At 42.1% G+C, this 121,896-nt stretch overlaps 3 protein-coding genes across 3 annotated transcripts; 1 reads left to right on the top strand and 2 right to left on the bottom strand.

Annotated features, from left to right (window-relative positions):
* The first annotated feature begins 20,219 nt into the window (after nt 1-20,219).
* On the top strand, nt 20,220-70,051 carry LOC120044361 (MAP/microtubule affinity-regulating kinase 4-like). The gene is made up of 18 exons (XM_038988985.1): nt 20,220-20,270; nt 27,240-27,437; nt 28,186-28,239; nt 47,107-47,155; nt 48,839-48,904; nt 49,507-49,577; nt 51,500-51,556; nt 53,849-54,085; nt 57,168-57,287; nt 58,594-58,693; nt 58,962-59,071; nt 59,389-59,572; nt 59,895-60,106; nt 62,289-62,392; nt 62,593-62,871; nt 65,094-65,176; nt 69,364-69,408; nt 69,987-70,051. Exons 1-18 carry the CDS (start codon nt 20,220-20,222, stop codon nt 70,049-70,051), a joined length of 2,085 nt encoding a protein of 694 aa, XP_038844913.1.
* Nucleotides 70,052-75,057: 5,006 nt separating this feature from the next.
* Nucleotides 75,058-80,293, bottom strand: LOC120043874 (creatine kinase M-type-like). Its single transcript, XM_038988478.1, has 5 exons — nt 80,173-80,293; nt 78,389-78,543; nt 78,071-78,203; nt 77,515-77,757; nt 75,058-75,119 (listed from the first exon to the last, which is right to left on the bottom strand). Exons 1-5 carry the CDS (start codon nt 80,276-80,278, stop codon nt 75,058-75,060), a joined length of 699 nt encoding a protein of 232 aa, XP_038844406.1. The 5' UTR covers nt 80,279-80,293.
* Nucleotides 80,294-85,828: 5,535 nt separating this feature from the next.
* Nucleotides 85,829-90,474, bottom strand: LOC120044360 (creatine kinase M-type-like). Its single transcript, XM_038988983.1, has 8 exons — nt 90,408-90,474; nt 88,480-88,686; nt 87,924-88,078; nt 87,623-87,755; nt 87,211-87,382; nt 86,959-87,082; nt 86,643-86,832; nt 85,829-86,347 (listed from the first exon to the last, which is right to left on the bottom strand). Exons 2-8 carry the CDS (start codon nt 88,670-88,672, stop codon nt 86,169-86,171), a joined length of 1,146 nt encoding a protein of 381 aa, XP_038844911.1. The 5' UTR covers nt 88,673-88,686; nt 90,408-90,474; the 3' UTR covers nt 85,829-86,168.
* Between the last annotated feature and the right edge of the window lie 31,422 nt (nt 90,475-121,896).

Here is a 121,896-nt window from a genome sequence, read left to right as displayed (position 1 = left end):
AAACTGTTTTGACATTTGAATAATAGTGAGAAAAACACAGAGGGATGCTTTATTCATCCTGCGTACGTATGCAGCTGTCTTTATTTACGCGACCACATCCCCTGTCCTTAGAGACCTGGTTGCGATACAGGAGCACTGTCTACACTCATCACACACAGGACAGATCACCTCACCTCGTTTTCATAATGCAAACAGGAGCTCGAATGTATAGAAATACAATCTATTGCACAATTATATTATTTATATGCCCAAAATACTCTGTTGGGGTCCATCACGGTGTATATTTTTTGTTGTTGTGTTTAACTCTGAATATATATTTTATTGAACAGACATGGCAGTGACAGGAGAGGTAGGAGAGATACACTCCTCTACGTACTTATTTGGACAATGAAGCTAAAACGTTTAATTTGGCTCTATACACCAATATTTTGGATTTTAGATCAAATGTTTTATATGAGGTGACAGTACAGAATGCCACCTTTAATTTGAGGGTATTTTCATTCATATCTGTTATACCGTTTAGAAATGAATGCACTTTATGTATCATGAATAATGATGAGTAAGAAAGTTAAACTATTCCTTTAGGTCATCAGACTGTCCAAACCTTAACACTGTAAAGGTCATCCCTTTTCCATGTCTCTTTTGAGAAAAAGATTGTATCTCAATTGGACAAACTTAAAGGGATAGTTCACCCAGATTACACAATTACATATTTGTGTCCTTACCCTGTAAGCAGTCTTTGGACAAGGAGAGACAGCAATCCATGCTTTGGTTCAGTTTACCTGGCTGCTGTCACCAAATGCCTACTTCAGCGTTTCTGTCCAAACACCAATGCAAGTCAATACAAAGTCAAAATTAGTAGGTTTTAAATTACCTGCACAAATCATCTTAAAGTAACTTAATTAAGCTACACAATCAAATTATATACCTTTTGGGATAATTTGGCCAAGAAATTCACTTTACTTTCAGCTTTACCCTTTAACTGTCTCTTCTTGAAAAATGTTACTTGATGTTTATTTTGGAAATAACAGAGCTCTACCAGGCGGTTGTGAAGTCAAAACAGAGTCATACCAGCAATGCCATATTAGAAGGGAAATTTGCATAGCAATTTTACTCATTTCAATGATATTACAAAAAATGGCTTTAGGTCTGCTTCAATGGCTTTTATATGTAAGCATACTTAAATGAGGACTGATGTCAATTATGGTAATTTTGTATGTTCAACATAAATATAAAATTACACTAACCACATTTCCATTCACAGTTTTTATGTGAGTCATACGTAATAAAAAAAAATCAAGTCAGTTGTGATTGAAACAGGAAGTTTTGGTACAGTTTTATAAATGCCGACAGATAATTAGTTCGTTCGACATGGTAGGATGTTTTTATGTCGGTAAAATGTACAGTATTATGCGAGAAATGGTGGTGGAAACGCCTTTATGCAGAAATATTGTTATAACAACCACCATATCGAAGTTAACTTGGAGTCCCACTACGACTCCGGAAACCATGCAGTTTTTTGGCTACAGATGAAATAAATTACGATAAACTTCACAGGGTGGGGAAAGTGCAGTGATCTTGATGCTCCTTTCCAATAAATATTGAGGGTCTAATTCTGGTGACATGATGATCGATGCTGGAATGCCGTTTGACATACAAAGCTCCTCACGTAGACTAGCCTATCCACACAGCCTACCCGCACTGTATCTGCAAACTGTTGGCTAGAGCACATCTGCCAAGACCATAGTAGGCACATTTGCTATTTAATGCAACAGTTTTTGTGACAAAACTATCGGTAGAGTTGAAAATGTGATGGAAACACATTGAACTTTAGATTTCTACTTGGTACATGAAAACTTAAGCAAAAAAATGGTGTGTGCACTACGTCATCACGCACTGATTTTTATCTGCAACAAGTCAGTTTGGTTGAAACTCATCACTTGTGAGAAAATTCACATTATGCGAGAAATGCTGATGGAAATGCTTTTATGCACAAATATTGATATAATAAGAATCATATCTAGGTAAATTTGGAGTCCCACGATGACATGTTGTGAGGTCCTCCCCCTTCAACTCATCAGGAAAGCATGCGGTTTATTAGGCTACAGATAAAATAAATCATGATGAACTTCACATGATGAACAAAAATAAAAACGCATTATGTAAAGTGTTGGTCCCATGTTTTATAAGCTGAAATAATAGATTCAAGACATTTTCCATACGCACAAAAATCTTATTTAAATTTGGTTACATCCCAATTAGTGAGCATTTCTCCTTTGCCAAAATAATCCACCTAACAGGTGTGGCATATCAAGAAGCTGATTAAACAGCGTAATCATTACACAGGTGCACCTTGTACTGGGGAAAATAAAAGGCCATTCTAAAATGTGCAGTTTTGTCACACAACACAATGCCACAGATGTCTCAAGGTTTGAGGGAGCGAGCAATTGGCATGCTGACTGCAGGAATGTCCACCAGAGCTGTTCCTAGAGAATTGAATGTTCATTTATTTACCATAAGCCGACCTCCAACGTCGTTTTAGAACATTTGGCAGTACGTCCAACCGGCCTCACAACCGCAGACCACGTGTAACCACACCAACCCAGGACTTCCACATCCTGCTTCTTCACCTGCGGGATTGTCTGAGACCAGCCACCCAGCTGATGAAACTGAGTTTGTACAACCAAATCATTTTTGCAGACAAACTGTCAGAAGCCATCTCTGGGAAGCTCATCTACGTGCTCGTTGTCCTCACCAGGGTCTTGACCTGACTGCAGTTCCGCGTCGTAACCAACTTCAGTGGGCAAATGCTCACCTTCGATGACAACTGACAAGTGTTCTTCACGGATGAATCCCGGTTTCAACTGTACCAGGCAGATGGCTGACAGCATGTATGGCGTTGTGTGGGCGAGCGGTTTGCTGATGTCAACGTTGTGAACAGAGTACCCCATGGTGGTGGTGGTTTTATGGTATGGGCTGGCACGGACAGCGAACACAATTGCATTTTATCGATGGCAATTTGAATGCACAGCGATACCGTGACGAGATCCTGAGGCCCATTGTCATGCCATTCATCCGCCGCCATCACCTCATATTTCAGCATGTTGCAAGGATCTGTACACAATTCATTGAAGCTGAAAATGTCCCAGGTCTTCCGTGGCCTGCATACTCACCAGACATGTCACCCATTGAGTTTGTTTGGGATGCTCTGGATCGACGTGTACGACAGCGTGTTGCAGTTCCCGCCTATATCCAGCAACTTCGCATAGCCATTGAAGAAGTGTGGGACAACATTCCACAGGAGATGTGTCGCGCTGCATGAGGCAAATGGTGATTACACCAGATACTGTTTTTCTAATACACACCCCTACCAACAGATGCATATCTGCATTCCCATAGATTAGGGGCTAATGACTTTATTTCAATTGATGGATTTTCTTATATGAACTCTAACTTAGTAAAATCGTAGAAATTGTTGCATGTTGCGTTTATATTTTTGTTTAGTGTATATATAGTCTGCGCCCTGAGTGCTGAGTGCACACTCGCTATAAAACTCATGAATGTGTTTTCCGTTGGTGTATAGTGCAATATTCTTACATTTCAAATTATCCAGGTTCTTCTACTATGTTTCCCACATGTTCAGAGTACAGTACATTCTGAGATAATATATGACAAAGCGCAGTTTTGTCTCAGGAAACTGGCAAAGTTCCATGTAGACAGGACCTTGATGACTCTCTTTTATAAATCTTATATAGAGTCGGTCTTAACATTTTATTTTATGTGATGGTACGGCAACTAGTTCTGAGCGATTAGTTCTTCTTGAGTTTGGTTCAGTTTCGGGTTTGATTATAAAAAAAGAATCACGGTTTTCAATTAATAAAAAAAATATATTAAATGCACTATGCAGGTTGAATGCTGCAGTGGTGGAAAAAGTGCCCAATTGTCATCTTTAAAAGAAAATTATTCAAGTGAATGTGAAAGTCACCCAATAAAACACTACTTAAGTAAAAGTCGAAAAGTATTTGGTTTTAAATGTAACTGCTAAAATATACTTAAGTATCAAAAGTCAAAGTTTGAATATTGTAAGTTTGTAATATTGTCATTTCAAATTCTTTATATTAAGCAAACCAGACAGCATAATTTTCTTGTTTTTTATTTAAGGATAGTCAGGGGCACACTCAAACATAATTTACAAATAAAGCATTTGTGTTTAGTGAGTCCGCCAGATTAGGAATGCAGTGAAGTAAAAGTAAAAATTGTCAAAAATATAAATAGTAAAGTACAGATACCCTAAAACAGGTATTCCCAACCAGGGGTACGCACAATGCTGTCCAGGGTACACCAAATAAAAATGTGATTCACATATTTTTTAAATATGAATCACATTTTAAAAAATAAATAATTTTTCAAATTTTCAAACAGTCCATTTATATTTTCCAACGGGGCTATACATTTGGATGAGGTTTTTTTCTCGCCTGAACAGCCTCGCTTAAACCATCTAGTGTTCAGTGAAATATCAACAGTTTCAAATACAGGTAGCCTAGTCAAATAATTAAAATCCAATCATATGAACCTTTACTCTCTCGCGGGAATTCCACTAACGGTCCGTATGTAGCCAAATGTAGCTGCTGCCCATGTTGGTATCTGTACTGATGGCACAAAAGCCATGACAGGGAACATAGTGGAATGGTAACGTGCATGCAAGCAGTTGCTCCAGATGCCAGTTGGGTACACTGCAGCATCCACCGAGAGGCTCTTGCTGCCAAGGGAATGCCTGACAGCTTGAAATACGTTTTGGACGCTACAGTGAAAATTGTTAACTTTGTTAAAGCAAGGCCCCTGAACTCTCGTGTATGCAATGATATTGGCAGCGACCATGTAACGCTTTTACAACATACAGAAGTGCACTGGTTATCAAGGGGCAAGGTATTGACAAGTATTTTTTAATTAAGAGACGAGCTTAAAGTTTTCTTTACTGACCATCTTTTTCACTTGTCTGACCGCTTGCATGATGACGAGTTTCTCACACGACTGGCCTATCTGGGGGATGTTTTTTCACCTGAATGATCTGATTCTAGGATTACAGGGACTCTCCGTAACTATATTCAATGTGCGGGACAAAATTGAGGCTATGATTAAGAAGTTGGCTCTCTTCTCTGTCTGCATTAACAAGGACAACACACAGGTCTTTCCATCATTGTATGATTTTTTTGTGTGCAAATGAACTCAAGCTTACGGACAATGTCAAATGTGATATAGCGAAGCACCTGAGTGAGTTGGGCAATTACGCAGCTCACCTGAGTGAGCTGCGCAATTACGCAGGTACTTTCCCGAAACGGATGACACAAGCAACTGTATTCCTTACCCCTTTCATGCCCTGCCTCCAGTCCACTTACCGATATCTGAACAAGAGAGCCTCATCGAAATTGCAACAAGTGAAAAGGAAATTCAAATTTTTATTTAATCAGAAGCCACTGTCAGATTTCTGGATTGGGCTGCGTTCAGAGTATCCTGCCTTGGCAAATCGTGCTGTTAAGACACTGATGCCCTTTGCAACCACGTACCTATATGAGAGTGGATTCTCGGTACTCACTAGCATGGAAACTAAATACAGGCACAGACTGTGTGTGGGAAATGATTTAAGACTGAGACTCTCTACAATACAACATTGCAGATTTATGTGCATCCTTTCAAGCACACCCTTCTCATTAACCTGTGGTGAGTTATTCACCATTTTCAAATAAGGTTTTATATGTAAGATGGTTAAATAATGAGCAAAATTATTGATAATTATTATTTGTTCCCTGGTCCTATAAGAGCTCTTTGTCACTTCCCACGAGCCGGGTTGTTACAAAAACTCACACTCATTCTTATGTTTAATAAATGTATAGTGTGTGTGTGGCATGCTTACAATGATGGCAAAAAAACAACATTTGAGGGTGCGCTGGCCCTGGTGCTAGAGGGGGTACGCAGCTAGCTGGAGGTTGAATGTTTGAAGGGGTACGGGACTATCAAAAGTTTGGCAACCACTGCTGTAGAGTATCTTCTGTTTCCTATAAGGTGTCAAAGTTATCTATTAAAGTGACTCTAGCAGAGCTGCAGTAGTCTTTTATCCAGATGTGTAATGCCAGCGTCTGCTGAATCCTTCACACCCGTGGCCCAACGATGGTACTGGACCTGAAATGATTGGCTGTTTTTTTTTGCCTATTAATGCTAAAATCAGTTCTTTAAAATCCATTTTCAAATATTCCAAGCTAGCCATCCTGAAGTCGTTTGACACCACATGGACTACCGCAGTGTCAGCTCCAGGCATCTGTCATAGAACAGTCGGAAGCAGCCTTGTGATGTCCTGTACCCATGCTCCTGGATAGCACAGGGTTTTTGCCTTGGGAACCACGCCCGCACATACCAGAAACAGCTTTGCCACTCTGGATCCAGAGGTTCCGGTGCCTTCTTCCTTGGGGGCTTCCCATTCAAGATCAGATCCGGAGGTACCAGTGTCTTCGTCCTCAGTTCTGTGTCCCTCTCTGGTGGCTTCTACCTCGGGTTCAGATCCTTGGAGCTCAGACTGTGAGGCTGTCTGAGAGACGGGCCCATTCAACATCACCAGCTGTCATCATAGGCAGCTCTATGGTGAGAAACATCTCGGTTTCCAAGGCAAAAACCCTGTGCTACCCAGGAGCACGGGTACAGGACATCACAAGGCAAAAGGTATGGGAAATAAGTCTGGCTGTCACGTGTGCTCCATTTCTGGCCTCTATGTTACCAGGCTGTTCGTTATGGCGCACACCTGTCACCATCGTTACGCGTACCTGCATGTCCAGACTCACCTGGACTCATCACCTCCTTGATTATTTGCCCTTTGTATGTCACTCCCTTTGGTTCCTTCCCCAGGCGTCATTGTTTCTGTTTCAGTTTCCTTTCTGTGCGTTGTTCGTATTTCTTGTTTTATTATTATTTTGTTATTTGTTATTAAATTATGCACTCCCTGAACTTGCATCCCGACTCCCAGCGCACATCGTTATAGAATGACGCCTCACCAAAGGAAAGCATCAGGGGGTGTTTATTTTTTATATTTTTTATTGTGTTGTAGCTGATGTCGGGCCCGGGTGTCTGAACCGGAGCTACCTGGGAGGCCTCAGGCAGGTTTGTGGGGTTCCCCTGCCTCTGCGGCCTCGACGGGCTGCCACGCCTCTGCGGCCTCGACGGGCTGCCACGCCTCTGCGGCCTCGACGGGCTGCCACGCCTCTGCGGCCTCGACAGGCTGCCACGCCTGAGCGGGCTCCCACGTCCCAGCGGGCTCGTCAGGTTTCAGCACCTCAGCGGAGGTGACCGGTCCGCTCCGGATCCTCGGGATCGTCCCTTTGGTTGGTGTCCTGCGGCTGGAGCCGAACGCGCCGCGGAGGGGGTACTGTCACGTATGCTCTCTCTCCGGCGCTCTAGGTGGTCATGCTCCCGCGTCTCAGCAGGACTGACAGGTTTCCCGCACCTCAGTAGAGGTGACCGGTCCACTCCTTAACCCTGGGATCATCATTTTGGTCGGTGTCCTGCGGCAGGAGCCGCGTATCGGGGAGGGGGTACTGTCACGTGTGCTCCCTCTACGGCCTCTAGGTCACCAGGCTGCTCGTTATGGCGCACACCGGTCACCATCGTAACACACACCTGCGCATCATCAGACTCAACTGGACTCATCAACTCCTTGATTACCTGCGCTTATATGTCACTCCCTTTGGTTCCTTCCTCAGACATCATTGTTTCTGTTTAATTTTCCTGTCTGTGTGTTGTTCGTGTTTCTTATTTTGTTCATTTGTTTATTAAATTATGCACTCCCTGAACTTGCTTCCCGACTCCCAGTGCACATCGTTATACTGGCAGCCCAACTGATTGGCAAACGTACTGCACATTAAGAAATCATGTGACAAAACTAAATAAAAATAAACTATACTATGAAAAAGATAAATGATATAAAGAATGATAGTAAAAAGCTTTGAGGCACCTTAAATTAAAAAAACAACTCGGCTCCATCATTCATTGAATCAGACGGCTCATTCATCACAAAGCCCACTGATATTGCCAACTACTTTAAAACTTCTACTTGGTACTCATCCCGGATCCGGGAGCACCCTCATCAGTAAAAAAGCTGACTAGCATAGCCTAGCATAGGGTCACAAGTAAATACTAGCATCTAAATATCATGAAATCACAAGTCCAAGACACCAGATGAAAGATACACATCTTGTGAATCCAGCCATCATTTCTGATTTTTAAAATGTTTTAAAATGTTTTAAAATGTTTTATAGCATATGTTTTGTTAGAAAAATTTGCATATTTCAGGTATAAATCATAGTTTTACATTGCAGCCACCATCACAACTCTCACCAAAGCAGCTAGAATAACTACAGAAACCAACATGAAATACCTAAATACTCATCATAAAACATTTATGAAAAATACACGGTGTACAGCAAATTAAAGACAAACATCTTGTGAATCCAGCCAATATTTCAGATTTTTTAAGTGTTTTACAGCGAAAACACAATATAGCATTATATTAGCTTACTACAATAGCCTACCACACAGCCCCATTCATTCAACATAACTTTAGCGATAGCGAATAAACCAGCAAAAGATATTAATTTTTTCACTAACCTTCTCAAACTTCTTCAGATGACAGTCCTATAACATCATATTACACAATACATATATGGTTTGTTCGAAAATGTGCATATTTAGCGGCACAAATCGTGGTTATACATTGTGAATAGTAGCCAAACAGCAAACAAAATGTCGGGAGAAATCTTGGGAGAGGCACCTAATCTAATCAATAACTAATCATAAACTTGACTAACAAAATACAGGTTGGACAGCAAATTAAAGATACATTAGTTCTTAATGCAACGGCTGTGTTAGATTTTTAAAATTAACGTTACTACGACATACAGCGTACGTTAAAGCGAGACCGCGCCGAAATTAATGGCGGAATAATAGTTTAACTTTTTCGACAGAAATTACGAATTAACATCATAAATAGTTCTTACTATTTGATGAGCTTCCATCAGAATCTTGTACAAGTTGTCATTTGTCCAGAATAATCGTTGCTCGGTTGTAGAATGTCGTCTTCAACTGTGGAATTAGCAGCAAACTTTAGCCATGTGGTGCAGACGTGTCCAAATCCCCAGAACGCAGCACAAAGAAAATCCCGAAAATCGCAATATACTGATATAAACTGATATAACTCGGTTTAAAATAACTACATTATGATGTTTTTAACACGTATATCGAATAAAATCAGAGCCGGATATATCTAACGCCTATAACAACAGCTTTTCAGAACGCAATCCTGAGGTCTGTCTCGCGTCATGACAAACGTTGAAAAGACTGCACCCCCGGTTCCAAGAGCTCTTGTTCGGCCTCAGATCTACCTAGACACCCCATTCCAATTCTCACTGCTTACTGACATCTAGGGGAAGGCGTATGCAGTGCATGTAGACCCATAGATTACATGCAAATTAATAAACTGACCCTGGAACAGAGCCCCCGATTTCAGATTTCTCACTTCCTGACAGGAAGTTTGCTGCAAAATGAGTTCTGTTTTACTCACAGATATAATTCAAACGGTTTTAGAAACTAGAGCGTGTTTTCTATCCAATAGTAATAATAATATGCATATTGTACGAGCAAGAATTGAGTACGAGGCAGTTTAATTTGGGAACGATTTTTTACAAAGTCGAAATGGCGCCCCCCTATTGAGAAAATTACTTTTCATTGGCATTATAAGCAAACTTAGGGATGACATGCCAGCAACAAATGCTGACACTACACATCCAAGCATATTGGACCAAATTATGAAAGACAAGAATTGTACTTTTGAATTCCGTAAAGTCAGTGTGGAAGAGGTGCATTTTTTGTTGTTGTCTATCAACAATGACAAGCCACCGGGGTCTGACAATATGGATGGAAAATGACTGAGGATAATAGCAGATGATACTGCCACTCTTATTAGCCACTCCTTCAATTTTAGCCTACTAGTAAGGGTGTGCCCTCAGGCATGGAGGGAAGCTAAAATCATTCCGCTACCCAAGAATAGTAAAGTCCCCTTTACTGGCTCAAATAGCCGACCAATCAGCCTGTTACCAACCTTTAGTAAACTTCTGGAAAAATTGGTGTTTGACCAGATACAATGCTATTTCACGATAAACAAATTGACAACAGACTTTCAGCAGGCTTATAGGGAAGGACACTCAACAAGCACAACAATTAAATGACTGATGATTGTCTGAGAGAAATTGATGATAAGATTATTGTGGGGGCTGTCTTGTTAGACTTCAGTGCAGCTTTTGACATTATCGATCATAGTCTGCTGCTTGAAAAACGTATGTGTTATGGCTTTACACCCCCTGCTATAATGTGGATAAAGAGTTACTTGTCTAACAGAACAGAGGGTGTTCTTTAACAGGTGCATGTTTATCAATAATAATTGAGCCTCTCATTCTCCTTATTTGCTCTCCTCAACACATTACAGAAATAGATTAACTGTATTGGAAGCTCTGGGGACAGGTCGTCTGGATACTGGACAGCCAATAAATTGGCAGATGCAAACAGATTATTATATTTACAACAGTTCTTAAGGGCTTGAACAAAAAAAAAAAGCAGTTTGCGACATCGTTCATACTGGTGAACTGGCATTTGAGTTGTATGGTTACAATATCAACAGTCCCTTATCTATGGTATATCTTGGCATGCATCTATGAAGACTAAGTTAAAAAATTGTGTGCAGCGCAATGGACATATAATACACAATGTCTCAGGAAAAACTGTCTGGGTTGGCAATACTCAGTATAGAAAACAGTTGGACTTGCAGGCTGTTGTGTAGAAGAAAGAAAAAGAGACAATAATAGACAGAGATACTTTTTTTGAAGAAAGATAAACAGAGACACAGACACAGAGAGAGTAGCAGCAAGGAGGACTTCAGGAGACCAGGGGAGTCTCTCAAGTTGGATTGAATTTGATTTGATTTACCTTGTACAGCATATTACAGCCCATTTGTGTAGGCTATTAGCCAGACAAAACCCACTCAACAATAAGTAGTCGCTGAATTTATCTTCAATCCGACTACTTTTGTCTTCATTGTTAGGCAACTTCATGTGTAATTTTTCATAAAAGTTTATAAATAGCAGCTAAATAGTAATTAAATACGGTAGGCTGTATAATTATAGATAGTGGGCAACACTGCATAATGAAACAATCCCTAGTAAGCTATTGTTTTGATGGTGGGGGGAGGGGGGTCCAGAGAAACTGAGTTACGCTAGTGCAAGGGGCAACTGTTGGGAAACTGTTTACATTTGAGTTTACATTTGAGTAATAAACTCAGCAAAAAAAAAGAAACGTCCCTTTTTCAAGACCCTGTTTCAAGCCCTTTTTCAAGATAATTCGTAAAAATCCCAAAACTTCACAGATCTTCATTGTAAATGGTTTAAACACTGTTTCCCATGCTTGTTCAACGAACCATAAACAATTAATGAACATGCACCTGTGGAACGGTCGTTAAGACACTAACAGCTTAAACACGGTAGGCAATTAAGGTCACAGTTATGAAAACTTAGGACACTAACGAGGCCTTTCTACTGACTCTGAAAAACACCAAAAGAAAGATGCCTGCTCATCTGCGTGAACATGCCTTAGGCATGCTGCAAGGAGGCATGAGGACTGCAGATGTGGTCAGGGCAATAAATTGCAATGTCCGTACTATGAGACGCCTAAGACAGCGCTACTGGGAGACAGGACGGACAGCTGATCGTCCTCGCAGTGGCAGACCACGTGTAACAACACCTGCACAGGATCAGTACATCCGAACATCACACCTGCGGGACAGGTACAGGATGGCAACAACAACTGCCTGAGTTACACTAGGAATGCACAATCCCTCCATCAGTGCTCAGAGTGTCCACAATAGGCTGAGAGAGGTTGGACAGAGGGCTTGTAGGCTGGACAGAGGGCTTGTAGGCCTGTTGTAAGGCAGGTCCTCACCAGACATCACCGGCAACAACGTCGCCTATGCACACAAACCCACCGTCACTGGACCAGACAGGACTGGCAAAAAGTGCTCTTCACTGACGAGTCGTGGTTTTGTCTCACCAGGGGTGATGGTCGGATCCGCGTTTATCGTTGAAGGAATGAGAGTTACACCGAGGCCTATACTCTGGAGCGGGATCAATTTGGAGGTGGACATGACTTTGAGACGTGGCTGTTTCTAGGGGAATTTGTATTTAGCTGAGCCTGCTAGCTACATTTCGTTAGCTAACTAGCAATTGCTGTGAAGTCACTGAAATTATTTGAAATAGTGATTGAGGTAGCTATACTTTACTGACTTTATTGTCTCCATGGGGAACTTTTGTTGCAGTGTCATGTACACGTTTTAAGTGACATTTTAAATACAAAACAAATTGACAATACAACTTTCATAACAGTTACATAGCAATAAAAAGAGACTAGACTACTGGCCTTACTGGGTTGATAGGAACATTAGCCTGAGCTATTTAGGAGGGATATCAGACCTAGCACAAATGATTGTCTAGTTCTGTTTTTCCTGCCGAGGGGTGCCCTATACCTGCACCCAGAGGGGAGTAGTTTAAAGTCCAGGTACAGGGGGTGGCTTGGGTCTAAAATGATTTTGTGAGCCTTGAAGAGGGCCCTGACCTTAAAGATCTCATCTAGGCCTGTCTGTTTGACTCCAAGTACTTTGCTTGCATATTTCTCTGGCTGACAGTGGCATTACCAAACCAACAAACAATACAAAAAGTTGAAATACTCTCAATGAAAAAATTGTAAAACAGAGTCAGTGTGCTACAGTCAACATTAAAAGATCCCAGCTTTTTGAGAAAGTACAGTCTCTGTTGATCCTTTTTGTAGATCAGGTCTGTACATTTACTGTACAAATAATTCTGTATTGTGAAAGAAGTCCTCTTTTCACCCCTCCTAAATGTGACCTTTCCTTTAAAGGTGCTTTAGGCGAAGTGTCAGAGTTGTGAACAAATGGAGCTAATAGCTAGACAAAGAGTACAATAAAGACAGTTGTTCTCTAAGGGGCCTCCCCCACGGTGTTTTGTTTTTTATCGTTCACCTCCCTCCAAAAAATGTGTCTGTTTCTGCGGAACAACACATTTATTGGCGCGATCCGATCCCAGGAACGGAAACTACTTTACATGACAAGAAAGAAGTCTGGAACACAAACAATGGTGGCTGTCTTGAAATATGGCAACAGGGTCTCACCTTTGGCTCTGTGTGCTTTTCTCCCCCTGCCTTATTTACGTAAGCAAGGTTGTGCTCCCTGCTCTCTCGAGGCGTTGCAGGAAGCCCAAACCTGAGGTAGAATCAAGGGTAAACACACAGCATTAGACCCCCAGTGTGATCCTTATCGGAGATCCCCGAGCTGAGAGCACCATGCACTCAGCTTGCCACTTCCCCCTCCTGTGGAGACATGCTGACCTATGGAACTCATTGGCATCCTCACTGAAGTCAGCCAACGTGGAACTACTACTTGGTTGTATTCATTAGGGCACACCGTAACAAAATATTTTACAATGGAAAACAAAATTGATTGTTTCTTAGTTTCATGTTTTATTGTCACATGTACACGTCTTTCTTGCAAGCTCTTTCCCAACAATGCAGAAATCAATATCAGTAGTACTGTAAAAAAAAAGTGAAGTAGAACAAAGACACACGAGAAACAGAAAGAAGAAGAACACAAGAAATGTAAGCTATATGCAGGGTCAGTTCCAGGGTCAGTGCCAATACCATATTTACAATGTGCAGGGATGCTGGAGCGGTAGATATGTACAGTATAGGGGTAAAGTAACTAGGCGTCAGGAGATATATGATAAACAGAGTAGCAGCAATGTATATGACGATTGTATGTGAGTGTGTGTTCTTGTGTGTAGAGTCAGTATGAATGTGTGTGCGTGTTATATGTGTGTGAGCAAATTAAGTGTGTGTGTGTGTGTGTGTGTGTGTGTGTGTGTGTGTGTTGAGTGTATGTGTGTTGGAGTGTCAGTGTGAGAGTGTAGTCCTGTGAGTGTGCATAGAGTCAGTGCAAAAGTAAAAAATAAAATAGAAGGGTCAATGCAGATAGTCTGTGTAGCCATTTTAGTAGCTATTTATCAGTCGTATGGCTTGGGGATAGAAGCTCTTCAGGAGCCTGCTGGTGTCATACTTGTTGCTTGCTGTACGGAAGCAGAGTACAGTCAATGGTGTGGGTGGCTGGAGTCAAACCATTTTCTGGGCCTTTCTTTCACACTGCCTGATATAGAGGTCCTGGATGGCAGGGAGCTGGGCCCAGTGATGTACTGGGCTGTCCACACCACCCTCTGTAGCCATACAAAGCAGTGATGTGGCCAGTAAAGATGCTCTCAATGGTGCAGCTGTAGAACTGTGTGTGTGGACCATTTTAAGTCCTTAGTGATTTGGACACAAGGAACTTGACAGCTCGACCCACTCCACTGCAGCCCGACGATCAGCTCCTTGTTCTTACTGACGTTGAGGGAGAGGTTGTTTTCCTGACACCATACTGCCAGGTCACTGACTTCCTCCCTGTTCGCTGTCTCATGGTTACTGGCGATCAGGCCTATCACCTCCATGTCGTCAGCAAACTTGATGATGATGTTGGAGTCATGCGCTGCCACGCAGTCATGGGTGAACAGGGAGTACCGGAGGGGAGGCTTTGAGAATGCGCCCTGGAATAACGTCCGGTCCCGCGGCCTTGAGAGTATTGACCTGATTAAAATCTTTACTCGGGTCGGCCTCGGAGTCCCCTGGGTCGCCAAGGGCCCTCATGCACGGCTCATTGTTATTTTTGTCGAAGCACGCATTGAGTTTGTCTGGTAGAGAGGCATCGTTGGACAGATCATGGCTGGGTATTCCCTTTTAATCTGTAATTGACAGTCAGATATAGTCCCCTCCTTGTTTCAGTTTGCTGTCTTCAGTTTGGTGCTTATTGAATACCGTCGGGACTCATTATCAGATTTTATTGTTGTTGTCAAAATGTAGGCTACATGTATTGTTGTGGTTTATCGATAAAGCCCACTATTGTGAGTCAACATGATTATTGTTGAACATGCAGTACATCAAGACAGTCCCTAATCATAGGATAGGATAGGACACGAATGGATAGGATAAGCAAGGAAAGTATAGGGTGTAGAATAGGATATGAAAGGATAGGATGGGATAAGAAAAGAAAGGATATGATAGGGTTTAGGATAGGATATGAAAGGATAGGATGGGATAAGAAAAGAAAGGATATGATAGGGTTTAGGATAGTATAGGAAAGGATAGGATGGGATAAGAAAAGAAAGGATATGATAGGGTTTAGGATAGGATATGAAAGGATAGGATGGGATAAGAAAAGAAAGGATATGATAGGGTTTAGGATAGGATATGAAAGGATAGGATGGGATAAGAAAAGAAAGGATATGATAGGGTTTAGGATAGGATATGAAAGGATAGGATGGGATAAGAAAAGAAAGGATATGATAGGGTTTAGGATAGGATATGAAAGGATAGGATGGGATAAGAAAAGAAAGGATATGATAGGGTTTAGGATAGTATATGAAAGGATAGGATGGGATAAGAAAAGAAAGGATATGATAGGGTTTAGGATAGTATAGGAAAGGACAGCGTAGAACAGTAAAACATTTTTATTGTCCCTGAGGGGGAAAATTGTCTTGGACTCAAGCAAACAAACAAATACAGCAGCACAGGTGTCCAGGTTGCTAACAGGCAGAAGAGGGTACATCGTACAACATGAACATTTGGCTAATTAACTGTGGAAGGGTGTTTTTACGGAATAACATTCGTTGCTAAATGAGTGCCAAACATGTGGAAGGGACATCATGCAATCCCTGGAGAGATATGGACAATCATGCCTTGGGACAAAATTGATTTCTCTGTGATGCCTGTCACCTCTGCGTGAACCCCCTTCCATCTTTCATCATTAGGGAGTTGTGGTTTGACCTTGTTAACATGACATCCGCCCCAGTCCCCACACGGCCCTGCCGCCTCGTCCCTGAGGTAACCTCGTCCCAAATGGCACCGGAACAGCCATTTTGGGGGCGCATACTCTGATTCCACACAACCTCAAAGCTCTTCCACAGTTTACAATGAGACCACAAGACCTTTGAGACGGGTGCCTACTCATCTTCTTCTTTTGTCTCTGAAACTGGAAGGTATTCCCCTTTCTGTGTTTTTTCTCCCTCTCTCCCTCGTTCCTTTTTTCATCTCTGTCTTCCTCCATGTCCCTCTTAACTAAGAATGCTAAGATGTATTGATGAGAATATTTGTTAATCCAGCGAGGGACTGCATGCATTGCTGAATGCTTACACCAGTCTGGCTTGTATTGATATTACAAACACAGCTCATTGTCGCTACCCAGAGGCTAGAAGAGGCAGAGTACAGCATTGAAGGCTAGGATGCTAAATCAATTATTTCCAAAGTTGTTTGCAGTGTGATATACCTAAAATCTATTTTTAAAATCATTTTTATGACCCTCCAAATGAACAGAATTATGTTTCTCTTTTCTTGTCACTTAAAGCCACAAATCCACATGATTTCCTGCTGATCAATTACGATAGCCTAAATGTAACTGGTGTGAAATGGCTAGCTAGTTACCGGTGCGAGCTAGTAGCGTTTCAATTGGTGACGTCACTCACTCTGACACCTTGAAGTAGTTGTTTCCCTTGCTCTGAAAGTGCCTTTGCTTTTGTGGAGCCATAGGTAACAATGCTTCAGGCAGATTGGCCGCACCAATGTGTCGGAGGAAACATTGTTCGACTTATGCCCGAAGTCAGCTTGAAGGTGCCCGGCCCGCCACAAGGAGTTGCTAGAGGGTGATGAGCCAAGGAAAGCCTCCTGGTCAAACCCTCCCCTAATCCCAGATGGTGCTGGGCCAATTGTGTGCCGCCCTATGGGGCTACACAGCCGGCTGAGTAGTGGCGCCTTAGCACTGCAATGCAGTACCTTAGACTGCTACACCTCTCGGGAGGCCCACATAGATGGATTTTTTAAAGAATAAACATTGTAAATGTCTCATTAAATCAGTACAAGTTAGGCCTATCTCAGAGTCAGTCAAGAGTAGCCAAGTAGTTCAGTTCTCTCTATTGGCCTTCGCAGGAATTTTTCTCACATTCTTGAACACTGTGTAAACGTCTACAATCAACATTTTCAGACAACATGACACAGATGACAGGTCACACAACAGATAGAGCCATTTACACCACAAGCTATAGATCTGATATCACAATATGAAGGTCCACCATGCCCATACAATCTTATTCATTTGGATCTAAAAGGGGAAATGTATCCTATATCAGCACTCATACTCTAAGAAGCTTTGTGAATACAGGCCCAGATATGATGGGACAGCCAGTCAGAGGGTACTTGGTTCTCTGGCAGTAGAAAGTAAAAGCAACACACTGCTACCATCTGCTGGCAGCTGTGAAGCACTACAGGCTTGGGCACCTGCTGGTTAGAGGAAGGCCCTGTTGGAATACATCATTCCTTCCATCTTTCGCCCTTCCTTGAAGTAATCACTGATCTGACATAAGTGGCTTATCACCAATCTAACATCAAGATTTCCACTACATTAATTCCACCAATTCACATAAGCTCAAGGGAGAAAGGGAGGAAGGAAGGATGCATGTTATGAGTATTTGAACAAGGCCCATACCTGAATAGGAAAGGATCCCAATCTTCCTATTGGTTGCTCTAGCACCAATATCACCAAACATATGGGTTAGTATATGCTGACAGACCATGTGCTGATAGACCATGCTGCATTTTGACATGGTTTACTTCCCAAAATGGTACCATATTCCCTATAGTTCACTACTTTTGACTAGAGCCTGGCATAGGGTCAGCCACGGTGCAGCACCGCTGGATGGACAGCAATTTAGGTATAAGTGCCTTGCTCAAGGGCACAATGGCATTGGTTTGTACCTGGGATCAGATACCACAACCTGGCCTCAAGGCAATTCGTAGGATTTGGGATGTACATTTGTATCCCTTCATTTAGTATAATATGTTACCTTACGTTATGAATGGAATAGTGGTGGTAAAATATTATACAAATACTTGTTAGCCGATCCATCGTACAATATCATACTTTTGTTTCTGTATTAAGTAAAGATGCAGTCCGGGATTTTAAGCACTTATCAATTCTTGTATGAATTGGAATTAGTAACGTATCATAAAAATTGCAAAAAAAATGTGCAGGAGGTAACATACGAAATGGATAACGTGGTACATAATTGTGCACAATTTTCTATGACCCGTTTTGACTCGTGAGCACTACTTTCAAAACTACTGGCTGTAATTATACAAAATCACTGGAGCATCACTTTTTAGAAACCAGAGCATTAATGCATTTGTAATTTAACATAACATATCATACTAAATGGAGGGATACAAATTTACACAACATATCCTATGTTTGTTTAACGTGGTCAGGCTGGACGTCAGCACCCCTACCGCTATCAGTTCAATTCCCTTTTTTTTTTTTACCGGCCCTTGGCTAGAACCAGCAACGTTCCGGCTGCTGTTGCCACCCTCCTTATTAACATAATACTTGTCCACATACAATATGACATACAGACATATTCCCATCCTGTGTCTTTGGTAGATTTGAGGGAGGGCACTTGAGTGATCACTGCGCATTACAAGACACTAATCAGTAACCTAAGGTATAAACAACTGTAGAGTTACCAAATTACAGTAACTTTCCCAAAACCTTGGTTGGAGGAATTTTGCAACTCTTTGACTGGGAGAGGGTTAACTGTTAGATCCTATCCTACTCTGGGACAGCTGAACATGCCCCACTGCACCCCCACTCAGCCCCCTAAATCACAACAATAAATACTGAATATTTAGCCTACTCAGCCAGTGCATGAGTGCACAAATTAAAATATCAAAATTGCTCTTACATAGGCAGCTTGACTCTTATAATCGTGTACTTACACATTGTTCCATAGTCTACTCACAACTGTGATAGGCTTGATGGTATAACACATAACATATGTTTTCTTTATATGATTTAGATGTGAAAACATTCGAATCTCCTCACTGTTCAATTATACACTGTAAAACTATTGTTTAATATCAGGCTATAGGCTACACATAAGGTTTAGTTCTGATTTGATCTGCAGCTACACAGTTGTAACTAGCCTAGTTCAAGTCTACAATGCTGTCTGTCCAATTAATAACTAAACCTTTTTGGAATAATTTATTCACATGAATCTTCATATCATAAGAAAATTAACCAGGCTACCGATTTCATTCGATTTTGACGTATATTGGTCTTTCTGTAGCCTACAAGAATCCCAATTTGTGTCCCAGCTCTGGAGTGCTGTCTTTGGATGAGAGAAAAGTGTAAACATTGATGGGTGAATTGGAAAGCGTGGCGGGGTGTGTTGTTTGTTTATCTATCTAAATACGGATTTAGGCTATAGCTAACCACTACTGTGTATAAGAAATATTGAAAATGCGTCAGTGATTTAAACACAGACTTTCCATCTTCCGTTTTGGGTAGGTTTATTTTACGCTCGACTTTACGCTCGTGGGTGCGTTTTCGGTCGGTGGATGTGTCAGTCAGCGTCTCTGACGCGAGAAGTGGCGCATCGCAGCCATCAGGACTATCGGGTTATGAACAATTCGGTGTTTTTCCATGCAAGATACCCTCTGTTTTCCCGCGGATTAATGCAATCGTCGTCGGTTGCATGCTGGAAAGCGATGGGGAATTGATAGATAAAACAGTAGCCTATTGATTAACGGAGAAGCTCCTCCCAAAGCCGTATATTTGTTTTATATGCCGAAATGAGGCAGGGGGCGGAAAGTCGCCGCAGAAACATGGGTTTTGGCCAAACATCACAGTTTCAGTCCATGATTGACGTTAAGTCGTGGGTTTGCGTTGCTTTTGGTGCAAAATTACCGAATTGAGCGAATTTTGCCAGAGAAATGCAGCTTGCTTGAAGACACCCCAGATATCGGTTGGCTGCTGCTGCCATGACAGGTAGAGGTCTCCTCTCGACCACGGCTTCGCCGGTTGGAGAATAAACAGGTTGATTGGGACGTGGTCGCAGCTGCGGAACTGCCAATGTCGGATGTTATTATTAGTGGAGCCTGATCCTGTAAATATAAGCGCAAACATACAGTAATTCGGGAAAAACTCAGGGAAAATGTCTTCTCGTTCTGCATTACCGTCTGGAAACGACAGGGGCACGGACCATGTAAGTGCAATAATTATCCCCATAATTTGAGTGTCTATGCAGAAATTATACAGCCTATGTAGAGTATAGAAATATGGTTCATAACATGGGGCTTTGCAATCACCATATTTTATTGTAATGCATAGGCCTAATTATTATATGGTGTGCATTTTGATTGTTAAAAAAAGGAGCCTGGGTTTGAGAGTGGGTGGAAATTTAGCATAGCAGATTATGTCAAAATGGGCCGTATCCTTGAACGTCTAAACAGCAAAAGAGCTGATGGCTGTAGGCAAACAACCCGGGATGAATCCATCCACATACGGTAACACTCCGTGGATATGCGCAGAACCGTCACCTCTTATTATAGCTGTATAGATAGTGATGTCACTTATTGCCCATGTATTCCCCTTGTGTGGTGAAACCTCGTTATGACTGGCATACTGTCGCACCTACAACCATTCGGAATAATAAAAACGAGAAAAAGTCTTTAAGATAACTGTTTTCGATTATTGCATTCAATGTTGTGCAAAATGCTATCCATTGCTGGGTATAGCGGCGTACTATCCAGAGCTATGGGTGTAGCAGCGGAGCGCCATCTGCTAGGCTACAGCTTCCACTGTAAGCCAGTAGCAGTAGGGCCTGCACAAGCAACAATGGATATGTACAGGGTGTGTGTGTGTGTGTGTGTGTGTGTGTGTGTGTGTGTGTGTGTGTGTGTGTGTGTGTGTGTGTGTGTGTGTGTATATACAGTATTTTTGTATCTCCATCTATCTATGAAGGCCTAGATCTAACCTATCTAATATGCATAGCCTAATATGCACTTTGGGGGTTCCTCTTTAGATATGATTCCATAAATAGTGATTTCTCTGCTGAAATGATGTGTGTTTATCGAGGACCTGTCTGATGAAGCAATCTGTTATTATTCCCAGGCCCAAATCTTTGTGTGGAGACCATGACCGCATTACAAATGGCACCCTATTCACCATATAGTGCACTACTTTTGACCAGAGCCCAATGGGCTTCTTCACTATATATACTGAACAAAAATATAAATGCAATATGCAACAATTTCAATGATTTTACTAAATTACAGTTCACATAAGGAAATAAGTCAATTGAAATACATACATTAGGCACTAATCTATGGATTTCACATGACTGAGCAGGGACACAGCCATGGGTGGGCCTGGCTCCAAGTGGGTGGGCCTATGCCCTTCCAGGCCCACCCATGGCTGCACCCCTGCTGAGAATGAGTTTTTCCTCACAAAAGGGCTTTATTACAGACAGAAATACTCCTCAGTTTCATCAGTTGTATGGTTGGCTGGTCTCAGACAATCCCTCAGCTGAAGAAGCCGGATGTGGAGGTCCTGGGCTGGCGTGGTTACACGTGATCTGTGTAGTGAGGCCGGTTGGACGTACTGCCAAATTCTCTAAAATGATGCTGGAGGTGGCTTATGGTAGAGAAATTAACATTACATTCTCTGGCAACAGCTCTGGTGGACATTCCTGCAGTCAGCATGCCACGCTCACTCAAAATTTGAGACATCTGTGGCATTGTGCTTTGTTACAAAACTGCACATTTTAGAGTGGCCTTTTATTGTCCCCAGCACAAGGTGCACCTGTGTAATGATCATGCTGTTTAACCAGCTACTTGATATGCCACACCTGCCAGGTGGATGGATTATCTTGGCAAAGGAGAAATGCTCATTTACAGGGATGTAAAAAAAAATGTGTGTACAACATTTGAGAGAGAGAAGCTTTTTATGCAAATGGAAAACTTATGAGATCTTTTATTTCAGCTCATGAAACATGGGACCAACACTTTACATGTTGCGTTTATATTTTTGTTCAGTATTCAAAAGTAGTGCACTTTATAGGGAATATTGTGCCAGTTGGGGCACACTCCATATCCCCTCTTCCTCTACTCTCACCAATCACCACCCCTCTGATGTTCCTTCATCTCAGTCCAGTTGGGAATGGTGAGGCAGGGGAATTATACAACCCCCCCCCACCCCCAAATCATTGTAGAATAATAGTAAAGACATCAAAACTATGAAATAACACATATGGAATCAAGTAATAACCAAAAAAGTGTTAAAGCAAATCAAAATAGATTTTATATGTTATATTCTTCAAAGTAGCCACCCTTTGCCTTGATGACAACCAGCAACACCTGGAATGCTTTTCCAACAGTCTGGAAGGAGTTCCCACATATACTGAGCACTTGTTGGCTGATTTTCCTTCACTCTGCGGTCCAACTCATCCCAAACCATCGGGTTGAGAGAATGTCAAGAGTGTGCAAAGGTGTCATCAAGGCAAAGTGTGGCTACTTTGAAGAATCTGAAATATAAAATATAACACTTTTTTTGGTTACTACATGATTTCACATGTGTTATTTCATAGTTTTGATCTCTTCACTATTATTCTACAATGTAGAAAATAGTAAAAATAAAGAAAAACCCTTGAATGAGTAGGTGTGTCCAAACTTTTGACTGGTACCGTACATCATAGACATTTTAAATATAACAAAACTATTTTGAAAAAAGTATCTTTATTAACCTCTACAGGATCTGTGGGGTATGGTTGAGCTAACATAGGCTAATGCAATAAGTATGAGGTTGTAAGTAACGACAACATTTCCCAAGACATAGACATATCTGATATTGGCAGAAAGCTTACATTCTTGTTAATCTAACCGCATTGTCCAATTTACAGTAGCTATTACTGTGAAAGAATACCATGCTATTGTTTGAGGAGAGTGCACAGTTATGAACTTGAATATGTATTAATAAACCAATTAGGCACATTTTGGCAGTTTTGAACAGAAATGCAATGGTTCATTGGATCAAGTAAAACATTGCACATACATTGCTGCCATCTAGTGGCCAAAATCTAAATTGCTCCTGGGCTGGAATAATACATTATGGCCTTTCTCTTGCATTTCAAAGATGATGGTACAAAGAAAACACATGTTTTTTCTTTGTATTATCTTTTACCCGATCTAATATGTTATTCTCCTACATTTATTTCACATTTCCACAAACTTCAAAGTGTTTCCTTTCAAATGGTATCAAGAATATTAATATCCTTGCTTCAGGTCTTGAGCTACAGGCAGTTAGATTTGTTTATGTAATTTTAGGCAATATTTTTAATTTTTACAAGGGGTGGATCCTTAAGGTTTAATTATGAAATTATGAAATATATTAATAACTTTCCACCCATGAGGCCACTAGAGGGCGATTTGGTGAGTTGACTGCAGGGAAGAACGACGGTGGGCCAAGCTAGGGTTGGACGGTGAACTGTGTACCAATAGTAAACCTCATGGTAACACTTTACTTAAAGTATCCCATTATAATGCTTGTCATGAGCATGTATGACCCCTTTATAATGTCTTAGAATCATCTCGTAATGATCCTGATTCAACAACAGCCAGTTTGAGTCAAGTTCACATTCATAGTCATCTCAACATAGCTTAGACTAGAGAGTTTTTAGGCATTAAAGGTGGGAATGTACAAATGTATAAATATACAGTGTACCCCTTGACTTTTTCCACATTTTGTTACGTTACAGCTGTATTCCAAAATTGATTAAATAAAACACATCCTCAGCAATTTACACACAATACCCCATAATGACAAAGTGAAAACAGGTATTTTGACATTTTAGCAAATGTATTAAAAAAACAATAACAGAAATACCTTTACTTAAGTATTCAGACCCTTTGCTATGAGACTTGAAATTAAACTGATGTGCATCCTGTTTCCATTGATCATCCTTGAGATGTTTCTACAACTTGATTGGAATTCTCCTGTGGTAAATTAAATTAATTGGACATGATTTGGAAAGGCACACACCTGTCTGCATAAGGTCCCACAGTTGACAGTGCATGTCAGAGCAAAAACCAAGCCATGTGGTCGAAGGAATTGTCCGTAGAGCACGAAGACAGGATTGTGTCGAGGCAACGACGTGGGGAAGGCTACCAAAACATTTCTGCAGCATTGAAAGAACACAGTGGCCTCCATCATTCTTAAATGGAAGAAGTTTGGAAACACCAAGACTCTTTCTAGAGCTGTTCATCCGGCCAAGCTGAGCAGTTGGGGGAGAAGAGCCCAATGGTCACTCAGATAGAGCTCTAGAGTTCCTCTGTGGAGATGGGAGAACCTTCCAGAAGGACAACCATCTCTGCAGCACTCCATCAATCAAGCCTTTATGGTAGAGTGGCCAGACGGAAGCCACTCCTCAGTAAAAGGCACATGACAGCCCACTTGGAGTTTGCTAAAAGGCACCTAAAGACTCTCAGACCATGAGAAACAAGATTGTCTGGTCTGATGAAACCAATATTGAACTCTTTGGCCTGTATGCCAAGCGTCACGCCTGGAGGAAACCTGCCACCATCCCTACGTTGAAGCATGGGGATGGCAGAATCATGCTGTGGGGATGTTTTTCAGAGGCAGGGACTGGGAGACTAGTCAGGACCGAGGAAAAGATGAACGGAACGAAGTACAGGGAGATCCTTGATGAAAACCTGCTCCAGAGCTCTCAGGACCTCAGACTGGGGCAAAGGTTCACCTTCCAACAGGAGAACAACCCCAAGCACACAGCCAAGACAATGCAGGAGTGGCTTCGGGACAAGTCTCTGAATGTTCTTGATTGGCCCAGCCAGAGCCCGGACATAAACCTGATCGAACATCTCTGGAGAGACCTGAAATTAGCTGTGCAGCAACACTCCCCATCCAACCTGACAGAGCTTGAGAAGAATGGGAGAAACTCCCCAAATACAGGTATGGCAAGCTTGTTGCATCATCCCCAAGAAGACTCAAGGCTGTAATCGCTGCCACAGGTGCTTCAACAAAGTACTGAGTAAAGGGTTTGAATACTTATGTAGATGTCATATTTCAGATTTGTTTTGTTTATAAATTTGCTAAAATGTCCAAAAACCTGTTTTTGGTTTGTCATTATAAGGCTGTAACCTAACAAAATGTGGAAAAAGTCAAGGAGTCTGAATACTTTCCGAAGGCATTAAGAAGATTAACTCTAAAGTTCCTCATCCTGTGTGCATCCAGTACATAGTCTCCTCCTCATTTGATCTTTCCTTGATTCCTTGCTTTCTCTCTCCTCACTTCCTCAAACCGCATTGGAGGAGAAGATCCAAGGTCCCTCGCCTCTGATCTTCTCTTCCAATGTGTTTTGAGAAGGAGGCGAGGAGAGAGGGCACAAGAAATAAAGGAAAAAACGTTGGGAAAGATACTCTGTATGGCCTTTTATTTTGTTAGTTAGGTAGCAGAGTTGAATTGGCTAGGCAGGGCTGGGGAGTGGGCCAGGGTAGTGGGATGGGTGGTTTAAAGGTTGGGCGGTGGGTGGGAGGGGAAGCCTAAGAGTGGTGCACTCCCTGTTTAACATTCCGGGGGTTGGTGAGTAAGGGGTTGGGAAAGGATGGCGGGGAAGGCAGACTGAAGGAGGACATGCTGAGGGGATGGAAGTTACACCTCAGGCCTCGAGACCGGCCAGGGACCACTGTGCCTGCATGTGCTTTCTCTCTCTCTCTCGTTCTCTGTCTCTCTCTCTCTCTTTCTCTGTGTCGCTCTCTCTCTCTCCCTTCCTGTCTCTCTTTGTTTCTCTCGCTCTCTTTGTTTTTCTCTCAGTCCTTTCTCTGGTATCTCATTCCCTCTGTTTCGGGACCTGCTTCTGTTTGGTCACATGACAAGGAGCTGCATCCTACTAAAACACATTTATCTATATTCCTGTAAAAAAACACATCGTTTTTTTTTTATCTTACGCTTTGCTGCCTACCTAACTGAAAATTAGCCATAACTCAAACTTTGGACTGAATCTTCACAGCACCTAGGTCGAAAGCTATTGGGTTCTGGGATGGAGCACCTACCAGCATGCGATGTATACCAGACCTGGGTTCAAATTCTATTTGAAATTATTTAAAATACTTTAGCTGTGCTTGATTGAGCTTACCTCTTGCAATGGAACCAATAGAAAACTGCAAACCCTCCCGAAATGGCACTCCACGTAGTCTAAAGCAAATGCTCAAACCCTGGTTTTATGAAAACTAGCTCAGTAGTTGTAGGGCTCATGTGACTAGTCACCTCATACAGTTGTACCTTTGTCCCAGTTATCAGAGAGATCAGACAAGATATTCTATGAATCGTAATATTTGTCATGACATATTCATATGTTCATCTGGAAATTAATGATCTCATGAATTTCTATACACTAAGCTATACTAGGGCCATGATCAGGAGGAAAACAGTGTAGAACATTCCACAACATTATGCCCCGTTGAACGCAACCCAGGCATGATGATGTCCAAATCAACTATAATATTCTAAATTTGAATATAATTTCAGTGAAGAACTAGGGTGTACCAGCAGTCCTGGGTGTTGCTTTCAGGGCCTTAACCCCCTGCCTATGAGCAAATAGATCTAGGGAAAACACTGATGTGACATTATCTTAGTTAGCTCAGTTCACTCTCAGTAATATCTTGCCATATTAGAGAGCCAGAGCCACCAAGCTATAATGGCAGACCAGTCCAGTAGTGTACAGTGGTACCTTAAACACCACCATGCCGAGCTGAGCCAAGCCAAACTGTACTGGCCTGGTTACACATCCACCATAGTTAGTTGCTGGAAGGGGCCATATGAAAATAAAATTCCTTTAATCCGAGCCAGCTCAGTAGTGTGGTTCAGGTCAGCAGTTGGTACAGTAGTGTAAAAGAGCAATTGGTCTCTGAGTTGGTCTTGTATCATTTCACCCCACTAGGCTGAGCCGAGCTGTACTGGGCTGGCCTTGTTATGCATCTACCATAGTTGGTGGAACCGTACTGGAGAAGGCAATGTGAAAAGAAAATATCAGAGCCTGCTAAGTATGGTTCGGGTCGGTACGCTATTTTGAAAAGGGTTTTGAAGTTCCCAGGCTTTGCATGGTAGTGGTAATGGGGGCGCTGGTGGTGACCCCCTCTCCCCTCTCTCCTCTCCCCCCCAGCATGTGTCACTAGCCGCCAGTCGCTCAGACAAGGGCACCAGCCTGTCCAGCCGCTCACTGGGCGCCCGCTGCAGGAACTCCATCGCCTCCTGCTCTGACGAGACTCCGCACATCGGCAACTACCGTCTGCTTAAGACCATCGGCAAGGGCAACTTCGCCAAGGTCAAGCTGGCCCGCCATATCCTGACGGGCAAGGAGGTGAGGCTGGGGCATGGGGAGGGTGGTGGGTGGGGGGTTGTTGGGTAAGGGATATGATGCAGAGGAGGGGTAGTGGGCTTAGAAAGCAGAAATATGATGCAATAGTGTCCATTTCCATGGTAGTGGGTTATAGTTAGAGCATGGATGGATGCATGGGGCCCAATCCCAAATTGACCACTATATCCAGCATAGCTGGAAGCTTCACCATATTGTTTATAGCAAGCAAATTCTCTCAGATCTCCACAAGGGCATAGGATGTAAAGTCTAGGGGTTGATTTAGGATTGTGCTGTTTTAGTGATTGGGTGGGGGGGGGGGCTTGGGATATAGGGTAGAGAGGTGAGACTTGGGCAGGGATAGGGGTAGAGTGAGTGGTGGGGGTAGGAAGTGGATGGAGGGGGATCTGTAGTTGTGGTTCTTCTTTATTCAGATGGATCCCCATTAGCTTTGGCCTAAGCAACCCCTTGTCTTCCTGGGGTCAATGATTGGAGTATAGATGGGTGCAATGCTAAAATAGAGGGTTGGGAGGAATAGGGATAGGCTTGACTGGAATGGGGAACTAAAGAAGTGGGGCATTGGTTCTGGGGCGTCTGGCCATGGATAGGAAAATAATGAATGTGAATAGGGATATTCATTGTCATACTTGAAGCTTGTTAGAGAAAGCTATATTTTACTACTGGGTTGTTTTCATCTTCTCATTGTGCTTTTTTTGTAAAATGTTGTAAAAAGTTCTCCTCACGTCTCCTCCAGGTTGCAATAAAAATAATTGACAAAACTCAGTTGAATCCAACCAGCCTACAAAAGGTGAGTCTTGGCAATTTACTCTTTTATTAACAATCTGTGTTTTATCAGTCACAGTGGACATGACCTTAATAAACGCTTAATGAACTCTTAATAAATGCATAATAAACTCCCTCCTTACCCCAACACACTATCACAGATTAATGTGAAATAGACACGAATGACTTATTTGAAATTTGTGACAGCCACACAAAAAAAGTCCACCTTTTAGTGTGTATTACATGATTTTCATCACAACGCATTTTGTGTGTATTACATGATTTTCTTTCTTCATAACACATTCATGTACATTACACAAATTCCATTTTTTTTAATGTTAGCTAGGCTAGCTAGGTGGCTAACGTTAGCTTGGCTAGGGGTTAAGGTTAGGGTTAGAGATTAAGGTTAGGTTTAGGAGTTAGGGGTTAAGGTTAGATAACATGCTAGCTAAGTAGTTAAAGGGTTAGGTTTAGGAGTTAGGTTAAAGGGTTAAGGTTATGGTTAGGGTTAGGGGAAGGGTTAGCTAACATACTAAGTGGTTGCAAATTAGCTCAAAAGTAATAATGAGTTGCAAAGTAGCTAATTTGTTCAAATTCTAAAGTTATCCAGATTCAAACACACAACCTTTGGGTTGCTAAATGTTCACGTTATATGCCCACCCATCCTTCCCGACCAACCTCTCTCCTACCAGGACCCCTACAAATCAGCCGGGCTAGACAATCTGGACCCTCTCTTTCTAAAATTATCTGCTGAAATTATTGCAACCCCTATCACTAGACTGTTCAACCTCTCTTTCGTGTCGTCTGAGATTCCCAAAGATTGGAAAGCTGCCTCGGTCATCCCCCTCTTCAAAGGGGGAGACACTCTAGACCCAAACTGCTACAGACCTATATCTATCCTACCCTGCCTTTCTAAGGTCTTCGAAAGCCATGTTAACAAACAGATTACCGACCATTTCGAATCCCACCGTACCTTCTCCGCTATGCAATCTGGTGTCAGAGCTGGTCATGGGTGCACCTCAGCCACGCTCAAGGTCATAAACGATATCATAACCGCCATCGATAGGAAACAATACTGTGCAGCCGTATTCATTGACCTGGCCAAGGCTTTCGACTCTGTCAATCACCACATCCTCATCGGCAGACTCGACAGCCTTGGTTTCTCTAATGATTGCCTCGCCTGGTTCACCAACTACTTCTCTGATCGAGTTCAGTGTGTCAAATCGGAGGGTCTGTTGTCCGGGCCTCTGGCAGTCTCTATGGGGGTGCCACAGGGTTCAATTCTTGGACCGACTCTCTTCTCTGTATACATCAATGATGTCGCTCTTGCTGCTGGTGAGTCTCTGATCCACCTCTACGCAGACGACACTATTCTGTATACTTCTGGCCCTTCTTTTGACACTGTGTTAACAACCCTCCAGGCGAGCTTCAATGCCATACAACTCTCCTTCCGTGGCCTCCAATTGCTCTTAAATATAAGTAAAACTAAATGCATGCTCTTCAACCGATCGCTGCCTGCACCTGCCCGCCTGTCCAACATCACTACTCTAGACGGCTTTGACTTAGAATATGTGGACAACTACAAATACCTAGGTGTCTGGTTAGACTGTAAACTCTCCTTCCAGACTCACATCAAACATCTCCAATCCAAAGTTAAATCTAGAATTGGCTTCCTATTCCGCAACAAAGCATCCTTCACTCATGCTGCCAAACATACCCTTGTAAAACTGACCATCCTACCAATCCTCGACTTCGGTGATGTCATTTACAAAATAGCCTCCAATACCCTACTCAATAAATTGGATGCAGTCTATCACAGTGCCATCCGTTTTGTCACCAAAGCCCCTTACACTACCCACCACTGTGACCTGTACACTCTCGTTGGCTGGCCCTCGCTTCATACTCGTCGCCAAACCCACTGGCTCCAGGTCATCTACAAGTCTCTGCTAGGTAAAGTCCCCCCTTATCTCAGCTCGCTGGTCACCATAGCAGCACCTACCTGTAGCACGCGCTCCAGCAGGTATATCTCTCTGGTCACCCCCAAAACCAATTCTTCCTTTGGCCGCCTCTCCTTCCAGTTCTCTGCTGCCAATGACTGGAACGAACTACAAAAATCTCTGAAATTGGAAACACTTATCTCCCTCACTAGCTTTAAGCACCAGCTGTCAGAGCAGCTCATAGATTACTGCACCTGTACATAGCCCATCTATAATTTAGCCCAAACAACTACCTCTTTACCTACTGTATTCATTTATTTATTTTTTTGCTCCTTTGCACCCCATTATTTCTATCTCTACTTTGCACTTTCTTCCACTGCAAACCAACCATTCCAGTGTTTTTTTTTTTACTTGCTATATTGTATTTACTTCGCCACCATGGCCTTTTTATATTTTTATTTATTTTTATATATATTTTGTTTGCCTTCACCTCCCTTATCTCACCTCACTTGCTCACATTGTATATAGACTTATTTTTTCACTGTATTATTGACTGTATGTTTGTTCTACTCCATGTGTAACTATGTGTTGTTGTATGTATCGAACTGCTTTGCTTTATCTTGGCCAGGTCGCAATTGTAAATGAGAACGTGTTCTCAATTTGCCTACCTGGTTAAATAAAGGTGAAATAAAATAAAATAAATATATATATATATATTCTGCACATCTACCATTCCAGTGTTTAATTGCTATATTGTAATTACTTTGCCACCATGGCCTATTTATTGCCTTACCTCCCTTATCCTACCTCATTTGCACATACTGTATATAGACCTTTTGTACTGTATTATTGCCTGTATGTTTGTTTATTCCATGTGGAACTCTGTGTTGTTGTATGTGTTGAACTGCTTTGCTTTATCTTGGCCAGGTCGCAGTTGCAAATGAGAACTTGTTCTCAACTAGCCTACATGGTGAAATAAAATAAAAAGTATATATTTTTTCTTCTGTCATAAGTAACCTACTGTCTTTATCTGTGATTGAAATGCATTGTATACAAAATCGTGTACTGCACAACAAAAAATATACTTTTTCGTGTGCCTGTCATAAATTTCCAATAAGCAATTTGTGTCTATTTCACAATAATCTGTTATACTGAGTTGCCTTACCCAGTGACATTACACAGAGTTTGAACACCATAAGCCTCACACAAGCAGGCAGGGGGCCCTTTGAGTGAGTTGATTGTGAGTTGATTCAATGACTGAATTACTAAAGTGAAGTACCTGGAAACCTGCAACAGGATCATAGCTTTTGTGGAGCGTGGCTACTATGGTCTCCCGTTTCGAGAAAGAGAGAGAGTGAGAGAGCAGATGCAGGCACAGCGGTCCCTGGCCGGTCTCGAAAGACGTGATACTGTTTGGCAGATGCTGTGGACTGGATGACTGGATAACTGACTGAAAGGATGACGAGTTGACTGGTTGTAACTGGGTGGCTGGATGACTAGATGGAAGGATGACTGGCTGACTGGATGGGCCGATGACTGGCTGACCAGATGACTGGATGACTAGATGGAAGGACGAAGGTGGATGAGTTGACTGCATAATTACAGTGAGATCCAAAAGCATTGTGACAGTGTTGTTTTGGCTCTGTAATCCAGCACTTTGGATTTGAAATGATACATACAAATATCATACCCCCCAAAAATGCTAACCTCCCATGTTATTCAAATGGTGAGAGGTTAGCATGTCTTGAGGGTATGATATTTGTACGTCTCTAACTTTCTCACTCATCATTATTCACGATTCATTCAGGATTATATGTAATCATGGTAGCATCCACACTATTTGTAGAAGTGTTTAGAAACATATTATATTCTTATTTACAATAAAAGGGACTCCAAAATGACACAATACATTATTTACAATTCATTTATATTGGGCACCAAATAAACTGAAACACAACCAAAACAAACAGCAAATGCATCCAACAAATTTGTAGAGTCACAAGCTTAATGTAGTCATTGCGTTGTATGAATATGTGACCAAATACTTAACTTTTTCCTATTTGAATACATATATAAGTGAATTTGTCCCAATACTTTTGGTCCCCTAAAATGGGAGGACTATGTACAAAAAGTGCAGTTCATGAAAACACCCTCAAATTAAATCTGACAGTCTGCGCTTTAACCTCATGTTCATTGAATAATATGAAATCCAAAGTGCTGGAGTACAGAGCCAAAACAACAAAAAATGTGTCAGTCCCAATACTTTTGGAGTTCACTGTACATGACTGCCCACTTGACAAAATACTATAGTATACTGTTTTTGTGTACTTTGCTGTAGTATTCACTGTAGTATTTACTGTAGTATACTGTAGTACACTCTAGTATTTACAGTTAACTATAGTATAAATGTGGTAAAATAAATATGTAGTGTATACTATAGGAATTAATGTAGTGTTTTTGCAGACTGTAATATACTGTAGTATTTACTCTATTGTTTTTGTGGATTTACTGTAGTATTTATATGGAAGCCCTGAAGCCCAAGGCAAAAAAGAAAAGTAGACTCTTGGAATTATCTTGTCCGAAATAAATTAGTGTCTCGTTCGACTTAGTATCTCGTTCATTCACTGATTCCATCCATTGATATGATTATTCATCGACAGTTCTTTAATAGGGCTGCTTTTGAATGCCAAAGTATGTAGATCTCACGTTCTAACCAATTTGACTTCAGATTCTGATGTTTATCCATGTTTCTCCATGTTTCTTCAAATTTCAAATTTCAAAGTTGCTCCAAAAGTCAATATTTGTCGTTTGGATAAACCTGGATAAACATCAGAATCTGAAGTCAAATTGGTAAAACCATGAAATCTTGTTGGCTCACTTACATGCTCTGGCATTCAAAAGCACGCCCGCTTTAAATGGCTGCAGCAATGGTCTGACAAGCCCAACTGGTGCTGCATAACAAATGAGACCTAATAAAGAACAATGAAGTTGTTTGAACAAGATAATACGTTGTTCAAACAACTTAGTATCTAGTTCGAACGACTTAGTATCTCGTTTGAGTGATTTTATTTTACTAAATGGTTCGAACTAGATACTAAGTCGTTCGGACGAGATTTGTTGTTGTTGTTGTGAAAGCAGCCATTATGTTTTGTAGTTGGCGTTGTAAGTGTATCTTTGGGAATGCTGAGGTGTGTAACTGTGAGGGACATTGATGTTTGTTAGCAAGTTAAGGATAGATTCCGATTGATGGAAAAACAGGCTAGTTGTTCCTGTGCATAAATGGAAGCCCCACAATGGACGCTCAGGGTTTGCTGTGCATGAATTTAAGGGGATATTGGCAAAATGACTGACAATGACTGACAATCAGGGACCACTTACATTAGTTCAATATTTCACAGGTCACTCACGATGAGGCAGCATTTAACATGCAACACAAACATGCACTACTCAGAGTAAAGGGAAAAACAGAAAATGCATTGACATAAAGAAATATACAGTGCATTCGGAAAGTATTCAGACCCCTTGACTTTTTCCACATTTTGTAAGCTAACAGCCTTATTCTAAAATGAATTAAATTGTTTTTCCCCCTCATCAATCTACACACAATACCCCATAATGACAAAGCAAAAACTGGTTTGTAGAAATGTTTGCACATTTATACACATTTTTTAACAGAAATAGTACATTTACACAAGTATTCAGACCCTTTACTCAGTACTTTGTTAAAGCACCTTTGGCAGCGATTACTGCATCGAGCCTTCTTGGGTATGACGCTACAAGCTTGACACACCTGTATTTGGGGAGTTTCTCCCATTCTTCTCTGCAGATCCTCTCAAGCTCTGTCAGGTTGGACGGGGAGCATCGCTGCACAGCTATTTTCAGGTCTCCGCAGAGATGTTCGATCGGGTTCAAGTCTGGGCTCTGGCTACGCCCCTCAAGGACATTCAGAGTCTTTTACTTAGGAGTGGCTTCCGTCTGGCCACTCTACCATAAATGCCTGATTGGTGGAATGCTGCAGAGATGGTTGTCCTTCTGGAAAGGTTCTCCCATCTCCACAGAGGAACTCTTGTCAGAGTGACCATCAGGTTCTCGGTTACCTCTCTGACCATGGCCCTTCTCCCACGATTGCTCGGTTTGGCTGGGCAGCCAGCTCTAGGAAGAGTCTTGGTTGTTCCAAACTTCTTCCATTTAAGAATAATGGAGGCCACTGTGTTCTTTGGGATCTTCAATGCTGCAGACAATTTTTGGTACCCTTCCCCAAATCTGTGCCTCGACACAGTCCTGTCTTGAAGCTCTACGGACAATTCCTTTGACCTCATGGGTTGGTTTTTGACCTGACATGCCTTGTCAACTGTGGGACCTTATATAGACAGGTGTGTGCCTTTCCAAATCATGTCCAATCAATTGAATTTACCACAGGGGGACACCAGTCAAGTTGTAGAAACATCTCAATGATGATCAATGGAAACAAGATGCACCTGAGATAAATTTCAAGTCTCATAGCAAAGGGTCTGAATACTTATGTAAATAAGATATTTAAGTAAAAAAAAAATTGAAATTAGCGAACATTTCTAAAAAACTGTTTTCACTTTGCCATTATGGTTTATTGTGTGTAGATCGATGAGGATTTGTATCTATTTAATCAATTTCAGAATAAGGCTGTAACGTAACAACATTTGGAAAAGTAAAGGGGTCTGAATACTTTTTCTGCACATGGTAACATTGACTCATAACCCCCCTCATGCATTAGTCAGAGGTCCGGGCTGCTCTGTAGATGGGCTCAGAGCATGTATATGCTCTCTCTCTCTCTCTCTCTCTCTCTCTCTCTCTCTCTCTCTCTCTCTCTCTCTCTCTCTCTCTCTCTCTCTCTCCCTCTCTCTCTTCCTCCCCCTCTCTCTACCCTCCTGGCTCTGTGGCGGCACACATGAACTCTGCCGCCGGGGGGCATGAAGTGAACAGACCGGAAAGAGCCAATCAAGGATGAAATAATTGTTCATAATGGTGCTGTGTGTATGTACAGTATGTGGGGAAGATAGTGTTGGACTGGGAGAACGTCTGTTACGTTCAGCTTCACATCATGATTTTGGTTGACTATGGGACCATCTCATATGTGGGATAATGACATAGACATGAATCAGGATCAGGATCTGAGTTTCTATGAGCTCCTAGTGTCATCATAGTGGGTTTGATTCCTGCTGGGGCCACCCATACTGAAATGTCTGCACGCATGACTGTAAGTCACTTTGGATAAAAATATTTTTCTAAATGGCATACAGTCCTCACCATACTGTATGTATTTAGGCAGTAAAGCATTTTTTTATTATTTTGTCTCTATACTCCAGCATTTTGGATTTGAGATGAAAATACCATTTTGTAGCTCTCAGAGTATGTTAATGTTGATAATGCCTACAATTACTGTATTACAAACAGTTTTCCATTATAGTGTATTATAGTTGAATATTTGGCCCCATGTTTGGTCCCATATCCATTGCACACAATGACTGCGTCAAGCCTGTGACTCTGCAAACTCATTGGATGTATTTGAAGTTTGTTTTGGCTGTGTTTTTGGTCATGTCTAAATTGTGAATGGTATCTGGAGTAATTGTATTTCTAAGTGAGGAGAGAAGATGTTACTGAATACTTCTCAATTGATCCTGATGATATCATCATGATAAAGAAACAACATGAATGGATCATGAATAATGATGAGTAAGTTTCAGAGGCTACAACAAAATATGATAACCTCTCACCATTACCAATAACAAGGGAGGTTAGCATTTTTTTGGGGGGGTATGGTCTTTGTGCCTTTGTAACTTTCTCACCCATCCTTATTCATGATCCATTCACAATTATTCCTAATCATGGCAGCATCCACATGAATGTAGAAGTGTTCCGAAACCTCTTCTATTCTCACTTACAAAAAACGTTACTCCAAAATGACTTGACATTATTCACTATTCAGTTACTATTGGACAAGACATGATCCAAAACCCTGCCAAAACAAACTGCAAATACATCTAAACAGTTTGTAGAGTGGCAAGCAGGACACTAAAGTGTATAGGCTTTGCTGTACCAGTGTTTCCAATTACCTTAGAGAAAAAGCCAGCATAGATTCGTTAGCATTATGGTTGCACCATTACTAGGCTACATCGAAAATGTATGGTTTCTAGCCCAAACAGTTCAAAGCATTAATTATAATGCCCAAGTATATCGGGGGAGGCAGGTAGCCTAGGGGCTAGAGTGTTGGGCCAGTAAGTGAAAGGTTGCTGGATCGAATCCCCGAGCTGACAAAATAAGAATATGTTGTTCTGCCCCTAAAGAAGGCAGTTTACCCACTTTTCCCCGGTATTCCGTCATTGTAAATAAGAATTGGTTCTTAACTGACTTGCCTAGTTAAAAAATATAAGACATGAACAGAATACATCAGTGATTTGTATTTCCTGCAACTTTCTGAAGAGGCAATGTACGGGATTGCCCCTGGCTGTGTGTGTGCGGTTTGCACTTATGATATGTCTACCACTTTGCGCAGCCATTAGTGATGCTAATGATAACCGCCTTCTGGTAGATGTAAATAGGGAAAATTACAAAACCTGGAAAAAACAAACCAAGAAAATAGATTTTATAGGGCCTTAACTATGTAGAAACCTAATATTCCACAAATGACTGTAATTTCAATGTGTCGTGTCTTGGCTATCATTAATGTGATGATGATTGTTTTAACAAATCTATAACTATGTTTAATTATTATGATGATTAAATGACTCATGTAACAATTAACTCATCAACAATCTTGGGGCACCACAGAAAAAGTTTGTTTAATGAGTTGCCGATTTCCAAATTAACTCTAAAGATATAAATGTCTCTTACATTTCAGTCATCAATCAATCAGTCATTCATTAATTGTTATCTTCTATCAGTCTAATTCTGAATGTCGCAAAATCGTTGGATATCTGCATGAACCCTAGCATAAATGATGAATCAGCAATATACAAATTGGCTTAATTATTTATTCACTAATTAACTAAATAATCACACAGAATTACATAAACACAAACAGAATAGGTTACACATTGATTACCTCATACTGCAATGAAAAGTCCCTAGTGGACTAAACCGATATGACGGCTTGTTACACAAATTGAAAAGGGAGGGGCATGTAAGAAAGAGCGGGAGAAAAGACAAAGGACTTCACTATCGTACACACAGCTGAAAACTATGATCATAGAAATGCTAATACTTTGCACATGGATGGCCGCTAATTTGAAAATAATTGCAATGTACAGTGGTTCCTCCTTTAAAAGTTGCGTCATACTGCGGCACACCCTGCGTGCTGCTGCAGCATTCTGTGGCACGTCATTTAATTCTCAGACATTTCTTCTGTTACTACAAGTTATTGCTAGTTTGACCACCAGAGGGCATCTTTGAGAAGCATTTTATAGTATTCCCTATTGGCATTACCAGAGAATTTAAAACCTTTTTTGTAATAACATAGTATATGGGATTGATTTTAAGTAATTTGGCTTAATTAATTTGATTAATATTATGGTGTTTCCATTCAGAGAAAAATGACAAACGAATCCCTAAGGCTGTTGTCGATGTGTACAGAGGGTCCCTGGTTCGAGCCCAGGTAGGGGCGAGGAGAGGGACCCTGTGCACACATCGACAACAGCCACCCTTGAAGTATCATTACCCATCGCTCCACAAAAGCCGCGGCTTTTGCATTGCAAGGGGAACAACTACTTCAAGGTCTCAGAGCGAGTGACGTCAACGATTGAAACGTTATTAGCGCGCACCCCGATAACTAGCTAGCTATTTCACAGCGGTTACACATAGGCTTCATTAATGCCATTCAGGCTGGAAGTTGATACAACTATGATAGCTGAGGTTCATAGATAGGTTCTGAACTAATATTCATACCAAACGTTTTAGGGTCCATACACAGATCAGCTACATACTGTAGCTAGCTACACATCAATAGGCATGCAGTTATTTTTATCCTTCACTACACAATAAGCAAGTAAATAATTAGCTATGTTGCAAGGTAAGCTTACACAACTGTACATTCAATTTGCAGTAAATGCTTTAGCTTGCTAGATTCTTTACATCCACTGTTTCACAAGACGACAGCCTGGTTTGCTGGTTTTCTCAGGAGTCCCTAAAACATTAAACAACACGAATTACAAATTCATTCTCCCAACACTAGCTAGCTGGCTAATGTTAGCTAGTCAGATAACTTGCTAAATAGCGATTTTCGTAAATTAACTTTATGACAAATGTGCACAAACGTTTGTCTCTACATTAACTAACATATTCCTCTCAATTGTACATTTTGTCAGCCATCTTCGCCCAAGGACGGGTGACTTACGTCAAATATCGTCATTGAAACCACTCAATATGTTTGGTCATATAAAAACCTTGGGACCCAAATGCATAATGAGTGCTCTAACTCCCCCTTGTGGTGGTCTGGAGCAATGAAGCCGTGACGCTGGGTAGCTCTAAGTCCCGCGGTGCAAGCTCACAACATTTAATGGAGGAACCACTGTATATATTTACAATTGTATGCCTTTGTTGTCTCTCTGTTGATATCGCCGGTCCGTCTAGGGTGTAATTCGACGGAAAGTCTGTGGTTTTGTCTGTTAGAATGTATCTTCCAGACGTACCAATGGTCGTTGGATAGGGAAATGTTCTTTTAGAATGGATTTTTTTCGAAGTACCACCCGGTGGTTCTTGGTGGAGATTACTAGAATAGATACTTTAGAGGTATCTATAGTGGTGAGAGGAAATTGTTTTTCTCAATCCTTCGGGTCGAGTTTCCTAGGCTAACCGTATTTAAACAGACTGAATGTTCCTGTGTTGTTTTCTTCACTCGAGAGTTTGAGGTTCTTACCCTTTCCTGGTATTGTAGTCTTTAAACCATTTCTCAGCCATGTAGCCACCGCTTCACGCTGTCTGGTCTATATTTAAATTGCCAACCATTCCAACATGTAGCTATAGTGCCTGGCTCTCTGGTCTAATGTACATTTTGTCAGAAGTGGGTTTTATGCACTTTGGGAAAAGGGGGCGTTCCATGACGCCGACGTAACATCTGTGCTCACGTGGGTGTGTCCAATGACTTGGTTAAGACTTTGTATGAAAAACAATTATCTCATTTAGAAGGCTAACATCACATTACATCTTCTCACAAATAGTTTCATATTTAATCATATCAGCTCCCCAACATTTGGATGTGAATCTGATCACTGGGAAATATACACATTCAGAGATACAGTTATGTTCTTATGCTGTCCTTCATGGGACCCCAAAACACAACTGATCTGACATAATTGTTCTTCAACCACTCCAACCGTTTGGACAAAGATAAATATTGTTTCATTCCCCAAACACCAGTGCTACCAATTACATGTTTTAATTTAGAGCCCTGGTCACAAGCATGATGCAGTCATGCGTGCAATGGATATGGGACCAAATACTTATCTTTTGACTAGTTTAAAACACTAAGATTGTCAGGATGGTGTATTGGAGGCGAAGTCAAGTGCAGGAGAGCAGACTATAATGAACAGGCGCACTTTTTATTATAGTTCCAAAAAACGAGAGCACTACATAAATCAAATGCGCTCAAAAAACGGAACATAAAAGTAGAGCGCATAAACTAACACCACATAACATGAAAACAATTACACACAAAACATGATGGGAAACAGAGGGTTAAATACAAGTAGCTTAATTGGGGAAATAAAAACCAGGTGTGTATGGAAACAAGACAAGACAAATGGATATATGAAAAATGGAGCGGCGATGGCTAGAAAGCCGGTGACGTCGATCGCCGAACGCCGCCCAAACAAGGAGAGGGGGCGACTTCGGAAGAAGTCGTGACAAAGATAATTTGTCCAAATACTTATGGTGTCTTAAAATGGGGGGACTACCCAGCAAACCAAATTGGTTCTGTGAAAGTTCCCAGAACATTTGTTAGGTTGTGGTTTCTACTGACAATTGAAATGTACAAACTATGGCAAAAGGGGACGACAAGTGGATAAGAGGCGAGCAGTAATTTCGATTAAGACATATAATGAGCGAGCTAGGACAGACGTAGTCAATATAACTATTTGTTCAGCACTTTTGAAATGTACATCGACAGAATTCAGAACAAGGGCTGTTCTTACAGTGTTCTCCCTGTACAACAAGTCAGAACTGTAGGATAAATAAAGGGGGCATGTAAGCAGACAATGAAAGCTCTTACAATATTCAATTATTTAATTTCTCTAAAACAGGTTATAGGCTACATGTGCACCACCAAGTCAGAACAGCAGGCAAAATTAAAAGGGGAAAATAGACTAAATTATTAGGGTGAGGCACATGGGCTACTAACAGCTTACTACACAACATACACTTAGTATTACTTTCTTATCTACAGTATACATATCTCCCTTGCAAATTACTATCAGGGCACAAGGCGAGACCCAGATGCAGCCACAGGAGGCAGATGGTTGGAGTCTTAGATGTTTATTGATCCAAAAAGTGGTAGGCAAGAGAATGGTCGTGGACAGGCAATAGGTCAAAACCAGTTCAGAGTCCAGGAGGTACAGAGTGTCAGGCAGGCTCGAGGTCAAGACAGGCAGAATGGTCAGGCAGGCAGGTACAGAGTCCAGAAACAGGCAAGGGTCAAAACCGGGAGGACTAGTAAAAACAGAATAGAGAAGGCAGGAGCACAGAAAAACACACTGGTTGACTTGGACATACAAGACGAACTAGCACAGAGAAACAGCAAACACAGGGATAAATACACTGGGGAAAACAAGCGACACCTGGAGGGGGTGGAGACAAACACAAGGACAGGTGAAACAGATCAGGGTGTGACAATCACATAATTTATGCAGCAGCATACAAGGCATTTTTGGACTCACCTTCTTGTGCTGTGCTCACTTGAACAGGAAGGTGGCGTGGCTGTCCTTCGTGGGCAAATTTTGTCATCAAACTTTGTCATCAAAGTCTGGCATTCTCTGGATTTATGGTGCTTTCAAGACAACTGGGAACTCGAACAAGGTCGAATCATGACATTAAAAACAAGGTTGAATCATGATGACATCAGTGATCTTCAGGTCGTAGCTCTAGAAAGAGGACCGAGTTCCCGACTTACAATTCCGAGTTGGTTGACCGTTCAAAACTTATTTTCCCAGTCGGAGCTAGTTTTTTCCAGAGTTCTCAGTTGTCTTGAACTCACTGAAGTCAGATTTCCCAATTCTGATTAACAGTTGTTTTGAGAGCAGCATAAATGCTGGATTGACAGTATGGCCAATGTTAAATGTTTTAAGCTTTAAATGTTTTAAACCCAGACTTGGGACCACACACCCACTCCACTGAATAGCAGGCTAGTGATGGCTTTGCAATGCTTGCAGTTAGCCACTGATTCCTTCCAAACCACTCATTGTTGAATTTGCGATTTCCAACTTGTTGTGTAATGTTCATTTCCAATGGCCGTTGAGCACCGATAAGTTTTATCTATAATTTATCTTCACATGACTATGATTAAAAACGGATTTGCCAGTAGATTGTCGACTTGATTCATGATGATGACTGCTAACTAAGATTTTGAAAGTATGATGTTCACATGATCAGTCCAATCAAAGCTACTGTAGATATAACTTGATTTCACATCATTTTATGTGTGGCCAATGACCTTGAGTGTTCTTGGATGGGCACATCTAATGTTACTCCATGGCAACACCAAACGGGCTTGAATTTTCGAGCTCTACCCTTAGATTTTCGCGGTGACGTAGTGTCCCAATGAGTGACAGAACACTGACCCAATCACGGCGCAAGTAGAGAACATTACCAACCCCTACACTCTGTATTTTCCGCTGGCTTCCCCACCACCACAGAGAGCACTGAGCTAGGCTGAAATACTTGCATTTTTCAGCTGTCTTACTCAAGAAAGCAAAAAAGAGACCATGTTTGTATGCGGCTATATTAACTTAATTATTATAATATTTTTTTAAATATTGTTTGCAAACTTATGTGACAGGTATTAACTAAAAATGTGGGGCTTAGCCCCCCTTGCCCTGAATGACAGGTTGCCACTGCATTCTTACAATGTTTACATCAGAGTGCACAAAATGTTCCCTCAATGTTCTTAGAATGCTATTGCTATTATCCTAGAATGATAAAATTGAGTTTTGAACAGTCCATAGTGGTTTTCTGTCGTGTTAGTCTTCTCTTACTGTTGATGATGTTACTTGTACAACACTCCATGTAGAGACACATATGACAATTATTTGGAATCACATGACAATTTATTAGACATTTATTGTACAAACATACAGTGGCTTGCGAAAGTATTCACCCCCCATGGCATTTTTCCTATTTTGTTGCCTTACAACCTGTAATGAACATGGATTTTTTGGGGGGGTTTGTATCATTTATTTTACACAACATGCCTACGAATTTGAAGATACACATATTTTTTATTGTGAAACAAACAAGAAATAAGACAAAAAAACAGAACTTAAGTGTGCATAACTATCCCCCCCCAAAGTCAATACTTTGTAGAGACACCTTTTGCAGCAATTACAGCTGCAAGTCTCTTGGGGTATGTCTCTATAAGCTTGGCACATCTTGCCACTGGGAAAACTGCTCCAGCTCCTTTAAGTTGGATGGGTTCTGCTGGTGTACAGCAATCTTTAAGTCATACCACAGATTCTCAATTGGATTGAGGTCTGTGCTTTGACAAGGCCATTCCAAGACATTTAAATGTTTCCCCTTAAACCACTCAAGTGTTGCTTTAGCACTATTCTTAGGGTCATTGTCCTGATGGAAGGTGAATCTCCGTCACAGTCTCAAATCTCTGGAAGACTGAAACAGGTTTCCCTCAAGAATTTCCCCTGTATTTAGCGCCATACATCATTCCTTCAATTCTGACCAGTTTCTTGCCACCACCATGCTTCACTGTGGGGATGGTGTTCTCAGGGTGATGAGAGGTGTTGGGTTTGCGCCAGACATAGCGTTTTCCTTAATGGCCAAAAAGCTCAATTTTAGTCTTATCTTACCAGAGTACCTTCTTCCATATGTTTGGGAGTCTTCCACATGCCTTTTGGCGAACACCAAACGTGTTTGCTTATTTTTTTCTTTAAGCAATGGCTTTTTTCTGGCCACTCTTATATAAAGCCCAGCTCTGTGGAGGTTACGGCTTAAAGTGGTCCTGTGGACAGATACTCCAATCTCCACTGTGGAGCTTTGCAGCTCCTTCAGGGTTATCTTTGGTCTCTTTGTTGCCTCTCTGATTAATTCCCTCCTTGCCTGGTCCGTGAGTTGTGATGGGCGGCCCTCTCTTGGCAGGTTTGTTGTGGTGCCATATTCTTTCCATTTTTTAATAATGGATTTAATGTTGCTCTGTGGGATGTTCAAAATTTTTGATATTTTTTAATAACCCAAACATAATCTGTACTTCTCCACAACTTTGTCCCTGACCTGTTTGGAGAGCTCCTTGGTCTTCATGGTGACGCTTGCTTGGTGGTACCCCTTGCTTAGTGGTGTTGCAGACTGGGGCCTTTCAGAATAGGTGTATATATACTGAGATCATGTGACAGATCATGTGACACTTAGATTGCACACAGGTGGACTTTATTTAACAAATTATGTGACTTCTGAAGGTAATTGGTTTTACCAGATCTTATTTAGGGGCTTCATAGCAAAGGGGGTGAATACATATGCGCACGCACCACTTTTCCGTTTTTATCATTTGTAAAATATGTTTTGAAAGTAAATTTTTTCATTTCATTTCACCAATTTTGACTATTTTGTGTATGTCCATTACATGAAATCTAAATAAAAATCCATTTAAATCACAGTTTGTAATGCAACAAAATAGGAAAAATGCCAAGGGAGATGAATACTTTTGCAAGGCACTGTAGTTTCACTGTATTTTGTTGATAGTCACAAGCAGGGATCGAACCTGGGAGCTTTTGAGTGTTATCCATGGAATGAATCACTGTGTCACTAGGAAGGAACTAATACATATATACATCTGTGTACACCTTTATTCTGACTTCCAGGTTGTGCTTTGTCTTTGCAAAAGAGAGGATAACTAAATCTACCAATCTTCTTTATATACTGTAATGTTGGGATGTTTTGACTTTTATTTTCCCTACAAACTTGATTTCAGAAATCATGTTAAATTATTGCCTGGCAGATTACAGTGAGGTATACATAGATGTGCATAATGTACTAAGACATATAGCCATACTTTGGGTCATAATTTAAGGATTTCAGTACAAAGGGAAATCCAGTGTTTTTAAAATTGGATCTTGGTGGCGCTGCCGACTACGTAGCCTACAGGGCTTGAAGATGGCAGATTGCAGGTTCAAATCTACTTGATTACCATTTCTTAAAAAAGCTATTGCTATGTCTGGACAATGCCCTAATAAAATATAATGGTCAGAAGATTGAAGTGAGGGCCTTCTGAGTGGCACAGCGGTCTAAGGCACTGCATCGCAGTGCTTGAGGCGTCACTACAGACCGATGTTCAATCCCAGGCTGTGTTGCAGCCAGCCGCGACCTGGAGACCCATGAGGCTGCGCACATTTGGCCCAGCATCGTAGGGTTTGGCCAGCCTGGATGTCCTTGTCCCATCGCACTCAGCGGGCGCATCCACGCTGACTTCGGTCGCCAGTTGTACGGTGTGTCCTCCTGAGCGAACAGTGTGTCAAGAAGCAGCGCGGCTTGGCAGGGTCGTGTTCCAGAGGACGCATGGTTCTCGACATTCGCCTCTCCCCAATCCGTATAGGAGTTGCAGCGATGGGACAAGACTGTAACGACCAATTCGGATAGCATAAAAAAAAGAAGATTGAAATTACATTTGTATAAAAGTTTGGTAACTTCATATAATGTTACATTACACATCAATATTATTACACAAACTTACTGGATTGTTTCTTGTTTGTTGTTATAGGTGTTATTTGTAATTTCTCCATCACCATTAGCTGAATATTGCAGGAATGTTTTTTTTTTTAACAACTCCAACATTTTATTGCGGAAGTATGTTCAGGGAACGTTATTAGAACCATCATGTTATAATGTCACACTATAACTTTATGAGACCATTGTAGGAATAATCCCTGCTTGTTGTTATGGCTGTTTGAATAACATATCCATCAACATTAGCTTAATGTTCCTGTAACCACTTATATTGCTCCCGCATTTTGTTGCGGCAGTATGTTTAAAGAACATTACCGGAACATTGTGTTATTATTTTCCCTGTTAACCTAAAGAGAACCTTAAGTGAATGTTCTGTGGTAACATCTGATCAACATTTTAGTGAATATTAGGAGAACATTCCAAGAATATTTCATTAAAAACATGAATAAAAGTAATAATTGTTAGCGAAAACATCCTAATGATAAAAACTAGAACTTAATGAGAATCTTAGGTAATGTTCTGGGAATGTTCCCGGTTTGCTGTGTAGATACCTTCAAATAAAAAGTGCCATTATTTACTGCCTCCTCATAATTTGATCTCAAATCCAAAATGCTATAATGAGTAAAGTTCCAAAATAAAAAAACATGTAGCTTCACTCTCCATATGGTGAGGAATGTATTATGTTCTACATTTAATCTATGAGGCTTTAAATTATGACTCCTACTATCTTATAACATTTGGACCTATTCCCTTTCGTTTTGATCTGTTGTACATTTTATCTCTTTGAGGACATACAGTATAGGATAATTCAAATTGATGATCTTTCGTCTGGCCACTGTCTAGGTTCTAATTCATGGCTACTATGTCTTTCCCTTGAGTTGCAATGTTCTTGCCTGGATGGCATGTCTTACCAGGATCTGTGATCATATGCAGGCCTATGCCTTCATTCATAAATCCTCCTCAATTCTCTCGCTTATCTTCGATTGGGCGGCTGTGTGAGAGAGGACACTGATTGGGTGGCTGCATGAGACCAAACAATGTGATTGGGCCATTGTCAGAGAAAACACTTGCTATCTATCGGATTGGGCCTAGATTGCCAAAAGAGGGCCGGGATTGGGTAGGGACAGGGGAGAGCGCTCTACAATTGGCCAGCGATGATAGCAGGTTACTTTACATACCTGTGGTCTCGAGAAAATCCTCAATACAGAAAACATGAAAGAGACCGTATTAGCATAATCTGGCCTGTTATGCATGAAGGAGGAAGGGGTGGAGGGAAAGAGAGAGTTGGGGTGAGGTAAAGAGTCAGAGGAGAGATAGGGGGTGAGAGCGAGTGACACGTTATGTTAGTGTTAATGCCATCTAGAGGTGGTCAGAACTGTGTCAATTGAATTACTTGCGCAAATAAGCCTTGTCTCACAAGATGGGTATACAACTGACCAAATCAAATATATCTGTAAATTCACCCTATATACTGTTTGTTAATAGTATATCAGTGACAGTAGGTCAGATGGGAGATTGTGGTAGCGATTGGGCTGGGGCGTGTTTGGTCAGTGGAATTCTGGGATTTCTTGACAATGACAACGAGACACATCGACGTATCCCGTGATTCCCTCTGGCACAGCTGGAGAAGCAGGGTCGCTATGGCAACAGTGACGTTGGGCATCGCCAGAGGAAAATGAAGAATGGAGAAGGAGGAAACAGGGAGAGAGAGAGACATATAGAAAGAGGGGAAGGATTGAGGAAAGAGGATAGAAAAGCTTATCATGCTATCTTCTTTCTGATTCCGACTTGATGACGTGGGGGAGTTGCTGCTGATTTGGAACGATGGTCTTTATGTTAAGGGGCCTTAAAGTTATTGTGAGCCAGATGAGCCAAATGGATGGTTCAAATTTAATCTTCTGCTTTATGACAAATTGTAGACCTACAGCAAATGTTGAAAAGACAAATTGTACACATTGCTATAACATCTACTATCAGTTCAAGACCCCATATTAATATATTATTTGTATTCTATTCACTTCTAACACACTTCCTTCTGCCTTTCATAGCTCTTTCGAGAGGTTCGGATAATGAAAGGTTTAAATCATCCAAACATAGGTAAGGCTCACATTTAATGATCTGTTATACAGTGTATTCGGAAAGTATTCAGACCCCTTGACTTTTTCCACATTTTGTGATGTTACAGCCTTATTCTAAAATTGATTAAATTAATTTGTAAATCTACACACAATACCCCATAATGACAAAGTGAAAATGGGTTTTGAGACATTTTTGCAAATGTATTAAAAATCACAAACAGAAGTACCTTATTTACATAAGTATTCAGACCTTCTGCTATGAGACTCGAAATGGAGCTCAGGTAGATCCTGTTTCCATTGATCATCCTTGAGATGTTTCTACAACTTGATTGGAGTCCATCTGTGTTAAATGAAATTGATTGGACATGATTTGGAAAGGCACCCACCTGTCTATATAAAGGTCCCCCAGTTGACAGTGCATGTCAGAGAAGAAACCAAGCCATGAGGTCTAAGGAATTGTCCGTAGAGCTCCGAGACAGGTTTGTGTCGAGGCACAGATCTGGGGAAGGGTACCAAAACATTTCTGCAGCATTGAAGGTCCCCAAGAACACAGTGGCCTCCATCATTCTTAAAAGGAACCACCAAGATTCTTCCTAGAGCTGGCCGCCTGGCCAAACTGAGCAATCGGGGGAGAAGGGCCTTGATCAAGGGGGTAACCAAGAACCCGATGGTCACTCTGACAGAGCCCCAGAGTTGCTCTGTGGAGATGGGAGAACCTTCCAGAAGGTCAACCATCTCTGCAGCACTCCACCAATCAAACCTTTATGGTAGAGTGGCCAGACAGAAGCCACTCCTCAGTTAAAGGCACATGACTTCAGGCTGTAATCACTGCCAAAGGTGCTTCAACAAAGTACTGAGTAAAGGGTCTGAATACTTATGTAAATGTGATATTTCTGTTTTTAATTTTTTATAAATTTGCAAACATTTCTAAAAACTTGTTTTTGCTTTGTCATCATGGGGTATTGATTGAGTAGGAAAGAAAACAATTTCATCAATTTTAGAATACGGCTGTAATGTAACAAAATGTGGAAAAAGTCAAGGGGCCTGAATACTTTCCGAATGCACTGTATGTAAGTATGTGTGTGTTTATGCGTGCGTACGTGTGTGCTTGCGTGTGGGTGTGTGTGCATGTGTGTGTGTTTGTTTATGTTGATATGTTGCAGTTCTTGCTCCTGGCACCTGCTACCATACCCCGTTCATCTCCTCCCCTTCATTTACACTGATTGAAGTGGATTTAACAAGTCACAACAATAAGTGATCATAGCTTTCATCTGGATTCAGCTGGTCAGTTCATGTCATGGAAAGAGCAGGTGATCTTAATGTTTGTATACTCAGTGTAATAACATGTGTAGTCTAAATGGCCCATTCCTGTCTCATCTGCCATGTGTAGTCTAAATGGCCCATTCCTGTCTCATCTACCCAGACGGCAGGCTTTTGTCTAAGCCTCTCACTGTGTTTAATAGACTGATACACTACACTACTTGCACATACAGTAGATAGCTACAGTAGGCCCAGGGTTGGGTTGGCAAGGGGGGTGGGGAACAGGATTTTCTAAAGATTAAAATAAATAAATGCCATTAGACTAGACCGGCGTCATGCCCCACCGTATTTAGCAGGCCGAGACAAAGATTTGTGTTTTTTAACGATAGGGGATTTGATTAATTTATTATTTTTAATCTGATTTTATTTGTGCCTACTACAGTGCAGCTGTTTGAAGTGATTGAGACGGATAAGACCCTTTATCTAATCATGGAGTATGCCAGTGGAGGTGGGTACATCTGCCTTCCTGTCTGTTTCAATAGACCTAGCTACTGTCTCTCTGTAATGGCTGATTAGCTTGTGTTTGATTAACAGGGGGGAAAAGTATAAATAAACCAATGGAGATGACTCAAAATCACAACCTAATGCAACGGTTGTACATTATGTATGTATGTATGTATGTAAACATAACATAACATAATGTTGCATATTTTACCTTTGGTGTTCTATGAAATTATATTATAAATGTAGGGGGGAGTGTGGAAATAGGCTTATAGCTTAGGACTGGGGTTTTAGTGGCCAGGGAAAATATTTCTACCAGCATGAACTGTCATTAGGATAAAATATAGGAGGCAGCAGGCCACAGCCCCACAGTCTCTGTCATGACAACATTACTGTTAGGCCTTTGATATTAGCTACTGGAAACATATTAGTTTAATAACTGTTAATGATGGTTGGTGTACAATATGGAGTACAATACGAGTATAGTACGAGTATACTATGGAGCCAGGAAAGTGTTTAAGCAAGATTGAGTGTACATTATAATGCATTGAAACATATTTTGTCACATATCTCCTTCATTATCATGTTGACCACTCTTCTTTTTTTCAGGTGAAGTGTTTGACTACCTCGTATCTCATGGGAGAATGAAGGAGATTGAAGCCAGAGCCAAATTTCGGCAGGTATGATGACCGCTGTGCCTGTATGCTGTCTATACTGCATATCTGTCTGTCTGTTTGTCTGTCTATTTGTCTTTGTCTAGTTGACTGTCTGGCTGGCCGCTAAACTTTCTATCTGTGTCTGTCTGTACATCTCTGTCTTGTCTGTCTGCCTCTGTTTGTCTTTCTGTCTTCCTTTTCCATTTGGCTTGCTAGCTGACTGGCTGCCTGCTAACCTGTCTATCTGTCTGTCTGTGTATGTACAGTTGAAGTCGGAAGTTTACATACACCTTAGCCAAACACATTTAAACTCAGTTTTTCCACATTTCCTGACATTTAATCCTAGTAAAAATTCCCTGTCTTAGGTCAGTTAGGATCACCACCTTATTTTAAGAATGTGAAATGTCAGAATAATAGTAGAGAGAATGATGTATTTCAGCTTTTATTTCTTTCATCACATTCCCAGTGGTTCAGAAGTTTACATACACTCAGTTAGTATTTGGTAGCATTGCCTTTAAATTATTTAACTTGGGTCAAACATTTCGGGTAGCCTTCCACAAGCTTCCCACAATAAGTTGGGTGAATCTTGGCCCATTCCTCCTGACAGAGCTGGTGTAACTGAGTCAGGTTTGTAGGCCTCCTTGCTCACACACGCTTTTCAGTTCTGCCCACAAATTTTCTATGGGATTGAGGTCAGGGCTTTGTGATGGCCACTCCAATACCTTGAATTTGTTGTCCTTATGCCATTTTGCCACAACTTTGGAAGTATGCTTGGTGTCATCGTCCATTTGGAAGACTCATTTGCGACCAAGCTTTAACTTCCTGACTGATGTCTTGAGATGTTGCTTCAATATATCCACATAATTTTACTTCCTCATGATGCCATCTATTTTGTGAAGTGCACCAGCCCCTCCTGCAGCAAAGCACCCCCACAACATGATGCTGCCAACCCCCGTGCTTCACGGTTGGGATGGTGTTCTTTGGCTTGCAAGCCTCCCCTTTTTCCTCCAAATATAACGATGGTCATTATGGCCAAACAGTTCTATTTTTGTTTCATCAGACCAGAGGACCAGATTTCTCCAAAAAGTACGATCTTTGTCCCCATGTGCAGTTGCAAACCGTAGTCTGGCTTTTTTATGGCGGTTTTGGAGCAGTGGCTTCTTCCTTGCTGAGTGGCCTTTCAGGTTATGTCGATATAGGACTCGTTTTACTGTGGATATAGATACTTTTGTACCTGTTTCCTCCAGCATCTTCACAAGGTCCTTTGCTGTTGTTCTGGGGTTAATTTGCACTTTTCGCACCGAAGTACGTTCATCTCTAGGAGACAGAACGCGTCTCCTTCCTGAGCGGTATGACGGCTGCGTGGTCCCATGGTGTTTATACTTGCGTACTATTGTTTGTACATATGAACGTGGTACCTTGAGGCGTTTGGAAATTGCTCCCAAGGATGAACCAGACTACAATGTTTTTTCTGAGGTCTTGGCTGATTTCTTTTGATTTTCCCATGCTGTCAAGCAAAGAGGCATTGGGTTTGAAGGTAGGCCTTGAAATACATCCACAGGTACACCTCCAATTGACTCAAATTATGTCAATTAGCCTATCAGAAGCTTCTAAAGCCATGACATCATTTTCTGGAATTTTCCAAGCTGTTTAAAGGCACAGTCAACTTAGTGTATGTGATCTTCTGACCCACTGAAATTGTGATACAGTGAATTGTAAGTGAAATAATCTGTCTGTAAACAATTGTTGGAAAAATGACTTGTGTCATGCACAAAGTAGACTTGCCAAAACTATAGTTTGTTAACAAGAAATTTGTGGAGTGGTTGAAAAACGAGTTTTAATGACTCCAACCTAAGTGTATGTAAACTTCCGACTTCAACTGTATGTCTGTGTGTCAGGTTGTCTGTCTGTCCGTCTGTCTGCTAACCTGTCTCTCTGTCCTCCAGATCGTGTCTGCTGTCCACTACTGCCACATGAAGAACATTGTCCACCGAGACTTGAAGGTAAGAATGCGGACATTTTATAGAGCTTGATTGAATGGCAATTTACAGGTACCTTTTAGTCTTTTGTGACCCACCACCTGGAAGCTTGTAAACTCACTTTTGAGACAATGGCCTTTGAATGTTTTGGTATCTAGTGAAGAGCTCCTTTTTGTCTATACCCATTCAGCACCGTTCACACCCTTTAGCCCCACCTATCTCGTTTAGCTCTCGGTGCGTTCAGAGCACACACTTGACTCTCTGGTTGATTATTTGTTTACCTCTGGATAATATGAAAACAGCCTAACCAGCTCCGCTGGCAACAATTTCATTACGCTTTTTTTGCAGACGTTTACTGACACCGGCCTTAAGACATGTAGCTAGCTAGCTAGGTAAACAATGAACCTAGCTAGGTTAACAACGTGTAAGATCACACACGTCACGTAACGTTAGCCAACGAGCCAGCCAGCTAACGTTAGCTAGTTAAACAACAATGAACATAGTGCCAAATCATGTCATTACTACCCTGCATGAATATGTTGGGAGCTAACCAACGAGGTTCAATGTTTGCTAGCTAACATTAGGCTCTAACTAGAAAAGCAAACGGCTCTGGGATACAAATAATAACATCAGCTAAGGAGCCAGCCAGCTAACGTTAGCTAGCTAGCTAAAAGTACACTTTAGCTCAAGACATGTAGCTAGTTAGCTAGGTAAACAATGAACCTAGCTAGTTAAACAACGTGAAAGGTCACACACGTCACGTAACATTAGCTAACGAGCCAGCCAGCTAACATTAGCTAGTTAAACAACAATGAACATAGTGCCAAATCATGTCGTTACTACCCTGCATGAATATGCTGGGTGCTAACCAACCAGGTTCAATGTTAGCTAGCTAACATTAGTCTCTAACTAGAAAAGCAAACGGCGCTAGGATACGAATAATAACGTCTGCTAGCTAGAGAGCCAGCCAGCTAATGTTAACAGTACACTATAGCTTGAAATGAAACCACTTTCTGTCAAAATTAGAAATGTGTAATATCTGAAAATGTAGCTAGCTAAAACTAGACTATCCTACCTGTATACATCATCATACATGATGGACGCGTCTCCCTGTCATGGATACCATGCCACGGTTGCCCTTAGTTTGAAGATGTAATCCAGAGGCAAGGGTTTTCTCCATTTCTTTAGCTATCATACTCTAATTCCACTGATTTCAAAACTTGATCCTCCAGAAAGTGGAGAACAACACTTATGCAGCTCCACTACACAATATATTTTTTTTAAAGCCACGTTCGACAGGATTACCAACACAGACTGATCAGCTCAAATAGGCACAAGCCTTCTATATGGCAGACCAATCCGAACTCCTCTCTCGGCATATCCAGCCCGCTCATTATCTCAGCCAATCATTACTAGTGGGAAGGTTGCTGACTTTTTCTGTGGCATGGCTTAACCAATAAGGCTCGTAATGTAACAATTTTATTTGTTTTTACAGATGGCATACAAGTTTGTTATCAAGGCACATGAAAGTTAACATGTTTCAGAAGGCATTTCTGCCAAAAAACACATTTTGATAAAAATAAATGTTAAAATGGCTCTCCTGTGAAGTCGTGACTTACGACATACGCCTAGTTTCCGGAAACCGGTCACATTTAGCAGACGCTCTTATCCAGAGCTACTTACAGTTAGTGCGTTCATCTTAAAATAGCTAGGTGGGACAAACACATATCTAATGGCGAAAGTTAAAACTGCCAAAAATGCACAGTCAGAGGAGAATAATTATTGTCAAGGAAATTAAAAAAAAGGTTTTAATAGAGGCATACTAAGACAAAATAAATGTGTGTGTGTAAACAATAACACATGAGTGCAGCAAATTAAGACATTTATTAAAATGAGGGAAGTGACTGTTAAACAAATAACTATGCAAATGAGGAAAAGCTTTGCGCTTTAAGGAAATAGACACCTGGCTCAACTAGAAGTGTGTCTCTAATAAGCGACTGTTGTGTTCAGTGATTTAAGCAAATAAACGCCTGGGCTATTAATTGAAGTTTTACAGGTATTGTGATTATTATTGGATATTTACATCCTTAAACATAAACACAGACAGATGGAATGTGAGTCACTTCTCCTCCCAGTGTTTCCGGTGTACTTATCTATAATATATCCTATAGCCTAAAATCCTATATGACATGCTCTCTTTCTCCCCCTCCATCTCCTCCCTCCATCCCTCTCCTCCATGCCTTCTTACACCCCTCCCTCCTTCTCTTCCTCCCCTCACCCTACCCCCTCCCTATCCTCCCTCCATCCCTTCTCCAGGCCGAGAATCTCCTGCTGGACGCCAACGCCAACATCAAGATCGCCGACTTCGGCTTCAGCAACGAGTTCACACTGGGCAACAAGCTGGACACGTTCTGTGGCTCTCCACCCTACGCCGCCCCGGAACTGTTCCAGGGGAAGAAATACGACGGGCCCGAGGTGGATGTCTGGAGCCTGGGGGTCATACTGTACACGCTGGTGTCAGGGTCGCTGCCCTTCGACGGGCAGAACCTCAAGGTGTGTGTTTGTTAGAGGTGGACGTCTGGAGTCTGGGAGACATGCTGTATACGCTGTATATGCGTGTGTGGGGAGAGGTGGGGGCAGTGTGTCTGTGTGGCTGGTAATTCGAATGCTTCATAGGTTATAGCGTTGTGCAGAGTGCATTTAGTGCGCAATGGGTGTCTTATTTCTACTGTACTGTATGTCTGTGTTGGTATGTGTCTGGGTTGCAATGTGTTTTTGATCTGTGGTTGACAGTGTAGGTTTAGTGTGTGTTCGTCGTGTGCTTAAAAACGTGTGTGTTTGTCACTGCCCACAGGAGCTGCGTGAGCACATCCTGAGGGGAAAGTTGCGTGTGCCTTTCTACATGTCCACCGACTGACACTAACCCTTAACCTCTGACCTTTACCTTAACCTCTCTGCTCCATCGCATCCTATAGGAGCTTCGTGAGCGCGTCCTGAGGGGGAAGTATCGCGTGCCCTTCTACATGTCCACCGACTGACACTAACCCTTAACCTCTGACCTTTACCTTAACCTCTCTGCTCCATCGCATCCTATAGGAGCTTCGTGAGCGCGTCCTGAGGGGGAAGTATCGCGTGCCCTTCTACATGTCCACCGACTGACACTAACCCTTAACCTCTGACCTTTACCTTAACCTCTCTGCTCCATCGCATCCTATAGGAGCTTCGTGAGCGCGTCCTGAGGGGGAAGTATCGCGTGCCTTTCTACATGTCCACCGACTGACACTAACCCTTAACCTCTGACCTTTACCTTAACCTCTCTGCTCCATCGCATCCTATAGGAGCTTCGTGAGCGCGTCCTGAGGGGGAAGTATCGCGTGCCTTTCTACATGTCCACCGACTGACACTAACCCTTAACCTCTGACCTTTACCTTAACCTCTCTGCTCCATCGCATCCTATAGGAGCTTCGTGAGCGCGTCCTGAGGGGGAAGTATCGCGTGCCTTTCTACATGTCCACCGACTGACACTAACCCTTAACCTCTGACCTTTACCTTAACCTCTCTGCTCCATCGCATCCTATAGGAGCTTCGTGAGCGCGTCCTGAGGGGGAAGTATCGCGTGCCTTTCTGCATGTCCACCGACTGACACTAACCCTTAACCTCTGACCTTTACCTTAACCTCTCTGCTCCATCGCATCCTATAGGAGCTTCGTGAGCGCGTCCTGAGGGGGAAGTATCGCGTGCCTTTCTACATGTCCACCGACTGACACTAACCCTTAACCTCTGACCTTTACCTTAACCTCTCTGCTCCATCGCATCCTATAGGAGCTTCGTGAGCGCGTCCTGAGGGGGAAGTATCGCGTGCCTTTCTACATGTCCACCGACTGACACTAACCCTTAACCTCTGACCTTTACCTTAACCTCTCTGCTCCATCGCATCCTATAGGAGCTTCGTGAGCGCGTCCTGAGGGGGAAGTATCGCGTGCCCTTCTACATGTCCACCGACTGACACTAACCCTTACCTCTGACCTTTACCTTAACCTCTCTGCTCCATCGCATCCTATAGGAGCTTCGTGAGCGCGTCCTGAGGGGGAAGTATCGCGTGCCTTTCTACATGTCCACCGACTGACACTAACCCTTACCTCTGACCTTTACCTTAACCTCTCTGCTCCATCGCATCCTATAGGAGCTTCGTGAGCGCGTCCTGAGGGGGAAGTATCGCGTGCCTTTCTACATGTCCACCGACTGACACTAACCCTTAACCTCTGACCTTTACCTTAACCTCTCTGCTCCATCGCATCCTATAGGAGCTTCGTGAGCGCGTCCTGAGGGGGAAGTATCGCGTGCCCTTCTACATGTCCACCGACTGACACTAACCCTTAACCTCTGACCTTTACCTTAACCTCTCTGCTCCATCGCATCCTATAGGAGCTTCGTGAGCGCGTCCTGAGGGGGAAGTATCGCGTGCCTTTCTACATGTCCACCGACTGACACTAACCCTTAACCTCTGACCTTTACCTTAACCTCTCTGCTCCATCGCATCCTATAGGAGCTTCGTGAGCGCGTCCTGAGGGGGAAGTATCGCGTGCCCTTCTACATGTCCACCGACTGACACTAACCCTTAACCTCTGACCTTTACCTTAACCTCTCTGCTCCATCGCATCCTATAGGAGCTTCGTGAGCGCGTCCTGAGGGGGAAGTATCGCGTGCCTTTCTACATGTCCACCGACTGACACTAACCCTTAACCTCTGACCTTTACCTTAACCTCTCTGCTCCATCGCATCCTATAGGAGCTTCGTGAGCGCGTCCTGAGGGGGAAGTATCGCGTGCCTTTCTACATGTCCACCGACTGACACTAACCCTTAACCTCTGACCTTTACCTTAACCTCTCTGCTCCATCGCATCCTATAGGAGCTTCGTGAGCGCGTCCTGAGGAGGAAGTATCGCGTGCCCTTCTACATGTCCACCGACTGACACTAACCCTTAACCTCTGACCTTTACCTTAACCTCTCTGCTCCATCGCATCCTATAGGAGCTTCGTGAGCGCGTCCTGAGGGGGAAGTATCGCGTGCCTTTCTACATGTCCACCGACTGACACTAACCCTTAACCTCTGACCTTTACCTTAACCTCTCTGCTCCATCGCATCCTATAGGAGCTTCGTGAGCGCGTCCTGAGGGGGAAGTATCGCGTGCCCTTCTACATGTCCACCGACTGACACTAACCCTTAACCTCTGACCTTTACCTTAACCTCTCTGCTCCATCGCATCATATATGAGCTTCGTGAGCGCGTCCTGAGGGGGAAGTATCGCGTGCCCTTCTACATGTCCACCGACTGACACTAACCCTTAACCTCTGACCTTTACCTTAACCTCTCTGCTCCATCGCATCCTATAGGAGCTTCGTGAGCGCGTCCTGAGGGGGAAGTTTCGCGTGCCCTTCTACATGTCCACCGACTGACACTAACCCTTAACCTCTGACCTTTACCTTAACCTCTCTGCTCCATCGCATCCTATAGGAGCTTCGTGAGCGCGTCCTGAGGGGGAAGTATCGCGTGCCTTTCTACATGTCCACCGACTGACACTAACCCTTAACCTCTGACCTTTACCTTAACCTCTCTGCTCCATCGCATCCTATAGGAGCTTCGTGAGCGCGTCCTGAGGGGGAAGTATCGCGTGCCCTTCTACATGTCCACCGACTGCGAGGGGATCTTACGCCGGTTCCTGGTGCTCAACCCTACCAAGCGCTGCACCCTAGATGTGAGGAGGACCAACCCCCCCAACACCAATGCCTGATTCACACTATAGGACCAACCCAAACCGTACTGTTCTGGCTTGGATATTTTCTTTTCACATTGACCTTTGCTACGTAGTTTCAGCAATTATAGTGGATTTGTAACCATGCCATCCCAGTACAGCTCGGTTTGGCTTGGTTTGGTTTGTCTCAGTTCGGTAAAAAGGGAATAATAACAGCAGTATATGTCACACACTAATAGCCCAACATGTAATAAAGCACCAAACCACCATAACATGAATATCACTTACATCCCCAACACCCCAACACACACACACACACACACACACACACACACACACACACACACACACACACACACACACACACACACACACACACACACACACACACACACACACACACACACACACACACACACACACACACACACACACATACATACACACCAAATCAAATACAATTTTCCACATCAAATCAAATTGGAGTAATCAAGGTGACAGACAGTGACACATTTAATACCACCTTGCACACTCTTGCCTGCATATAGCTGATCTGGGGCTTAATCATGAGTCCAAACAGTTGCAAAACATTCTGTGTGAAAGGTAAAATAATAATAAGAAAAAAATATGACGAAACCTCTCTCTCTCTTTGCTTCTCCTTATATTTTGAAGAAATTCATTTGTTCAAAACTGTTCAAGTATTGTCTTTCTCTCTCTTTGAGTCAACTACTTACCCCGCTTCATACACTACATTGCTAGCTAGCTGTAGCTTATGATTTCAGCACTAGATTAATTCTATGATAGGTTGGAGGACATTCTCCAGAAGTCATCATAATTACTGTGTAAGTCTATGGAAGGGGGTGAGCACCATTGTATTGAAGTCAATGTACCCAGAAGAGGACGGAAAATAGTGTCCTCCAGCTACACAAGGGTGCTAACCTAGAGGGTGTTGTTGAGGCTACTGTAGACCTTCATTGCAAAACAGTGTGTTTTAATCAGTTATTTGGTGACGTGAATACATTTAGTATAGTTTTATCTAAAAACAATTCTCTATTTTTAGGATTTCTAGATGTTCCTCCTCTGAGGAGCCTCCACTGGCACACACACACACACACACACACACACACACACACACACACACACACACACACACACACACACACACACACACACACACACACACACACACACACACACACTTACACACACACACATTACACACACACACACATTACACACACACAATCACACATGCACACACAATTTCCAACTTTACTTTCTAACATTGAATCTTGTTGTGATGCCACAGCAAGTCATGAAGGACAAGTGGATAAACGCAGGGTATGATGAGGATTCCCTGAAGCCCCATATAGAGCCTGTCGAGGACTACAGTGACACTAGTCGCATAGGTGAGCTAGCTATGTTCAGGCCACTGGGTTGCCATCCACCATTTTGGCTCTAAGGGCAATGTGTTACTCTTTCATTTTGGCTCTCATGACATCTTTAGACAGGTCACTTGATGCCGATTTGACATTCTCATGAAACACATTTCAGATATATGTATATTTAAGTCCTAGATTAAATCTGTTCCTGAAATTCAGCAGGAACATTAGCTTAAAATTATTTCCAAAATGTCTGCCTTCTTTTTCCTCATCTCCCCTCATTTGTGGTCCTCAGAGGTGATGGTGGGGATGGGCTTCACTCCAGAGGAGATCAAGGACGCTCTGTTCAACCAGAAGTACAATGAGGTCACCGCAACTTATCTACTGCTGGGCCTCAAGAACGAGGTGAGATGTCTGGGCCTGGCCACCAGATGGCAGCACACGATATCAATGATCTATACAGAAATACACAGCAAGCCCTAGTAATCAGTATGTATGCTTGAATTAGGTAAGAATGTGTTATTTTGTAAGGACATATTAAAATGTTTATTTGATTAATAATTCTTTAGGCAAACAATAGAGGTATTTTGATATTTATATAGCCATATTATGTGAATTTGAAGTAAAACAACATACCGGTACACAGAAAGCCACAATGCTCTTGGTGGCTCCATATTCAGTCCATGCAGCAGGCTAAAAGGAGGTGGTTGTCTTGGTAACAGGATGGCAGCGAGTCTCGTTCGGCCAGTACCCTGTCCCTGGCACGGATCCGGCCCAGCCCCATCACCAACGGGACCAACAAACACTCCTCGGCTACTGCAGGCTCCTCTTCCTCCTCTTCCTCGCACAGCAAGACCCAGCGCAGCACCTCCACCTATCACAGGCAGCGGCGGCACAGTGACTTCTGTGAGAGTTCTACTGTGCCTTCTACTGTATATTCCACTGTACCTTCTACTGTACCCTCTAGTCTACTCTAACCCTAACCCTAACCCTTCTACTGTAGATTTCACTGTACTCTACCTTTCCTCACCTGGTCTCATATCTGCCCCATATACTCAGCTCCTGTCCTGGCCACTGACTAAGTGTGTGTGTGGGTGCGTGCGTGCGTGCGCATATGTGTCTTTGTCCGTGCCTGTGTACACACGCGTGTATATGTGTGCGTGCCCTGTGTGTGCATATATGTCTCTGTGTCTGTGTGGCAGTGTTAACATGTGTGTTCGCCCCTCAGGCGGGCCGTCCATGCCCGTCATGCACCCCAAGCGGAGCCCCACCAGCACGGGTGACCGGGAGCTGCGGGAGGGGCGCATGCCACCGCGTAAGGCCAGCTGCAGTGTGATGGGCAGTCGCTCGCTGCCCCCCTCCAGCCCCATGGTCAGCAGTGCTAATAATCCCAACAAGTCAGAGATCCCCGACCGCCGCAAGGAGATGACGGCCACCACAGTGAGAAACAGTGAGGTAGGAATGGTGGGTTGGGAAGGGGGGGGTTAATAGGTCTGCATTTGAAATGGAACCCTATTCCCCAGTGGGGGCTGCTGAGGGGAGGACGGCTCATAATAATGTCCGGAACGGCGCAAATTGAATGGCATCAACCATTCCACTCATTCCGCTCCAGTCATTACCACGAGCCCGTCCTCCCCAATTAAGGTTCCACCAACCTCCTGTGCTATTTACTAAGTAGTGCATTACTATACAGAGAATAGGGTGCCATTTAGGATGCACCCTAGCAAAGATTTCTGTTTCAAGCTCTGCGTTTGAAATGGCCCCCTGTTCCCTAAGTCGGTGGTCACCAGCCTTTTCTGAGTCAAGATCACTTTCTGAGTCAAAATGCAAGCCGAGCTCTACCTCTCAGATTTGATTTGAACCCTCCTGTGAGAAAAGGAAACCCATTTTTCCAGCAGATGGTGAAACTCAAGTCGCACTGCATTATTTCTGCCTCATGTACACATTCATGTTGTTACTACTATGACCAAAGAAAGTGAAATATTCGCTAATAATAACAAGGCAAGCTTATCGGGAACATTTGCTATACTCATTCATTGCAGCTGTCGTGCTTGTTGTAACGTGAGTGGAAGAAGGGAGAACGCGCATCTTATGGCTTCTAAAAGTTTTGAATGAAGTGTTGACAGTGTTGAATAACAACTTAAACATGAACTTACTCTTAAAAACAGAGTCTCTCTCTCGTCATGCTTTTAAAAGAAATGAAATCTCACAGTATCAACTTTGCTGTGCGCTCGAGGCTGTGCAGACACGGTGATCTGAGATATCTGATTGGCCAGTGGTAAGGTGCTCTAGGTTTGCTCTCTGGGCCTGCCGGGTAGGCGGAGTTCTACTGTCAGACACATGAAATGGTTCAAAATGGGAAGAATTTGCCTTCCCAGTGCTAGGACTGCTGAATCAAGTGCACAGTGTCCACAGTGCAAAACAAATAATAGGAAAGCAAAGCGTGGTTGGTGATCACTGCCCTAAGTAGTGCATTACTATACAGGGAATAGGGTGCCATTTCAGACGCACTCTAGGTTAGAAAATGGTCGCTAGCTATACGGCTCCTGTTAGTACACATAGGTTTATATATAATATTTCCTGGTATATAGGCCGTGTCCAAAATATGCCTCACCTACTATTTACTAAAACTTACATTCTGTGTACTAATCTTACTACATACAATTTAGAACATAATGTTTAGTTAAAATGTATGCAGTAAGCAATATATGTCAACATACAAGGCGCACGCATACTGAGAAGGCTTCATCTAATGGGTTCAATTGGGTTCAATTGGGTCACCCTGCCTGTATTTTTGTAAAAAGCTGAGGGATGGACCTGGAGAAATGTAACCACTCTCAAATTCATAGACAGAGCTATGGAAGCCAGGACTGACAATCCGTGTGTCACGCCCTGACCTTAGAGATCCTTATTTATTCTCTATGTTTGGTTAGGTCAGGGTGTGACTCGGGTGGGAGAATCTATGTTTTCTATTTCTTTGTGTTTTTGGCTGAGTATGGTTCCCAATCAGAGGCAGCTGTCTATCGTTGTCTCTGATTGGGGATCATATATAGGTTGTCATTTTCCGTTTGGGTTTTGTGGGGAGTTATTTTCTGTTTAGCTGTTTTGTTGCCTGACAGAACTGTGCGCTTTCGTTTTTTCTACTTTGTTATTTTGTTGCGGTGTTCAGTTTATTAAAAATCATGAACGCTTACCACGCTGCACCTTCTTCATCCGACGACACACGTTACACCGTGATATCAAAATGATAGTTTTAACAATGTTTTGAGGCTATAAATTGTTTGTTTAATTTTATATTGTTTACAAACATTGGATAAAAATATGCTTGTATTTTAGGTTCTGATGGGGTACGATGGGGTACGGTGCCAAAAAAACAAACAAATAAAAAATGGATGTAGCAACTAAGGAGACCAACTTTAAAGCATACAACATTTTCTACATTTCACATACTATAAAACCTTATATTTTCACATTCCCAATCAGCCTACTATTTAGAACGCAAGTATGAACATTTGGAAACAGCCATTGAGTACTCCACTTTGGTAGTATGCAGTGACAACTTGTAACTATGGTAATGTCTGATTTGGACATTTGTTCTGATCCCGCCCTCCTACTTTCCCAGAACAATATCCCGGGAAGTGCTATGACCCGCCGGAACACATACGTCTGCACGGACCGCTCCAGCACCGACAGACACTCCCTGCTGCAGAATGGCAAGGAGAACAGGTAAAGAACATGGAAGGACAAGGGAGGGAGAGGAAGAGCGAGAGAGAGAGTCTCGAAAAGATGTCCCCTCATATCCCCTGATGATGATGTTTTTAGTGTTGTTGTTTTTATGTCAACCATGTTATTGTGAAGCCAAAGACAAATGTCCACTTTGTGTGGACTGTAACATTTGTCTAATTCTAATTGCTTCTCTCCTCCAGCTCCCTGTCCCACCGCCTACCCCCCACCTCCCCCTCCACCCTGAGCATCTCCGGGGCCGGGGCCTCCTCCTCCTCTGGCGAGCGCTGCCGTCTGACACGGGGCTCCACGATTCGGAGCACTTTTCACGGGGGCCAGTTGAGGGACCGGGGCCCGCCTGTCTACTCGGCCCCGCCCACCTCCCCCACGCTGTCCCACCACGACGCCAGTCCACTGCCGCACGCCCGCAGCCGCGCCACTTCCAACCTCTTTACCAAACTCACCTCCAAACTCACACGCAGGTAAGCGGTCAGCTCCGTTACAGTCAGCTCTGTTACAGTCAGCTCTGTTACAGTCAGCTCTGTTACAGTCAGCTCCGTAACAGTGACCTCCGTAACAGTGACCTCCGTAACAGTGACCTCCGTAACAGTGACCTCCTTAACAGTCACCTCTGTAACAGTCACCATAGTAACGCTCATCCACAAAATGAAGGGGATAATCAACTTAGTTAATAGTAGTAGTCACCTCTGTAACACCTGCCTCAAAACTCACAAGCAGGTAGTCTTGGACCAGGGTCATGTTTAGAATGGGAAACAGGGGAGGGAGGCCTACTACCTGAAGTTGTTCAAGAAGATCACAGATATTCATTCTCCGTTGCAAAACGTTACAGGTCACAGCCCTGGGTCCTGACATTGGAAACGGAGCTAAATACGTTTTTACCTTGGCCTGCTGGACCAAGAACAACCTCTTTCCTTGGATTTACCCAGCTCTCCCTGGCCTCAGCTATTATATATAATCACATACAGTACCAGTCAAAAGTATGGACATACCTACTCATTCAAGGGTTTTTCTTTATTTTTACTATTTTCTACATTTAAAATAATAGTGAAGACATCAACACTATGAAATAACACATATGGAATCATGTAGTTACCCAAAAAGTTTTTTTTATATTTTAGATTCTTCAAAGTAGCCACCCTTTGCCTTGATGACAGCTTTACACACTCTTGGCATTCTCTCAACCAGCTTCGCCTGGATTGCTTTTCCAACAGTCTTGAAGCAGTTCCCACATATGCTGAGCACTTGTTGGCTGCTTTTCCTTCACTCTGCGGCCCAACTCATCCCAAACCATCTCAATTGGATTGAGGTCGGGTGATTGTGGAGTCTAGGTCATCTAATGCAACACTCCATCACTCTCCTTCTTGGTCAAATAGCCCTTACACAGCCTGGAGGTCTGTTGGGTCATTGTCCTGTTGAAAAACAAATGATAGTCCCACTAAGTGCAATCCAGATGCGATGGCATATCGCTGCAGAATGCTGTGGTAGCCATGCTGGTTAAGTGTGCCTTGAAATCGAAATAAATCACAGACAGTGTCACCAGCAAAGCACCCTCCCACCATTACACCTCCTCCTCCATACTTCACGGTGGGAACCACACATACTGAGATCATCCATTCACCTACTCTGCGTCTCACAAAGACACAGCGGTTGGAACCGAAAATCTCAAATTTGGACTCATCAGACCAAAGGACAGATTTCCACCGGTCTAATGTCCATTGCTCGTGTTTCTTGGCCCAAGCAAGTCTCTTCTTATTATTGGTGTCCTTTAGTAGTGGTTTCTATGCAGCAATTCAACCATGAAGGCCTAATTCACGCAGTCTCCTCTGAACAATTGATGTTGAGATGTGTCTGTTACTTGAACTCTGTGAAAGCTGTGAGGCTGGTAACTCTAATGAACTAATCCTCTATAGCAGAGGTAACTCTGGGTTTTCCTTTCCTGTGGCGGTCCTCATGAGAGCCAGTTTCATCATAGCGCTTGATGGTTTTTGCGACTGCACTTGAAGAAACTTTCCGCATTGACTGACCTGCATGTCTTAAAGTAATGATGGACTGTAATTTCTCTTTGCTTATTTGAGCTATTCTTGCCATAATATGGACTTGGTCTTTTACCAAATAGGGCTATCTTCTGTATATCACCCGTACCTTGTTAAAACACAACTGATTGGCTCAAACTCATTTAGAAAGGAAAGAAATTCCACAAATTAACTTTTAACAAGGCACACCTGTTAATTTAAATGCATTCCAGGTGATTACCCAATACCCAATGAAGCTGGTTGAGAGAATGCCAAGAGTGTGCAAAGCTGTCATCAAGGCAAAGGGTGGCTACTTTGAAGAATCTCAAATATAAAATATATTCTGATTTGTTTAACACTTTTTTGGTTACTACATGACTCCATATGTGTTATCTCATAGTGTTGACGTCTTCACTATTATTCTACAATGTAGAAAATAGTAAAAATATAGAAAACCCTTGAATGAGTAGGTATGTCTGAACTTTCGACTGGTACTGTATATATAATGTAATGAAGCATGTGCTTCCTCCATGCCAATCAGCTACAGCTGCCCTGTTATCCACCACTCCCTTGGCCATGATTAAATTATATTGTCTTTCTCCCCCTCCTCCTCTCCCCTTTATTTTTTCTATTTCTCTCTCTTGCTCTTCCTCTTCCTCTCCTTACATCAGGGTCAATCTTGACCCCTCTAAGCGCCAGGGCTCAAACAAATCAGTCTCGGGTTGTACCCTTCCCCAGGGATCAAAAACAGTTAGTAAGTTCCCATGATACTAGCTTCTGTCTGCCTGCATGTCTGCCTGCCTAACCTACTGGACGTGTGTGTGTGTGTGTGTGTGTGTGTGTGTGTGTGTGTGTGTGTGTGTGTGTGTGTGTGTGTGTGTGTGTGTGTGTGTGTGTGTGTGTGTGTGTGTGTGTGTGTGTGTGTGTGTGTGTGTGTGTGTGTGTGTGTGTGTGTGTGTGTGTGCGCCTGTCTGACTGTGTCCCTGTTTACTTACTTATCTGTCTGCCTGTCTGTTACATACCTTTTTGTCTGTCTGCATGCCTACCTGTTTGTCAATGTCTTACCGACCTGTCTAATTTGCCTAGTACTTACCTGTCTGTATGCCTGCCTGTCTACCCACTTGTCTTTGTTCTGCAGCTCTCTGCTTTTTAGTTAATTCCTTTGGCATACCCTTGTGCAGGGTTGTCATCTATTGTCTTGGGGGTAACACTTTACTTGAATCCTGCATCATAAGGGCTACATAACACTGTCATTACAATGACGTGTCATAAACAGTTTTGACTTGCTGCAACTGACTTTAAACTGTCACGACACAAACCATGAATTAACTATTGCAGTTTTGCTAGACGATTGGCTAATCTACAGTTAACATAGTCTGTGTCATTTTGACAGTGTAAAGGCATTTGTCATAAACTGACACCTATGACATCTGTTATGGCATTGTTATGAAAGTGTTATGTAGCCTTTATTGTACATTGGGCTTCTGTTAAAATAAGTATTTGTTCCAGTGGCACCGTCGTAGTGGATTAGGTCTACTTTGTTTTTGATTTTATTTTGAATGACAGTTGATTCCCGGGCATGAGGATTATCTTTGTTGTGTGGTGGAATTAGGGTTGCAAAGGGAGGGTATATTGCCGGAAACGTTCAAAGTTTACCAGTAAACTACCAGATTTTTTGGGCGCATTTTATCAGATGACTATCTACTGTAGTGGCGTTTTTGGTACTTCAGATTATCACAGGTGTCTCTAATTACCTCTGGAACTATGTGGCCTTATCACACGTAAACAGTGGTGTAGTGGAGGGTAAATGTAAGTAAATGCAGTTTAGCCATTTTTTTTTGTTCCTATACAGTTTAACCACTGTATTTTTTACATTTTACCACTACATCACTGCATGTAAAATAGAGAAAATATAATATTATTATTTTTTAATTACAATGACAAAGCTGTAAAAAATCATCCTAAATATAAACCATCAACTTAGTGAATACCATTGGTGTTTAATATGAGGGTTTCAGCATGAAATATATGTATATTTTTAAATGTACACACTTTTATTTATTTTACTATGTCAATGTCTTTTTTGAAAATATTTTTGTGCCGAAATGATGGCAGTTGTGAAAAAAGTCAATAGTTGTAAGAGTTGCAGAGTTAATTGAAAATAATGCAATTGTTAATTATATGATTTTTTCATTAATTTGGCTATTTTCTCTTGAACCATATGGTCTATCCACTAGAAACTCATGGACAATATGGACACAGATTAACAACAAAAAATGAATACTATATATGAAAAAAACAAATCCTAATTACCATAGATTGCCATAGAATACGTTTTAATTACAAAAAGTACAGAAGATTACAGAAGTACAGAAGGTAACTTTGGTAAATATCCGGTATCTTTGCAACCCTAGGTGAAATTGATAGTGATGGACAGTTGGTGTCACACCAACATTTACACTGCTGTGGATTCTCCCACCTCTCACCTTAAAAGACATGGAAAGTAATCACATCAGTACAGTTTACTGTTCTCAATGAACAAACACAATATGAGATGCTTGAGGTTGTTTATTCATTTCTTATATTGATACAGCGTTATTATTTGACTCTGTTGTGCAAGTCAGGGCGCTCTGATACGGAGTGATATTAGTGCCAATAAAAATGTATGTTGCACTAATATCACTCCATACTCTGACCTGTATACATGGATTGCAACTACGTCACCTGATCGCGTCACCACATTGTTGTCAACATTCTCAAGACGCTGTCAGCCATAGTGGCTCCTGAATGTCGAGTGGTGCCCAGTCATTCTGAACAGAGGCTAATGATTGTTTCGTCTTTACAGTATACTGTAGTGGCATGAACATATAATGACATTAATAGTAGGCAAATAATAAGTAGGAAACAACTTTGTCATCACCATGATGTTGTTAAATTTACTTTGGACAGATGACAATGTTGTCATTAGCTAGCAAAGTTTGTTAAAAATACCTAGCAATGCTAACGTTAGCTTAAATCCGGTGCTCTCCCCTCACGCTTATCTAGCTAGCTAACATTATACTGCATCTAAAGGTAATACGGGTCCCGTGTGGCTCAGTTGGTAGAGCATGGCGCTTGCAACGCCAGGGTTGTGGGTTCGATTCCCACGGGGGGCCAGTACAAAAAAGTATGAATGTATGTACTTGTAAGTCGCTCTGGATAAGAGCGTCTGCTAAATGACTTAAATGTAAAATGTAAAAGATATCACAATTAGAGGTCGACCGATTATGATTTTTCAACGCCGATACCGATTATTGGAGGACCAAAAAAAGCCGATACCGATTAATTGGCTGATTTTTATATATATATTTGTAATAATGACAATTACAACAATACTGAATGAACAATGAACACTTTTATTTTAACTTAATATAATACATCAATAAAATAAATGTAGTCTAAAATAAATAATGAAACATGTTCAATTTGGTTTAAATAATGCAAAAACAAAGTTTTGGAGAAGAAAGTCAAAGTGCAATATGTGCCATGTAAAAAAGCTAACGCTTAAGTTCCTTGCTCAGAACATGAGAACATATGAAAGCTGGTGGTGCCTTTTAACATGAGTCTTCAATATTCCCAGGTAAGAGGTTTTAGGTTGTAGTTATTATAGGACTATTTCTCTCTACACCATTTGTATTTCATATACCTTTGACTATTGGATGTTCTAATAGATACTTTAGTATTGCCAGCCTAATCTCGGGAGTTGATAGGCTTGAAGTCAAGATAGGCTTGAAGTCAAATTTCCCTAGGTAATATCGCCTGCTAACATGAATTTCTTTTAACTAAATATGCAGGTTTAAAAATATATACTTCTGTGTATTGATTTTAAGAAAGGCATTGATGTTTATGGTTAGGTACATTCGTGCAACGATTGTGCTTTTTTTGAAAATGCGCTTTTGTTAAATCATCCCCCGTTTGGCGAAGTTGGCTGTCTTTGTTAGGAAGAAATGGTCTTCACACAGTTCACAACGAGCCAGGCGGCCCAAACAGCTGCATATACCCTGACTCTGTTGCACACGACGCAAGAGAAGTGACACAATTTTCCTAGTTAAAAGAAATCCATGTTAGCAGACAATATTAACTAAATATGTAGGTTTAAAAATATATACTTGTGTATTGATTTTAAGAAAGGCGTTGATGTTTATGGTTAGGTACACATTGGTGCAACGACAGTGCTTTTTTCGCGAATGCTCTTGTTAAATCACCCGTTTGGCGAAGTAGGCTGTGATTCAATGATAAATTAACAGGCACCGCATCGATTATATGCAACGCAGGACAAGCTAGATAAACCAGTAATATCATCAACCATGTGTAGTTAACTAGTGATTATGTTAAGATTGATTGTTTTGTATAAGATAAGTTTAATGCTAGCTAGCACCTTACCTTGGCTCCTTGCTGCACTCGTATAACAGGTAGTCAAGCCTGCCACGTAGTCTCCTCGTGGAGTGCAATGTAATCGGCCATAATCGGTGTCCAAAAATGCAGATTACCGATTGTTATGAAAACTTGAAATCGGCCCTAATTAATCGGTCGACCTCTAATCACAATGATGACAAAAGGTTTTCCTACTAATTATTTGCCTCCTTTAGAAACGTTAATCAACGGCAGTTGACAATGCATTGAGTAGAATGTTCACTCGGGAGTCAGCCCTCAATATAGAACTTACATAACAATATTGTGACGCAACGTACAACCAATGAATACCTGGAGTTTTTTGTCGCTGTCGTTTGCTTGTCCTCACTCTATGATTTCCTTTCCTTTCTTTTTGAATGGCTTCACAGTATTGTGGATAGATGGTGACTCTCTCTGTGTACTTGGTGGACATGGAACTGCATCTTCCATAAAACACCTCTCTGATTCCCCATTTAACTGTGTGTGTGTGTGTGTGTGTTCTCTACGCAGGGTCACAAATGAACCTGAGGGAATCTGCCGATCTGCGGTCACAAGGTCAGTACATGTCACAAGGTCAGTATATCCGGCAACCCTTTGTCACCTCATCTATAACCCCAACATAACCGTGTTAGGTTGTTGTCATGTTTCAGACAGTAAACTTGCTCACATTAACTGAAAATTCATTCTTAGATTTAAAGGCCCAGTGCTGTCAAAAATGTTGATCAGTGTTATTTTCTGATAGTTTCACCATTCGGTAAATTGGTAAAGAGACCTATAACAAATAGAGTTCCAAACCTCTCTGCCAATAACAGCTATTGTTCAGTTTCCCCCTCCCCACTCCTAGCAAAATTCTTGATTGAGAAATAGTTTTTTGCTAAAAAAGCAATTTTGGGCATTTTTTATGGAAATATATTGCAGTAAGGTACTTAATTGTTACCCAGAAATGATTTGATATTGATATAAAAATGGCTGCATTGGGCCTTTACTAGATTCAACCACCCATTCTCACTTTCTTTTCTCCTTACCCACCACTTTCCCTCTAACAACTCTTCTCTCCTCCTTTTTCTTTGACTCTCCCACCACTCTGTCCTTTCTCTTTCTTTTTTCTGTCGCTCTCCCTTTCTGGTCACCAGTCGCCATTTATCTGGGCATCAAAAAGCGGCCGAGCCCTGGGCCATCGGATGTGGCTGGAATCTGAGGGTACCCCGGGGGCGGCGGGACCCAGCGGAGGTGGTGCTGGCTCTGCGGGAGGCGGCACAGGGCTGCGGCTGCCAGGTCCACCACGCCGGCCCCTTCCTGCTCTCCTGCACCCACGGGGCGTCCGGCGGTTGCGTGGCCTTCAAGGCAGAGGTGTGCCACCTCTCCACAGGGGGGAGTGCCTCCAACAATAAGACTTCCAACGGGGTGCGCTATACACGACTTTGGGGAGCACCGCTCGTTTTCCGGGACATCGCCATGCAAATCTCAAAGGACCTTGATCTCTGAATATAATGGGGGTTGAGAAGGATGGAAAGAGAAATACAGAGAAAGAGGGACGTGGGGCTGGACTCAAGATAAAATACATTTGCCCCTGTCTCTTACATGGCTATAGCCCTACCCTCCTCCGCACCAGTCTCAACCTAACCACCCGCCCCCATCGCTACACCACCCAGACCCAAATGTACCCCCCGTCCCTCTCGCCACTACTACTGAACAGCTTCACCCACTGGAACCTGATCAGACAGGAATCCAGCTTAAAATGTTTTACTGTTAACTCTAGCCATAATGACTATTTATTTTATGATTGGTATCATTGTCTTTTTTAACGATCACCAACTCCGTACCGACAACATCAAAAACATTCTCGAAAACATTTCTCGTGTTTCGCCATCTTTGATGCGTGTCACAGTACAGATATAGGATCTTGATTTGATCACCCTGTTGCAGGATAACTTTCCTGCAATACAGGAAATGTAAAACCTGTAGTGTATTTGAGGTTTAAAAAGGCTTCTGAAGTTTGTAATTTCCACTTCAAAATTTCAGACTTTATTTTCTTTTACGAAAAATGTATCAACCCATAAAACATTTCCATTAATTATAATCCACATAATAATTCACATTTCCTGTTGCTGCAGGATGATTTTCCTGCTGTAGCAAACTGGCTCAAATTAAGATCCTACATCTATGTATGTTTTGCTCTTTCTTCTCCCATTTAAACATTGATACTGATGAAGTGATCATCCAAGGACTTCTGTGGACAATATGCACAAATATGGAGACAGTAAACTCAATGATTTGACAAGCGGCATCAAAGGTTACTCTGTTTTTCTATTTGTGCACAGTATAGGCGGGATTGGATTATTGGGCAATGACAGAGAAGTTGACAAGACACTTTGAACCAGCCAATGGGAACCTTCACATCCATTTCCACTAACATCATCAACTGAAAAAGGTAGTAGGTGGGGATGTTATCTCGGACTTATCATGAATCTATCTCAGTTAGTCTTACTGCATATGACATAAATAAACTGGACTGATATAGGTTTCACTTTTGTAGTATTGTACAAACCAAACACCATAATAAGCTATTATGTTAATGTGTAATGTCAGGCAGTATACACTTTGGTACATATCATGCTCCATTTTAGATATCAGTGCCAATACGAAAACTGAATCTATGTACAGTGCATTCGGGAAGTATTCACACCCCTTGACTTTTTTCATATTTTGTTACGTTACAGCCTCATTCTAAAATGGATAAAACATTTATTTTTTCTCATCAATCTACACACAATACCCCATAATGACAAAGCGAAAACAGGTTTTTAGACATTTGTACAAAACAAATAAAACATTCAGACCCCTTCGCAATGATACTTACAATTTAGCTCAGGTACATCCTGTTTCCATTGATCATCCTTGAGATGTTTCTACAACTTGATTGGAGTCCGTCTGTGGTAAATTCAATAGATTGGCCATGATTTGGAAAGGCACACAAATGTCTATATAAGGTCCCACAGTTGACAGTGCATGTCAAAGCAAAAACCAAGCCATGAGGTCGAGGGAATTGTCCGTAGAGCTCCGAGACAGGATTGTGTCAAGGCACAGATCTGGGGAAGGGTACCAAAAATTGTCTGCAGCATTGAAGGTCCCCAAGAACACAATGGCCTCCACCATTCTTAAATGGAAGAAGTTTGGAAACACCAAAACTAGAGCTGGCCACCCGGCCAAACTGAGCAAGAATCCAATGGTCACTCTGACAGAGCTCCAGAGTTCCTCTTTGGAGATGGGAAAACCTTCCAGAAGGACAACTATCTCTGCAGCACTCCACCAATCAGGCCTTTATGGTAGTGCGGCCAGACGGAAGCCACTCCTCAGTAAAATGCACATGACAGCACACTTGGAGTTTGCCAAAAGGCACCTACACTATTTGGCCTGAATGGCAAGCGCCAAGTCTGGAGGAAACCTGGCACCATCCCTATGTTAAAGCATGGTGATTGCAGCATCATGCTGTGGGGATGTTTTTCAGGGGCAGGGACTGGGAAACTAGTCAGGATCGAGGGAAAGATGAAGGGAGCAAAGTACAGAGAGATCCTTGATGAAAACCTGCTCCAGAGCTCTCAGGACCTCAGACTGGGGCAAAAGTTCATTTTCCAACAGGACAATGATCCTAATATACTGACCAGACCGGACACGTCGCGTGCGCAAGCTTCGCAAAATAAATTTAGAAATCCATGTTATTCAATTATTGCACCCACACTGCTCGCTTGCGCCAACGAGCGTCTGCGATGCAAGTCCTGCCTCTCCCATCTCCTCATTGTTTATAGAAGCAGGTACCCACATGCCATCTCCTCATTGGTTATACCCTCGTGGGTGATTGAATGACGAACTGTTGCCGGTTGTCATGGTAAAACTATGAAAGTTTAGATGCCAATTGCCATATAAATTAAACGATGAAAAAGCCTGGAAGGAGGAGAGATGACTAGAAACAATTCGGTTGGCTGTTTTATGTGTGGATTAATTGTCGGAGTAGAGGACCTTGTGCATTTCAGGTAAAATAACAACTCAATGTTCATATCCCAGGACAAATTAGCTAGCAACAGCAAGATAGCTAAATAAGACAAATTAGCTAGCAAGTGCAAGCTAACTATCTAAATTGCCATACATGTTTAATGCTTTTTGACTTGTCCCCAAATTAATGTCATTGGTTCAGAGTTTGTTTTGATATTTTAACCTGCGTGTCGTGATCGCGTTTGGTGTAGGGGGACAAAATAAATTTATGCACAATAGCGCACGATGGCGCACGCACGCGCGCAGGCCGGTTTGGTTTCCGTGTAAGCACACAGCCAAGACAGCGCAGGAGCAGCTTCGGTACAAGTCTTTGAATGTCCTTGAGTGGCCCTGCCAGAGCTCAGGCTTGAACCCGATCGAACATCTCTGGAGAGACCTGAAAATAGCTGTGCAGCGACGCTCCCCATCCAACCTGACAGAGCTTGAGAGGATCTGCAGAGAAGAAGTAGGAGAAACTCCCCAAATACAGGTGTGCCAAGCTTGTAGCATCATACCCAAGAAGAATCTAGGCTGTAGTCGCTGCCAAAAGTGCTTCAACAAAGTACTGAGTAAAGGGTCTGAATACTTATGTAAATGTAATATTTCAGTTTTTTATTTTTAATACAATTGCAAAAATGTTTAAAAACCTGTTTTTCGCTTTGTCATTATGGGATATTGTGTGTAGATTGATGATAAATGTTTTATTCAATCCATTTTAGAATAAGGCTGTAACGTAACAAAATGTGGAAATATTCAAGGGTTCTGAAAACTTTCCGAATGCACTGTAGATCAAAACTGTGCTTCGTAGTGCTAAATGTTTTTCACCTTCAAACCTCTTTAGCTATCTGTGGCTTTGGTTTCCTGCACACACCCTTGGAAAGTAATTCCTTTGCCAAATTCCTGTTCCGGAGAAACTCTTTTATCCCTCTGATTGGCTGGGATCAATGTCTGTGTTGGCACTGGTCATCATCAATAATCATATCAAGCCATTTTTAAGCATTTTATCCCCTACCTCTCATGGTTTGATCTCTCCCTTTTACCTTTCTTGAACAGAGTTGAATTCAAGTCATGAAACGGTTGAACAGTTAGTTGTTCCTCAGCATAAAATAGTTTAACTCAATGTCGAATGACTTAAAGGGTGACTGGGAAAGCAATTTTTGTTTCAATGCAAAAGCAGTTCACTGCAGAACATTGTGCCCTTGAACGCCACATGGCTTTGCCAAAATGCAAAGTTGTCAGGCTTCACAGTGAACAAAATTTGGAACAGACCTGGGTTGAAATAAATGATTGTTTAACATTTCAAATACCCTTAGATACTCTGCCCTAAACGTTGGGCAAAAAGAGAAAGTATTTTAGTAGTATTTTTTTAACAATGTTTGCCCACTGAAATAGGCTACATAGTTCAGAGAAACTCAATATACATATTGAAATAGAGATAATACTTGATCCAGACCTGTTTTGGAATAAGTCATATTTCTTTCAATGTGATGCAATGCAATTTTTGGGGGATTCTATTCCGTGCCCTGCCGATTTATCTTCAGCTATCTCTCAACATTGAAGGTGAACATCAAAATCCGTTTTTTTTCATGAGGTAACTGCAACCGTCCAATCCCATTCCTACTGTTACACACGCCGGTGCCTCAACTCTGACACCCTTTAGCATTTTTGCATTGGTTATCTTCAGATCAAACTGGTTTTGTCTACTGTTGATGACTGTGGGTTGCTGTGAGGTGTGGGGGGAGTGCATAGACACACAGATGAGTCATTTAGAGAGAGAGCCTTAAAGGCAGTGTGACTGGGATGCTGTGTTTTCTCTCTTGCACCCCTTATGCCTACATATAGTACATGCTCAATGTTGGAAAATAAGCTAAAAAAGGCTTCCTCACATTCCCCCCTGATAAGAATGAATGATGTACTATGATGTTCATGTAGGCTACAAGATGTCTGCCTGATTATTTACTGGTAATGCTCTCGATCTCAGTTGTGGATTTTTGCTCATGGTGACATAACCAGTCAGAACAACGTGGTCATTTAACTTTTGATCTCTTTTTTATTTCAATCTTCACCACAAGCGTTTTTGCTGTCCGTATGTCCGTTTGTTTTTGCAATCCTCCTCTCGTTTTGTTTTTCGAAAACACTCCCAACTGTCATCCACTTCACAGACACGTCGTTAAATCATTTCTTCAGAACCTCCTCAGTGCCGTTTGGTCTGCTACTCTGCCCCATGACAGGATCCCCTATAGAGGAGAGCAATACTAATCTACAACATTACACAGCCCTCAACAGTACAGACAGATAGATTCACGGACCTGAGGAGGGTCAGTTCTATGTCCTATAACATTGTGGTGTATATTAGCATTAGGTAATATAGACCTTGATGCACTTTGCTTTGACTTGAATCAGCTCCTTCCAGTGGAATCTCGGGCAAAGCCCACAACGAGCCACTGGAGGGCGCCAATGTCTTAAATGTGAACACTTCAATTTGTGGATATTTGCACAGGTACTTTATTTATTTTTTAGAATAATATCGTAATAAAAAATCAGCATTTATATCAGCCAGTTTATGGCTGTATAGAAAATATATGAGTATATATATAGTATATATCTTAGAGCTCAAGGTTTATTTATAGCTAGAGCAAGGGAAGTACTTCTAGTTTAAAGCAGTTTCTGTCAATGACAATGTGGAACAATACCAACCTGCAATCCTGCATGACTTCAAAGTTTGGGTTTTTGGGAGAGGGGGGGGGGTTGAAATTATTCATATCCATTATTCATAAAAATGCAGTCAGTGTTTGGACATATATATGGACACAGAGAAATGGTACCAAGTACAAATGGCAGGTTTTTGGTCAATTGCAATGATTTCAGTCAATCTTCTATTACTTACAGGGAAATTGGTTCAATTTGGACAATTTTACTTCCTGAATTCTGCAAATGTAACTTAAAAGGATTATCCACTGGATATTCAGAAATGTACTTCACAAGTCTCAGATTTTCTCCACCCGTATAACAAAATGTAAAATGTGTCTAATGTGTTGTTGCAAATTCTGAAATTTTTAATTGATGTTTCAATTCACCCTATCACTGATAAACACAAATGTCAGGCAGATCTGATAGGAAAACCTTGGGTGCATTCAAGCAATAGTAACGTCTGTTTAAGTCTTTACAGAATTAAAGTAAAGCATCTGGTTGATGAACATGTAAAGGGGAAGGGAAAAAATGATGGGCTGACATTGTTTCCAGGTGGAATATAATACAAACCTATGAAATGCAGAAAGATAGTTCAATGTGTGCTGGTATGCCTATAAGAGACTGTCAGTGGTATAGATGGTTGTTGGACACAGTATTATGACCCCAGGGGCTCAGTATTTAAGTAATGTACATTGTCATGCTGGAACTGTTTATTTTTGGAAATGATGTAATATGCAATAGAGGCCAATGAAACGGATGAAGAGACACATTTTGACCTGGACGCCTAATTCTGTACACCCCTTGACCCCTTCAGAAACAAACAATGTGAGATTGTGTTACCCAAAAGCCTTGTTGCTTTTGGTCTAGAGAGAAAGTGAGAAACATGGAGCTGACGAGAAATTAAATTCACAGATGTTGCCATTGTTTCTTTTTTGTTTTTTTTGTTTAATGGATTTCTATGTTTGCTGCATGATTGGTCATCAGTTGATTCTTGCTGTTGCTCTTACTACTGATAATAACTTCATTTGACAGTTAGGCTTTTGGAAAACATCTTTACCTACCACCCAGCAAACACACAACCACCACACAAAGCTATATAAATGTTTACTCCAGGTTGTGAGCTTCAACGTGCCCTTGCGACTTCGTAACAACACTTTGAATACCCTGTAAGTGCTACACTGTCTTAACAACAGCACTTTTAACTATTAGTATATTCTACACCCTACGGTGTTAAAAGGTACATTCTATTAGAGGCAAAATATTTACACAGAGCTGGTTTTGTATAACATTTCACGTTTACAACCTATACTGTTCAAATGTAGTCACTATTAGAGTTTACATTTACTCTGATGCAGTTTAGCTGTAACACTTGACGCCAGTGAAGAGTAAATACAACAATAGGCAGTGTTAGCCAGTGTTAATTTTCAACTACTCCCAGAGTAACATAAACTTGGTAAATTGTTAGAAAGCTAACCCTTTTGAAATTGTAATATTGATATATTAGGGCTCCCAAGTGTTGCAGCGGTCTAACTTGCTGCATCTCAGTGCAAGAGGTGTCACTACAGTCCCTGGTTTGAATCCAGGCTGTATATCATCCGGCCATGATTGGGAGTCCCATAGGGCGGCACATAATTGGCCCATTGTCGTCCGGGTTTGGCTGGGGTAGGCCGTCATTGTAAATAAGAATTTGTTCTTAGCCATCTTGCCCTGTTAAATAAAATGTATATATATTAGTGTAGTGTGAGACAATACAACAAGAGTGTTAACTCTACATTGAGTGCATGACCAAGAAAGACGTCAACATCTGTATTTGTTCATGGAGATAGGTTTATTGGACCACAGTTTCAATGATAACTTTTACTGATACATTTTAACAACCCATGTGATGCCACATCTGTCAGACAAGCCCGACTACAGTGGATGCTGATCCCAGGACATTACCGACTGAATAGGAGAAAAGTGAGAAAAAATGGCAGAAGGAAGAAAAGGAAATGGGTCTGTGTTCTGGGTACCAGATTCCTATAAAGTCGGGCCAGTCACGGGCCATAACAGCACCCAACAGCAGGGGAGAGACGGGCTTGTCAAACAAGAAGTGGTCATTGATCAGCTGGTCCTGCTTGGCATCTGTCATGCCCTTCAGGGGGTAGTGCTTTCCCTTGAACACACCGTCCAGGGTGTTTAGAGCTGGAGACACAGAAAAACCCATTAAATATTATGTTCTACCCTCCTTCCACTCTTAACAGCTAGAAGCTGTTCACTAAGAATTCTGGACCTGTATCCACAAAGCGTCTCAGAGTAGGAGTGCTGATATAGGTTCAGGTCCCCACCTATCCATAATCATATTATTTCTGGAGGAAAAAATGTAGCTGAGATCAGCACTTTGTTAGTACGAGCCTTATCTATATTTCCAATAAACTCCCTTTTGTTCACCTTACTACCTAGCTTCATGCACAATCCTGTGATTGCATATGTGGCTATTGGTAGATGGGAGGCTCACCCTTGACGGACAGTCTCTCCATTGCTCTGCGCTCACCACGGGTGTTGTGGAGGGGCAGGGCGTATCCCTTGATGCTGCGGCTGGTACGCACACGGCTGGACAGGACGTAGTTGGGGTCCAGGTCATCACCTCCCTACACAGACAAGGTCACAACTGAGTTTTAGACCTGAACATTTGAAGTGGCTCAAACAAGTTTGTGATTCCCAACCTCCTATGTCCTGAAGAGATTATTCACAATTTTTCCACACTACTTTTGCTCAGCAGTACTCCTCCTATAGTGAATGAAACCCATAAAACATGTCAGAGGAACGTCTCTACCTTCAGGTTCTCGAAGTTCAGGTCGGTCTTGTGCTTGTCTGTGGGCTTGTATCCACTATGACGGTCTGAGATGATGGGGTCCAACAGACCCTTGAAGACCTCGTAGGACTCCTCATCACCAGCCACGCAGCCAACAGTCATGATGAAGGGGTGACCTGAGGACAGAGAGAGGAGAGGAGGGTAAGAAGGCAGCACATCTACAGAGTAGGCTTACTGACTGTGGTGTAAAACTATGCAAGACTTCAAGAAAGTGTGTGATATGTAAAATGCAAGTTACACATACAGTATTACAAGATTCCCCAACTGGTGGGCCGTCAGCTGACTTTGGCCCGCTTGTGATTTTATTTGCCCCCCCATGTTTTCTGAGCAAAAAATAATAATATATATTTTTATTTTATTTAATTGTTGGACATAAAAGACTGTAAAAACACCAACAAATCAGCTCCAAGTTATATACATTTTGGAAATTTGTTCCCAAGTATTCCCACACATAGAGACACGTGAGTGTATACAAATATAAGCAAGGTTTGAAATGGTTCTGTTTTAGTCAAATATTTATATCTGTTTGGGCTTCTTGCGGTCAATATGCAGTCTACAAATGATTTGTAATTATGTTCCAGCCCCGTAACCATCTTGTCAAGAAAAAAATTGGCTCGCGGCTGATTCCAGTTGATGATCCCTGCAATATTATATTAGCTAACATGGATATGGGAGAAGATATCTATTGTATGAAACTTAAAGCCCACAAACATTGCTGCAGCTTGTGCATATGTTAAACCTGCAAATACCTTTGCGAGCTTCCCATTTTCTGCTCAGAAACTCACGAGCAATGACTCCCGCTAAAACTGACAGTTGACCTGACAGTTGACCGTTTCTCCTCAGTTTGAGTTTGGTTTTCACCATGAACAGACAGTGTACCAATTTCACCTCTATTACAATGTTGCAATATTGAAACTCTTCAACAGGGTTCTTGTGTCCATCCCACTCAATGACTGGAGTGCAGTCTTGGTTATAGGCTACATCATCTCCCAGGCAGCACCAACTCCTACCACTTCATCCAGGGTTGCAAAGGGAGGGTATTACTGGAAAGAATTTTGGTAATGTCCACATTTGTTTTCCATTTTATTTCATCAGATGATATCTAGTGGCCTTTTTGGGTACTTCAGATTATCACATGTGTCTGTAATTACATCTGGACCTCTGTGTGGCCTTATCACATGTACACAGTGGTGTAGTGGAGGGTAAATGTAAGTAAATGCAGTTTGGCCATTTTTTTTGTTCCTATACATTTTAACCACTGTATTTTTAACCCCGACCGGCAATCAGAGTTTACCCACCTATTTTTTTTACCACTACGTCACTGCATGTAAAATGTACTAAGATTATTATAATTATTTTAATTAGAATGACAAAGCTGTAAAAAATCTACCTAAATATAAACCGTCAACTTAGTGAATAGCATCGGTGTTTAATATGAGGGTTTAAGCATTAAATATATATATTTTTTAAATGTACACACTTTTATTTATTTTACTATGTCAATATGTCTTTATTGTAAATGGGTTTTTTTCAACCATAGTCTAGGCTATATTATATATTATGGTATTGGTATCTCTTAAGCGATGGCATTATGATTGGTTGATGCCTAAGCTTTAGCTCAGCAGGCTACAATGGTTGTGCAGACTATTGTAGGGATATCTGCTCAGTTCTACTTTTGAGAGTTGTGTGTTTGAGGTGGTTATTGTCTCTCCTCAGGGGGTGTATAGGAGATGTGTGGCACTCACCAGGGTTGTCAACACCTGTCTGGATGACGTCATCCTGTGTGAAGCCGGAGGAGGTTTTCTTGCCCCTCAGCTTGGCGTACATGTCCTTGGTCAGCACCTTGGCCATGTGGTTGTTGTGCTTGGTGAGGTCAGGGTACTCCTCAACTTTGAAGTTGAGTTTGAAGTTGTTGTGGGTGTCTTGGCTTGCGTTTCTAACACTGTAGGGGAAAAAATAACAAAACCACTTTGATCTTTAGATCTTTATTGTCCATAATTTGCACAGAAAAACAGCATAGTATAGACACATTAGGAACCCCTGAATGACTTTGAAACCACCAAATATAACAGTAACCTATCAAGAATGTTCCCAGACACTGACAGTTGAGGAGATTCAATAGAACAGCCGCAAAGACTAAACGGTATCCTAGTAACAAACGTCAGTCAATATCCATGTGCACTGTGTCAAGTTTCTGTTCAGAATAGTTAAGGGGGAGCACTTATGCATTGGATATTTTTAACACCCTCACCCCCAACCTCATAACCTCTTCAACATTCCACCCACCATATATAATCCTCTCTTCAGCCCCCTTACCACTATCTCACACTCAACCCCTCTCTTGAACACCCCTACCCTTTATTCCCTTTGTCCACTTACACACACTGAACAAAAATATAAACACAACATGTAAAGTGTTGGTCCCATGTTTCATGAGCTGAAATAAAAGATCCCAGAAATGTTCCATTCGCACAGAAAGCTTATTTCTCTTAAATTGTGTGCACAAATTTGTCTACATCCCTGTTAGCATTTCTCCTTTGCCAAGATAATTAATCCACCTGACAGGTGTGACATATCAAGAAGCTGATTAAACAGCATGATCATTACACAGCTGCATCTTGTGCTAGGGAACAATAAAAGGCCACTCGAAAATGTGCAGTCTTGTCACACAACACAATGCCACAGATGTCTCAAATTTGGATGGAGAGTGCAATTAGCATGCTGACTGCTGGAATGTCCACCAGAGCTGTTGCCAGACAATTGAATGTTAATTTCTCTACTATAAGCTGCCTCTTATGTCGATTTACAGAATTTGGCAGTATGTCAAACAGGCCTCACAAACGCAGACCACGTGTAACTACGCCAGCCCAGGACAACCATGGACCTCCACATCGGGCTTCTTCACCTGTGGGATCGTCTGAGACCAGCCACCTGGAAAGCTGATGAAACTGTGGGTGTGCACAACCAAAGAATTTCAGCACAAACTGTCATAAACAATATCCTCTCCAGGGTCTTGACCTGACTGCAGTTCGGCGTCATAACAGACTTCAGGGGGCAAACGCTCACCATCACTGGCACGCTGGAGAAGTGTGCTCTTCTCAGATGAATCTTTGTTTCAACTGTACCAGGCAGATGGTAGTCAAGTTTCTCTAGTCAAGTTTCTCTAGTCAAGTTTCAACCTGGGGTTACATTGGGAATTTAGATAAGGGGGAGCCCTTTTTTTGGACTGTAGGCTTCACTGTGGGAACCACACATGCAGAGATCATCCGTTCACCTACTCTGCGTCTCACAAAGACATGGCGGTTGGAACCAAAAATCTCAAATTTGGACTCATCAGACCAAAGGACAGATTTCCACCGGTCTAATGTCCATTGCTCGTGTTTCTTGGCCCAAGCAAGTCTCTACTTCTTACTGGTGTCCTTTAGTAGTGGTTTCTTTGCAGCAATTCAACCATGAACGCCTGATCCACGCAGTCTCCTCTGAACAGTTGATGTTGAGATGTGTCTGTTACTTGAACTCTGTGGGCTGAAATTTCTGAGGCTGGTAACTAATGAACTTATCCTCTGCAGCAGAGGTAACTCTGGGTTTTCCTTTCCTGTGGCGGTCCTCATGAGCGCCAGTTTTATCATAGCGCTTGATGGTTTTTGCGACTGCACTTAAAGAAACTTTCAGAGTACTTAAACTTTTCAGAATTGACTGACCTGCATGTCTTAAAGTAATAATGGACTGCATTTTCTCTTTGCTTATTTGAGCTGTTCTTGCCATAATATGGACTTGGTCTTTTACCAAAATAGGGCTATCTTCTGTATATCAACCCTACCTTGTCACAACACAACTGATTGGCTCAAATGCATTAAGAAGGAAATTACACAAATTAACTTTTAACAATGCACACCTGTTAATTGGAATGCATTCCAGGTGACTAACTCATGAAGCTGGTTGAGAGAATGCCAAGAGTGAGCAAAGCTGTCATCAAGGCAAAGGGTGGCTACTTTGAAGAATCTCAAATCTCAAATATATTTTGATTTGTTTAACTATTTTTTGGTTATTACATGATTCCATATGTGTTATTTCATATTTTTGATGTCTTCACTATTATTCTACAATGTAGAAAATAGTAAAAAATAAAGAAAAACCCTTGAATGAGCAGGTGTGTCAAAACTTTTGATTGGTACTATATGTCCCCAGAATTACCATGTAGTCCAAAAAGTTGACTCAAGTTTGCCAAAAAGCACCTGGAAGCAACTGGATGATTATTAAGACTCTTGGAAGAATGTTCTATGGACAGATGATTCACAAGTATACCTTTTTGGATGACATGGGTCCCATTGTGCCTGGCGAAAACCAAACTGCATTCCACAAAAAGAACCTCATACCAACGGTCAAGAATGGTGGTGGTCGTGTGATGCTTTGGGGATGCTTTGCTGCCTCAGGACCTGGACGACTTGCCTTAATAGAAGGAACCATGAATTCTGCTCTGTATCAGAGAATTCTACAGGAGAATGTCAGGCCATCCGTCTGTGAGCTGAAGCTAAAGCACAGCTTGGTCATGCTGCAAGACAATGATCCAAAACACACAGTCAAGACTACATGAAAATGGCTAAAAAGCAACACATTTAAAGTTTTGGAATGGTCTAGTCAAAGTCCAGACCTAATCCCAATTGAGATGTTGTGGCAGGACTTGAAACGAACAGTTCATGCTTGAAAACCTACAAATGTCATTGAGTTGTAGCAGTTCTGCATGGAAGAGTGGGCCAAAACTCCGAAACAGCGGCGTAAGAGACTGATCAACAACTACAGGAAGTGTTTGGTTGGAGTCTTTACAGCTAAAAGTGGCACAACCAGTTATTGAGTGTAAGTGGGCAATTGGGTGTTGCGTAACATTGTTAATTAAATACATAAAATAACTATCCATTTTGTTTTGTAAACTCAGGTTCCCTTTATCTAATATTAGGTTTTGGTTGAAGATCTGATAAAATTCACTATCAAAAAATATGCAAAAATAGAGAAAATCAGAAAGGGGCAAATACTTTTTCAGGGTGTGTCATTTTAATAGCGTAATGCAAACCAACGTTTTCATAAATACAACCTAATGTAGAAACATTCTGTTAACTTCACCAAATAATAATAATAATAATGAATGGTATTTACACGGAACAAAAATATAAACACAACATGCAACAATTTCTAAGATTTTACTCATTTACAGTTCATATAAGGAAATCAGTCAATTTAAATGAATTAATTAGGCCTTAATCTATGGATTTCACATTACTGGGAATACATACATATATGCATCAGTTGGTTACAGATACCTTTTTTTTTTTAAAGGTAGGGGCATGGATCAGAAAACCAGTCAGTATCTGGTGTGACCATTTGCCTCAAGCAGCGTGACACATCTCCTTCGTATAGAGTTGATCAGGCTGTTGATTGTGACCTGTGTGGAATGTTGTCCCACTCTTCTTCAATGGCTGTGTAAAGTTGCTGGATATTGGCAGGAACTGGAACACACTGTCCTACACGTCGATCCAGAGCATCCCAATCATGCTCAATGGGTGAAATGTCTGGTGTTTATTCAGGCCATGGAAGAACTGGGACATTTTCAGCTTCCAGGAATTGTGTACAGATCCTTGCGATATGGGGCCATGCATTATCATACTGAAACATGAGGTGATGGCGGAGGATGAATGACACAACAATGGGCATCAGGATCTCGTCATGGTATCTCTGTGCATCGAAATTGCAATTGTGTTCGTTGTCCGTAGCTGATGCCTGCCTATACCATAACTCCACTGACACCTCTGTTCACAACGTTGACTTCAGCAAACCACTCACACCACACCATACATGCTGTCTGTCATCTGATCGATACAGTTGAAACCGGGATTCTTCAGTGAAGAGCACACTTCTCCAGCATGCCAGTGGCCATTGAAGGTGAGCTCTTGCCAACTGAAGTCGGTTACGACGCCGAACTGCAGTCAGGTCAAGACTGTTTAAGAGGATGACAAGCACGCAGATGAGCGTCCCTGAGACATTTTCTGACAGTTTGTGCAGAAATTCTTCAGTTGTGCAAATTCAGCTGTCCGGGTGGCTGGTCTCAGATGATCCCACATGTGAAGAAGCCGTGTGTGGAGGTCCTTGGCTGGTGAGGTTACACGTGGGCGGCGGTTGTGAGGCCGTTTGGACGTACTGCCAAATTCTCTTAAATGACATTGGAGGCAACTTATGGTAGAGAAATTAACATTAATATCTCTGGCAACAGCTCTGATGGACATTCCATGGTAATTGCATGCTCCCTCAACTTAAGACATCTGTGGCATTGTGTTGTGTAACAAAACTGCACATTTTAGAGTGGCCTATTATTTTCCCCAGCACAAGGTCCACCTGTGTAATAACAATGCTGTTAAATCAGCTTCTTGATTTACCACACCTGTCAGGTGGATGGATTATCTTGGCAAGGAGAAATGCTCACTAATAGGAATGTAAACAAATGTCTGCCTATGGAACATTTCTGGGATATTTTATTTCAGCTCATGAAACATGGGACCAACATTTTACATGTTGCGTTTATATTTTTGTTCAGTATATTTAGCGCTTTTCAAGGTCTCAAAGTTGCTGATAAGGACCCAAAGTCGCTTTAACTACTGATGTTCTTATAAACACGCTTCCAATACTTCTGCTGAAGGCCCTGACATGCTGTGTGACCTTTCATGAATTTGCAGGAAAGTTGTCAAAAACACATTGCATAAACATAAAAAACAAACATTCTTTGAACTTTAAAACTATCTCCCTAATGTTCATGGAAATATAAATTTTCCAGGGAAATGTAAAAATATGAATGGATACCCATTGTTTCCGGTTTATGTTGTTAAGTGATGAATATTTAACATCACTTGTTTGTTGCTGTTGCTCTTACTGTTGATAACTACTCATGTTCATGCTTTATTGTTGGACAGTTAGGCTTGTTAATAGCATATTTGCCTACTATCCAGCTAATACACAACCACCACACAATTTTGTTTCAATGTTGATTCCAATTTGTGGGCCTCAACCTGCATTGTTACTTTGTAACAACACTTTGAAAACCCTGCCAGTGCCTGTGTGTTAAAAGGTAGTCACTATTAGAGTTAAGACATTTCTGAGGGATTACACATTTTATGTTACACCAGAGTAGAGGGAATCCAACAAAAACCAGTGTTGGCCAATGTTAACTTAATTTGCAACTATTTACAGAATATCTGTGAAATTGAAAACACTTTTGAAAGTGTACAATTAACTCTGTGTACTGTGGGACCATATAAACACTTTTTTATTGTTAAATTGAACAATATTAGACTTGTTTTAACATTTACAGTGACTTATCACGAGTGTATGACCAAGAAAGACCAAGCTATGTTGACATCCGTTTTGGTTCATGGGGCCAGGTTTATTGAATCACAATTTATATGATAACTTTTTAGAACCAATGTTCAAATTAAGGTGACGCCACATCTGTCAGGCAAGCCAACTGTAGTGGAAACTGATCCCAGGATGTTACTGACTGAACAGGAGAGAAGTGGAAAAAAATGTCTGAAGGAAGAAAAGGGAAAAAAAGGAGAAAAAGGCTGAAGAAAAAGATGTGAGCAGCAGTCAAGAGTCTCTAGAGCGACCATCAGTTTCCTCTGCGCGGTAGTTGGTTGGCTCGATTTCACGTGACTTGACAATAGAAAAACAAAAGATGAATAGCGACGTCAACAACTCTTTACTTCTGAGCGGGGATCATGCCGTCGATTGCCTCTCCCTTCTCCAGCTTCTTCTCCATCTCCACCATGAGCTTGACACCATCGACCACCATCTGGACCTGATCCACCTCGGAGGAGCCCAGACGGTCAGCGTTGGAGATGTCGAACACTCCACCCACGGAGGCGGTGTCCACGCCACCTGGAGAGAGCAAGGAAAATGGGGAGAGAGGCGAGTGTAAGTGTTTGTCTCAGACAATCTCTGCATCATTACTGATACTATAAATTATCCAGATGTCAACAAAATACAGACTCAATGAATAGATGTCTTAACAGCTGTGGGACATGGCTATTTCATAATAGCTTTCGCTCTTGCTAATCTCTGCTCCTTTTACATGTTTTGTTGTAAAAGGGAAGACAGTTGTGATCTGTGACGAATTAGAGTTGAATATATCAGCAGCTGTTCTGGATGTGTTTTTTGTTGTGTGTGTGTGTACCTGTGCCACGCTTCTGTAGACGCAGCCTGCCCAGGATCTCCTCGAACTTGGCATGTGTGCTCAGCTTGGGCAGCTTGACGTGCACTCCACCACGCAGGCCGGTTCCCAGGTTGGATGGGCAGGTCAGCACATAGCCGAGATGCTCGTTCCACATGAAGCCATGGTTGTGCTTTTTGAAAGTCTCCTCAATCTGTCAAGTAAGAGAAACAACCCAATATCAACATTGTTGTCTTTGTCTCTCTGCGGTTTCATGTATTGCCATTGTTTTAGGGGTGTTTTTGTGCCATATCAAAATGGTTTGAGTACAAGAACGTACCCTTTTCAGACCAACGCAGAAGCGTCTGAAGACCTCCTTCATGTTGCCACCCTTCTCCATGGAGATGACACGCAGGTGATCCTCCTCGTTCACCCAGACCAAGAAGCTTTTGGCATCGTTGTGCCTTCAGAAAGGAGGGACGGGGTTTCACATGACGCATCCCCATGATACATTGTGGGATGTTCTGCACAATACACCATCTGGTTCCACAAACAGTATTGTTTTGGTGTGGGCCTGTGCTCGGGTACTCACCAGATTCCTCTTGCGTCGGGCCAGTCACGGGCCATACCAGCGCCCAGCAGCAGGGGGGAGACGGGCTTATCAAACAAGAAGTGGTCGGCGATCAGCTGCTCCTGCTCGGCATCGGTCATCTTATTCAGGGGGTAGTACTTTCCCTTGAACTCACCGTCCAGGGTGTCCAGGGCTGGAGAGACAGAAAACCCCTCAGTTTCCCCTCACTCTTAACATGGTATCTCCCTGCATGGAGTTATTTGACACCATGCACAAGTCATTGCAACTAAGGATTCACTTTTGATCTCCATTTCCAATTCATTAAGAATTCGGATCTCAATTTCCGATAAATCCCCTTTTGTTAGTTTTACTGCCTAGCTTCATGAACAATCCTGTGGATGCATATGTAGCTATTGTTAGCTGGGTGGCTCACCCTCGACAGACAGTCTCTCCACTGCTCTGCGCTCGCCACGGCTGTTGTGGGGGGGCAGGGTGTATCCCTTGATGCTGCGGCCGGTACGCACACGGCTGGACAGGACGTAGTTGGGGTCCAGGTCATCACCTCCCTACACAGAAACAAGGTCACAACAGAGTTTTAGACCTGAACATTTCAACAAGTCTGTGATTCCCAACCTCCTATGTGCTGCAGAGATACCTTTGCCATCTTTCCATTCTACACCTAATCGAGAATGAAACCAAGAAAACATGTCCAACAAATGTATACAAAGCCCTACCTTCAGGTTCTCGAAGTTCAGGTCGGTCTTGTGCTTGTCTGTGGGCTTGTATCCACTATGACGGTCTGAGATGATGGGGTCCAACAGATCCTTGAAGACCTCGTAGGACTCCTCATCACCAGCCACGCAGCCAACGGTCATGATGAAGGGGTGACCTGAAGACAGAGAGAGAAGTGGCTGTAAGAAGCCAGCAGGTCTACAGAGTACAAACATTAATATATCACTCTGTGGTGTATGCTGCATATTGAATACATGTGAAATGTATGCTGCATATTGAATAAGGTAACCTGCAAATCTAGTATAATATATGGTTGTGGTATTAGTATGTCTTGACTGTAAATGGGATATAAGCATCTGCTAAATGGCATGTATTATTTGTATATGTTTTAATTGCAATGGTATTATGATCGATTGATTCTTAGAGTGCTAACTTGGTTGTGCAGACTGTTGTAGGGTTTTGATACCTGCTCAGCTTTACCTTTGACAGGGTGTATTGTGTGTTTGCGGCGGTTAGTGACTATCCTCCGGGGGTGTATGGGAAATGTATGTCACTCACCAGGGTTGTCAACACCTGTCTGGATGACGTCATCCAGGGTGAAGCCGGAGGGGGTCTGCTTGTCCCTCAGCTTGGCGTACATGTCCTTGGTCAGCACCTTGGCCATGTGGTTGTTGTGCTTGGCGAGGTCAGGGTACTCCTCCTCAACTTTAAAGTTGAGTTTGAAGTTGTTGTGGGTGTTACCGAAAGGCATGATTGTGTTTAACACTGCAGGGGAGAAAGAAAATAGGAAATCTTTAGATCTTTAATGTCTATTTGCACAGAAAACAACCCACAAAACCTAATATTAACCTATCTGAAACGAAGTTCCCTGACACTGACAGTGGAGTAGAGTCTATAAGGAGTGCTCTGTCTCAGGCCCAGCGAAACTTACTTTAAAAGACGTTTACCGTAAAAGACGTTTAACGTAAAAGACGGCCAACGTTTAAAAGATTACTGGGGGATACTCAGTAAAATGGCTGCAAAAACTCTTATTGGTGTGTACCCCATATCCTAGTTACAAACGTCAGTCAATGTCCCCGTCCACTGTGTCATGATTCTGTTCGGGAATAGATAAGAGGGAGAAGCACGTTTGTTGGATATATTTAACACCCTCACCCCCAACCTCTAACATTCCACCCCTAACCTATATTACCTTTCTCCCTTATGTATGGAACATATTTCCACACCGTCCACTCACGCAAAGAGCCCCCCCCCCCCTCACAATATAGCCCCATACCCTACAGTGCGATCACTCAACACGTTGGGTCCTATCCATCAGAGAGACCAACAGGCTGTCATGCCATTACCCTTTCCAGACCCTCTTGTTTTTTACAGTTCTTAACACAAGGGTCAATTGATTTTAAAGACCAACTCATTAATTGAATTGTATTCACTATACTTGATAGGTCATTTACCAATTCACAAATTGTATTTTTTTCTTAATTTTTTAAAACTTTTACCCCTTTTTCTCCCAAATTTCGTGATATCCAATTGGTAGTTACAGTCTTGTCACATCGCTGCAACTCCCATACGGACTCAGGAGAGGTGAAGGTCGAGAGCCATGCGTCCCCCGAAACACAACCCTGCCAAGCCACACTGCTTCTTGAAACACTGGTCGCTTAACCCAGAAGCCAGCCGCACCAATGTGTCAGAGGAAACACCGTACAACTGGCAAACGAAGACACTTTGCAGGCACCCAGCACGTCACAAAGAGTCGTTAGAGCGCGATGGGACAAGGACATCCCGGCTAGCCAAACCCTCCCCTAACCCGGACGACGCTGGGACATCTGGACATAACTATTGACACAGTTGTTGCATCACATGCCCATGTCCAAAGGCAATGAAAAGGATGTGACTGTTACAGTAACTGTCCGAAAGCAACTGCTAGACATTCAAGCAATTTTTTTTTACACCTGTTCCACAGATGTTTAGACGCCTCATACTGTATCGGATTGTGAGACACTTACTTATTTATCTCAGTATCCACACTAGAGAACCATTTGCTGAAACAAACCTTATAAAACTTTGCAACAGTTCACAACTTAATTTCTTCAAAACGAATCGGTCTTTGTCAAACGAGCCAAGAGAATCAGACTCCTACTAAAATATGCTGTCAAATATTATACTGATCTGAAACCTTTCCAGAATGCTCCATATGTACATTTACATTATTGCTTTTGCATCGTTAAGCCTATTAATTTTTTAAAGTATGATGACAATTAAAAGACAAAAGAAAGACAAAAGAAAGACAAAAGAAAAGTAGCTACATGTGCAGGAGAGGTATAGCACCTCCCTCCAAAAATGATTTAGCTAACTCTAAAATGACATGTTGTAAACCTATTCTCCCCCCAAAAGTGTTTTGCTCAAAAGCCTTTCCAAGTCCAAACCGCCAACCTGGCCTCATCACAAAGCTTTAGCTATTCATACAAAGCGCAACATTGAGTTACCTGCACACCAGACAAGAAAAAAAGTAACAGTCCTTGGGATCAGATCCTGTTCACCAGAGCCAAAATATAGAGGTCACCCAACTCTGAAGGTCCTTGCCCTCTGCTTATATACCGGGCAGACACGCAGCCATTGGCTGCCCATTTTACTGCATGCCGGACTCTCATTGGCCCAAGCCGGTCTCTGATACACAGTTTACTTTACGGAAGGACTGGATTTACATCTTAGTCATCCAAGACGAGGCTGCAGCTGCACACTCACCCTCTGAACCCCTCCCACCCCTCCCCCTGTCCCCCTGCCACAATGTCTGTGGAGGGGATCTGGTGTTTTTTGGATTCCATCCAAGATTTGACTCCCGACTCCTGCTAGCAGAGTAATTGGAATTGACTCTCTTTTGACTCCAACTCCAAAACTAAAATAATCAAGGCTAATCAATACGTCAGCTTAGCTGCTTTTTTTAAAACATTAATTTAAAACACAATAAAAGGACAGCTGGTAGCTGCTCTTTAATCCAGGAACATGCTATTGTATCGCAGATATATGTATCTAACACTATCCTAGAAGAATTGATTCTAGCGACAATCGATTCTTTCTTTAATAAAATGGGAGTAGACTCGTGGAGTCAATAGCCAAGGAGATGAGGAATCGCTTCTTTTGGAGTAAATGTTCCACGGGGACATTAGGATGGTGGAAGGGTTATTTGAATGGGGTGGACTGAGAGTAGTAAGTTACACTCTCCAAAAAAAGCTGAGCAACGCTTTTGCCAGCCATGCCAAGAATAGCAGGGGTCCTTCCTTGTTAGGAGTACCCTAAGGGTTTAAAAAAGCTGGTATTCTTTTCCCTTATCAGAAAAAAATTTGTTAAGTGCGAGTGTTAGTTCACGAAAGGTTACCCCATAAACACTACTCAATTTAGCCTTGTGTAGGTTCAAATGTGTTTTGTATATTACATGTGAATTAGTAATGCATGTGTAATGCATGTTATTTACATGTCAAGTGAATTATGTGCATTTGGTTCTCCTTAATTCCACCTTAGGTCAATGCAGGCCTCTTGTGTTACTGTGTGTGTGTGTGTGCGCACATGTGTCTGCGGGTGTGTGTGTGTGTGTGACTAGCCTTTCCTATCCGCATGCAAAGACACTTTGAACAGCATATCTAGTTTGCTCATTGTTATGTTTTCCTCCAGACAGAGTATTTGCATAAAGGACATTTTGGCAGTGTTGGAAGCAAATCATGGGGACGGGGACATGTGTTTGTTGGGGGACGGAGGCAGGCCCATCATCAATCCGTGATTGATGAAGTTAGTCATTTCTTGACCACCGCAGGCCAGGAAAAAAATTAGGACCACAGAACATGCCGCTACATTAGAACAACAACAGAGCAATGAAAAAGAAAGCAAAGGGACAATGAAAACTTTCAAACAAAGTCTACTCTGACCCAGTCTTGTTCTGGGTTTCTTTATGGCCACTGTATGACTAGAGGTGCTGTCAAAGAAAGATTGGAAGATCCATATCCTGACAGACATGTCTATCAGGGAAGTCTTACCAGTGATGTGTTAGAAGAGACTAACCCAACGTAATCTGCCTTACTTTCTAAAATGAATACGCTGGTCTCCCTTTCTCTGATGTTGGCTTTCCCGTATTCATGTGAGGAAATACCATTCGAATATCAAGGAGGACGTGTTTTAGGCGGCATTTCAGTTCACGACGAGACAAGCATCAAGGGATAAGAATTCAAGTGAATACACATTTGAGGCATGAAAATAGATTGGTGTAAAATATCAAATGCTAAATCCATCATGTTGGAAGCAGACCTGCGTTCAATTAGTATTTGATTTCTTTCCAGCAAAGAGTGTTTGATTGTGCCTATCTGGAGGGCCAGATGGGCAGGTTTTTCACTTTTGGGGCTGTTCATGGGTTGCACCTCCGTCACTCGGTCGCTTCATGCCATTATTATGAATGTTCTAAAGATGCCTCAGCCGTAGTGTTCCTCTGGATGTTGTATTTCCTAGTTGTTGACGTTATAAATATGAGTTTATAGTACAGTAAAATGTACAGTAAAATGCCTTTTTTGTAAGCTCTTTACCAACAATACAGTAATCAATTTCAGTAGTACTATACAAAAAAGTAAAGTAGAACAAAAACACAAGAAATAGAAATAAGAAGAACACGAGAAGGTAAGGAAGCTATAGAAACTATATACAGGGTCAGGTCCAGGGTCAGTGCCAATACCATATTTACAATGTGCAGGGATACTGGAATGATAGGGGCTCTATATTCAGCTGCCGTTAAGGCGGCGCTAGTGTCAAAACGCACGTTAGTTTGCAATTTCTTCATGTAAAAACTGGCGCACTGGCATTTTCCTGCCCTAACGCCAGGTTCGGCAATTGACCTGTCTTATCCAAAGTGCTAATTTCAGGCAGCACTGATAAGGATATTTAAGAAAGCTGGTTTTAGCGGTAACGCAGTTGGTTATGGCATTAATATTGACGGCGGAAACGTAGTCTATTCAGCCGTGACGCACACTACCAATGGAACAAGAGTTGCCTAATATGCTTAAGTGGTCTGTATACTTCGTATTTAGAACATAAAAAACTAATGTTTTTTCCCGTTTTGTTTTATTTGATTAAAAACCAAGCACTCCTTCCGTCTCAATTAATTATTTTTTTGTCCTGCCTAATGCAATCGTGAAGTATTAAAATATCAAGTTTGAGAGGAGTAAAACAGTGAGCTGACATTCCCTTTTTAGCTATGCATTGTAAGCAGGCCCACATTATTTTAGCCATGCAGGTCCCATTTTGGATGTGCATAAAACCCTCCAATAGTCTGCGTTTTTTAATAGTATTAAACATGGAGAGACATTACGATGCCAAGAAGTTTGACATACTGTAGCCCATTTCAAAGAAGTTGTTGTTTCATTTTGTTTAGAATTTGATTACAATTATTCTTTCCCTTTTTAGGCCTTATCAATAATGATTTTAGTATTGCTTATTGACAATGTTTTGCGTGTCCATGCTCAGCCATAATGCAATTTACAGTAGGCCAAGCCCCTATATTAGTGTGAATGCTATTTGACAATGCAATTACTTCGAACAACATGGACTGCAAATGGGTTCAAGTTAACCTATTTAGCAAAGATGCAAAGATGTTTTATTTCGTTGCCATTTAATAAACTATAGCGGACTAACATTGGAATTGGATTTGATTCCAAGACAATACATAAAAGACCGTAAATACACAACCTGAAGGAACCACATATTTCGACATGGAGCACATTCTGATTGGCCAGTGAGGGGCACACTCACAGCCCTTTCACGCCAACGCCAGCAAGTGCGCTGGTAACTGTGATAGTGAAAAAACACAAGAAATAGAAATAAGAAGAACACGAGAAGGTAAGGAAGCTATAGAAACTATATACAGGGTCAGGTCCAGGGTCAGTGCCAATACCATATTTACAATGTCCAGGGATACTGGAGTGGGGGCTTTATTTTCGGCTGCCGTTAAGGCGGCGCTCGTGTCAAAACGCACGTTAGTTTGCAATTTCTCAATGTAAAAACTGGCGCACTGGCATTTTCCTGCCCTAATGCCAGGTTTGGCAATTGACCTGTCTTATATCACCTCGCTTGCGCTCAGATGGGCGGGGTGGAAATATTTGAGGTGTGTCCTTTAAAACATGATCCAAAGTGCTAATTTCAAGGCAGCATTTTTCTTTGTCTGCCCAACGCAATCGCAAAGTATTCAAGACTGTCGATAAAGGCTCCTGAGACCACTTGGAAATAAATCTTAATCACCAAAGCTTTATTGAAATATCAAGTTTGAGAGGAGTAAAATAGTGAGCATACATTCCCTTTTCATCTACAGTGCATTCGTAAAGTTCAGACACCTTGACTATTTCCAAAATTTTTTGTTACATTTTGTTACGTTATTCTAAAATTGATATACTGAAATGTCACATTTACATAAGAATTCAGACCCCTTACTCAGTACTTTGTTGAAGCACCTTTGGCAGCGATTATAGCCCTGAGCTTGACAAACTGTATTTGGGGAGTTTCTCCCATTCTTCTCTGCAAATCCTCTCTAGCACAGGTTTGATGGGGAGCGTTGCTGCACAGCAATGTTAAGGTCTCTCCAGAGATGGTCGATTGGGTTCAAGTCTGGGCTTGTCTCCAAGTCCCTGCCAATGATAAACATCACCACAACATGATACTGTCACCACCATGCTTCACTGTAGGGATGGTGCGAGGTTTCCTCCAGACGTGACACTTGGCATTCAGGCCAAGATTTCACTCTTGGTTTCATCAGACAAGAGAATCTTGTTTCTCATAGTCTGAGAGTCTTTTAGGCGCCTTTTGGCAAACTTCAAGCGGGCTGTCACGTCCCTTTTACTGAGGAGTGGCTTCCGTCTGGCCACGCTACCATAAAGGCCTGATTGATGGAGTGCTGCAGAGATGGTTGTCCTTCTGGAAGGTTCTCCCATCCCCACAGAGGAACTCTGGAGCTCTGTCAGAGTGACCACCGGGTTCTTGGTCACCTCCCCGATTGCTCAGTTTGGCCTGGAGACCAGCTCTAGGAAGAGTCTTGGTGGTTCCAAACTTCTTCCATTTAAGAATGATGGAGGCCACTGTGTTCTTGGGGACCTTCAATGCTGCAGACAATTTCTGGGGTCCCTTCCCCAAATATGTGCCTCGACACAATCCTGTCTTGGAGCTCTACGGACAATTCCATCGACCTCATGGCTTGGTTTTTGCTCTGATATGCACTGTCAACTATGAGACCTTATATTGACACGTGTGTGCCTTTCCAAGCCATTTTCTATCAGTTGAATTTACCACAGGTGGACTCCAATCAAGTTGTAGAAACATCTCAAGGATGATCAATGGAAACAGGATGCACCTGAGCTCAATTTTGAATTTATAGTAAAGGGTCTGTATCCCGACTCAGGATAAGACCCAGATGCAGACACAGAAGGCGAATAGTTTGATTATAACACAAGGGGCAGGCTAAGTGCAGGGCAAGGGCAGGCAGAGGTTCGTAAACCGGGTCAGAGTCAGGCAGGTACAGTACGGCAGGCAGGCTCTGGGTCAGGGCAGGCAGAAAGGTCATAACCGGGAAGACTAGAAACAAAAACTATAGAACAGAAAAAAACGGGAAACATGCTGGTACGACCTGAAAATACAAGACGAACTGGCAACAGACAAATATAAAACGCAGGTATAAATACACAGGGGATAATGGGGAAAGAATTGGAGACACCTGGTGGGGGGTGAAGACAAGCACAAGACAGGTGAAACAGATCAGGGTGTGACAGGATCAGGGTGTGACAGTACCCCCCCTATAGGGTCACCACCTGGTGTCCTACCCGGGCACATACCTGGTTGACCAGGGTGCCGGCGGTGGAACTCAGCGATGAGGGCTGGGTCCAGGATGTTCCTAGCGGGGACCCAGCACCTCTCTTCTCGGGCCATAACCCTCCCAGGCAACCAGGTACTGGAATCCCCTGCCCCGAGGTCGAACACTCAGGAGGCGCAGACATTTTTGATACCTTTCCCCAGACCTGTGCCTCAACACAATCCTGTATCGGAGCTCTACGGACAATTCCTTAGACCTCATGGCTTGGTTTTTTCTGACATGCACTGTCATCTGTGGGAGCTTATATACACAGGTGTGTGCCTTTCCAAATCCTGTCCAATCAATTGAATTTACCACAGGTGGACTCCAATCAAGTTGTAGAAACATCTCAAGGATGATCAATGGAAACAGGATACACCGGAGCTCAATTTCGAGTCTCATAGCAAAGGGTTCAAATACTTATGTAAATAAGGTATTTCTGTTTTTTATTTATTATTAATTTGCAAAAAAATCTAAAAAACAATTTTCCCTTTGTCATTATGGAGTATTGTGTGTAGACTTGTATGGAACATTTTAATTTAATACATTTTAGAATAAGGCTGTAACGTAACAAAATGTGGAAAAAGTAAAGGAGTCTGAATACTTTTCGGATGCACTGTATGCGTTGTAGGCAGGCCCACATTATTTTAACCATGCGGGTCCCATTTTGGAGGTGCATACAACCCTCCATATTCTGCACTGTTTTAATATTATATGCACACAAAGAGAAATGATGGTGCCTATAAGGTGCCATGACATAGCCTATTTAAACAAGTTGTTGTTTTGTTTAGAATTTGATTAGAATTATTCTTTCTTTTTTAGGCAGTGTGTGTGCGACAGTGTGAAAGCTATTGAAGCCATGCAATTATTTAGAACAAAAAGTTAACCTATTTAGTAAAGATGGGACAGGTCTACATTTTTTATTTTAAATATTTTTATTTATTTCACATTTATTTGCAAAGCAGTTCGACACATACAACAACACAGAGTTACACATGGAATAAACAAACATACAGTCAATAATACAGTAGAAAAAGTATATATGAAGTAAGATAAGAGAGGTAAGGCAATAAATAGGCCATGGTGGCGAAGTAATTACAATACAGCAATTAAACACTGGAGTGATAGACGTGCAAAATATGAATGTGCAAGTAGAGATACTGGGGTGCAAAGGAGGAAGATAAATAAATAAATACAGTATGGGGATGTGGGAGTTGGATGGGCTATTTACAGATGGCAATGTACAGGTGCAGTGATCTGTGAGCTGCTCTGACAGCTGTTGCTTAAAGCTAGTGAGGGAGATATGAGTCTCCAGCTTCAGTGATTTTTGCAGTTCGTTCCAGTCATTGGCAGCAGAGAACTGGAAGGAAAGTCGGCCTAATGGAGGAATTGGCTTTTGTGGGTGACCATTGAGATATACCTGCTGGAGTGCGTGCTACGGGTGGGTGCTGCTATGGTGACCAATGAGCTGAGATAAGGCGGGGCTTTACCTAGCAAAGACTTGTAGATGACCTGGAGCCAGTGGGTTTGGCAACGAGTATGAAGCGAGGGCCAACCAACGAGAGTGTACAGGTCGCAGTGGTGGGTAGTATATGGGGCTTTGGTGACAAAACGGATGGCACTGTGATAGACTGCATCCAGTTTGTTGAGTAGAGTGTTGGAGGCTATTTCGTAAATGACATCGCCGAAATCGAGGATCGGTAGGATGGTCAGTTTTACAAGGGTATGTTTGGCAGCATGAGTGAAGGATGCTTTGTTGCGATTTAATTTTGGATTGGAGATGCTTAATGTGAGTCTGGAAGGAGAGTTTACAGTCTAACCAGACACCTAGGTATTTGTAGTTGTCCACATATTCTAAGTCTGAACCGTCCAGAGTAGTGATGCTGGAGGGGCGGGCAGGTGCGGGCAGCGATCGGTTGAAGAGCATGCATTTAGTTTTACTTGCATTTAAGAGCAGTTGGAAGCCACGGAAGGAGAGTTGTATGGCATTGAAAATCGTCTGGAGGTTAGTTAACACAGTGTCCAAAGAAGGGCCAGAAGTATACAGAATGGTGTCATCTGCGTAGAGGTGGATCAGAGAGTCACCAGCAGCAAGAGCGACTTCATTGATGTATACAGAGAAGAGAGTCGGCCCGAGAATTGAACCCTGTGGCACCCCCATAGAGACTGCCAGAGGTCCGGACAACAGGCCCTCCGATTTGACACACTGAACTCTATCAGAGAAGTAGTTGGTGAACCCATTATCCCCAAGTTGCCCTTGCCTACATGTTGTTATTTTGTAGCCATTTAGCAAAATATAACGGACTATCGTTGGAGTTGGAGTTGATTCCAAGGCAATACATAAAATACCGTAAATACACCACCTGAGGCAACCACATATTTCGCCATGGAGCACATTCTGATTGGCCATTGAGGGGCCAAGCCTCGACACACTCACAGCCCTTTGGTGCCAATGCCAGCAAGTGCGCTGATAATTGTGATAGTGAAAAATAGGAACAATATTTCTGACACACCTCTGAACCACCTGCGCTTAGATTTACCATTGCATTACATTTGTTAAAATAGAGTCCTAGATACTGGATGTATAGGGGTATGGCATTAGAGTAGCAGCAGCGTATATGTCACACCCTGACCTTAGATATCTCTGTTTTTCTTTATATTTTGGTTAGCTCAGGGTGTGACTAGGGTGGGTACTCTCGTTTTTGTATGTCTAGGGTTTTTGTATGTTGTCTAGGGTTTTTGTATGTCATCTAGGGGTTTTGTATGTTTATGTTGGCCTGGTATGGTTCCCAATCAGAGACAGCTGTTTATCGTTGTCTCTGATTGGGGATCATATTTAGGTAGCCATTTCCTTGTTTGTGTTGTGGGATCTTGTCTATGTGTAGTTGTCTGTCAGCACTATAGTGTATAGCTTCACGTTTCGTTTGTTATTTTGTTTAGTTTGTTCGGTGTTCATTCTTTTAATAAAGAGAATGTACGCATACCACTCTGCACCTTGGTCTCCTTCATATGACGATCGTGACAGTATATAATGATTGTATGTGAGTGTGTGTGTAGAGTCAGTATGAATGTGTGTGCATGTTATGTGTGTGTGAGCAAATTAAGTGTATGTGTGTGTGAGTGTGCGTCTCTTGGTGTGTCAGTGTAGAGTTCTGTGAGTGTTTTTTGAGTCAGTCCAAAAATACAATTAAAGGGTCAATGCATATAGTCCGTGTTGCCATTTTGTTAGCTATTTATCAGTCTTATGGCTTGGAAATAGAAGCTGTACAGGAGCCTGTTGGTGTCAGACCTGTTGCTCTGGTACCACATGCCGTGCAGAAGCAGAGAGAACAGTCTATGGATTAGTTGGCTGGAGTCTTTAACAATTTTCTGGTCCTTCCTTTCACACTGCCTGACATAGAGGTCTGGATGGCATGGATCTCGGCCCCAGTGATGTACTGGGCTGTCCGCACCACCCTCTATAGCGCCATGTGCCCGAGGGCGGTATAGTTGACATACCAAGCAGTGATGCTGCCAGTCAAGATGCTCTCACCCAGTCCTCTGGGTCTGGGGGGGCCCTCATGCACAGCTCAGTGTTGTTTTTGTTGAAGTGTGCATAAATGATTGCGTTCTACAGTTTTCTAGTCAGAACAATTCTTCAACCAATTTAGCTAGATGAGCTAGCTAACGTGGCTAATAATATAGTTGCTAATCTTGACAATACTGTCTTTGTTTCAAAGGTGAAAGGTCAGTGATTAAACGTAACATCTTGAAATGTCCGACAGCACTATTGGCAGCATCATTGTCATCCTCCTGTCGGAACATACTGCTTGGTCTATTTGCAGCAGGGTTACAGGGCCTGGACAAAGAAAGAGGAGACCAGCACTGAGGCAGAGAAAGTCCAATGTGGGTGAAGTGCCTTGGGGAGACAGGCATCCCAACCCTGCCAGTCTGTGGTATGATCTGGCCAATTGGCAATGGCAACAGCCTGCAGCCCAACCTGCACACACTATGTCTACCCTCACCCCAGTTCCAACCTCAAACACTGAACCCCTACCCACTATGAGGGGACATGGAGGGGTGGAATGTGAGCTGGTCACGGTGTCCTTGCCTTGAATCAAAACCCTGTCTCTTGTTACACAGCTGTCTCCTGCATTCTCACCTTCAACAGGGGGCTGACCAAATGAGTCTCTTTCCCAGCTCCTGCCACCAACCCCCTTGCCGGCCTCCCCATGCCCATTCCCCAACATCCCAAGACAATCGTCACTCATCAGCACTCTTAAAGGTTGAGTAAGTAAGAATTATGTCCACAAATGTACTGAAATGTCTATTTTATGTAACTAGTTTATGATTAGTGAATGACATAATGTTGTTATTTTGTTAGATACTTCTTATTAGCTGAAGTCGTATTTTTTCAAAGCCATTTTAGCTGTCGCTCTAGCTGTTAATTCAGAACAGATTCACAAATCATGGGAATTTGTCACGCAGTGCAGAAGTTGATTCCCTCTGAGGCACGTGTTGCTAGGCAACCCCCCTGCACTTGCCAGGACAACCTTGCTCCCCCTGTGGCTAAACTCAGTGAGTGAAACTGTCATGCCCTGATCTGTTTCACCTGTCCTTGTGCTTGTCTCCACCCCCCTCCAGGTGTCGCCCATCTTCCCCATTATCCCCTGTGTATTTATACCTGTGTTCTCTGTTTGTCTGTTGCCAGCTCATTTTGTTTCGTCAAGCCTACCAGCATTTTCCCTCAGCTCCTGTCTCTTGTTTGTTCCTGCTTTCTAGTTTTCCCGGTTTGGACCTTTCTGCCCACCCTGACCATGAGCCTGCCTGCCGTAGTGTACCTGTCCCCCACGACTGGATTAGCGACCCCTGCCTGCCTTGACCTGTCGTTTGCCTGCTCCTTTTGCTGTAATAAACATTGTTAATTCGACACAGTCTGCATTTTGGTCTTACCTGAAACGTGACAGAAACATGCAAACGTTTGTACAATGAAACTAAATAAATTCTGCACTCTGATCCACAAAACTTATTTGCTAGATTAATGGTAGTGTTGTTAGACAAAGAAAGGAAAGTGAAATTCAAAGTGTGATGTAGTTTTATTGGAATTTGCAGCTGTTAATGGCCGCAAATATTCTCACATCATAGTCCGACCACCTCAATACATAGACTGCAGATACTTTGGTAACACTTTAGTTGGCACCCAGTGTCATAACACAAGTAGGGTTGATCCGAGCGTTATGACCACAAAACGGCATTCAAGCAACCAATCTAACTGGCTAACAATCCCTAAAAAAAAAATTATCACTGAGCAAATTTCAGGTCTGCTCAGTGCAAACTTGAACAGTGTGCAACTTCCAGCTCGCATTTACAGTGAACACTAAAGCTGTAATCGCTTTAAGTTAGTTTTAACAGTGGTCAAGTAGGCTACTGCTATTTGATCATAATGTAGGCCTAACAGAGTGGCCTACCATCAAAAACAATAGAAAAAATGCATCTCATAACATTTTAACATGGAAATTGCTGCTATATCATTCAGCCTACAGTAGCAGCCAATGTGTGGTGTTCAATGTAGGCTTACATTCCATGAGACTTGAAAAAACATGCAGGGATTGACATTAACCTGTTAATCCACTCATCCTTCAGACAAGGAGGTGACTGAAATCAAATTAAATTGTATTGGTCACATACACATGGTTAGCAGATGTTATTGCGAGTGTAGCGAAAATGCTTGTGCTTCTAGTTCCGACAGTGCAGCAATATCTAACATATAATCTAACAATTCCACATAAACTACCCAATACACACAAATCTAAGTAAAGGAATGGAATAAGAATATATACATATAAATATATGGATGAGCAATGACAGAGCGGCATAGGCAAGATGCAATAGATGGTATAAAAAACAGAAGCTACAGTTGAAGTCGGAAGTTTACATACACTTATGTTGGAGTCATTAAAACTTGTTTTTCAACCACTCCACAAATTTATTGTTAACAAACTATAGTTTTGGCAAGTCGGTTAGGACATCTACTTTGTGCATGACACAAGTAATTTTTCCAACAATTGTTTACAGACAGATTATTTCACTTATGTATCACTGTATCACAATTCCAGTGGATCAGAAGTTCACATACACTAAGTTGACTGTGCCTTTAAACAGCTTGGGAAATTCCAGAAAATTATGTCATGGCTTTAAAAGCTTCTGATAGGCTAATTTACATAATTTTTGTACATTGGAGGTGTACCTGTGGATGTATTTCATGGCCTACCTTCAAACTCAGTGACTCTTTGCTTGACATCATGGGAAAATCAAAAGAAATCAGCCAAGACCTCAGAAAAACATTGTTGACCTCCACAAGTCTGGTTCATCCTTGGGAGCAATTTCTAAACGCCTGAAGGAACCACGTTCATCTGTACAAACAATTGTACGCAAGTATATACACCATGGGACCACGCAGCCGTCATACTGCTCAGGAATGAGACGCGTTCTGTCTCCTAGAGATGAATGTACTTTGGTGCGAAAAGTGCAAATCAATCCCAGAACAACAGCAAATGCTACCAAATGCTACCAAGTACTAATTGAGTGTATGATAACTTCTGACCCACTGGGAATGTGATGAAAGAAATAAAAGCTGAAATAAATCATTCACTCTACTATTATTCTGACATTTCAAATTCTTAAAATAAAGTGGTGATTCTGACTGATCTAAAACAAGAAATATTTACTAGGATTAAATGTCAGGAATTGTGAAAAACTGAGTTTAAATGTATTTGGTTAAGGTGTATGTAAACTTCCGACATCAACTGTACATGAGATGAGTAAAGCAAGATATGTAAACATTATTAAAGTGGCATTAATAAAGTGACTAGTGATCCGTTTATTAAAGTGGCAGATGATTTCAAGTCTGTATGTAGGCAGCAGCACTTGTACTGACCTCGCCTTCTGGATGGTAGCAGGGTGAACAGGCAGTGGCTCGGGTGGTTGTTGTCCTTGATGATCTTTTTTGCCTTCCTGTGACATTGGGTGCTGTAGGGGTCCTGGAGGGCAGGTAGTTTGCCCCTGATGATGTGTTGTGCAGACCGCACCACCCTCTCGAGAGCCTTGCAGTTGTGGGATGCTCTCAATTGTGCATCTGTAAAAGTTTGTGAGGGTTTTAGGTGACAAGCCAAATTTCTTCAGCCTCCTGTTGTGTTGTTTGATGCAAGAAACCACTTTACGAAATAATGCATTATTCCCTTACCATTATTACAGAGAATCAGAGAAATCATGCTAACCTCTGCCTATTGGCTACTAGCTTATTCAAGCCTGTCTCAAAATACAACACTGCCCGTTCAAGACATAAAAAGCTCTTTACTTGACTCGCTTTTAAAAGATATCTAGAAATGCACACGTTTTTTTTTTTGTGCCCTTGTAAGGAAGCAATCACTCCCCCATTGCTGACTAAAAATGATCTATAACTGGGCTAATAACTCACTAACTAGCAAAGGATATGAACAAATGTACAAATGTGCACACATCGCTACATGTAGTTCTCACTTTGATCTCAAAACAATCACATCTACACACAACCTCTCATGCTGTAAAAACAGTCCAGTTCAAAGTGAATGGCACAGATCCATATATGGCAATAGTCTATTTGCATATAAGCCTACTCCACCCCTCCCCCCGTTCCCCCATCCCCCCATCCCCCGACTATAGTGCTTGTGGAGGAGGTCTAGTGTTTTTCGGATTCGATCCAATATCTTTGCAGTCGACTCCCGACTCCTGCTTGATGAGTATTTGGAATTGACTCTCTTTCGACTCCGACTCCAAAACTAAAATGCTCAAGACTAATCAATACTTCAGCTTAGCTGCTTTTTTAACATAAATTTGTACCTTTTCACACGTACCAACAAACGGTTGTGATTATTCTACAGTGGTCCCTGTAGCGTACGATCAAACCGGTGTGATTAGAACGCTTGATTAGAATACTTATTTAGAACGTCCAGTTTCGATTGATGCAACAATCAGCATTTGAGCTGGCAACACTGTTTTTTCAAGAAACATTTTGCACAAACACAGTCCTTACAAAGTTATGTCCAGAATGTTATTTACATGTCAAGTGAATGATATGATTTTTTCTCTCTTTATTGCCAACCTTACATCAATGCAGGCCTCTCGTGTGTGTGTGTGTGTGTGTGTGTGTGTGTGTGTGTGTGTGTGTGTGTGTGTGTGTGTGTGTGTGTGTGTGTGTGTGTGTGTGTGTGTGTGTGTGGCTAGCCTTTCCTATCCGCATGCAAAGACACTTTGAACAGCATATCTAGTCTGATCATCGTTAGGTTTTCATCCAGACAGAGTATTTGCATAAAGAACATTTTGGCAGCGTTGGAAGCAAATCATGGGGGCGGGGACATGTGTCTGTTGGGGGACGGAAGCAGGCCCTTCGCTGATGATCCTAAATGCTAAATCCATCATGTTGGAAACAGACCTGCGTTCAATTAGTATTTGTTTTCTTTCCAGCAAAGAGTGTTTGATTGTGCCTATCTGGAGGGCCAGATGGGCAGGTTTTTCACTTTTGGGGCTGTTCATGGGTTGCACCTCCGTCACTCGGTCGCTTCATGCCATTATTATGAATGTTCTAAAGATGCCTCAGCCATAGTTTTGCCGGAAAATTAGTGGTACCCAGTCATTCTAAACGGTGGCTGATAATTGTTTAATCTAAATTAAACTATAGTGGTGTGGAAAAACGTTGACATTGCTACATAACTGCTATCATTATGATATTGTCAAATGTACTTTAGAGAGATGTTCATGTAGGGGGCAGCATTTTCACTTTTGGATGAATTGCGTGCCCAAACTGAACTGCCTCCTACTCTGTCCCAGATGCTAATATATGCATATTATTAGTAGTATTGGATAGAAAACACTCTGAGGTTTCTAAAACTGTTTGAATGATGTCTGTGAGTATAACAGAACTCATATGGCAGACAAAAACCTGAGAAGAAATCCAAACAGGAAGTGAGAAATCGATTTTCAAAACAATGCCTGTTGAAATCCCTGTTAGTTATGGATGTACATGCACTTCCTAGGACTTCCACAAGATGTCACCGTCTTTAGATACTGGTTTTAGCATTCTACTATAAAGGAGGGGCTCATAGGAGCTCTTTTACTGAGTGGTCTGGCAGAGAGCCTCGGGCTCCTTATGCGCAGTCACGACTCTCTCGTTCCAATGCTTTTCTTCAGACAATGAAATTCCTTATTGATGATTAATGTTAAAAACATCCTAAATATGGATTGCATACATCATTTGACTTGTTTCTACGACCTGTAACGGAACTTTTTGAGTTTTTGTCTGGAGGAAGTTATTGTGCCTCATGAAGATGGATTACTGGGCTGAACATGCTAACAACAAGTGGCTAAATGATGGGCTTTATGGAACTTTATGGAACAAATCAGTCATTTATTGTCGAACTGGGATTCCTGGAAGTGCCTTCTGATGAATATCACCAAAGGTAAGTGAATATTTATAGTGTTTGTTATAGCTTCTGTTGACGCCAAAATGGCGGCTATTTCTTTGGCTATTTTGGGTTCTGAGCGCCGTTCTCAGATTATTCTTTTTCTGTAAAGTTTTTTTGAAATCTGACACAGCGGTTGCATAGAGGATAAGTTTATCTTTAATTCAGTGAATAACACTTGCATCTTTTATCAATGTTTATTATGAGTATTTTTGCAAAATCACCGGATGTTTTGGAATCAAGACATTACTGCACGTAACGTGCCAATGTAAACTGAGATTTTTTTTATATAAATATGCACATTATCGAACAAAACATACATGTATTGTGTAACATGATGTCCTATGAGTGTCATCTGATGAAGATCATCAAAGGTTAGTGATTAATTTTATCTATATTTCTGCTTTTTGTCACTCCTATCGTTGGCTGAAAAAATGGCTGTGTGTGTTTGTGACTTGGCTCTGACCTAACATAATCATATGTTGTGCTTTCGCTATAAATCATTTTTGAAATCGGACACCCTGGGTAGATTAACAAGATGGTTATCTTTCATTTGCTGTATTGGACTTGTTAATGTGTGAAAGTTACATATTTCAAAATAATATTTTTGGAATTTCGCGCGCTGCCTTTTCAGCGGAATGTTGTCGGTGTTCCGCTAGCGGAACCCCTGCCCTAGAAAGGTTAAAATAGAGCAGTAGATACTATATGTATAGGGGTAAGGAATCAGAGTATATGATAGTCAGAGTAGCAGCAGTGTATGTGATGATTGTATGTGTGCATGTGTGTAGACTCAGTATGAATGTGTGTGCATGTTATGTGTGTGTGAGCAAATTAAGTGTGTGAGTGTGTGATGGAGTGGGAGTGTGTGAGAGTGAGTGAGTGTTTGTAGAGTCAGTCCAAAAATAAAGTTGAAACGTCAATGCATATAGTCTGTGTAGCCATTTTGTTAGCTATTTAGCAGTCTTATGGCTTGGGAATAGAAGCTGTACAGGAGTCTGGGTCAGCGGAGGCCCTCATGCACAGCTCGGTGTTGTTTTTGTTGAAGTGTGCATAAATGATTGCGTTCTCGTGTTTTCTATTCAGAACAATTCTTCAACTTTGCTAATAATAACGTTGAGACCAACACTGAGGCAGAGAAAGAGCCATGGGGACAGGTGAAGTGCCTTGGGGAGACAGGCATCCCAACCCTGCCAGTCTGTGGTGTGATCTGGCCAATTGGCAATGGCAACAGCCTGCATCCCAGCCTTCACACACAATGTCTTCACTATTTCTATCTTGTCCTCTGATAACACCCTAACCCCTTTGCCTACCCTCAATTTAGTCCCAACTTCTACTTCTACACCCTAGTCCCAACTTCTACTACTTCTACCCCGACCCGCTACTCCAACCCCTCCCTCCACTACCACCGTGAGCGGATATGGAGGGGTGTGGGCTGGTCACGATGCTCTTGCCCTGAATCAAAACCCTTTCTCTTGTTACACAGCTGACTCCTGCATGTTCACCTTCAACAGCGGAGGACCAAATTGGGCTCTTTCCCAGTTTCCGCCAACCACCCCCCTGCTGGCCTCCCCATGCCCATTCCCACACATTCCTAAACAGTCGTCACTCATCAGCACTCTTAAAGACTGAGTAAGTAAGAATTTTGTCCACAAAACGTCTATTATATGTACCGAAATGTCTATTATATGTAAATAGTTTATGATTAGTGAATAACATAATGTTGTTATTTTGTTAGATACTTCTCCTTATTAGCTGAAATCTTATTTTTTCAAAGCCATTTTAGCTGTCGCTCTAGCTGTTAATTCCGAACAGATTCACCAATCATGGGATTTTGTTGTGCAATGCAGAAGTTGACTCCCTCTGAGGCACGGGTTGCTAGGCAACCCCTGAACTTGCCAGGGCAACCCCCCTGAACTTGCCAGGGCAACCTTGCTCCCTCTGTGGCTAAACCCAGTGAGCAAAACATGCAAACGTTTGTTCTATGAAACTAAATAAATACTGCACTCTGACCCACAAAACGTATTTGCTAGGCTCATAGTACTGTTGTTAGACAAAGCAAGGAAAGTGAAATTCAAAACATGATGTAGGTTCATTGGAATTTGCAGCTGTTGATGGTAAGTAAAGAATCTGCTACCTTCTGACATGACTTACTGCATCTTTAAATGTCGCTCTGATTAAAGCTGACCATCCAGATTTTTGCAATGGATACACTTTCTAAATTAAAGATGTTGTTGCATTATGAAATTGGAATGAGTCTACTGGGCTGGCATGGGCAGACAACACTGTTAACTTACAACTTGATAGCAATAACCTCAGCAGTGCAGTAATGGGCCTGTGTGTTTTGAGTGTGTTTCTTCCCCATAACCATTAGTCGAGCTGTAGGTTGAGGCAAGTAGCAGTGTCTGAGAATGTCTCTCGGTCTCCTGATATTGCAGCTGCAAACATTTCACACACTACAGCTGCCCAGATTTGAGCTGGAACAGCTATGCAATGGAGGGCCGTTATACTGTACGATGCATGTGAACCCGACAGACCTTCACACTACAGAAGCTACGAAAGCACTGTGACTACACAGGATATGGAAACCCTCTCACATCATAGTCCGACCACCTCAATACATAGACTGCAGATACTTTGGCAACACTTTAGTTGACACCCAGTGTCATAACACGTTATGGTCATAACCATGTCATAATATGTCATAACAGCTGACATAACTTGTCATAACCTGTCATAATATGGTCATAAAGGGTGTGTTCCTAAATTCAATATGGAGTGCCAGACTGCGCTCAGAGTGCGCTCTGGCGTTCGTAATTTCATAGTGCGCTCTGGGCATTCTTAATTTTACAGAGCGTTGTCAGATTGTCTGTTTGTACATTTTGAGCGTTTCGCTGTCGGAATGTTCAGAGCGCACATTGGACACTTTCGCCGAGGATCCGAGCGTTCTGACCACACAAGGGCAGTCAAGCACCCAAACTGACTGGCTAACGTTGGCTAACGGTCCCTCTCATTTGAGCACAAACTTGAATGTTGTCAAAATTCTGTTCAACTTCCGGCCCTCGTTTACTTTTAACACTGAGGCTGTTAGTTTTAATAGTGGTATTCTACTGCTATTTGATTATGATGTAGGCCTACCAGAGGGGTCTGCTATCAAAAACAATGGAGAAAATGCATTGCATAACATTTTAACATGGAAATAGCTGTTCTATCATTCAGCCTACAGTAGCAGCCAATGTGTGGTGTTCAATGTAGTTCTACATTCCATGAGTAAAAAAAAAAATGCAGGGCTTGACATTAACCTGTTTATCCACTTGTCCTTCAGACAAGGAGGGACTGAACATGTTGTTGTGTTGTTTGATGCAAGAAACCACTTTACAAAATAAAATGCATCATTCCCATACCATTATTACAGAGAATCAGACAAATTATGCTAACCTCTGCCTGTTGGCTACTCATCTTATACAAGCCTGTCTCAAAATACAACACTGCCCCTTTAAGACAAAAAAAAAAGCTCTTTATCTGACTCGCTTTTAAAAGATGTCTAGAAATGCAAACGTTTTCTGCTTTTGTAGGAAGCGATCACTTTCTCATTGTTGACTAAAAATAATCTATAATTGGGCTAATAACTCTCTAACTAGCAAAGGGTATGAATAAATGTACAAATGTGCACACGTCACTACATAGCTCTCGCTTTGAGCTCTAAACGGTCGCATCTACTCACAACTGTTCATGCTGTAAAAACAGTCCAGTTCAAAGAGAATAGCACAGACCCATATATGGCAATGGTCTATTTGCATATAGGCCTATTGCAGCTCTGATTGGTTATGGCGCACTGGTCTGTGTAGAGTACAGGCCTGAGTCGTGCCTGTCAATGCAATAGAATTATACTTCGATGCGTTCTGCCTACAACAAAATCTCTTTTCATAGTTAGTTTTGCATACTAAGTCTTTCATAGTTCGTTTTGTTTTGGTATGTTTCATTGAAAGTGGTTAATATTGTGTTTATTCGATCACAATTCTCACAGTAAAGGGAAAGGTTGATGGTGTTAACTAACGGGGAAAACTCTAGAAAATTTTGTGAAGTTGCTTCTCTGCGCAGGATGATATTTCTTCTGTGTGGCAAACCATCCTGTGTCACTTTACTTAGACTAAGAAAATACACTTTATACCCCTGTCAAGAAGCATTATGACCATCCCGTGTCATTACTTGGACTAAGGAAATACACTTTATGACACTATCAAGAAGCATTGCGACCATCATAATCATACAAGTCAGAAAGGCCAATCACGTACATGCCCCTTATATCTGTCATCAGTCAAAAAGAGGGTGTCTTGTCCTACTCCTGAAGTCTGCTCCTGCATTCATCTCTGTCACCAGCAACAGAGCATTGGGGTAGGTGCATGTCTGACATCAATGTGTGCGCAATTACAATTATAATTTAATGTGATCAATTAAAAATATTTATATACACAGCATAAACATCCTGTTGACATGTAGGCTATGGTGTAATGGAATGTTTGGCCTGATTTGGCCTGAGGTTTGGCCTGAGGTTTTGACACTCTTATTTAGGTGTCATAGTCAGCCATGAAATAACTACTGTGGTAGGTTTTGTGGGTTTTGACACTCTCATGTAGGTGACATAAAATAACACAATATATGTCACAACAGGTCTAAATATGTGTCATGACTGTGTTATGAGCATATTATAACAGTTTATGACAAGTTATGTCAGCTGTTATGACATATCATTACATGGTTATGACCGTGTCATAATGTGTTCGGACGCTGGGTGTCAAGTAAAGTGTTACTGATACTTTTTATACTGTCTTGTTGTCTAGGTCAATGTTTTTCAATGCAGAGAGCTGGTTAGTCTTATTTGGGTTATGTAGGCATGACGAGTTCATACAGACTGAGGAAACATGAAGAACAATTATTCAGGCATACAGCGTCCTTTCAAGCACAGACACCTTCCTAGTGCAAGGCAAACTGACCAAGGGATGTGAATAGCCAAATTTGGTTAGAAATGTTATTTCATGTAATGTTGTAGATACAGTATCAATCAATCAATCAAATGTATTTACATCAGCTGATGTCACAAAGTGCTGTACAGAAACCCAGCCTAAAACCCCAAATAGCAAGTAATGCAGGTGTAGAAGCACGGTGGCTAGGAAAAACTCCCTAGAAAGGCCAGAACCTACGAAGAAACCTAGAGAGGAACCAGGCTATGAGGGGTGGCAAGTCCTCTTCTGGCTGGGCCGGGTGGAGATTATAACAGAACATGGCCAAGATGTTCAAATGTTCATAGATGACCAGCAAGGTCAGATAATAATAATCACAGTGGTTGTAGAGGGTGCAACAGGTCAACACCTCAGGAGTAGATGTCAGTTGGCTTTTCATAGCCAATCATTCAGAGTATCTCTACCGCTCCTCCTGTCTCTAGAGAGTTTAAAACAGCAGGTCTGGGACAAGGTAGCACGTCCGGTGAACAGGTCAGGGTTCCATAGCCGCAGGCAGAACAGTTGAAACTGGAGCAGCAGCACGACCAGTTGGACTGGGGGCAGCAAGGAGTCATCAGGCCAGGTAGTCCTGAGGCATGGTCCTAGGTCCTCACTCCTAGGTCCTCAGAGAGAAAAAGTGAGAGAGAGAGAGAAAAATAGAGAAAAAGAGAGGGAGAGAATTAGAGAAAGCATACTTAAATTCACACAAGACACTGGATAAGACAGGAGAAATACTCCAGGTATAACAGACTGACCCTAGCCCCCCGACACAAAGTATTGCAGCATAAATACTGGAGGCTGAGACAGGAGGGGTCGGGAGACACTGTGGCCCCGTCCGATGATACTCCCGGACAAGGCCAAACAGGCAGGATATAACCCCACCCACTTTGCGAAAACACAGTCCCCACACCACTAGAGGGATATCTTTAACCACCAACTTACTATCCTGAGACAAGGCCGAGTATAGTCCACAAAGATCTCCCCCACGGCACGAACCCAAGGGGGGTGCCAACCCAGACAGGAAGATCACGTCAGTGACTCAACCCACTCAAGTAACGTACCCCTCCTAGGGACGGCATGGAAGAGGACCAGTAAGCCAGTGACTCAGCCCCCGCAATAGGGTTTGAGGCAAAGAATCCCAGTGGAGAGAGGGGAACCGGCCAAGCAGAGACAGAAAGGGCGGTTTGTTGCTCCAGTGCCTTTCCGTTCACCTTCACACTCCTGGGCCAGGCTACACTCAATCATAGGACCTACTGAAGAGATGAGTCTTCAATAAAGACTTAAAGGTCGAGACAGAGTCTGCATCTCTCATATGGATAGGCAGTCCATTCCATAAAAATGGAGCTCTGTAGGAGAAAGCCCTGCCTCCAGCTGTTTGCTTAGAAATTCTAGGGACAGTAAGGAGGCCTGCGTCTTGTGACCGTAGCGTACGTGTAGGTATGTATGGCAGGACCAAATCGGAAACATAGGTAGGAGCAAGCCCATGTAATGCTTTGTAGGTTAGCAGTAAAACCTTGAAATCAGGACTAACCTTAACAGGAAGCCAGTGTAGAGAGGCTAGCACTGGAGTAATATGATCATTTTGGCGGGTTCTAGTTAAGATTCTAGCAGCCGTGTTTAGCACTAACTGAAGTTTATTTAGTGCTTCATCCGGGAAAGTAGAGCATTGCAGTAGTCTAATATAGAAGTGACAAAAGCATGGGTAAATCTTTTTGCATAATTTTTTGACAGAAAGTTTCTGATTTCTGCAATGTTACATAGATGGAAAAATGCTGTCCTTGAAACAGTCTTGATATGTTCGTCAAAAAAGAGATCAGGGTCCAGAGTAACGCCAAGGTCCTTCACAATTTTATTTGAGACGACTGTACAACCATCAAGATTAATTGTCAGATTCAACAGAAGATCTCTTTGTTTCTTGGGACCTAGAACAAGCATCTCTGTTTTGTCCGACTTTAAAAGTAGAACATTTTCCGCCATCCACTTCCTTATGTCTGAAACACAGGCTTACAAGGAGGACCATTTTGGGGCTTCACCATGTTTCATCGAAATGTACAGCTCTGTGTCGTCCACATAGCAGTGAAAGTTAACATTATGTTTCCGATGACATCACCAAGAGGTAAACTATATCGTGAAAACAATAGTGGTCCTAAAACGGAGCCTTGAGGAACACCGAAATTTACAGTTGATTTGTCAGAGGACAAACCATCTACAGAGACAAACTGATATCTTTCCGACAGATAAGATCTAAATCAGGCCAGAACTTGTCCGTGTAGACCAATTTTGGTTTCCAATCTCTCCAAAAGAGTGTGGTGATCGATGGTATCAAAAGCAGCACTTAGGTCTAGGAGCACGAGGACAGATGCAGAGCCATCCCTACAGTGAAGCACGGTGGTGGCAGCACCATGCGTTGGGATGTTTTTCTGGGTGACTAGTCAGGATCAAGGGAAAGATGAACGGAGCAAAGTACAGAGAGATCCTTGATGAAAACCTGTTCCAGAGCGATCAGGACCTCAGACTGGGGCAAAGGTTCAGCTTCCAGCAAGACATCGACCCTAAGCACACAGCCAAGACAACGCAGGAGTGGCTACGGGACAAGTCTATGAATGTCCTTGAGTGGCCCAACCACAGGCCGAACTTGAACCCGATCAAACATCTCTGGACATCCCTGAAAATAGCTGAGCAACGACGCTCCCCAAACAACCTGACAGAGCTTGAGAGGATCTTCAGAGAAGAATGGGAGAAACTCCGCAAATACAGGTGTGCCAAGCTTGTAGCATATACCCAAGAAGACTCGAGGCTGTAATCGCTGCCGAAGGTGCTTCAACAAAGTACTGAGTAAAGGGTCTGAATACTTATGTAAATATGATATTTCAGTATTTTATTGTTTATAAATTTGCAAACATTTCTAAAAACCTGTTTCTGCTTTGTCATTATCGGGTATTGTGTGTAGATTGTTGAGGATTAAAAAATATATATATTTAGAATAAGGCTGTATTGTAACAATATGTGAAAAAGGTCAAGGGGTCTGAATACTTTCCGAATGCACTGTATATCAGGAACAGTAGTGGCCCAAGTATGGACATGAGTTCCATTAATGTCACAGACCATAATATTCCCTGTTAGGAAAGACCTGAACCATGTTACTGTCATCTATGTACATGTAACGTATATGCTGGGAGTAGGAAAGCAAGTGCAGGTGGTGAGTTTAATAAAAATAAAACGGAATGTAGAACAATATAACAAACATGAGTAGCGCATAGACATGAAACACATAGTCAATACTGCCTGGGGCATGGAACTAAGGGAGTGACCGATATAGGGGAGGTAATCAGTGAAGTGATGGAGTCCAGGTGTACCTAATGATGAATGATGAATGCCAGGACCGGTGGTTAGTAAACAGGCAATGTCGACTGCTGGAGGGGAGGAACGGGAGTTAATGTGACCTATACGTCACCTTGTTGACCCTCCGGAGAAACTTGAACAGCCCCACAAACCAGGGGCTCAGCTTCTTACAGGGCAGGCAGAGTGAGAGGTGACGTGTAGGTTACAGCTCCCACTCCGATGAATGCCAGGTGCTCGTAATGATGAATGCCAGGACCGTTTTTTAGTAAACCAGCGACGTCGAACGCCGAAGGAGAGGAACGGGAGTAGATGTGACAGTACACTCTAAACAATTTTTTAAAATGTACCTTTATTTAACTAGGTAAGTCAGTTAAGAACAAATTCTTATTTTCAATGACGGCCTAGGAACAGTGGGTTGTGCCTTGTTCAGGAGCAGAACGACAAATTTTTACCTTGTCAGCTCAGGGATTCGATCTTGCAACCTTTCGGTTACTAGTCCAACGCTCTAACCACTAGGATACCTGCCGCCCCAAATGTACTCTATGATTAAATCCACATTGTTATGTTTGATCAAACGTTTTGACCCAGAAGTCTACTAAAGGGTGAAAATAAAACATATCACAGAAGCTCTGACGAAGGCCGAGAGGCTTGGAATCCGTACAACTTGACCCTTTCGCCGAGGTAGCCATGTCAACTTTACAACCCATGTCAGAACAGCATGGTGCCAAGCTGCAGCTGCCAAAAATACTTCTAGCCTTTTGAAACCTGATTCTGAACACTACATAGGCATACAGTCGTGGCCAAAAGTGTTGAGAATGACACAAATATAAATTTTCACAAAGTCTGCTGCCTCAGTTTGTATTATGGCAATTTGCATATACTCCAGAATGTTATGAAGAGTGATCAGAAGAATTGAAATGAATTGCAAAGTCCCTCTTTGCCATGCAAATGAACTGAATCCCAAAAAAACATTTCCACTGCATTTCAGTCCTGCCACAAAAGGAGAAGCTGACATCATGTCAGTGATTCGCTCGTTAACACAGGTGTGAGTGTTGACTGTACATAACATAAGGTGTTTCAACTTTTGCCTCGGTGCTTAAGGTGGGAGACAAAGGAGCAGGGTTGTGGAGAGGGTTACTCATCCAACGAAGAGGGCTCCATTAGGATTCCCCATAACATTTCCAAGACCATAATCCTACCCTGATCCTTACTCTTGTGGAATTACTTACATTTCTCAAGCAATAATTTAACTAGGACTTTCGGGGAACGGTCTGTGGGAAGGGGAAAACTGATAAATAGCTGTTATTGGCAGAGTTTTTGAAATCTCTTATTATTGATCTTTTAGCAAATTTACCACCTGGCATCACCGCCTGTTATGGCAACTGCTCGGCATCCGACCATAAATCGCTACATAGGGTAGTGTGTACGGCCCAGTACATCACTGGGGCAAAGCTTCCTGCCATCCAGGACCTATATACAGTTGAAGTCGGAAGTTTACATACACTTAGGTTGAAGTCATTAAAACTAGTTTTTCAACCACTCCACAAATTTCTTGTTAACAAACTATAGTTTTGGCAAGTCAGTTAGGACATCTACTTTGTGCATGACACAAGTAATTTCTCCAAAAATTGTTTACAGACAGATTACTTCAATTATATTTCACTGTGTCACAATTCCAGTGGGTCAGAAGTTAACATACACTAAGTTGACTGTGCCTTTAAACAGCTTGGAAAATTCCAGAAAATTATGTCATGGCTTTAGAAGCTTCTGTGAGGCTAATTGACATCATTTGAGTCAATTGGTGGTGTACCTGTGGATGTATTTCAAGGCCTACCTTCAAACCCAGTGCCTCTTTGCTTGACAGCATGGGAAAATCAAAAGAAATCAGCCAAGACCTGAAAAAAAATGGTTCATCCTTGGGAGCAATTTCCAAATGCCTGAAGGTACCACGTTCATCTGTACAAACAATAGTTCGCAAGTATAAACACCATGAGACCACGCAGCCGTCATACCGCTCAGGAAGGAGATGCGTTTTGTCTCCTAGAGATGAACGTACTTTGGTGGAAAAAGTGCAAATCAATCCCAGAACAACAGCAAAGGACCTTGTGAAGATGCTGGAGGAAACAGGTACAAAAGTATCTATATCCACAGTAAAGCGAGTCTTATATCGACATAACCTGAAAGGCCGCTCAGCAAGGAAGAAGCCACTGCTCCAAAACCGCCATAAAAAAGCCAGAATACGGTTTGCAACTGCACATGGGGACAAAGATCATACTCTTTGGAAAAATGTCCTCTGGTCTGATGAAACAAAAATAGAGCTGTTTGGCCATAATGACCATCGTTATGTTTGGAGGAAAAGGGGGAGGCTTGCAAGCCGAAGAACAACATCCCAACTGTGAAGCACTGGGGTGGCAGCATCATGTTGTGGGGGTGCTTTGCTGCAGGAGGGACTGGTGCACTTCACAAAATAGATGGCATCTTGAGGCAAGAAAATTATGTGGATATATTGAAGCAACATCTCAAGACATCAGTCAGGAAGTTAAAATTTGGTCGCAAATGGGTCTTCCAAGTGGACAATGACACCAAGCATACTTCCAAAGTTGTGGCAAAATAGCTTAAGGACAACAAAGTCAAGGTATTGGAGTGGCCATCACAAAGCCCTGACCTCAATCCTATAGAAAATTTGTGGGCAGAACTGAAAAAGCGTGTGCGAGCAAGGAGGCCTACAAACCTGACTTAGTTACACCAGCTCTGTCAGGAGGAATGGGCTGAAATTCACCTAACTTATTGTGGGAAGCTTGTGGAAGGCTACCCGAAACGTTTGACCGAAGTTAAACAATTTAAACTCAATGCTACCAAATACTAATTGAGTGTATGTAAACTTCTGACCCACTGGGAATGTGATGAAAGAAATAAAAGCTGAAATAAATCATTATCTTTACTATTATTCTGAAATTTCACATTCTTAAAATAAAGTGGTGATCCTAACTGACCTAAAACAGGGAATTTGTACTAGGATTAAATGTCAGGAATTGTGAAAACTGAGTTTAAATGTATTTGGCTATGGTGTATGTAAACTTCCCACTTCAACTGTATGTATATATATATATATATAAACAGGAAAAACACATTTTTGACTGGGCCTTTGAGAAAAAAATAAGATCTGTCTTCACCTCATCCTTAACATCATATCAAGTTGTTTCAGCTTTTTTTTAAGTGTCACGCCCTGACCTTAGAGATCCTTTTTGTGTCTCTATTTGGTTTGGTCAGGGTGTGATTTGGGGTGGGTATTCTATGTTCTTTAGTTCTATTATTTGTATTTCTATGTTTTGGCCGGGTAGGGTTCTCAATCAGGGACAGCTGTCTATCGTTGTCTCTGATTGAGAACCGTAACCCTTTTTCCCACCTGTCTTTGTGGGAGGGTAACTTTGTTTGTGGCACATAGCCCTTTAGCTTCACGGTTGTTTTGGATTGTTTCTTGTTTTTGTCAGCGTCATAATAATAAAGGAATATGTACGCTCACCACGCTGCGCTTTGGTCTACGTCTGTTGACGGCCGTGACAAAAAGCCGCAATAAATACAATCTTTATGATCACAATTTTCTTCACCACCATGTTAACTGCTGTATGACATTTTGGGGAATGTATGTATAAAATCCCACAAAACTTGCCCACCTGTATTTTGAAAACAGACCAAGAAACCGACTACTAAGACATCTAGTGAACGCAGTTTGTGTTTATTGAACTTTCTATTTAAAGATCAGTGCTATTATATGGTTGACAGTGAGGAGGGAGAGGAGTGCTTGTTTGCATGGTGGTGGGTATTGCTGGTTGGTCAACCCCCATTGAAACCAGAGCCTGCCCAGTCACGTGTACTGTGTGGTCAGGTGGAGGCTATATTTATCACACGGGTTGCGTGTCCACCATTAAACCCAAACACTTCCCCCCACCTACCTAAACTGTCTCGTCTGTTTTCTACCCCTAATATCTAGTCCAGGCTAACCAGTCCCAGAAAGCCTATGTTCAGCAAAAATGTTATTCAATTGACCACAGTATACTGTATCATGTAGGTGCTACTCGGCATAAAAATGCATGCTACAAAGCCACCATTCCAGAATGTGTTGAACATGAATGTACAGCACAGAAGGCTGCTGAGGGGAGAAAGGCTCATAATAATGTCTAGAACAGTGCTTATGGAATGGCATCGAACACATGGAAATCATGTGTTTGATGTATTTGATACCATTCCACAATTACGCTCCAGCCATTGCCACAAGCCTGTCCTCTCCAATTAAGGTGCCACCAACATCCTGTGATGTACAGGACGTACTCTTGGAGGGTCGGCTGTAGCTTTTTGGGTGCCCTAAGCGAGAGTTGGTTGACCATTGATGTGTGGACAGTATATGACCAGGGATGCGGGGACAGTATGTGACCAGGGATGTGTGGACAGTATGTGACCATGGATGACACGTACTGTACTTTTGTATCTTATACCACTGGGTTGGCACATTTCCAGTTCCTGTGGCAGATTATTTTCCTATCCTGTCTGAGCACCAGAAAGCCTGCATCTGTAAGTAACCCGACAAAAGACCCTGGCACCAGGGATGCAGAGGTGTGATGAATTACCTCACCTGACACATGCCTAGGCTTTAGCTCAATGGGCTAACACAGCCTTGTGGTGCTCAGGAGGCCCGGGTTTGAAACCTTGGTCGAAACCCTGGTTGATCACACTAACCTTCAGCTTAAATAAGTGATTAAACTCAGAGGAGATCCCCCTTCCATGCAGGCTGTAGAGCTAATGTCTAAGTCATCACTGTCCGCTGACTAAAACTGTTTACCCAAATGTCTCTCTACATGAGTGAAATAACTCCTGACCCCTCATGGCTCTATTGGGAGCTGGGGGTCACCCCTAACATACGCCCTGCCTATACGGTACAACCACATACCCAACACTAAGCACAGGCTAAGCCAGTACATATGCCTTCACCCAGAGCAGTGGAAAACACCCTTTCAATATGCTAGAGAGTATTTTTCTCTGCTCTGCTGAGGAGTAATAAAGGCCTAGTTCACTATTTCTGTGGATTTAAAGAAATAATAATATTATAATTTTGTCTTATAATTGTTTATTTATCAAGAGGTGCTGCAGCACCCTCAACACTCCTACTTCCCAAGGCTATGTAGATATTGCATTAATTGTCTGTGTATCACGTTTACAAACCATAATTTCAAATTTACCAAAGTTTCATTTATTCAACTTCTCAGATGCATTCAGATTCAGTTTTCAAATTCAGTTGTCTAAATTCAGATTCAAAACCAGAGACAACATCCTGGTACTTTGCCAGCAAGGAATGGTAGAAGAGAGCAGTTAGAATCAAACACTCTCTTAAACAGGTTTCTGGTGCTTTCTGAAGCCAATGTGGCATGTTGAATTTATTTGAATTTGGCTCTAGCATTTGAACAGTTTAGGCTATAAGCTTCTATGACCCCATTTCTGAAAGCTAGGACTCTCTGTTTCCTTATATGATGGGCACAGGATGCACAGGACACGTTAGAAGGGAGTGAGAGTGACAAACAAAATGCAATTGGGCTCCATAAGAATATAGTTGAATAGCCCTGTGCAGGGCCGGACTACTCAGGGGTCACGTGCCCTGCTTGTCAGTTTCATAGAGGGTTGAAATGTGTATTGTGAAATACAGTCTTGGTACTTGGTAACGTACAATATATATACATATGTATGTGGACACCCCTTCAAATTACTGGATTCAGCTATTTTAGCCCTACCTGTTGCTGACAGGTGTATAAAATCAAGCAAACAGTCATGCAATCTCCGTTGACAAACATTGGCAGTAGAATGGCCTTACTGAAGAGCTCAGTGACATTCAACGAGCCACGACATTTCCAACAAGTCAGTTCGTCAAATTTCTGCCCTACTAAAGCTGCTCCGGTCAAATGTAAGTGCTGTTATTGTGAAGTGGAAACATCTAGGAGTAACAACGGCTCAGCCACGAAGTGATAGGCCACACAAGCTCACAGAACAGGACCGCAGATTGCTGATGAGCGCAGCGCATAAAAATTGTCTGCCCTCGGGTGCAACACTCACTGCTGAGTTCCAAACTGCCTCAGGAAGCAACGTCAGCACAATAACTGTTCGTCGGGAGCTTCATGAAATGGTTTTCCATGGCCAAGCACCCACCCACAAGCCTAAGATCACCATGTGCAATGGTAAGCGTCAGCTGGAGTGGTGTAAAGCTCGCCGCTATTGGACTCTGAAGCAGTGGAAACACGTTCTCTGGAGTGATGAATCACGCTTTACTATCAGGCAGTCTGACCAACGAATACGGGCTAGGCGGATGCCAGGTGAACGCTACCTGCCCGAATGCCAGTGGTGTAAAGCGTGTGGTGCCAGTGGTGTGTGAAAAATACTTTAAAGTACTACTTAAGTCGTTTTTTTGGGTATCTGTACTTTATTTTACTATTTATATTTTTGCCAACTTTTACTTTTACTTCACTACATTCTCAAAGAAAATAATGTAGTTTTTACTCCATACATTTTCCCTGACACCCAAAAGTACTTGTTACACTTATCAAGAGAACATCCCTGGTCATCTCTACTGCCTCTGATCTGGCAGACTCACTAAACACAAATGCTTCATTTATAAATTATGTCTGAGGGTTGGAGTGTGCCCCTGGCTATCCGTCAATAAAAAAAGAAAAGAAAATAGTGTCGTCTGGCTTGCTAAATATAAGGAATTTGAAATTATTTATACTTTTACTTTTGATACTTAAGTATATTTAAAACCAAATACTTTTGGACTTTTACTCAAGTAGTATTTTACTGGGTGACTTTCACTTTTACTTGAGTCAATTTCTATTAAGGTATCTTTACTTTTACTCAAGTATGACAATTGAATACTTTTTCCACCACTGCCGAATGCATAGTACCAACTGTAGGAGGAGGAATAGCGGTCTGGGGCTGTTTTTCATGGTTCATCAGTACCCAACCTCACTAATGCTCTTGTGGCTGAATGGAAGGAAGTCCCCGCAGCAATGTTCCAACATCTACTGGAAATCCTTCCGAGAAGAGTGGAGGCTGTTATAGCAGTAAAGGGGGGACCAACTCCATATTAACGCCCATGACTTTGGAATGCAATGTTCGACGAGCAGGTGCCCACATACTTTTAGTCATGTAGTGTATTTAAAGTGTCTTGGCGTACTGAGAGAATTCGGGTACATTTCACTGCGTCATTACTTAGTCTGATTCCAGGCCCTGTCCTGCCCCCTGTCCTGTTCCCCTCTCTCTGCCAGATTTTGCCAGCCCTTATAGGGTGTGGGTGTCTCTCTATGCCACTAGCAGCTGAACCATAAATTATATTTTATAAAACGTCAGCCACAGTTGCACACACACACTCGCACACGCGCGCACACACACACACTCTTGACCATGACCAACATCCATGTCATCGGCGCCCAGGGAGCAGTTTTTGTTGGGGGTTAACTGCCTTGCTCAAGGGCAGAATAGCAGATTTTTCCACCTTGCCGGCTCAGGGATTCAAACCAGCGAAATTTCTGATTCAAACACGAGACTACAAAACTGTTTAGCTAGTACAGGCTGGGATATTCATCTGATAGAACACTTAGCTAGAATCTATCTAATCGAAGCACATATATTCCAAAGAAATCACAGTAAGAGTTAATAAATTGTTTGACCTTGTGGATTTTAAAGTGACCAAAATCCTGAGTGGAGCTACAGCACACATTTCTCCACTCCAGATTTTGGCCCATTGAAATAAGTAGCTTCAGACACCATTAAAACCCACTAGGTGGAGCCATTTCCACAGTAAGCACTGTCAACAAGCCCCTCAAAGTAACCAGCTGACATTGTCAAGTATTTTAAGAGTGAATGCATGTCTTTTACTCTATTTGACATATTGGCAATGTCAACTAAATCAATAAACAATCAAATAAATAAAAGGAAATCAAATCATGAATGCCTCATGACATTTTGTAGGAATAGAGAGAACTGTATTAAAGATAAGCTAATGCAATTAAAATGTACTGGACATAAATACGACCATTTCTTACATTAATGAATATCTTATTCATATATCACTTCTAAACTGACAAATAAACATCAATATACCTTTTACAAATTCATGAGCACATTTAATACATTTGTTTCAAGCAATAGAGCATAAAATATGCTTTGAATGCTGGTCTGTTGGGAAAATCTGCAGTTTTGGGCAAATTCTCATATCGCTTTGCTCAATGTCACATACAAGGCTTTTGTTTAG

Source organism: Salvelinus namaycush, chromosome 3 (assembly GCF_016432855.1).
Source record: "Salvelinus namaycush isolate Seneca chromosome 3, SaNama_1.0, whole genome shotgun sequence".
NCBI classification, from domain to species: Eukaryota; Metazoa; Chordata; class Actinopteri; order Salmoniformes; family Salmonidae; genus Salvelinus; species Salvelinus namaycush.
This window is presented reverse-complemented; position numbering and strand designations above follow the sequence as displayed.

Coding starts and splice junctions, on each gene's coding strand:
- LOC120044361 (XM_038988985.1), top strand. CDS start 20,220: ATGTCTTCTCGTTCTGCATTACCGTCTGGAAACGACAGGGGCACGGAC. Junction 27,438..28,185: donor ATATCCTGACGGGCAAGGAG/GTGAGGCTGGGG, acceptor CGTCTCCTCCAG/GTTGCAATAAAAATAATTGA. Junction 48,905..49,506: donor CATGGAGTATGCCAGTGGAG/GTGGGTACATCT, acceptor TCTTTTTTTCAG/GTGAAGTGTTTGACTACCTC.
- LOC120043874 (XM_038988478.1), bottom strand. CDS start 80,278: ATGGCCAAGGTGCTGACCAAGGACATGTACGCCAAGCTGAGGGGCAAG. Junction 78,204..78,388: donor TGAACTTCGAGAACCTGAAG/GTAGAGACGTTC, acceptor TTGTCTGTGTAG/GGAGGTGATGACCTGGACCC. Junction 77,758..78,070: donor GGAGAGACTGTCCGTCAAGG/GTGAGCCTCCCA, acceptor CTGTGTCTCCAG/CTCTAAACACCCTGGACGGT.
- LOC120044360 (XM_038988983.1), bottom strand. CDS start 88,672: ATGCCTTTCGGTAACACCCACAACAACTTCAAACTCAACTTTAAAGTT. Junction 87,383..87,622: donor GGAGAGACTGTCTGTCGAGG/GTGAGCCACCCA, acceptor CTGTCTCTCCAG/CCCTGGACACCCTGGACGGT. Junction 86,833..86,958: donor TCTGCGTTGGTCTGAAAAGG/GTACGTTCTTGT, acceptor CTTACTTGACAG/ATTGAGGAGACTTTCAAAAA.